Source organism: Bos javanicus, chromosome 9, assembly GCF_032452875.1.
Source record: "Bos javanicus breed banteng chromosome 9, ARS-OSU_banteng_1.0, whole genome shotgun sequence".
Classification (NCBI taxonomy): Eukaryota; Metazoa; Chordata; class Mammalia; order Artiodactyla; family Bovidae; genus Bos; species Bos javanicus.
The window spans coordinates 5,609,024-5,753,202 of NC_083876.1; positions in this window are offsets into that span (position 1 = coordinate 5,609,024).

Consider the following 144,179-nt stretch of genomic DNA (forward strand, 5'->3'; position numbering starts at 1 on the left):
TATTTACACTTGATACTTTATATTTAGTGTTTGGTTGATCTACATAATATATGTAAAACAATCTTCTTGCAACTCAGAAAATCTGTCCACAAAGGTAGTGGAGAAATAACACTTTTATTATGTAATAAGCATTAAACCAGAATGCAATAATCATTACAGACAATCCACTGACAGATATAAAGACAGAAAAGATTCTGATCCTTTAAGTAGCCAATCAGGTAAGACTTTTCTACATATGTTTTCAAAATGACTGACTAGTCTTTAAGTAAAAGAACAGGATAGCATCATTGTTATGAATTGTTTATCTCATCAGAGAGTCATTGGGTAATTCAGTTGACTATCTGTGCTAGTTAAATTGAATTCATCCAGAGAAGAAATTACCTTACATTGCCTTCTTTCTGAAGCTAACATATTTCTTTTTTCAAGTTAGAGCAAGAAGGCCAACAGAATTCTTAGATTCCTTCCTTAGAAACTAGAAGATAGGAGTGTCATCTTCCTTGAGTTTACATTTCAGAAATGGCAACCTAAAATTTGAGAAAGGCATGTGTCAGTTATAAAGCTGCCAAAATACTTCCAGTTTTCAAAAAAAAAAATTATAATTGTTTCTAAAGAAAAAGGGAAAAGAATGATGTCAATATTATTGTTTTCACCAAAAAATTGTTCTTATTTTACGTTTGTCTTTACGATCTCAACACATAATAAATTACACACAAGAATGTAGATATCTTCTTAAGTTAATGAAGCATTAAAAACTTATATTTGAAAATTATTGCAATAAGCTTTTGAAACTTTTACTAAGAATTTTTATAGCCCACAGATTCTTGTTAATGAATACATTTAAGCACAGCTTTAGACCAATAGACCAACTTTAGACCAATAGGACTTCTCTGGTGGCTCAGATGGTAAAGCGTCTGTCTACAATGCAGGAGAAGATTCCCTGGAGAAGGAAATGGCAACCCACTCCAGTACTCTTGCCTAGAAAATCCTATGGACGGAGGAGCCTTGTGCAGGCTACTGCCCATGAGGTCGCAAAGAGTCGGACACAACTGAACGACTTCACTTTCACTTTAGACCAATTATCTTAACTTGGCATCATTTGACATAGTGAAGAACCAAATTTACATGATATTATTGTTATCATTACCACTATTATTATTTTCAGTTGAGAAATTATCATTTAACAAAATTTAAAATATATATCATCAATATATCTATCATAGGTATATATGTATATTCCTTACATGTAATATACTGAAAGTGAAAGTCGCTCAGTAGTGTCCGACTCTTTGCGACCCCATGGACTATATACTGCATGGAATTCTCTAGGCCAGAATACTGCCATGAGTAACCTTTCCATTCTCCAGGGGATCTTCCCAACTCATGGATCAAACCTAGGTCTCCTACATTGCAGGTGGAAAGCCCAAGAATATTGGAGTGGGTAGCCTATCCCTTCTCCAGAGATCTTCCAGACCCAGGAATTGAACAAGGGTCTCGTGCATTGCAGGTGGATTCTTTACCAACTGAACTATGAGGGAAGCATATATAATATATATATCATATAAATTAATATCTTATATATAAAGTATGCATATTAAATTGCATTTTCTTAACAAGATTGATTAACACAAAATAGTAAAAGAAGCATGTGTGAGTGTTTGTATGCGTGCTAGGTCGTGTTTGACTCTTTACAACACCGTAGACTGGAGCCCACCAAGTTCCACCCCCAAATATAGCTCTTTTATATAAGGATTACTTTGAGAAACTGCAGAAAGAGGAGAAGCTCTAAAAACCGACTAAAAGTTATCTTTTATGAGAGAAATCTATATTTTTTAAGGAAATTTATGTTGAAAAGGGGGCACATTCCAGAAAAGAGCTAGATAGATAGATAGATAGATAGATAGATAGATTTTTTTTTTCTTCCTCCTCAGAGATTTATCTGCCTGGAAGGAAAATTTTTGTATACCAAGCTTTTCCTCTTTCTGTGAATTGCCCTTCCATCCCAGCCCAAAACACACACACATACACACACACGCATACATCTTTCTTTGGTCAGTAAGACGAGGCTAGTATTCAAGATAGAGGTTTGGGATATCTCAGATCTCAGAGAGTTCATTCATTTTCTTTGAGTGTCTTCCATGTATACATGAGGAAAAATGTGTAACAAATTTCTATTTGTCTTTCTTTTGTTAATTTGGCTTTTTTAAATAGAGGATGTCAGCCAATAATACAGAAGAGTGTGAAACAGGAGGAAAGGGGACAAGGCACACGTTTTAAAAGAATAACATAACCCAAGCAAATGACAAAAATTGATTAGAAACAAGTAAGTCCAAGATGTTAGACAAGTTGAATTCCACTAAATCTTCCATTTCAGCATTAGTTCAGTTCAGTCAGTGAGTCATGTCCGACTGTTTGAGCCCCCATGAACTGCAGCATGCCAGGCCTGCCTATCCGTCACCAACTCCCATAGTTTAACCAAAATCATGTCCATTGAGTCAGTAATGCCATCCAACCATCTCATCCTCTGTTGTCCCCTTCTGCTCTTGCCTTCAATCTTTCCCAGAATGAGAGTCTTTTCAAATGAGTCAGTTATTCGCATAAGGTGGCCAAAATATTGGTGTTTTAGCTACAGCATCTGTCTTTCCAACAAATATTCAGGACTATACATTGCTTGGATCTCCTTGCAGTCCAAGGGACTCTCAAGAGTTTTCTCCAGCACCACACTTCAAAAGCATTGATTATTTGGCACTCAGCTTTCTTTATAGTCTAACTCTCACATCCATAAGTGACTACTGGAAAAACCATAGCTTTGATTAGAAGGACGTTTGTTGATAATGTCTCTCTTTTTTAATATGCTGTCTAGGTTGACCATAGTTTTTCTTCCAAGGAGTAAGCATCTTTTAATTTCATGGCTGCAGTCACCATCTGCAGTTATTTTGGAGCCCAAGAAAATAAAGTCTGTCACTGTTTCCACTGTTTCCCCATATATTTGCATGAAGTGATGAAACAAGATGCCATGATTTTAGTTTTCTGAATATTGAGTTTTAAGCCAACTTTTTCACTCTTTTCTTTCACTTTCATCAAGAGGCTCTTTAGTTCTTCACTTTCTGCCATAACAGTGGTGTCATCTGAATATCTGAGGTTATTGATACTTCTTCTGGCAATATTGATTCCCACTGGTGCTTCATCCAGCCCAGCATTTCTCATAATGTACTCTGCATATACATTAAATAAGCAGGGTGACAATATACATCCTTGATTGTACTCCTTTCCCTATTTGGAAACAGTCTGTTGTTTCACGTCCATTCCTAACTGTTGGTTCCTGACCTGCATACAGATTTCTCAAGAGGCAGATCAGGTGGTCTAGTATGCCCATCTCTTTTAAAATTTTCCACAGTTTGTAGTGATCCACATAGTCAAAGGCTTTGGAATAGTCAATAAAGCAGAAGTAGATGTTTTTTCTGGAACTCCCTTGCTTTTTTGATAATCCAATGGATGTTGGCAATTTGATCTCTGTTTCCTCTGCCTTTTCTAAATCCATCTTGAACACTTGAAGATTCACGATTCACATACTTTTGAAGCCTGGCTTGGAGAATTTTGAGCATTATTTTACTAGAATATGAGGTGAGTGCAATTGTCCACTAGTTTGAACATTCTTTAGCATTGCCTTTCTTTGGGATTTGAATGAAGACTGACCTTTTCCAGTCCTGGGCCATTGCTGAGTTTTCCAAATTTGCTGGCATTTTGAGTTCAGCACTTTCACAGCATCATCTTTTAGGATTTGAAACAGCTCAACTGGAATTCCATCACGTCTACCAGCCTTGTTCATAGTGATGCATTCTAAGGCCCACTTGACTTCACATTCCAGGATCTCTGGCTCTAGGTAAGTGATCATACCATCATGATTATCTGGGACATGAAGATATTTTTTGTATAGTTCTTCTGTGTATTTTTGCCACCTCTTCTTAATATCTTCTTCTTCTGTTAGTCCCATATATTTCTGTCCTTATTGTATCCATCTTTGCATGAAATGTTCCCTTAGTATCTTTATTTTATTTATTTATTTTTTATATATATATTTTTCTAATTTTATTTTTAAACTTTACATAATTGTATTAGTTTTGCCAAATATCAAAATGAATCCGCCACAGGTATACATGTGTTCCCCATCCTGAACCCTCCTCCCTCCTCCCTCCCCATACCATCCCTCTGGGTCGTGCCAGTGCGCTAGCCCCAAGCATCCAGTATCGTGCATCGAACCTGGACTGGCAACTCGTTTCTTACATGATATTTTACATGTTTCAATGCCATTCTCCCAAATCTTCCCACCCTCTCCCTCTCCCACAGAGTCCATAAGACTGTTCTATACATCAGTGTCTCTTTTGCTTTCTCGTACACCGGGTTATTGTTACCATCTTTCTAAATTCCATATATATGCGTTAGTATACTGTATTTATGTTTTTCCTTCTGGCTTACTTCACTCTGTATAATAGGCTCCAGTTTCATCCACCTCATTAGAACTGATTCAAATGTATTCTTTTTAATGGCTGAGTAATACTCCATTGTGTATATGTACCACTGCTTTCTTATACATTCATTTGCTGATGGGCATCTAGGTTGCTTCCACTTCCTGGCTATTATAAACAGTGCTGCGATGAACATTGGGGTACACGTGTCTCTTTCCCTTCTGGTTTCCTCAGTGTGTATGCCCAGCAGTGGGATTGCTGGATCATAAGGCAGTTCTATCTCCAGTTTTTTAAGGAATCTCCACACTGTTCTCCATAGTGGCTGTACTAGTTTGCATTCCCATCAACAGTGTAAGAGGGTTCCCTTTTCTCCACACCCTCTCCAGCATTTATTATTTGTAGACTTTTGGATCACAACCATTCTGACTGGTGTGAAATGTTACCTCATACTACCCAAAGCAATTTATAGATTCAACGCAATCCCTATCAAGCTACCAACAGTATTCTTCACAGAGCTAGAACAAATAATTTCACAATTTGTATGGAAATACAAAAAACCTTGAATAGCCAAAGTGATCTTGAGAAAGAATGGAACTGGAGGAATCAACCTACCTGACTTCAGGCTCTACTACAAAGCCACAGTTATCAAGACAGTATGGTACTGGCACAAAGACAGAAATATTGATCAATGGAATAAAATAGAAAGCCCAGAGATAAATCCACGCACATATGGACACCTTATCTTTGACAAAGGAGGCAAGAATATACAATGGATTAAAGACAATCTCTTTAACAAGTGGTGCTGGGAAATCTGGTCAACCACTTGTAAAAGAATGAAACTAGAACACTTTCTAACACCATACACAAAAATAAACTCAAAATGGATTAAAGATCTAAACGTAAGACCAGAAACTATAAAACTCCTAGAGGAGAACATAGGCAAAACACTCTCCGACATACATCACAGCAGGATCCTTTTTGACCCACCTCCCAGATTATTGGAAATAAAAGCAGAAATAAACAAATGGACCTAATTAACCTTAAAAGCTTCTGCACATCAAAGGAAACTATTAGCAAGGTGAAAAGACAGCCTTCAGAATGGGAGAAAATAATAGCAAATGAAACAACCGACAAACAACTAATCTCAAAAATATACAAGCAACTCCTACAGCTCAACTCCAGAAAAATAAACGACCCAATCAAAAAATGGGCCAAAGAACTAAATAGACATTTCTCCAAAGAAGACATACAGATGGCTAAAAAACACATGAAAAGATGCTCAACATCACTCATTATCAGAGAAATGCAAATCACAACCACTATGAGGTACCCTTAGTATCTTTAATTTTCTTAAAGAGAGCAAGATATTAAGAAGAGGTGGCAAGAATACACAGAAGAGTTATATAATAAAGATCTTCACAATCTCAGTATATGCTCATCTAAACACAGCAGAAATCTAAGTGACAGACCCACCACTACCATGACAGTTCTGAGACCAAATATCAAAGGCCAAAAAGTGGGCATCAGTCCAGTTCCTGGAAATCCCTACCTCTTCCACAAAATAGCTAGAATAATTCTCACATTCATTGGCCTATGAAATTACTCAGCCCATAAAACCTACCTATGCCACATTTCAAGGCCACACTCATCTACTGAGTTGACCCACAGTCTCTGGAGTGTTTCTATATAAATAATTCTAATTCTTCCTACCATTTTGTGCCTCATTAAATTATTTCTGCACTGAGACACAAAGAACCTGAACTTCATTAAATCCTAAGGCCAAGTGCATGATCTCAGTTGGAAGACGTTGGGATTTGGCTGGGTTCATGTTATAGCCAGGTGAGTTCAAGTCTCCATCTGGGTTTTGTTCAAGTTTGAGTCCTGGCATGTGGGGTAAACATCACACAATCCAAGTCCATGTTTAAACCACTAATTTTGAATAATCTCAAGTTGACTGGTTCCACGAAGACATAAAAGATCTTCTAGAAATAACATTTTAAAAAAAGATGATTTTTCATGATAGGGGATTAGTATGTAAAAGTGAAAACTCAAGAGATACTTGGAGTAACAAGTAAGTATCTCCTTAGAGTACAAAATGAAGCAGGAGAGCTTTGCCAAGAGAACACACTGGTCATAGCAAACATCTTCTTCCAACAACACGAGATGACTCTACACAAGGACATCACCCAATGATCAATAACAAAATCGATTGATTATGTTCTTTGAAGCCAAAGATACAGAAATGCTATAGTCAGCAGAAACAAGACCTGGAGCTGACTAAGGCTCAGATCATGAGATCCTCATCACAAAATTCAGGCTTAAATTTAAGAAAGTAGGGAAAACCACTAGGCCACTCAGGCATGACCTCAATAAAGTCCCTTATGATTATACAGTGGAGATGATGAATAGATTCAAGGCATTAGCTCTGGTAGACAGTGCTGGAAGAACTATGGACAGATGTTTGTAACAGTGTCCAGGAGGTGATGACCAAAATCATTCCAAAGGAAAAGAAATGAGAGAAGGCAAAATGGTTATCTGAGGAGGGTTTACAAATGTCTGAGGAAAGAAGGAAAGCAAAAGGCAAGTGAGAATGGGAAAGATATATCCAACTAAATGTAAAGCTCCAGAGAATAGCCAGGAGAGATTAGAAAGCTTACTTAAGTGAATAATGCAAAGAAATAGAGGAAACAGCAGAATGGGAAAGACTAGAAATCTCTTCAAGAAAATTGGAGATATCAAAGAAACATTTCACATAAGGAAGCACACAATAAAGGACAGAAAGGATAAAGCCTAAATGAAGGAGAGGAGATTAGGGAGAAATGACAAGAATACACAGAATTATACCAAAAAAAAGAAAAAGTCTTAATGAGCTGAATAACCATTATGGTGTGGTCACTTACCTAGAGTCAGACATCCTAGAGTATGAAGTCAAGTGAGCCTTAGGAAGTACTAAATGAACAGAGCTAGTGAAGACGATGGAATTCCAGATGAGCTATTTAACATCCTAAAAGATAATGCTGTTCCAATGCTGGATTCAATATGTCAGCAAATTTGAAATCTTAGCAGTGGCCACAGTACTCGTAAAGGTCAGTTTTCATTCCAATTGCATGCCAAAGAATGTTCAAATTACTGTACAATTGCACTCATTTCACATACTAGTAGTGTTATGATCAAAATCATTCAAGCTAGATTTCAGTAGTACATGAACTGAGACTTCTAGATGTTATAAGCTCAATTTATTTTTATTTTTTAAGACACTTTTAATTAATTTATTTATGTTTTTACTTTACAATATTGTATTGGTTTTGCCATACATCAACATGAATCTGCCACAGGTACACACGTGTTCCCCATCCTGAACCCCCCTCCCTCATCCCTCCCCATACCATTCCTCTGGGTCATCTCAGTGCACCAGCCCCAAGCATTCAGTATCATGCATCAAACCTGGACTGGCAATTCATTTCTTATATGATATTATACATGTTTTAATGTCATTCTCCCAAACCATCCCCCCCCCCCACAGAGTCCAAAAGACTGTTCTATGCATCTGTGTCTCTTTTGCTGTCTCACATATTACTCAGCCATTCAAAAGAATACATTTGAATCAGTTCTAATGAGGTGGATGAAATTGGAGCCTATTATACAGAGTGAAGTAAGCCAGAAAGAAAAACACCAACACAGTATACTAATGCCTATATATGGAATTTAGAAAGATGGTAACAATAACCCTGTATATGAGACAGCAAAAGAGACACAGATGTATAGAACAGTCTTTTGGACTCTGTGGGAGAGGGAGAGGGTGGGATAATTTGGGAGAATGGCATTAAAACATGTATAATATCTTATATGAAAGGAGTCGCCAGTCCAGGTTCGATGCATGATACTGGGTGCTCGGGGCTGGTGAACTGGGATGACCCAGAGGGATGGTATGGGGAAGGAGGAGGGAGGAGGCTTCAGGATGGGGAAACACATGTATACCTGTGGTGGATTCATTTTGATATATGGCAAAACCAATACAATATTGTAAAGTTAAAAAATTAAATTAAATTAAATTAAAAAAAGGATAAAAAAAAGAAATCTAAATTATATCGAGCATCTTTTCTGTTCACAACGCTATGCAATTAGAAATAAAGTATATATATATATAATCTAAAAACCATCAACTGGTGGCAGCTAAATAGTATGTTACTCAACAACCTCTGTACCACTGAAGAAATAGAAAAGCAAATAAAAAAAATTACCTAGTGATAAATGAAAATGAAAGCACAATGATCCAAACTTAAAGGATACAGTAAAAGCAGTTCTAAGAAGGAATGTTATAGCAATACAATCTAACTTCAAAAAACAAGAAAAGTTTCAGTTAATCTAATGTTACACCTAAAACAACTAGAGAAAGAAGAACAAACAAAACCTAAAGTTAGTAGAAGGAAGGAAATAATAAAAATCAGAGCAGAAATAAATGAAATAGAGACAAAGAAAACAATTGCAAAGATCAATGAAGCGAAATGCCATTTTTTTTGTAAAGATAAAGAAAATTGATAAACCATTAGCCAAACTCACTAATAAAATAAAAGGGAGAAGACTCAAATCAATACAATTAGAAATGAAAAAGAAGTTGCAACTGACTCCACAGAAATACCATGGATCATGAGAAACTATTATGAATACCTGCATGCCAATGAAATGGAAAACCTGGAAGATATGGGCAAATTCTTAGAAATGTGCAGTCTCTCTAGACAGGAAGAAATAGAAAATATGAACATACAATTTACAAGCACTTAAACTGAAATTTATTAAAAACCTCCCAAAAAACAAAAGTCCAGGATCTGTTGGCTTCACAGGCAAATTTTATCAAACATTTAGCAAAGAGTTAAAACTTATCCTTCTGAAACTTTTCCAAAAACTTTCAGAGGAAGGAAAGCTTCCAAACTCGTTTTGTGAGGTCACCATCACTTTGATACTAAAATCAGACAAAGATACCACAAAAGAAAATTTAACCCAGCTGACTCATTGGAAAAGACCCTGGGAAAGATTGAAGGCAGAAGGAGAAGAGGGTGACAGAGGATGAGATGGTTAGGTGGCATCACTGATTCAATGGACATGAAACTGGGCAAACTCCAGGAGATAGTGAGGAACAAGGAGGCCTGGCATGTTGCAGTCCATGGGGTTACAGAGTCGGACATGACTTGGCAACTGAACAATAGCAATATCACTGATGAACATAGATGCAAAAATCCTCCACAAAATACTAGCAATCCGTAACCAAACATATATTAGAAAGATCATACACCATGATCAAGTGGGATTCATTCCAGGGATGCAAGCATTTTTTAACATCCATAAATTAATCAGTGTGATACACCACATCAACAAACTGAAGAATAAAAACAACTTTATCATCTTAATGGATGCAATAAAAAGCTTTTGACAAAATTCAGCACCCATTCACCAAAAAAGCTCTCCAGAAAGTGGGCATAGGGAGTGCATAACTCAAAATAATTAAGGCCATATGTGACAAACCTACAGCTAACTTATACTCAATGGTGAAAATAAAAAAATGTTCCTTCTAAGATCAGGAACAAGACAAGGATGTCCACTCACCACTTTTATTCAAAATAGTTTTGGAAGTCCAAGCTACAGTAACCAGAGAAGAAAAAGAAGTAAAGGCAATTCAAATTGGAAAAGAAGAAATTAAATTATCACTATTTGCCTATGACATGATACTATACACTGCTGCTGCTACGGCTGCTAAGTCGCTTCAGTCGTGTCCAACTCTATGTGACCCCATAGACGGCAGCCCACCAGGCTCCCCCATCCCTGGGATTCTCCAGGCAAGAATACTGGAGTGGGTTGCCATTTCCTTCTCCAATGCATGAAGTGAAAAGTCAAAGTGAAGTCACTCAGTCGTGTCCAACTCTTAGCGACCTCATGGACGGCAGCCTACCAGGCTCTTCCATCCATGGGATTTTCCAGGCAAGAGTACTGGAGTGGGGTGCCATTGCCTTCTCCAGATACTATACACAGAAAATGCTAAAGATCCTACCAGAAAACTGATAGAACTCATTAGTGAATTTGGTAAAGTTGCAGGTTACAAAATTAATACACAGAAATTTGTTGCATTTCTATATTCTAACAACAAAAGATCAGAAAGAGAAATTCAAGAAGAATTTTCATTTACCATCACCTACACATAAAAAAGAATAAAATACCTAGGAATAAACCTACCTGAGGAGAAAAAAGACCTGCACTCTGAAAATGATAAGATGCTGATGAAAGAAATCAGATGAAATTGAGCTAAAATGCTGAAGAAGACATTAATAGATGGAAAGGTATACCATGTTCCAGGATTGGAAGAATCAATATTGTCAAATTACTATACTACCCAAGGAAACCTATAAATTTAATGCTATCCCTATCAAATTTTCAATGGCATTTACCCAGAACTAGAACAAAATTCTCAAAATATGTATGGAGACACAAGACTCTGAATAGCTAAAGTCATCTTGAAAAAGAAAAACAGCTGGAGGAATCAGGCTTCTTAACTTCAGACTACATTACAAAGTTACAGTCATCAAAATAGAATGGTATAGGCACAAAAATAGAAATATACATCTCTGACACAAGATATAAAACTGCAAAATAAGCCCATGCACTTATGGTCAATTAACTTATGACAAAGGAGGCAAGACTAAAGATGTTGGAAATATGGTCTCTTCAACAAATGATGCTGGGAAAACTGGAAAGCCACATATAAGGGAAAAAGAAAAAAATTAGATTATAAGTTACCTCCATGCACAAAAATAAGGTTAAAATGGATTGAAGACCTAAATGTGAGACTGAACACTATAAAACTCCTAGAGGAAAATATAGGCAGAACACTCTCTGACATAAATCACAGCAATATTTTTTTATCCATCTCCCAGGATAATGAAAAAAGTAAACATGAAGATCCTAGTTAAACTTAAAATCTTTTCATAGCAAAGGAAACAATAACCAAAATGAAAAGCAGTCCACAGATTGGGGGAAAATATGTGCAAATGACCAATAAGGGATTTGTCTCTAAAATCTACAAATAGCTCATGATATTTAACTGTAACAAAATGAACAGCACACTCAAAAAATGGGCAGAAGACCTGAATAAACATTTCTCCAAAGAGGACATACAGATTCCCAAGAGGCACATGAAAAGATGTTCAACATCTTAGTTGTTAAAGAAATGCATTTCAAAACTACAATGAGAAAACTGTCCACATGAGTCAGAATGGCTTTCCTTAAAAAATCCACAAAGCAGATGACATAGATCTAAATGATACACTTCAAGCTGGTAACAGTGATCACTTCTAGAATGGACTGTGTTTTAATCTTTTACATCAATAACTCATGTATTACTTATGTAATGGTAAAAACACAATAGCAAAAAAACAAGCACTATGGGAATATGGATGGCTGAACAAACATACTTATTCCAAGGGTTAATGAACATCCAGCTAGAAAAAGGGGGACCAGGGAAAAATAAAATTTAAAAAAAAATCCACAAACAGTAAATGATGGAGAGGGGATGAAGAGAAAGGAAGCTTCCTACACTGTTGGTGGGAATGTCTATTTATACAGTGACTGTGGTGAACAATATGGAGATTTCTTATAAAATTAAAAATTGAATTACTATATGACCCTGTAATCAGACTCCTGGGCATATCCAGATAAAAGCATTATCTGAAAGGATACACACACCCCACATTCATGGAAGTACTGTTTACAATAGCCAAGACATGGAAATAATAGAAATGTCAATCAGCAGAGGACTGCATAAAAATATGTAGTACATATATACAATGGGATATTGCTCAGCCATTAAAAAATGAAATAATGCCATTTCAACAACATAAATGGACCTAGAGAGTGTCATACTTTGTTAAGTAAGTCAGATAAGGAGAAACATCATATTACATCCCTTATATGTGGAATAAAAAAAAAAAAGAAAGAAATGATAGAAATGAACTTACAAAACAGAAAGAAATTCTGTTTTGTAAGTAAGTAAGTAAAAAAGAAAGAAACTTACAGACTTAGAAAACAAATTTCTGGTTGACAGGGGAATGGAGGGATAATTAGGGAGTTTGGGAAGGTCTTGTACACATTGTTATATTTAAAATAGATAACCAACAAGGACCTATTGTATAGAACATGGAATTCTATTCAAAATTATGTGCCTGGATGGTACAGGGGGTTGGGGGAGAATGGATACATGTACATGTATGGTGGAGTCCCCTTGCTTTTCACCTGTAACTATGGTAACATTGTTAATGGGCTGTACCTCAATATAAGATTAAAAAAAAAAAGTTTAAAGTTAAAAGAAAAAGAAATACAGATTCAAATACAAAAATAGAAAAATAAAAAAGTAGAGACATCACTTTGCTGACAAAGGTCCACATAGTCAAAGGTATGCTTTTTCCAGTAGACACATATGGATGTGAGAGTTGGGTCATAAAAAAGGCTGGGCACTGAAGAATTGATGCTTTTGAATTGTGATGCTGGAGAAAACTACTGAGAGTTCTTCTGACTGCAAGGAGGTCAAACCAGTCAATCCTAAAGGAAATCAACCCTGAATATTCATTAGAAGGACTGATGCTGAAGCTTAAGCTCCAGTATTTTGGCCACCTGTTGTGATGAGCTGACCCATTGGAAAAGACCTTTTGCTGGGAAAGATTGAAGGCAAGTAAGAAAGGAACAGCAGAGGATGAGATGATTAGATAGTGTCCTGGACTTCAGTGGGCATGAATTTGAGCAAACCTCAGGAGACAGTAAAGGACAGGGAAGCCTGACATTCTGTGGTTCATGGGGTCGCAAAGAGTCAGAAGTGACTGAATGACTGAACAACAACAATGTGAGTTCAAGTCCCAGGAAGAAGGAAAATTATTTTATTTTGCAACAAGGTAATGAATACCACATTCTGACTTAAAATCCATAGCCCACCTCCCACACACAGATTTACTCTGTAACTATTAAAATTGATTTCTTTTGGAATCCCAAGGGAAAAAAGAAAAAAATCTCTTAAAGTTAAGTCCTTCCTAGTGAAACCTACTGTGTGGAGTAATTAGGACTGTGTCCTTTGATTTGGGGGAATTATTATTAGATTATAATAAAATAGATAAGTCTTTCTTAATCTTAACACAAGGTAAAATAAAAAAGACCTGTTCTGAACTTCCCAATATTACTACAATATTAATATTGATTATAAAAGCATATATTTGGGGGTTAAAAAAAAACATGCAAAGTGTGTATAAACTATTTTAAATTGTTTACAAATTAGAAAATTTTCAAAACCCTTACCTTTATCCAGACTTATTTCAGTATAATTCTGAATGGAGACATTCTATTTACGCTTTATACAGATAAGCAAGTCTTCTGTTTTCTCTCTGTATCCCTTCTCTTTTGAAGAATTTATGGGTTTTAGCATTCAACACTCTTTTTTTATTATCTTCAATTAAAGTGATTTCTATTCATGTCAAAAATGAAGGTTAAAGTTTTATGTGACAAAGTCTATCCTTGAATCTTTGTTCTGAATTTGCTTTATTTTATTTATACTATTATCCTGTCATTTGTACTCAGCTGAAAATAGTGACTGAAGCTGAAAATACATGGTTTAAGAATGCATTTTTTATACATTTAAATTTCATGTACATTTAAATTTTTCAGATTTTGAAGATAAGAACTCATAAAAACTCATTGAATGAATTTTAGGAAATGTTTTTGTGTTTTTAAAGAATTCATGGTAAAACATACGCTTATCAAATTTCTTTCCGTGACAACATGATAGGATTTGTGGATAGCAAGAAAGACCAAATATGATTTATTTTGTCTCCAATAAAGCAGTTCCTTCTATTCTAAATGTAGCTTAAAAAGAAAAAAAATAAATAAATAAAAGAAAAGAAAACTAAGAGCACTGAGCCTGTTTTAGATAATATGTTTGAATAGGTATTCTACTGGTCAGGAACTTAAATCCAATGAGTGAAAGTGAAAGTCTCTCAGTCATATCCGACTCTTTGTGACCCCATGTACTATACAGTTCATGTAATTCTACAGGACTACTGGAGTGGGTAGCCTTTACCTTCTCCAGGGGATTTTCCCAACCCAGGGATCAAATTCAGGTCTCCTGCATTGAAGGCAGATTCTTTACCAGCTGAGCCATGAGGGAAGTCAAATGATTAGAAATTTGTTGGATAAGAAAGCTGTGGTACATATACACAATGGAGTATTACTCAGCCATTAAAAAGAATACATTTGAATTAGTTCTAATGAGGTGGATGAAACTGGAGCCTATTATACAGAGTGAAGTAAGCCAGAAGGAAAAACACAAATACAGTATACTAACGCATATATATGGAATTTAGAAAGATGGTAACGATAACCCTGTATACGAGACAGCAAAAGAGACACTGATGTATAGAACAGTCTTATGGACTCTGTGGGAGAGGGAGAGGGTGGGAAGATTTGGGAGAATGGCATTGAAACATGTGAAACGTCATGTATGAAACGAGATTAAAAAAAAAAAAAAAAGAAATTTGTAATTAGTATTGGTTCAGGGGAAGTGTGCCAGTTCTTCTCCGAATCTTTGGCTGATATAATCTAAAAATTTTAACAATAACTTAGAAAGTTGAATTTCAAGGCTAAATGTAACTTAGTTGGCTAAAACTAAATGAGGGCCTTCTCCTAAAGTGTTCATCAGGAAATATGTGTTCCATTCTATCTTATTATTTTATACACTTAGCAGTCTACTTTTCTGTCTCTTCCATTTGAGAGCTCTTTGAAAGTGGGTAATGTCTTACTCATCTGAATGTCTAATAACTTATATGCTTGAACTTAATAATTTTATATTAAATTGATGGAACATGCTGAATTTTCATACAATGTTTACTCAGAGGTGTTTATTAGTGTCAATGGAGGAAGTAATTTAATGAAGATTAAAATTCAGAACACCTATGATCTTTATCAGTTCATTAAATATGAGTTTTTATAGCGACAGAGAATAATAAGTATGCAGATTTGAGTTTTCTGATCTAGAAATCTCTAAAAAATGAGAGTACATTATGCATTTATGTAGTTTATCAGCATTTACTATGCAAGTCTTTATACAAAATGGTAAGAGATAATGTAGAGAAGAGAAGTCATGTGCTCACAGTTTTTTCATTTGTCAAGTAGTCAAGATGTCCTCTATATCACTCATTCCTAAGAAGAGGTCTAAATCAAAGGGCAAGTTGTACAAATATCTCAGGAGAAAGCATTTTATTTTGTTTTCTTTTTCTTTTTTTTTATTTTTAAACTTTACATAATTGTATTAGTTTTGCCAAATATCAAAATGAATCCACCACAGGTATACATGTGTTTCCCCATCCTGAACCCTCCTCCCTCCTCCCTCCCCATACCATCCCTCTGGGTCGTCCCAGTGTACTAGCGCCAAGCATCCAGTATCGTGCATCGAACCTGGACTGGCATCTCGTTTCATACATGATATTTTACATGTTTCAATGCCATTCTCCCAAATCTTCCCACCCTCTCCCTCTCCCACAGAGTCCATAAGACTGTTCTATACATCAGTGTCTCTTTTGCTGTCTCATACACAGGGTTATTGTTACCATCTTTCTAATTTCCATATATATGCGTTAGTATACTGTATTGGTGTTTTTCTTTCTGGTTACTTCACTCTGTACAATAGGCTCCAGTTTCATCCACCTCATTAGAACTGATTCAAATGTATTCTTTTTAATGGCTGAGTAATACTCCATTGTGTATATGTACCACTGCTTTCTTATCCATTCATCTGCTGATGGACATCTAGGTTGCTTCCATGTCCTGTCTATTATAAACAGTGCTGCAATGAACATTGGGGTACACGTGTCTCTTTCCCTTCTGGTTTCCTCAGTGTGTATGCCCAGCAGTGGGATTGCTGGATCATAAGGCAGTTCTATTTCCAGTTTTTTAAGGAATCTCCACACTGTTCTCCATAGTGGCTGTCCTAGTTTGCATTCCCACCAACAGTGTAAGAGGGTTCCCTTTTCTCCACACCCTCTCCAGCATTTATTATTTGTAGACTTTTGGATCGCAGCCATTCTGACTGGTGTGAAATGGTACCTCATAGTGGTTTTGATTTGCATTTCTCTGATAATGAGTGATGTTGAGCATCTTTTCATGTGTTTGTTAGCCATCTGTATGTCTTCTTTGGAGAAATGTCTATTTAGTTCTTTGGCCCATTTTCTGATTGGGTCATTTATTTTTCTGGAGTTGAGCTGTAGGAGTTGTTTGTATATTTTTGAGGTTAGTTGTTTGTCAGTTGCTTCATTTGCTATTATTTTCTCCCATTTTGAAGGCTGTCTTTTCACCTTGCTGATAGTTTCCTTTGATGTGCAGAAACTTTTAAGGTTAATTAGGTCCCATTTGCTTATTTTTGCTTTTATTTCCAATAATCTGGGAGGTGGGTCATAGAGGATACTGCTGTGATGTATGTCAGGGAGTGTTTTGCCTGTGTTCTCCTCTAGGAGTTTTATAGTTTCTGGTCTTACGTTTAGATCTTTAATCCATTTTGAGTTTATTTTTGTGTATGGTGTTAGAAAGTGTTCTAGTTTCATTCTTTTACAAGTGGTTGACCAGATTTCCCAGCACCACTTGTTAAAGAGATTGTCTTTAATCCATTGTATATTCTTGCCTCCATTGTCAAAGATAAGGTGTCCATATGTGCGTGGATTTATCCCTGGGCTTTCTGTTTTGTTCCATTGATCAATATTTCTGTCTTTGTGCCAGTACCATACTGTCTTGATAACTGTGGCTTTGTAGTAGAGCCTGAAGTCAGGTAGGTTGATTCCTCCAGTTCCATTCTTCTTTCTCAAGATCACTTTGGCTATTCGAGGTTTTTTGTATTTCCATACAAATTGTGAAATTATTTGTTCTAGCTCTGTGAAGAATACTGTTGGTAGCTTGATAGGGATTGCATTGAATCTATAAATTGCTTTGGGTAGTATACTCATTTTCACTATATTGATTCTTCCAATCTATGAACATGGTATAGGAGAAAGCATTTTAAAAATAAACAAAATACCAAGGACCTGAGGTGAATGAATGCCTCACACAGTTGAAGACAAGTAAGGAGGCTGACATAGGAACTGTATAGTGACCTCAGGAAAAGTAGGGAGACATTTGATTAGATAAAACAGTATCTTTCTACTCTTTTAGGGTTCTTGGCTAGAAAAGTTGTCCATCTAATATTTCATAATGCAATAAACAAACACTATATTTGAATCTTATGATTTTGTGACTTACAGCTATAAAAATATGTATTTGATCTTTGGTCACTGTTTCTGACACAGAGCTCCTGAAACTTTGTTATTTCATGTATGAGAGATACAAGGCATGGTTTGTTAGAATACTTAGTTTTGTTTTCAGTCCTGAAATAGCTCCAAATCAGGAAGGTGAAATGAATATCTTGTTTTTTTTATTCAAAACAAGACTTTTTCAGCCAGTCCTGAGTTTATGTTACTGAGGTTAGTTTTGGAAAGCCTCTAAATCAGGACTAGTTACCAGGGGAGACAACAATGTGTTTAGAAGGCTACAATTTTCAGCCCCAACTCCTGTCCTTCTAAATGATGGAATCCAAAGAGCCTCTCAGTTAATAAGCTGGTTTTGTGGCACATCCAAGAGAGAGTATGGGTTTGGAAGCCTCAAGTCCTTTCCTAGGTACCTTGCCCAATGTCTCTCTTTCAGGTGGCTGTGCTGAGCTGTATCATTTTATGATCAACAAGTGATCTAGTAAGTGAAATATTTACCTAAGTTCTGTGGGCCTAACAAGTTAATGGAACTCAAGGAGGGGAATGTAAGAATTTCTGATTTATTGCCAGTTGACCACCATAGCCAAGTGATGCTAGTGGTAAAGAATCCACCTGTCAATGCTGGAGATGTAAGAGATGTGAGTTTTATACCTGGGTTAAGAAGGTTCCCTGCAGAATGACACTGCAACCCACTCCAATATTCTTGCCTGGAGATCCCATGGAAAGTGGAGCCTGGCAGACTACAGTCCATAGAGCCACAAAGAGTTGGACATGGCTCAAGTGACTTAGCATGGCCAGAAACACAGGTAACTGGACTCATGATTGGCATCTGAAATTGGAGAAGGGTATTCTTATAGAAATGAGCCCTTATCCTGTGAAGTCTGATGCTAACTCCAGGTAGATATTGTGAAACTGAGTTTTTGTTTTTTCCAAGTATCATATAATGTTATTCATAGATACTAGTGTATAAAACTAGGGCATGAACAAGACTTGATAAAATAAGTAGACTTAATTGCAATAAGAAAGACCAATTTGAATTCTCACCACTTGCTTCACACCCAGAAAGACCACACCAAAGACATTTAAAATATCTCATTAACAGATCAATTTTATGCAAGTAAACCAAGTTTCTTTCAAAACAACTTGTGTACACACTCAGGCTCAAGAATACTAAAATCTAGCACATAAAGCCCATTATTAGAGGTAGAAATACAGGCAATATTCTATTGTAGCAACAATCATCAATTACTGTTAAAATTTTTATTTTCTATAACAGCCAAATGTATAATCAAATATTGCATCAATTCAAATATTACTGAACAAAGTGCATTTCTACAGTACTCAGTGTTACTATTCAGTTTTCTAACTTAAAACAGCCTATGATAGCTAGCAGCAAAGAAGGTCTTTGTCATAGACTGAATCTATTGAGAACTTAAGATATAATTATCTCATGCTGTTAATATACTATCTAAACATTAAATACACCCCTAAAATATTTGGTTATAGACTATGTAGGAAACCCAGTTTGTTGGGGAAATTCCACACATCAAAAATGTTTTGAAATGTAGTGTTCTGAGTGGGATTGAAATATGTGAGATAGAGTAAAGAAAAACATGAGTGCTTTTTATTTACAAGATTATTTCCAGGAAATGTTAATGTAATATTTGTAATTTCTAACAAACTTAAAAGTTCATAGAAACCAATGGAGGAAAATCAAATGCACACAGAAAGATGCAGATGGTTGCTGACAGTCATGTTTGATATCTAATTTTTAAGTATTTCACATTTACCTGCCAAAACTTAAAATATTTAATACTTTTTAATAAAACTTCCATTATTTTATTCAGCATGTTTTATTCTCAAAGATAAAAATTTAATAGGGTTGAGGACTATTGTCAATAGGATTACCAAAAAATCAAATTTATAAAAGAATAATAGCTATAATTCAACAAAAATAGTCAATCTTATTTGAAGAAGAGTACAGCTAAATGAGTTAAGTTTTTAGATATCAAGACAGGTTTTTAAATTACATGAATTAAGACAGTATAGTATTGGCACAAGAGAAAGCAGGGGCAACCCACTCCAGTACTCTTGCCTGGAAAATCTCATGGACGGAGGAGCCTGGTGGGCTGCAGTCCACGGGGTTGAGAAGAGTCGGACACGACTGAGCGACTTCACTTTCACTTTTCACTGTCATACGTTGGAGAAGGAAATGGCAACCCACTCCAGTGTTCTTGCCTGGAGAATCCCAGGGACAGCAGAGCCTGGTGGGCTGCCGTCTGTGGGGTCACACAGAGTCGGACATGACTGAATAAACTTAGCCACACCAGCAGCATTGGCACAAGGAAATATATATCTACATATTTGCTGTTGTTGGTGTTGTTATATATAGAGAGATATTTCTAAACATTTCTAGAAAGGAATTATTTCTATCTAGTGGCATAAATTAATCTATTTGATCAAAGAAGAAATAACAAAAGGATAAAGGGAAGAAAGCAAAAATTTCTAGCAAACATTTGTATGTCTTTCAAATGTACATGCCACTCATCTTAAAAAAATTGGCTTATTAATATAATAATTTGAACTTTTATTGCTACTGCAAATTGAGCACACATACACAAACACTCATTTTAGTTTAAAATAAAGAGACAAATTATCTTTTTCCTGATACTGTGAGAAATATTGTTTAAAATTTCAAATAGTTTTTCTATTATCATTTATTTTTATATGAAATAGATCCATATAAACATAATATTTATAAATTCAAAATGATTATCAACTTATAATGATCTGTTAAATTGCTAAATCACTATTAATTCTTATATTTAGAGAAAAGCATATATATATATATATATATATATATGGAATTTAGAACGATGGTACTAATGACCTATTTGCAGGGCAGCAAAGGAGTTGCAAAAATAAGGACAGACTTTTGGACACAGTAGTGAAAGGAGAGGGTCGAATGATTTGAGAAAGTAACATCTGAACATCAAAGGATGACTTGATGTTTCTTTTACCAATATATATTGATAAAAATATATAAAAATGCCTTTCTTTATGAAAGAAACGTTCTTTATGAAGGAATGTTTTTCAGCCATAAAAAAAGAAAAAAATATTGCCATTAGTGACAATACAGATTAAACTTGAAAGCATTGTACTAAGTGAAGTAAGTTAGAAAAAGGTAAATGCTGTGTGATTTCATTTACATATGAAAACAAAACTGAAAACAGCATCAGGAAACGAGCTCATATATATAAAGAACTGGCTTCCCTTGTGGCTCAGCTGGTAAAGAATCCACCTGCAATATGGGAGACCTGGATTCAATCCCTGGGTTGAGAAGACCTTCTGGAAAAGGGAATGGCTACCTACACCAATATTCTGGCCTGGAGAATTTCATGGACTATATAGTCCATGGGATTGCAAAGAATCAGACAAGATTGAGCAACTTTTACTTCATTCATAAAGAACGGATTAGCGGCATCTGGTCCCATCACTTCATGGGAAATAGATGGGGAAACAGTGGAAACAGTGTCAGACTTTATTTTTCTGGGCTCCAAAATCACTGCAGATGGTGACTGCAGCCATGAAATTAAAAGACGCTTACTCCTTGGAAGGAAAGTTATGACCAACCTAGATAGCATATTCAAAAGCAGAGACATTACTTTGCCAATAAAGTTTCGTCTAGTCAAGTCTATGGTTTTTCCTGTGGTCATGTATGGGTGTGAGAGTTGAACTGTGAAGAAGGCTGAGCACCGAAGAATTGATGCTTTTGAACTGTGGTGTTGGAGAAGACTCTTGAGAGTCCCTTGGACTGCAAGGAGAGCCAACCCGTCCATTCTGAAGGAGATCAGCCCTGGGTGTTCTTTGGAAGGAATGATGCTAAAGCTGAAACTCCAGTACTTTGGCCACCTCATGCGAAGAGTTGACTCATTGGAAAAGACTCTGATGCTGGGAGGGATTGGGGGCAAGAGGAGAAGGGGATGACAGAGGATGAGATGGCTGGATGGCATCACTGACTCGATGGACGTGAGTCTGGGTGAACTCTGGGAGTTGGTGATGGACAGGGAGGCCTGGCGTGCTGCGATTCATGGGGTCACAAAGAGTCGGACAGGACTAATGACTGATCTGATCTGATATGAAGGAGGGAGTGGGAATCGATGGGTAAAATGAGTAAAGAAGTTCAAAAGACACTAGTTTACAGTAATAAACTGGATGATATTGGAATGTGACGTACAGCATGTTCAAATTCATGCTGTTTACCATATAGCCACAACGTTATTTTTATTGTATAATTATTACTTAAAATATTGCTTGTACATAATGTAATTAAGAATTAACTTATTCAGAGTACATCATGTGATATGCCAGGGCAGATAAAGCTGGAATAATGCCAAGCTGGAATCAAGATTGCCAGGAGTTAAATCAACAACCTCAGATATGCAGATTATACCACTCTAAGGACAGAAATCAAAAAGAAACTAAAAAGCCTCTTAATGAGGGTAGAAGAACAGAGTAAAAATACTGGTTTAAAACTCAAACTTCAAAAAACAAAGATCATGGAATCCAGTACATTCAATTAATGTCAACTTGCTGATGCTATTCAGTCGCTCAGTCATGTCTGACTCTTTCAACCCCAAGGACTGCATCCTCTGTCATCCCCTTCACCTCCCCACCTCAATCTTTCTCAGCATCAGCATCTTGTCTAATGAGTCAGCTCTTTGCATCAGGTGGCCAAATTTTTGGAGGATCAGCTTCAGCATCAGTCCTCCAATGAATATTCAGGACTGATCTCCTTTAGAATTGACTGATTTGATATCCCTGCCTTCCACAGGATTCTCAGGAGTCTTCTCCTAACACTACATTTCAAAGCCTTCAATTCTTTAGCACTCAGTCTTCTTTACGGTCCAACTCTCCCATCCATTCATGACTACTGGAAAAAAACATAGCTTTGATGAGAAGGACTTTTGTCTACAAAGTTATGTCTCTGCTTTTAATATGCTGTCTAGCTTTGTTATAGCTTTTATTACAAGGAGCAGCTGTCCCTTAATTAATTGCAGTCACTATCTGCAGTGATTTTGGAGCCCAAGAAAATAAAGTCTCTCACTATTTCCACTGTTTCCTCATCTATTTCCCATGAAGTGATGGGACTGGATGTCGTGATGTTAGTTTTCTGAATGTTGAGTTTTAAGCTAGTTCTTTTGCTCTCCTCTTTCACTTTCATCAAGAGGCTCTTTAGTTCCTCCTCACTTTCTGCCATAAGGGTACAGTCATCTGCATATCTGAGGTTATTGATATTTCTCCCAGTAATCTTGATTCCAGCTTGTGCTTCATTCAGCCTGGGCTTTCATATGATGCACTCTGCATATTACTTAAATAAGCATGGTGGCACTATACAGCTTTGACATACTCCTTTCCCAATTTGGAACCAGTTTTTCAATGTCTAGTTCTAACTGGTGCTTCTTGACCTGCATAGATTTCTCAGGAGGCAGGTAAGGTGCGTGGTATTCCAATCTCTTTGACATTTCTCCAAAGAAGACATACAGATGGCTAACAAATACATGAAAAGATGCTCAACATCATACATTATCAGACAAATGCAAATCAAAACCACAATGAGGTACCATTTCATGCCAGTCAGAATGGCTGCGATCCAAAAGTCTACAAGCAATAAATGCTGGAGAGGGTGTGGAGAAAAGGGAACCTTCTTACACTGTTGGTGGGAATGCAAACTAGTACAGCCACTATGGAGAATAGTGCGAAGATTCCTTAAAAAACTGGAAATAGAACTGCCTTATGATCCAGCAATCCCACTACTGGGCATACACACTGAGGAAACCAGAATTGAAAGAGACACATGTATCCCAATGTTCATTACAGCACTGTTTATAATAGCCAGGACATGGAAGCAACCTAGATGTCCATCAGCAGATGAATGGACAAGAAAGCAGTGGTACATATACACAATGGAGTATTACTCAGCCATTGAAAAGAGTACATTTGAATCACTTCTAATGAGGTTGATGAAACTGGAGCCGATTATACAGAGTGAAGTAAGCCAGAAAGGAAAACACCAATACAGTATACTAACGCATATATATGGAATGTAGAAATATGGTAACAATAACCTTGTATACAAGACAGCAAAAGAGACACAGATGTATAGAACAGTCTTTTGGACTCTGTGGGAGAGGGAGAGGGTGGGATGATTTGGGAGAATGGCATTGAAACATGTATAATATCATATATGAAAAGAATCACCAGTCCAGGTTCGATGCATGATACAGGATGCTCGGGGCTGGTGCACTGTGATGACCCAGAGGGATGGTATGGGGAGGGAGGTGGAAGAGGGGCTCAGGATGGGGAACATGTGTACACCCATGGTGGATTCATGTTGATGTATGGCAAAACCAATACAGTATTGTAAAGTAATTAGCCTCCAATTAAAATAAATAAATTTATATATAAAAAAAGAATTTTCTAGTTCGCTATGGTTGACACAGTCAAAGGCTTTAGTGTGGTCAGTGCCACAGATGTAGATGTTTTTCTGGAATTCTCTAGCTTTTTCTATGATCCAACGGATGTTGGCAATTTGAATTCTGGTTCCTCTGCTTTTCTAATTAGCTTGAATATCTGGACATTCTTCTATCACATACTATTGAAGCTTAACTTGGAGAAATTTGAGCATTACTTTGCTAGCATGTGAAATGAGTGTGATTTTGCAGTATTTTTTTCTGCCTTTCTTTGGGATTGGAATGAAAACTGACCTTTTCCAGTCCTGTGGCCACTGCTGAGTTTTCCACATTTGCTGGCATATTGAGTGCAGCCTTTTCACAGCATCATCTTTTAGGATTTGAATTAGCTCAGGTGGAATTCCCAGGCTTCCACTAGCTTTGTTTGCAGTAGTGCTTCCAAGGCCCACTTGATTTTACACTCCAAGATGCCTGGCTCTAGGTGAGTGATCACATCATTGTGGTTCTCAGGATCATTAAGTTTTTTTTTTTTTTTTTGGTAGTTCTTCTGTGTATTCTTGCCACCTCTTCTTAATATCTTCTGCACCTATTAGGTCCATACAGTTTCTGTCTTTTATTGTGCCCATCTTTGCATGAAATGCTCCCTTGGTATCTCTTATTTTCTTGAAGAGACCTCTAGTCTTTCCCATTCTACTGTTTTCCTCTATTTTTTTGCATTGTTCACTTAGGAAAGCTTTCTTTTTGCTCCTTGCTATTTATTGTACCTCTGCATTCATATGAGTATATCTTTCCATTTCTCCTTTGCCTTTCACTTCTCCTCTTTTCTGAGATATTTGTAGTGCCTCCTCAGACAGTTATTATTATTACTTTTTTGGCATGTCTTTCTCTTCGGGATAGTTTTTATCACACCTCTTGTACAATCTTACAAACATTGTTCTGCAGGCACTCTGTCTATCAGATATAGTCCCTTGAATATATTTGTCATTTCCACTGTATAATTGTAAGGGATTTGATTTAGGCTATACCTGAATGCCCTAGTGGTTTTCCCTACTTTCTTCAAGTTTTATTCCGAATTGGGCAATACGCAGTTCATTATCTTAACCACAGTCAGTTCCTGGTCTTGTTTTGCTGACTGTATAGTGTTTCCCCATCTTTGGCAACAAAGATTTCAATATTGACCTCTGGTGATGTTCATGTGTAGAGTCATCTCTTCTGTTGTTGCAAGAGGTGTTTGCTATGACCAGTGTGTTCTCATGGCAAAATTCTGTAAGCTTTTGTTCTGCTTCATTTTGTACTCCAAGGCCAAGCTTTCCTGTTACCTCAGGTATCTCTTGACTTCCTACATCTTCATTCCAGTCTTCATCTCTGATGGCTCAGACAGTAAAGTACCTACCTGCAATTTGGGAGACTTGGGTTCTGTTCCTGAATCAGGAAAAGTCCCCTGGAGAAGGAGTCAGACACAACTGAGCAACTTCATTTTCCTTTCCTTTCCCCTGTTATGAAAAAGATATCTGTTTTTGGTGTTAGTTCTAGAAGGTCTTGTAAGTCCTCATTGATCCATTCAACTTCAGCTTCTTTGCCTTTAGTTGTTGGATTACTGTAATATTTAATGATTTGCCTTGGAAACATACCAAGGTAATGTCAAATAGATGGGGGGAAAGTGGTAACAGTGACGGATTTTATAGTCTTGGGCTCCAAAATCACTGTGGATGGTGATTGCAGCCATGAAATTAAAAGATGCTTGCTCCTTGGAAGAAAAGCTATGACATACCTAAATAGCATATTAAAAAGCAAATAATCCCTCTGCCTAAAAGAATCCTTATGGTCAAAGCTATCATTTTTCCAGTAGTCATGTACAGATGTGCTATGTTGACCATAAAGAAGGCTGAAAGCCAAATAATCAATGTTCTCAAATTGTGGTTCTGTAGAAAGCTCCTTAGAGTCCCTTGGACAACAAGGATATAAAACCAGTCAATCTTAAAGGAATTCAACCCTGGAAATTCATTGGAAGTACTGATGCTGAAGCTGAAGCTCCAGTATTTTGGCTACTAGATGCAAAGACCTGATTCATTGGGAAAGGCCCTGATGTGAGAAAGATTGTGTTTAGGAGAAGAAGGAGGTGACAGAGGATGAGATGGTTGGATGAACAAAGAAATGGTAATCAAACAGAACCTTACTTGACTGATAACAAGCCTAGATTTCTGCTTTGCCTTCCAGAAAGTTCAGAATTCAGTTTAAAGGTGAAATGTAATAACATATTCAGGCAGATTTGTTGTATATCTAACTGTTCTCTTTGTTCTTTAGATTAGGGTTTCTGTTTTTCTTTTTTTTTTAATTTTCCTATTTTAAAAAAATTTAATATTGAAGGATTCCTCAAATTTAAAATTTATAGAATAAATATCATATTTCAATAACATTGGTAGCTAGTTTTTTTAATTGTTGATTTATTAAATACTAATAAGAAATACCCTTGCCTATTAACCCCATTATCTAGTCTTTGGCTAATACTGTGTATTGTTTAATAAGAAAGCAAAAGAAATATGAAGTTTCTGACTTCCACCTCATTATGTAGAAAGCTATAAGTAAAAGTTATCTATCATTACAAACAAAAAAGAACTTGACTAACTTCAATATCTGCAGCAACATAAAATTGTAGTCACAAAGGGGGCCCTGTAATGACATCCAAATATAAAGAAAAACAATGTTTTTAGTGAGATGAGAGCCAAGATCTTGCACTTGGAAATAAAAAATGAAAGAACATTAGCAATCATTTAGCTAAAATAGTCAACAAACTGGTGAAGTCTGAGAATGTACTGAATGGACAGTGTGAAAGTTGGAGAAGCCTACACCAACTTACAGTCTTTTTTCAGAAATTCTATCAAACATTCACAGGAAGGGTATAAGAAAGCCCTTCAGTTCAGTTGAGTTCAGTCACTCAGTCGTGTCTGACTTTTTCGACCCCATGAATTGCAGCACGCCTATCCATCACCAACTCCCGGAGTTCACTCAGACTCACGTCCATTGAGTCAGTGATGCCATCCAGCCATCTCATCCTCTGTCGTCCCCTTCTCCTCCTGCCCCCAATCCCTCCCAGCATCAGAGTCTTTTCCAATGATTCAGCTCTTCGCATGAGGTGGCCAAAGTCCTGGAGTTTCAGCTTCAGCATCATTCCCCCCTTAGAAGTGTATATTATGGCTCCAAACTCAGTAAAGGAGAGGAACAAAAAGAAGTTAGATAAGACACACTCTAAATTCTTATTTGTAAACTCCACTGTGAAATAAAAGTTTTAATTTTAATCTGGTATAAGACATGCAATAGCACTAATGTTCTTAAACATTGTTGAACATTTGTTACAACAAGTGGAAATAGGGACAAAGGTTGTAAAAAAAACTGTTCTTAGCAGAGGAACAGTATTACGTGTTGAGCCCATAACTGTAACCAATGAGGGGCAGAATAACCCTTCAAGTCCCAGATAAATGGCAAAGGTCTGAGATCGAGCCAGAATGTGCTAAGTACATGCTTGGGGCTAGTGCACTGGGACGACCCAGAGGGATGGTATGGGGAGGGAGGAGGGAGGAGGGTTCAGGATGGGGAACACATGTATACCTGTGGCAGATTCATTTTGATATTTGGCAAAGCTAATACAATTATGTAAAGTTTAAAAATAAAATAAAATTTAAAAAATAAAAATAAAAAAAAAAAAAAATAAAAAAAATAAGTACATGCTAAGTAGCTTCAGTTGTGTCTGACTCTTTGCAACCCCATGGACTGTAGCCCACCAAGCTCCTCTGTCCATGTGATTCTCTAGGCAAGAAGACTGGAGTGGATTGCCATTTCCTTCTCCAGGGGATCTTCCCAACTCCGAGATTGAACCCACATGTCTTACTTCTCCTGCATTGCCAGGTGGGTTCTTCACCACTAGCGCCACCTGATAACTGACTGCATATACTCAGAAGCCTGTCATAACAAGCAACAACAGAATAATGATGAGGGGAGCAATGGATCGGAACAAGATCATACAAAGACTAATTCTGAGGCTTAGGAAAAAGGAAAGTCCTAAAATTCAGAATTCAACAGAAATTGATGCAATAAGCCTCACTCCATTTTAGAAGTAAATTACCTGTACAGAAATTTGAAAACTTTGATGCACTGTGGGTAACCATAGCAACAACAAATCATCGGGTTAGTCCATCTCTTAACCAGATTACCCATAACCTCAAAGACTAAAAGTTTAGCCAAAGGAAAAATAGGCATATTTTCAGACCAAAAAAAAAAAAAAAATCGCAGTTTATCTGAGTCTGTACTGTTCTATACAATATAAACAAGTTTATAAACAAGTAAAAGGTAAAAAAGAATAACACCACAAAATCAGCTTTACAATAAATGTTATAAGGACTTATTTAAGGGAAAAACAAGAATCCAAAACTAGAAATATAAAAATTTAAAAGAAAAAATATAGTTAGTTTAGACACAAACACTGTAAAGATGGTGGATCAGCTATTTATAAAGGTAGTGGGAAAGGCAAAAGACAAAAATGCAAACCTATACACATAACTTGTTGAGGGATTCACACAGATATATATATATATATATATATATATATATATATATATATCATGTCAAAAACATTAAATATAGGGGGGAGTAAAAGTACAAGGTTATTAGCATTTCACTTTAAGAGATCATAAATTCAATAATTTTATACACACATGTGCACTCTTTATAGATAGAGAATGAGTTACATAGGAACTACAAAACAAAAACTGATAATGGATACACTCAAAATAATAATCCAAACATAACACTAAAGGTAGTCACCAAACCACAATGGAAGAAACCAAAGAAGAAAAATAGGGAAAAAATAATAATAATAATTAAAACTAATGAGCAAATTGCCAATAAAAGCAAACCTATCGCTAATTACTTTCAATGTAAAGAAACGGATTGCTCGAATTTAAGCAAACAAACAGGGTGGTGTTGAATAGGTAATGAAAATAAGACCCAAATAAACTGTCTGTAAGAGATTCACAGACTGAAAGTGAGAGGATAGGGAAAGAAAGATTTCTTGCAACTGGAAACGGAAAGCTGGGGTAACAACACTTATACTGACAAAACAGACTTTAAAACAGAGTGTGACAAGGGGCGAAGAACATTACATAATGATAAAAGGATCATCCCAAAAAGAAAATATAGCACTTTTAAATATACATGCACCCAAAATAGCAGCAACTAAATACATAAAGCAAACATTCACGTACATAAAGGGATAAATTGATGGCAACACAATAATAGTAGGGTACTTTAGCAAACCACTGATATCCATGACAGATAATCTAAACCAAAAAGTCAACGAGGATACACTGACCTTAAATGATACATTATATCGGATGGAATTAACAGATATACAGAGAACATGCCATTCAAAACAGCAAAATACACATTTTCAAGTGTAGATGAACTATTCTCCAGTATAGATCACGTGCTAGGACACAAAGCAAAGTTCCTCAGTATATTTAAGATTGAATTCATTTTCAGCATTTAAGAGATAGTTCTTTGAAAGGATAAACATAATCAATAAAACTTGAGCTAAACAGATAAATAAAAGACAGAGGATGTGAGCAAATAGAATCAGAAATGTAAGATTAGTTACAAACTGACACCATGGAAATACAAAAGATCAAAAGAGATTATTATAAAAAATATGTTAATAAAATGGACAACCTAGAAAATTGATAAATTTCTATCTTCCATAACTGTATCAGGAATAAATAGAAACTATGAACAGACCACTTACCAAGAATGAAATTAAACCAAACAAACTTTCAACAAACAAAATTCCTTGATCAGATGGTTTCACAGGCGAATTGCAACAAACATTTAAATAAAAGTTAACAATTCTCCTCTTCAGTTCAGTTAAGTTCAGTTCAGTCACTCAGTCATGTCCGACTCTCTGCGACCCCATGAATTGCAGCATGCCAGGCCTCCTTTGTCCATCACCAACTCCTGGAGTTCACTCAAACTCACATCCATCAAGTCGGTGATGCCATCTAGCCATCTCATCCTCTGTTGTCCCCTTCTACTCCTGCCCTCAATCCCTCCCAGCATCAGAGTCTTTTCCAGTGAGTCAACTCTTCACATGAGGTGGCCAAAGTATTGGAGTTTCAGCTTTAACATCATTCCTTCCAAAGAACACCCAGGACCGGTCTCCGTTAGAATGGACTGGTTGGATCTCCTTGCAATCCAAGGGACTCTCAAGAGCCTTCTCCAACACCACAGTTCAAAAGCATCAATTTTTTGGCACTCAGCTTTCTTCACAGTCCAACTCTCACGTCCATACGTGACTATTGGAAAAACCATAGCCTTGACTAGACAGACCTCCTCAAACTATTCCACAAAAAAAAAAAGGTGGGGGAGTGGGGAGGGAGAAAGAAACACTTTCAAACTCATTCTACAATGTCAGCACCATCTTAATGTTAAAACCAGAAAATTACACCACACAGAAGAAAAACACAGGCCAATATCACTGATGATAATAGATTAAAAAAATCCTCAACAACATATTAGCAAATTAAATTCAATTATTAATAAATGATGATTCATAATAATCAAGTAGAATTTTCCCTAGGAATGCATATATGATTCATGACACATAAATCAATGAGTGATACAACATATTAACAAAATAAAGACTGAAAATGATATAATCTTGTGAATACAGAAAAAGCTTTTCATAAATTCATTATCCATTTATGATTTAAAATAAAAATCTTAAAGTAGAAGTAGAGGCAGCATCAACAATAAATCACATATATGAGAAACCTACAGCCAACATCACACGCAACACTGAAAACCTTGAAGTGCTTCCTCTAATTTCAGATGTAAGACAGGTTTGCCCACTCTTGCTACTTTTATTCAACATGATATTAAAAGATCTAGCCACAGCAGTCAGACAGGAAAATGAAGTAAAATATTTCAAAAAAGTAAAACTGTCACTGTTTGTAGACGACATAATACTATATATAAATACTTTTAAAACAACATCAAAAGTATATCAGAACTAATAAATTAATTCAGTAAAGTTACTGAATAGAAGATCAATGTTCAGAAATCTGTTGCATTTCTATACATTAATAATGAACTATCAGAAGGAGAAATTAACAAAACTTTCTCATTTACAAATGCATCAAAAAGAATAAAATACCTAGGAATAAATCTAACCAAGAACATAAAAAAACCTATATTTTGAAAATTATAAGACAATGATGAAATAAATGGGAAGATGTCACAAAAATGGAAAGATATACTGTGTTCATGGATAAAAAGAATATTGTTAAAATAAGCATGCTATCAAAATAGCAATGGCATTTTTTCAAAAAGCCAATACAAAATTCTAAAATTTGGATGGAACCACAATGACCCTAAACAATCAAAGTCATCTTGAGAAATAAGGATAAAGCTGGAGGAATAATGCTCCCTGATTTCAAACTATGCTACAGTTATAGTAATTCAAATAATTTGTGTCATTGGGACAAAATCAGACACATAGATCAACAGAACAGAATGGAAAGCCCACCCATGTTTACATGGTCAGTTAATCTACAACTCCAAGATGGTGGAGTAGAAGTACGGGTGCTCATCTTCTGCAAGAACACCAAAATCACAACTATCTCCTGAACAAAATTGACAGGAGGATGCTGAGACCGACCTAAAAATGATACTCTGCATCCAATAACAAAGGTGAAGCTGTAACAAGACAATAAAATGTTAGTCACTCAATTGTGTCTGACTCTGCAACCCCATTGACTGTAGATTGCCAGGTTCCTCTATCCAAGGGATTTTCCAGGAAAGAATGCTGGAGTGAGTTGCCATTTCCTTCTCCTGAGGAAATTCCTGACCCAGGTATTGAATCTGGGTCTACTGCATTGGAGGTACTCTTTACCATCTGAGCCACCAAGGCCACAAAAATAAATAGGTAGGATGGAATCACATTTAAAATCAAACCTCATGACCACCAGAGACTCTTAGAGGGCAGAAACAAAATTTTGGGCACAGCAGGAATCAAAGAAAAGAGCAATGACCTCCACAAGAGACTGAGTCAGACCTGCAGATATTTGAGGATCTCCTGAAGAGTAATGCTAAAAATTCTCCAAGCCAGCCTTCAATAGTACACGAACCATGAATTTCTAGATTTTCAAACTGGCTTTAGAAAAGTCAGAGGAACCAGAGGTCAAAGTGCAAACATCTGTTGCATCATCAAAAAAGAAAAACAGAGTTCCAGAAAAGCATCTAATTCTGCTTTATTGACTACATCAAAGCCTTTGACTGCATGGATTACAACAAACTGAGGAAAATTCTTCAAGAGATGAGAATACCAGAACACCTTACCTGTCTCCTGAGAAATCTTTATGCAGTTCAAGAAGCAAGAGTTAGAACTGGGCATTAAAAAATAGACTGGTTCCAACTTGAGAAACCTATATGCAGGTCAGGAAACAACAGTTAGAACTGGACATGGAACAACGGACTGGTTCCAAATAGGAAAAGGAATACGCCCAGGCTGCATATCATCACCCTGCTTATTTAACTTCTTTGCAGAGTACATCATGAGGATCGCTGGTCTGGAAGAAGCACAAGCTGGAATCAAGATTGCTGGGAGAAATATTAATAACCTCAGATATGCAGATGACACCATCCTTATGGCAGAAAGTGAAGAGGAACTAAAAAGGCTCTTGATGAAGGTGAAAGAGGAGAGTGAAAAACTTGGCTCAAAACTCAACATTCAGAAAATGAAGATCATGGCATCTGGTCCCATCACTTCATGGGAAATAGATGGGGAAACAGTGGAAACAGTGTCAGACTTTATTTTGGGGGGCTCCAAAATCACTGTAGATGGTGATAGCAGCCATGACATTAAAAGATGCTTACTCCTTGGAAGGAAAGTTATGACCAACCTAGATAGCATATTCAAAAGCACAGACATTACTTTGCCAACAAAGTTCTGTCTAGTCAAGGCTATGGTTTTTCCAGTGGTCATGTATGGATGTGAGAGTTGGACTGTGAAGAAAGCTGAGCGCTGAAGAATTCATGTTTTTGAACCGTGGTCTTGGAGAAGACTCTTGAGAGTCTCTTGGACTGCAAGGAGATCCAACCCGTCCATTCTAACGGAGATTGGTCTTAGGTGTTCTTTGGAAGGAATGATGCTAAAGCTGAAACTCCAGTATTTTGGGCACCTCATGCGAGGAGTTGACTCATTGGAAAAGACTCTGATGCTGGAAGGGACTGGGGGCAGGAGGAGAAGTGGACGACAGAGGATGACATGGCTGGATGGCACCACTGACTGGATGAACGTGAGTTTGAGTGAACTCCGGGAGTTGGTGATGGACAGGGAGGCCTGGCGTGCTGTAATTCTTGGGGTCGCAGAGAGTCGGACACGACTGACTGACTGAACTGAATTGAACTGAATTTCAATATTAATTCTTTTAATATTATGAACATGGAATAGCTTTCCATTTCATTGGATCATCTACAATTACCTTTATTAATGTTTTATCGCTTTCAGAGTAGTGATCTTTAATCTCCTTGGTTAGGCTTTTGATTCATTTTGATTCAATATGAAATCGGATTATTTTCCTGCTTTTTCTTTTTGGTAGTTCATTTTTAGTATATAGAACAGCAAATATTTCTGTATGTCTTATACAAATTTGCTAAATTCATGTATTCTAAACATTTTTGGTAGAGTTTTTATGAATTTTTATGTATAGTATATGGTTCTGTAAATAGCTACAGTCTTAATTCTTCCATTCCAATTTAGATGATTTTAGTTTCTTTTTCTTGTCTGATTTCTCTCACTAAGACTTGCATACTATGTTAAATAGGGGTGACGTGAATGGGTATCCTTATCTTTGTCCTGACTTTAAAGGAAAAGCTTTCAGATTTTCACCATTGAATATGATATTAGCTGTGGGTTTGTCATTGTTTTTATTATGATGACATCTATTCTTTCTACACCAACTTTGATGATAAAATTTATAAAAAAAATGAATGTTGTATTTTACCAAACCCTTTTCTTGCAATTATTGGGATGATCATATGATTTTTATTTTTCCTGTTGTTAATACAGTATGTCATATTGATAGATTCGTGGATACTGAATCATCCTTGCATCCATAAAATAAATCTCACTTGACAATAGTATAAAATCTTGATTCCTTGTTGAATTTGGCTTGCTAATATTTTGTTGAGAATTTTAAAAATCTGTGTTCCTTAGGGATATTGGTCTGTCATTTTTATTCTGTGTGTTCTTATTTGACTTGGTATCTGGGTAATGTTGGCTTCATAGAATGAATTTGGAAATGTTCTTGCCTCTTAAGCTTTTTTTTTTTTTTTTTTTTTAGGTAGCTGATATGTACAAGTTCTTTATATGGTTGTTTGAATTTCCCTGTAAAGCTATGTGAATTTGGACTTGTGTTAGCTGGGAAATGTGTTTTTTTTTTTTCTTTTTGTTTTAACCTTTGCAATTTCACCACTAGAAATAAGTCTGTTCAGATTATCTGATTCTTCTTGATTAAGTCTTGCCCCAAGTTGTATGTTTCTAGGAATTTCTTTCTTTCTTCTTGGTTGTCCAATTTCTTGGCACACAATAACTGTTCCTAATCTCTCATGATTTTTTTGTACCTCTGTAATATCGATGTAATTTCTTCTCTCTCATTTCTTATTATGTTCCTTTAATTTTTTGTTTAATCTTTTCATAAAACCAATACACTTTATTGATTTTTTGGGGGGTGGGGGTCTCTATTTTCCTTATTTTCATTCTGATCTTTACTTCCTTCCGGTATTTTGGGCTGGGTTTTTTGTTTTCTAATTTTTTTTAGGTGGGAGGCTAGGTAGTTTGAGATTTTTATTATTTTTTGAAGTGTGCCTATAACACTGTTAAGTTCGCTATTAGGACTGCTTTTGGTGTAACCCCTGGAGAAGGGAAAAGCTACCAACTCCAGTATTCTGGCCTGGAGAATTCCATGGACTAAACAGTCTATATGATTATACAGTGGAAATGAGAAATAGATTTAAGGGACTAGATCTGATAGATAGAGTGCCTGATGAACTATGGACTGAGGTTTGTGACATTGTACAGGAGACAGGGATCAAGACCATCCCCATGGAAAAGAAATGCAAAAAAGCAAAATGGCTGTATGGGAAGGCCTTACAAATAGCTGTGCAAAGAAGAGAAGTGAAAAGCAAAGGAGAAAAGGAAAGATATAAGCATCTGAATGCAGAGTTCCAAAGAATAGCAAGAAGAGATAAGAAAGCCTTCCTCAGTGATCAATGCAAAGAAATAGAGAAAAACAACAGAATGGGAAAGACTAGAGATCTCTTCAAGAAAATTAGAGATACCAAGGGAACATTTCATGCAAAGATGGGCTCGATAAAGGACAGAAATGCTATGGACCTAAAAGAAGCAGTAGATATTAAGAAGAGGTGGCAAGAATACACAGAAGAACTGTACAAAAAGATCTTCATGACCCAGATAATCACGGTGGTGTGATCACTCACCTAGAGCCAGACACCCTGGAATATGAAGTTAAGTGGGCCTTAGAAAGCATCACTATGAACAAAGCTAGCGGAGGTGATGGAATTACAGTTGAGCTCTTTCAAATCCTAAAAGATGATGCTGTGAAAGGGCTGCACTGAACATGCCAGCAAATTTGGAAAACTCAGCAGTGGCCACAGGACTGGAAAAGGTCAGATTGCATTCCAATCCCAAAGAAAGGCAATGCCAAAGAATGCTTAAACTACCACACAATTGCACTCATCTCACACACTAGTAAAGTAATGCTCAAAATTCTCCAAGCCAGGTTTCAGCAATACGTGAACCGTTAATTCCTGATGTTCAAGCTGGTTTTAAAGAAGGCAGAGGAACCAGAGACCAAATTGCCAACATCCGCTGCATCATTGAAAAAGCAAGAGCGTTCCAAAAAAATATCTATTTCTGCTTTATTGACTATGCCAAAGCCTTTGACTGTGTGGATCACAATAAACTGTGGAAAATTCTGAAAGAGATGGGAATACCAGACCACCTGACCTGCCTCTCGAGAAATTTGTATGCAGGTCAGGATGCAACAGTTAGAACTGGACATGGAACAACAGACTGGTTCCAAATAGGAAAAGGAGTGGATAAAGGCCGTATATTGTCACCCTGCTTATTTAACTTATATGCAGAGTATATTTTGAGAAATGCTGGGCTTGAAGAAGCACAAGCTGGAATCAACATTGTGGGGGGGAAATATCAATAATCTCAGATATGCAGATGATACCACCCTTATGGCAGAAAGTGAAGAGGAAGTAAAAAACCTCTTGATGAAGGTGAAAGAGGACACTGAAAAGGTTGACTTAAAACTCAACATTCAGAAAACGAAGATCATGGCATCCAGTCCCTTCACTTCATGGGAAATAGATGGGGAAACAGTAGAAACAGTGTCAGACTTTACTTTGGGGGGCTCCAAAATCACTGCAGATGGTGACTACAGCCATGAAATTAAAAGACGCTTACTCCTTAGAAGAAAAGTTATAACCAACCTAGATAGCATATTCAAAAGCAGAGACATTACTTTGCCAACAAAGGTCTGTCTAGTCAAGGCTATGGTTTTTCCAGTGGTCATGTATGGATGTGAGAGTTGGACTTTGAAGAAAGCTGAGCGCCGAAGAATTGATGCTTTTGAACTGTGGTGTTGGAGAAGACTCTTGAGAGTCCTTTGGACTGCAAGAAGATCCAACCAGTCCATTCTGAAAGAGATCAGCCCTGGGATTTCTTTGGAAGGAATGATGCTAAAGCTGAAACTCCAGTACTTTGGCCACCTCATGCGAAGAGTTGACTCACTGGAAAAGACTCTGATGCTGGGAGGGATTGGGGGTAGGCAGAGAAGGGGACGACAGAGGATGAGATGGCTGGATGGCATCACTGACTTGATGGACATGAGTCTGAGTGAACTCCGGGAGTTGGTGATGGACAGGGAGGCCTGGCATGCTGCGATTCATGGGGTCACAAAGAGTCGGACACGACTAAACGACTGAACTGAACTGAACTAATACAGTCTATGGGGTCGCAAAGAGTCAGACACGACTAAGTGACTTTCACTTTCATGCACTTTGGAAAGTTATGTTTTAATCAATTTCATTTGTCTCAATGTATGTTGCAATTTCCTCCTGATTTCTTTTTTGACCTACTGGTTTTTAAGTAACATACCGTTTCCATGTATTTTTTTTTTTTTTATTTTTTTCCCCTACATTTACTGTAGCAGATAAAAGGCAGTGTGTGTTTTACAAAGGAGAAATCAAAGTCAAAGCTATGGTTTTTCCAGTAGTCATGTATGGATGTGAGAGTTGGACTATAAAGAAAGCAGAGTGTAGAAGAATTGATCCTGTTGAACTGTGGTGTTAGAGAGAACTCCTGAGAGTCCCTTGGACAGCAAGGAGATCCAACCAGTCCATCCTAAAGGAAATCGGTCCATGTATTTTTATTTTTCTTATTTGTCTGCCTGTAGTTTATCTCTGATTTCATACCATTCTGATAGCAAATGTGATTGATACAATTTTTATCCTGTTAAATTTGTGGAGACTTGTTTTGTAACTTAGCCTGTTATCTATCCTGGAGAATTTGTCATGTGCAGTTGTAAAGAATGCATATTCTACTGTTTTGGGATGTAATGTTCTCTCTATATTTATAAAGACCATCTTGCTTGAAATGTATCTTTAGTTTAACTTGCCCTTGTTGATTTTATGTCTGTATATTATATTCATTAATGTAAGAGTGATGTTAAAGATCCTTCTTATTATTGTCATATTATCAATTTCTCCTTGTATGTTTGTTAATAGTTACTTTATATATTTGGTGCTCCAATGTTGAATTCATATATATCAATATTTATAATTGTTATATCTTATTTGATTATTTTATCATTATGTAATGTTCTTTATTATTTCATATTATAGTCTTTGTTTTAAACACTTTTTTTGTTGATATAAGTATTGCTCTTCCAGTGTTTTCTTTTTTTCTATTTTTTTGTAATGTTTTTTCCTAACCATACCTTTTCAGTCTCTTGTAAGGTAAACCTCTCATAGACTACATATCCATGAGTTTCTCAGTTTCCTTAATACAGGAGGCCACTTGTGTCTTTTTATTAGGCATTTAGCCTATTTAAATTAAAGGCAGTTATTGATAAATATACTCACATTTATTTGTTTATTGCTTTCTGCTTCCATTTTATTTATTTAGTTAGTTTTTAGTTTGTTTTTTTTTTTTTGTTGTTGTTGCTGCTGTTGTTGTTTTCCTTGTTCTCTTCCCTTTTGCTTTAATGACTTTCCTTAGTGTTATATTTGTATTCCTTTCTTTTTTTGTGAATCTATTAAAGGTTTATGGTTACCAAGATGTTTATATATAAATATGTTAATAATCTCTTAAGTTCAAAAGTGTTCTAACAACCCTGAATTTTTACTACTCCTACATTACTGCTTTTGACATATTTTACATTTGCTTTGTGTATCCTTTATTATTTATTATGGATATAGATGATTTTACTACTTTTACCTTGTAACTTCCATAGTAGCATTATAAGTGTTTCATCTAATATCTTTATATTTTCCTCTACCAATGACACTTTTCCTTTCATAACTTTTATATTTCTAGCTGTGCCTTTTGTTTTCTGCTCAGCACAGCCCATACTGGGTGTCTTAAGTTGCCTCCTATCTCTCTAGGATCAACCAGTAGGTCTGACCCAGGAACTTATATTGCTGGCTGTGCACTGATCTTGGAATCTGACAGTTTGCTTCTTCTAGCCCTCTATTTCTCTTGTGTACAATCCCTACTGACCTTCAGGGCCAGACTTTCTACGGACTCATCTTCCTAGTGCAGGACCATGAGTAGGGGAGCCCGGAATGAGCCTTGGATCTCTTGTTTCTTGGGGATATTCTCTGTGATTCTGATTGTCCTCACATATGGGAGTCACCTACTCAGAGTTATGGGTTTTGACTGTCCTGAATCTCTGCCTCTCCTACACATCTCACTGTGGGTACTTCTTTATATTTTTAGTTGTGGAAAGTTTCTTCTGTTTATTTTTAGGTTTTCTCATTGATGGTTATTCTGTAAATAGTTTTAATTTTTGTGTGCTCATAGAAAACTGTCAGTTCAGAGTCTTCCTACTCTGCCATCCTGGATATTTCTTTTTATAGTGTTTCTCCTTGGTGGCTCATATGGTAAAGAATCTCCCTGCAGTGTGAGAGACCTGGGCTTGATCCCTGGGTTGGGAAGATCCCCTGGAGGAGGGCATAGAAACCCACTCCAGTATTCTTGCCTAGAGAATCCCCATAGACAGAAGACCCTGGTGGACTACAGTCCATGGGGTCACAAAGAGCTGAACATGACTGAGTAACTAAGCACACACTCGACATTGAATAGGAAATGTTCTTTTGCCTTCTTTTCAAATAGTGTGGTTTATTTTTGGCTATTGGCTGGTTCAAACAAAAATTATAAATCTATAAATAAATTTAGATTGAATTTTAATCAGTCTCTTAATGTGTGAATAGTTGTGTGTTTCTTATATGTATATATATGTGTGTGTGTAAATTAATTTAATTGTAAATTAATTTTAAAATAATGTATATATAAAGATTTTAATTTAACTTACAAATAAAATTATTTGCTTTTTATTTAATTTCAATATAACTTATATTATAAAATTAATTGATAAAATATTATTCTTAATTCAGCATCATACACAATCAAAATTATATGAAATATTAATAAATTTGTTTTGATATTAATATAATATTTTATATCAATGCATATACTTTATTTAAAATCCTGTTTTCTTGTGTGTTGTCTTATTTTTAGTTAGTATGCTTCAGTGTTTAGTGACTAAGCTGTGCCCGACTCTTTTGTGACCTCATGGACTGTAGCCCACCAGACTTCCCTATCCATGGGATTTGCCAGGAAAGAATACTGTAGTGGGTTGCCATTTTCTTCTTCAAGGGATTAAAAACTCACCTTATCTAAATAATTGTCTTATGAATAACTTTCTTATGAATAAAACCGTGAACTTTGAAAAATATTTTATTTTATTCATAAAAATATTCATCAATATTTTTACATTTCTTTAACTCTAATAACTTATCATTGAATTTTTAAAACATTTTAAAATGTATAATATGATACCCAACTAATTAACTTATTCCCTTGAGAAAAAGTGTTCATGTTGAGCACTCTGGCTTGTTTTTGATATTAAGGAATATTTTCAAACTTTGATTATTTTGTCTGATATTTGTTTTAAGGATTTTATTTATGTCTGCAGGTTTACTTTATCAAAATAAGCTTTTTTTATTATTATTTCTACTGAAAAACTTTCTTCTTTAGAAAACATTTGAATTAACCTATTTTTTGGAACAATAGAAAAAATAACTTTCTTCTTTAGTTTATTAATGTGTTAAATCATAGGATTTTATTTTCTTATGTTGACACATCTATTAATGCTGATATAAACTTAAACTTCCAATGAAAATATAACATCTTCAGTGAATTTTTCCACACCAATACATTTGCAAACCTAAAATATTATTGCTGAAGGGTATTGTATGGGAATACTATTTTGGGAATTTTATTAGTAATTTTATTTATAATAAGCTAGTTATTATTCTATATTTTTCCATGATAAAAAATTTGGAATAAATATAGATTTTTATTTTTCCTTCTGTGATTTCTTCTAGTGTTTCTCTCTATATGACTATCATTCAGCTTATTTTTAATTAGCTTGATAATTGAACAGAATTTACTCAGCTAATAAAAGCAGATGAGATAGAAAGAGGAACTTTTTAATTTGGCAAGTGGTTTTCTCCCACCCCCAGGAATTAAAAGAAACTTTCTCCACTGTGTTTCAGCTATGTTAAATCATATTATTTACTTTTCTTCCAGTTTTACTGAAGTATAATTGACAAAACTATATATATTTAACTGCGGGGAGCTGCCTGTGAGAACGGGGTCCTTTGTCTGAAAGACACAGCTCTGGGAGCTGCCTCAGTCCTTGAGGGTTTGCTTGCAAACATAGCTCTCTGTCCCTCCACCCCAGATATTAGGCACTTATTTACTGCAGACACCTGGAGTTCTGGACAAACTTCTCACACACAGGGAAATGTTATCTGGTGTAAGAAATAATAACAGGGTGCCATTCCCATGCTCTCAAGATTTCTTGTGACTTTTTGTAAGATGTATAGGTCAACAAAGAAAATGTTAACTGTCTTGTCTTTCTCACGCTCTCCTGTATAAATATAAGATGCTGAATAAAGTCGTGGTCAGACCGCTTCCCTTTGTGCAGACGTGTCTGAACCTCTCGACCCCATCTTTGTTGTAGAATTCCTTTGCTGTAGTTTCTTTCTCAGCCCCACCATGCACGTTCTCGGGACCTGATCGAATTTGCCGGCTGGCACCGGCATTTAACTTGTGCCACTGCATGACTTGATATGCACATACATTGTGACATAACCATCATTACCATGTCAACAAACACATGTGTCACCTCAAGTTATCTTTTGTTTCTTTATTTATTCTTTTTCATTTTTCCTTTCTCTTTCTCTCTCTCTCTTTTTTAAAGAACGCTTAAGGTCTATTCTCTTGCAAATTCAAATATGCATCACAGTGTTGCTATGGTCACATTTTTACATATCTTATCTCCAGAACTTAGTCATCTTTCATAAGTAATCAGTATTCTCCTTAACCAAAATCTTCTCATCTACCCATCCTCAACCCTTGATAAGTGCTATTGTACTGTCTATTTCTTTAAGTTTGACTATTTTAGATTCCATATGTAAGTGAGATCATGCAGCAGTTGTTTGGTAGATCATGCAGCATTTGTTTCATAATCTATTGTCTTTTTCTTATGTATTCTTAATAAATAAGTGTTTCAACTCTGAAAAATACTTATTAAGATTTAAAATTTTTATGAATTTATAGAACTATTAATGTATATATATATAATGTATGTATGTATATAAATTTATATATCTGTCTTTCTCTCTCTGTACATGCACATGTGTATATGTATATATATTTTATATATACTTTGTACCCATCAAAATAAATACATGACTTTCTATAAATAAATATGTGTGTATATGTGCTCAGTCACTCAATCATGTACAACTCTGTGAACCTATGGATTGTAACCCACCAGTCTGCTCTGTCCATGGAATTTTCCAGGCAGGAATACTAGAATGTCATGCCCTCCTCCAGGGGATCTTTCCAATCCAAGGATTGAATCTGGGTCTCCTGTGTCTCCTTCACTGGCAGGTGGATTCCTTACCACTGTACCACCTGGGAAGCCTATAAAGAAGCGTGCATTTATGTTATACTAATACGTGTTGATATAATTAGTCGTATGCATGAATGCATGTACATTACTTAAAAAATATTTTCTCCTATTACAGACAAAAACATTCAATACAGTTTCACTTAGGTATCATATGCTCTTCTAAATTTGAAGTTAATCATTTGGAGCATGACATATGCTATTTGACAAGTATTCATAGATTGAAGAAATTAATATTCTGCATGTGTGTGCTCAGGGAATGTTAGAGGATTTCCCATTTTGGAAAGAACGATCCCAAGTAAGGAGAGAAAAGTATCTATATGGAGTGGAATAAATTGCAGAGAAATAGGGATATACATGTGAGATCAAAATCACTGAGTACTCTATACCAAAATATAAAAATTCAACCCCTATTGCAATTGAAACACAGACAAAAATTGAAGTGGATCATAGACATAAACCTAAAATTGTGTATTGCAGTTTTTAAAGAAAATATAAAAACCTTTGAAATTTTGAGAAAGGCAAAAGTTTTATGGATATAACACCATTGTATTAATCATAAAGAAAGCAAACTTTAAAACTCAATCTTTATATTTGTTTTTCTTCAGGTTGATTATTGTTTTAACTTTCACATTTTACATTAATTTTTTAGTGTTTTATTTGGTAGAGTCAATATTTATGTTTCTTTTAGTAAAAATATCCAATTGCTCTCATAGGACATGGTCCAAAGATATTTTTTTGTCTATTTAATTGCATTGATGTCTCTGTTGACAATTTGGTGAACGCATATGTGTGTGTCTGATTACATATCCACTATTCTGCTCCAACACTACTGTGTCAATACTTCTATCTCAATTATTGTAATTTTATATGTCGAGTACATCATGCAAAATGCTGGGCTGGATGAATCATAAGCTGGAATCAAGACATCAATAACCTCGGATATGCAGATGATATCACTCTAATGGCAGAAAGTGAAGAATAATTAAAGAGCCTCTAGGTGAGGGTAAAAGAGAAGAGTGAAAAAGTTGTCTTAAAACTCAACGAATTCAAAAAATTCAGATCATGACATTCAATCCCATCACTTCATGGCAAATAGATGGGGAAAAAGTGAAACAGTTGTAGATTTTATTTTCTTGGGCTCCAAAATCACTGCAGATGGTGACAACAGTCACTAAATTAAAAGACACTTGCTCCTTGAAAGGAAAGTTACGACAAACCTAGACAGTGTATTAAAAAGCAGACATAATTTTACCAATAAAGGTCTTTACAGTCAAAGCCATGATTTTTCCAGTAGTCTTGTACGGATGTAAGAGTTGGACCATAAAAAGGCTGTGAGCTGAATAATTGATAATTTGGAATTGTGCTGCTGGAGAAGACTCTTGAGAGTCTCTTGGACTGCAAGAAAAACAAATTAGTCAATCCTAAAGGAAATAAACTCTGAATTTTCATTGGAAGAAGTGATACTGAAGTTGAAGATCCAATACTTTGGCCACCTGATGTGAAGAGCCAACATATTGGAAAAGACCCTCATGTTGGGAAAGACTAAAGTCAAAAGGAGAAATGGTGACAAAGGATGAGATAGTTGGATAGCATCATGGACTCAGTGGACATGAATTTGAGCAAATTCTGGGAGATAATGAAAGACAGGGAAATCTGGCATTATGCAGTTTGTTCATGGAATTGCAAAGAGTCAGACATGACATAGCCATTGAACAAAGACAACAAAATAGTAAGTCTTAGAATGTGATAGTATATTCTTTTCTTCAAGTTAATATAGACACATTGCATTTTCATATACATTTTAGGACCAAAGTGTTACTTAATATAAATAGTATTGGGCATTTTGATTGGAATGGCAATAAAAATATTTTAATTTGGAGAGAATTTAAATCTTAAATATATCCTCTTTTTCAATTCACATGTGTGAGGTATCCACTTATTTTGATTCTGTTTATTTTTTCCATGTCCATAACTCTTTCATCTCACGGTTTCTCCTATCAAATCTTTTGCTTCATTCTTTCTATTCTCTCATTCTATTACTTCATAGATTTAATTTACTTCTTTATTTTGGCTTCTTTGCATTTGTCATCTATATTAGTTTCATTCTGATGCTTTTACAAAGCACAGTCATGTGGTTTAAAAAAGGACAAATCATTACCTTAGAGTTCTGTAAGTCAGTAGTCCAAATTTAATCTCTCTTCACATCACTTTTGTTTCTGTTACCTCCTTTGATTCTTAACCTCTGTCCCCATCTTACAAAGGCACTTGTGATTATTTTGAGTCTATCCAGAAAATTCAGGATAATCACCTCATCTCAAGGCCCTCAGTGTCACCATAGCTACATAGTTCTTTTTCCCAACTGAAGTAACAGATTCACAGGTTTTCAGAATCAGGATGTGACTATTTTTAATGAGGCTTTATTATGTCTACAACACCAACTACACTAGCCAGTGTTTTCTGCCTCTAGCAGAAGGTGAGGTTGAAATAATAAAAATGATATATTCAATAAAGGAGTCTTATAAATATCATTAAGAATGTCTGGACTATCTAAAGAAATGAGTCACAATTTGAATTTTTTAATAAAGGAAATGGTTTATTCACATTTGAGTTTTAGAGAAAGCATGTTTTCCAGTGTGGCAAGAGAGCAAGAGATCTGTCTAGAGAAAGATTCAGGTAAAGGAACAGTTAAGAGAATACTGTAGTGATAAAAAACAAGAGACTTTATTTTCTTTTACAACAATCACAGTGCAAATGGAGAAAAGTAGACAGAATAAAGGGAATGAAAGTTCTAGACAAGTCAACTGTCCTGGTTTATTAAATGTTCATTTGAGAAAAACTTTATTCTATTGCTTGAATTTTTCATATTATGAATCAAAGGGGTATCTGTCTATTAAAAGAATCTTACAGTCTTCAATGTGAATAAATTTTGCAGTTACACTCCTCTCTTCTCACTCCTATTCAAAATATCAAAGTCAGCTATACCTAAACCCTGGCATGTACTCTAACTTGACAGATTACTAATAAGTGGGCATGTGGTTCCAGTTACCAAATGAATATGCTCTAAATTAGTTTAGTTTATATATACTTAGAGTCAATGATGATTTCTAGTACAATTTAAAGTTTAATAAGGTAGATCTCATGTAAAGTGTTCTTACTGCAGTAAAGTAAAATATAACTTAGTTTAAAGCTAATTTTCTATGAGTGGCAAACACTAAATAGAAGAATAAACAATGAAATAATGAGATAGTAAGTAGATATTAGAGAAGAAAGGAATTGAATCCTGTTTGTAGTTTCCTTTTTTAGGACAACAGACTTAATTGATTTTTAGTAACCAGACACTTTCAATTTCCTTTGCAGTTACTGGAAAGTTAACCAATAATTTTAGCAATAAGTCCAATTTCAGTTCTCATTTTCTTTGTTTTCTGGTGTTTCTGTTTCTGTGTGGGTTCTTATAGATATTTTATTGTGACTTTAAGAAAACCTGAAAGCTTCATCAGGGGCTAGATATCATGTTAAAATAGAAATACCTACTCTTCTCTATGGGAAAGTGAAAGTGAAAGTGAAAGTCATGTCTGACTCTTTGCAGTCCATGGAATTCTCCAGGCCAGAATAACGGAGTCTGTAGCCTTTCCCTTCTTCAGGGGATCTTCCCTCATTATGGCAGGTAGAACATTATTCATTATTTTCAGAACAGAGATTCATTTAGGGAAGCGATTATTTCTAACACTTTATTGTGTCACAACTCTTAATGGAAGGCCAAAAGTTTTCCTCCCGGTGTCCTTGGGAAAAAAGATCTATTAATTTTTCCTTGATTAACAACAAATCTTCAAGCATCCTAAGCATACACATTAAGATGTAATAAAAAAAAAAAAAAAAAGACATAATAACTCCCTTTTGGCAGCAGCTAAGCTAGAGATTCCAAGGTACTTACCGAAGTCTCAAATTGTTCATCATGTATCCAAACCCACAATAAGGCAAAATGCCACATTTTGCAAATTAGGCCCTTGCATTTTCCCTAAGTAGCTCTTCAGTCCTCATTCAGCTTTACATATTTCTGTCCACTGATCATCATAACCAAAAGAGGAAGTGAGGCATGAGCTGGACAGAAGTTGATAAGAGATAAGAAATGTTGGGCTTCCCTGGTGACTCAGACAGTAAAGACTCCACCTGCAATGTGGGAGACCAGGGTGTAGAGGAAAATAAGTGTACAGGAAAAGGACAGCACTGTTTTCCTATTTGTCAAGTTGTTTTTCACATTCTTTTCATTATAAACTCGTTAGTAAAATATGAAAATGAAAACATTCTTTGCAAGATAATTTCAATGTACAGATAAGCTTCAAATGCCTATATCTACATAAAAGGCTATTTGGTAAAGAATCTGCCTGCCAGTTCAAGAGGCACAGGAAATGTGGGTTTGATCCCTGGATAGGAAGAGCCCCTAGAGGAGGAAATGGCAACTCACTCCAATATTCTTCCCAGAGGTCACAAAGAATCAGACATGACAGCACACACAAACACCCAACAGCCTGATTCTTTTACTTTCACTTAGAACAAATTTGCATTTTTAGCTAAATATTAAGAAAATAGTATCATTGTATAACACTGATGAAAAATCTCAAGTTTGCGGTTTATAATGTCAAAGGGCATAATGTAGTTTAATTTATGGAAATTCTTAGCAAATTGCTAAACTGTTTGTGAGTGCTAATGCCACCCAATTAATAAGTTTGACAAAAGTTAATGATATCAGTAAATAAAATTATTTTGTTTACAAGAAACTTACTGAATAAGGGATGGCAAAAGATATTTACCAGCACTTTTGGCTTCTTTCTGTGACCAGGAGGAAATCTCCATGTTATTATCTGTATAAACTCATTAAATGATAGTTTTCCTTCTCAAAATATCATTATTATAAGATATGTAAACTACATTGGTACTGATTAAACTATGAATTGTTTACCATGTTTGTTGTATATTACTTTACCCAAGGATAATAAATAAAATAATAAACATAAAATCTTCATAAATACTTCATACTCAAGAGATTCCAGTAAATAGTTCTCAACCTATAAATAAACAGGAGAGGTCTACTGAAATCTCAGATTCTCTCTCATTTCTATCTAGAAAATAGGAAAATAACAGGCACACAAAAAGATACTCAAAATCATTAATCATCAGAGAAAGGCAAATTTTAAAAAATTATTTTTATTGATTTTTTAAATTAATTTAAAATGTGTTAGTTTCAGCTGTACAGTAAAGTGAATCAATTTTCTGTATACATATATCCACTCTTCTTAGATTCTTTTTTCCATAACCTATAAGTAACTTCCTTAAGCCCAATCATATTAACTTCTATCATTTACACCTGAATACTCTGGACAATACTAGTTTCTCTTAAGATAACCTAGAATACAGAGATGGAGGCAGGGTATTTTGTCAGTTCAGTTCAGTCCTGTCCAACTCTTTGCGACCCTGTGAACCACAGCATGCCAGGCCTTCCTGTTCATCATCAACATGTGGAACCTACCCAAACTCATGTTCATTAAGTTGGTGATGCCATCCAACCGTCTCATCCTCTGTCATCTCCTTCTACTCCTGCCCTCAATCTTTCCCAGCATCAGAGTCTTTTCAAATGAGTCAGCCCTTCACATCAGGTGGCCAAAGGACTGGAGTTTCAGCTTCAACATCAGTCCTTCCAATGAACAGCCAGGACTGATCTCTTTTACGATGGACTGGTTGGATCTCCTTTCAGTCCAAGGGACTTGCAAGAGTCTTCTCCAACACCACAGTTCAAAAGCATCAATACTTCTGTGCTCAGCTTTCTTTATAGTCCAACTCTCACATCCATACATGACTGCTGGAAAAACCATAGCCTTGACTAGACAGACATTTGTTGGCAAAGGAATGTCTCTGCTTTTTAATATGCTGTCTAGGTTGGTCATGAGAAATGAAAATTAAACTACAATGAGATATCATCTCACATCTCAGAAAGGCTACCACCAAGTAGAACACAAATAACAAATATTGCCATGAATGTGGAGAATGTAAATTGGTGCAACCACTGTAGAAAAAAGTGTGGAGATGTCTCTAAAAACTGAAAATAGAACTACAATATGATCCATCAAATTCACTTCTGGGTATTTATTAAAAAATGAAGCCATTAATTAGGAAAGATAAATGCATTCCAATGTTCATACTGGTATTATTTACAATAGCTAAGATATGCATACGTGCTCAGTTGCTTCAGTCCTATCTGACTCTTTGCACCCCTATGGACTGTAGACCACCAGGCTCCTTTGTCCATGGGATTCTCCAGACAAAAATTCTGGAATGGGTTGTCATGCCCTCCTCCCAGGGATCTTCCCAACCCAGTCATGAGCCCCATGTCTCCTGTGTCTCCTGTATTGCAGGCAACTTCTTTACTGCTGAGCCACCTTGGTAGCTCAGTTAAGATATTAAGCAAAGAAAACTTGGTGTGTATATATATATATATATATACATATATATATACACACACACATATGTATATATATATATATACACATACAGTGGAATGTTAATAATAAAAAAAAAATAAATTTTTCCCATTTGCAACAACATGACTGAACTTGGAGGGTGTTATGCTAAAGTGGAATAAGTCAGAGAAAGACAAATATTGTATGGTATTACTTATATGTGGAATCTAAAGAAAACAAAAAAATTAATAAATATAATAAAAGAGAAACAGACCCACAGATACGTAGAACAAGTTGGTGGTTATCAATGGGGAGAGGGAAAGTATAGGATGTTAGGAGGAACAAACTACTATGGATTAAATAAATAAGCTACAAGAATGTATAAATATAGTACAATGTAAGCATATAGTTCAATACAAGGAATACAACCAATATTTTATATCAGATCAGATCAGTCACTCAGTCGTGTCCGACTCTTCGCGACCCCATGAATCTCAGCACGCCAGGCCTCCCTGTCCATCACCAACTCCCGGAGTTCACTCAGACTCATGTCCATCGAGTCAGTGATGCCATCCAGCCATCTCATCCTGTAGTCCCCTTCTCCTCTTGCCCCCAATTCCTCCCAGCATCAGAGTCTTTTCCAGTGAGTCAACTCTTCGTATGAGGTGGCCAAAGGACTGGAGTTTCAGCTTTAGCATCATTCCTTCCAAAGAAATCCCAGGGCTGATCTCCTTCAGAATGGACTGGTTGGCTCTCCTTGCAGTCCAAGGGACTCTCAAGAGTCTTCTCCAACACCACAGTTCAAAAGCATCAATTCTTCGGCACTCAGCCTTCTTCACAGTCCAACTCTCACATCCATACATGACCACAAGAAAAACCATATCCTTGACTAGACGAACCTTTGTTGGCAAAGTAATGTCTCTGCTTTTGAATATGCTATCTAGGTTGGTCATAACTTTCTTTCCAAGGAGTAAGCGTCTTTTAATTTCATGGCCACAGTCACCATCTGCAGTGATTTTGGAGCCCAGAAAAAAAAAGTCTGACACTGTTTCCACAGTTTCCCCATCTACTTCCCATGAAGTGGTGGGACCAGATGCCATGATCTTCGTTTTCTGAATGTTGAGCTTTAAGCCAACTTTTTCACTCTCTACTTTCACCTTCATCAAGAGGTTTTTTGGTTCCTCTTCACTTTCTGCCATAAGGGTGTTGTCTTCTGCATATCTGAGGTTATTGATATTTCTCCTGGCAATCTTGATTCCAGCTTGTGTTTCTTCCAGTCCAGCATTTCTCATGATGTACTCTGCATATAAGTTAAATAAACAGTGTGACAATATACAGCCTTGACGTACTCCTTTTCCTATTCGGAACCAGTCTGTTGTTCCATGTCCAGTTCTAACTGTTGCATCCTGACCTGCATACAAATTTCTCAAGAGACAGATCAGGTGGTCTGGTATTCCCATCTCTTTCAGAATTTTCCACAGTTTATTGTGATCCACACAGTCAAAGGCTTTGGCATAGTCAATTAAGCAGAAATAGATGTTTTTCTGGAACTCTCTTGCTTTTTCCATGATCCAGCGGATGTTGGCAATTTGATCTCTGGTTCCTCTGCCTTTTCTAAAACCAGCTTGAACATCAGGAATAACCTTTAAAATTTGTTAATCACTGTTTTACACCTGAAACTTAAATGTTATTATATACCACCTATACTGCAACAAAATTAAATAACTACAATTATCTATAATGTAAACTGCGTTTGCATATTGTCATGTGTCATCTAAAAAGTTGATTATAAAGAAAAAATCAGATTATTAATGAATGATATACTTATACTTTACTTTTGGTCTATTGTCAACTTTAGCAAATTATTTAATCTTCCTTGAGAACAATTTGCTCATCTGCATGGTGAGAAGGGTGTATATAGTACATCACCCTTAAGTTACCATGTTTATTGTGCTATTATATTAGATTTGCTTTTGTAAGAGTCTTTACCTGAATTAACTGTAATGCCTACTAAAGAGATTACACAAAAGATTTCACATTATATTAATATCTTAGGTAAAGTGATTCTCATGTATTTCAGAAATTAATTCAATATCTGTCATGATAATAAGAGAAACTTTTATCTTTTATTGGGTATCCACTATCTATCAATAACTGAAGAGATGTACATATAGTATACTATTTAAATCTCAATACATGTAATTGTTTCTTTTTTTTATTCGAAGAAATGAAAACTAAGAATATTTTACTATTTTCCTTGGTACAGTGCCAAGTAGAAATTTGAAATTTTATGTATCCAAATTCTCAACTGCAGTGCTACATTGTTTCCCATTTAAGGGAGACAGATGTTTACAACACAAGAGGTTGATTTATAAAGTTCTTCATGAAGAGGTTTACAGTTTCACGTTTTCTTAAGATTTACCTATAAATAATATAAAATATTATAAGTACTTTTCCTAAATGTTAATTATCAGCAATAAAAATGAATTGTTAACAATTTTTTATGTGAAATCCAAATGGATCCATGAGAATTTTAAAGTTGAGATACCTGATTAAAATGTATTGCTTATTGCTGACTTGTTCTATAGTTCAATCTAGTTAGATTTAATGGGTATAAGAGCTGTTAGTGAAAACAAATAAACAAACAAAAAACATGGATAAAGGATTTCTGAAACACCATTATTAATGCCAAAGGTAAATATAAAATATATTTAATATTGAGATATCAGTTCTTCTAATAGATAATTGTAATGATAGAAAATGAATAAAACAACTATTTTTAAAACTCATTCAATTTGTTATTAGTTTTTAAAGTTGATTAAAAATCTCCTCCTATGAAAAAGGCAAAGCATAATTGTATGTATTAATTACTCTAGTTTGAAATGAATTAACTTATAGTTTTCCTGTAATTACTTAATGATGGATGATAATTTTTATTTTATTTGAAAATTTATTATTCATCAACAAAGACTGAGAAGTATAAAAGTTAATAAAATTTTGGTTAAAATGTTCTCTTATATTATTGACTCCTTAATTGACAAGCATTATAAATTAAAGTAACTGAAGTAAAAAACAAGAACACAGTGACATTTCAAATTGTGTCAATTTACTTGATTGTTGTCAAAAGTTATATTCTATTTTTAAATGAATTAGTCATAAATTACTGGTTAGTATTCTGATTTATTTTCCATAACTTTAAATGTTCCATGAAAACTATAAAACATGATATATCATACTTCAAAAATAATATTGATCATATTTAAAGAGTTTGTATGCTCTAGAGTTATCATTAGAACAAAGTTAATGATATCAGTAAATAAAATCATTTTGTTTACAAGAAACTTATTGAATAAGGGATGGCAAAAGATATTTACCAGCACTTTTGGCTTCCTTCTGTGACCAGGAGGAAATCTCCATGTTATTATCTGTATAAACTCATTAAATGATAGTTTTCCTTCTCAAAATATCATTATTATAAGATATGTAAACTACATTGGTACTGATTAAACTATGCATTGTTTACCATGTTTGTTGTATATTACTACCATGTTGAATATTCTTCACTTAATACTTAGGTCTATGCTTAAGTACTTCTCTTAGGACAACTCTGAAGAAGAGCTGCTTTTTGGTTTCTGTATTTTTTGATCAAACATATACATATTTACGTATACATTTATGTATAACATATATACATATTTACATATACTGCTAAATTGTCTTCAGACATGTCAGTTGTGCACTTTTCACAACTACATGTATTGCTAATCTGTTCTTAGCCTACTTCTCCAATCCTTTTCTCTACCTGATGACACTGGCTTTCTTTCTTTTTCTTTTTTTTTTTTAACTTTTGTTTTAGTACTGAAATATAGCCAATTGATAATGTTGTGACAGTTTCAGAATATATGTATTAATATGCTCCTTACCTTGGACAAGGGGTGTCTCCTCATGGCCGCACCTCCTGATCTGAGACGTGGGGTAGCTCCTCTCATCCTCTTCATTATAGGGGACTGAATGCAAAAATAGGAAGTCAAGAAACACCTGGAGTAACTGGCAAATTTAGCCTTGGAGTACAGAATGAAGCAGGGCAAAGGATAAGACAGTTTTGCCAAGAGAATGCACTGGTCATAACAAACACCCTCTTCCAACAACACAAGAGAAGACTCTACACATGGACATCACCAGATTGTCAACACCGAAATCAAATTGATTATATTCTTTACAGCCAAAGATGAAGAATATCTATACAGTCAGCAAAAACAAGACTGGGAGCTGACTCTAGCTCAGATTATGAATTTCTTACTGCCAAATTCAGACTTAAATTGAAGAAAGAAGGAAAACCACTAGACCATTAAGGTATGACCTAAATCAAATCCCTTATGATTATACAGTGGGAGTGAAAAATAGATTTAGGGACTAGATCTGATAGATAGAGTTCCTGATGAACTATGGATGGAGGTTCATGACATTGTACAGGAGACAGAGATCAAGACCATCCCCATGGAAAAGAAATGCAAAAAAGCAAAATGGCTGTATGCGAAGGCCTTACAAATAGCTGTGCAAAGAAGAGAAGTGAAAAGCAAAGGAGAAAAGGAAAGATATAAGCATCTGAATGCAGAGTTCCAAAGAATAGCACGAAGAGATAAGAAAGCCTTCCTCAGGGGTCAATGCAAAGAAATAGATGAAAACAACAGAATGGGAAAGACTAGAGATCTCTTCAAGAAAATTAGAGATATCAAGGGAACATTTCATGCAAAGATGGGCTCAATAAAGGACAGAAATGGAATGGACCTAACAGAATCAGAAGATATTAAGAAGATGTGGCAAGAAAACACAGAAGAACTATACAAAAAAAGAACTTCACAACCAAGATAATCAAGATGGTGTGATCACTCACCTAGAGCAGACATCTTGGAATGTGAAGTCAAGTGGGCCTTAGAAAGCATCACTACAAACAAAGCTAGTGGAGGTGATGGAATTCCAGTTGAGCTTTTTCAAATCCTGAAAGATGATGGTGTGAAAGTGCTGCACTCAATATGCCAGCAAATTTGGAAAACTCAGAGTGCCAGCAGGACTGGAAAAGGTCAGTTTTCATTCCAATCCCACCGAAAGGCAATGCCAAAGAATGCTTAAACTACCACACAATTGCACTCATCTCACACGCTAGTAAAGTAATGCTCAAAATTCTGCAAGCTAGACTTCAACAATATGTGAACCATGAACTTCCAGATGTTCAAGCTGGTTTTAGAAAAGGTAGAGGAACCAGAGGTCAAATTGCCAACATCTACTGGATCATGGAAAAAGCAAGAGAGTTCCAGAAAAATATATATTTCTGCTTTATTGACTATGCCAAAGCCTTTGACTGTGTGGATCACAATAATCTGAGGAAAATTCTGCGAGAGATGGGAATACCAGACCACCTGACTTGCCTCTTGAGAAACCTATATGCAAGTCAGGAAGCAATAGTTAGAACTGAACATGGAATAACAGACTGGTTCCAAATAGGAAAAGGAGTATGTCAAGGCTGTATATTGTCACCCTGCTTATTTAACTTCTATGCAGAGCACATCATGAGAAACGCTGGGCTGGAAGAAACACAAGCTGGAATTAGGATTGCTGTGAGAAATATCAATAACCTCAGATATGCAGATGACACCACCCTTATGGCAGAAGGTGAAGAGGAACTAAAAAGCCTCTTGATGAAAGTGAAAGAGGAAGTGAAAATTTTGGTTTAAAGCACAGCATTCAGAAAACTAAGATCATGGCATCTGGTCCCATCACTTCATGGGAAATAGATTGTGAAACAGTGGGAACAGAGTCAGACTTTATTTTGGGGGGCTCCAAAATCCCTGCACATGGTGACTGCAGCCGTGAAATTCAAAGATGCTTACTCCTTGGAAGAAAATTTATGACCAACCTAGATAGCATATTCATAAGCAGTGACATTACTTTGCCAACAAAGGTCTGTCTAGTCAAGGCAATGGTTTTTCCAGTGTTCATGTATGGATGTGAGGGTTGGACTGTGAAGAAAGCTGAGCACCGAAGAACTGATGCTTTTGAACTGTGGTGTTGGAGAAGACTCTTGAGAGTCCCTTGGACTGCATGGAGATCCAACCAGTCCATTTTAAAGGAGATAGTCCTGGGTTTCCTTTGGAAGGAATGATGCTAAAGCTGAAACTCCAATACTTTGTCCACTTCTTGTGAAGAGTTGACTCATTTTCAAAGATTCTGATTCTGGGAGGGATTTTGGGCAGGAGGAGAAGGGGACGGCACAGAATGAGATGGCTGGATGGCATCACTGACTCGATGGACATGAGTTTGAGTGAACTCTGGAAGTTGGTGATGGATAGGGAGGCCTTGTGTGCTGCGATTCATGGGGTCTCAAAGAGTCGGACATGACTGAGTGACTGAACTGAACTGAACTTCTCTTTTTTACTTACTTCACCTAGAATGCCAATCTCTAGGCCCATCCATGTTACTCTGAATGGTATTATTTCAATTTTTTTTTTAAGACAGTGATATTCCTTTGTATGTATATACCACATCAATATTATACTGGGACAAAAACAGAAATGTAGATCAATGGAACAGTATAGAAAGCCTAGAAATAAACTCATGCATTCTCTGTCACTTAATCTATGACAAAAGAGACAAGCCTACACATTGTTGGAAAGACAGTCTCTTCAACAAATGGTGATGGGAAAGCTAGACTGCTACATGTTTTAAAAAAAAATGAAATTAGATTACCCTTTAACACCATATATAAAAATAAGCTCAAACATTATTAAAGACATAAATGTAGTACCTGACACTATAATACTCCTAGAGGAAAATATAGGCAGGACCCTCTCCGACATTAATTGCAACAATATCTTTTTCAATTCTGCTCTCAAAATAATGGAAATTTTAAAAAAAATGTGGCCTAGTTAAAGTCAAAAGCTTTTGCACAGCAAACAATAAATAACAACAAAAAGACAACCCACACTGGGAGAAGATATCTGCAGATGATGCGACCGACAAGGAATTAATCTCCAAAATCTATAAATAGCTTGTGGAGCTCAACACTGGATCTAACACTGGCTTCCTTTAGTTCAACCAACAGACTAGGCACCCATCCGTTTCATTTCTAGGCTGTTCACCCATGCCATTCTTGCTACTTAGAGTGCTGGTTCCTCAAACAATCCATCCCTAATCCTGCTTTTAATACAAATGCTACTTTAAACATATATTCCCAGGAAAGCCTCTGATGGTCTTTCAGCTTTGTAGGTTAAGTGATAGTGCTTCTCAACACTTACCATAAATATGTATAACGAAAAAATTTTGATACTATTAAGTGTCTCTGATATTACCAAACATCTTTTCAGCATCTATGTTAATAATTATATAGCATTTTTCTTATATTCATTAATGTAGTTAATTATATAATGTAATTTCATAATGTTTAGTAATTTTTACATTTCTGGAATAAATTCATTATATATTTTATATATAATACACACAATTTATAATTTAATGTGATGTTAAAAATTCTGCTTACTAGTATTTAGTTTTTATTGCATGGATATTTTAAGTTAGATGGTATCTGCTTATCTATCTGGGGCAGTATTTACTATTTTAAAATTTGAATGGCATAATTTCTTCAGAAACTTGGAAATTTTCATTTTATCTTCTCTAGACCTTTTATAAAATATCATGATTTTCTGTCCTTTGAAGACTTCATAAAATTGCCCTAAAATAATCTGAACTTGGGGCATTTAAGTTTCAAATTGTATAATTTTTTTCCTAGGAATTAACCTGAATCATCTATTTTTGCAGATGTTTTGCATGGAGTTCAAATTACATGCCAAATTTAAAGCTCACAAGTGAAATAAATGGTGATGTTTTAAGTCAGTAAAGTTGTGGATGTTGTCATGAAATAGAATGTAATTGATACAGATTATTAGTGTTTACTTCCTAAAAAAAAATAGGAAAAAAGCAATAACACCAGAGAGTAAAACAGAAAGAAATTTATTGCAAAAATTGTGTCTATTATAATTCTCTCAGTTGTAAACTCTCTTAGGAGTAGGCAACATTTAGAGGGTTTTGAACAATTTGACAGTGCAATATTATGTCTATTGAATCTCATTGTAAAAATAGTTTTTGCAATTGTGATATCTCTATTTTTTAATTTTATTTTTATATATCTCTTTGCAGTAAAGTTAAAGTAACAGTTACCCATGACTATATTTTTTTAATGGTATGTGATGAGAGAATAGTGAAATATAAATGCTAAAACGCTGGGCTGGAAGAAGCACAAGCTGGAATCAAAATTGCCAGGAGAAATATCAGTAACCTCAGATATGCAGATGACACCACCCTTATGGCAGAAAGTGAAGAGGAACTAAAAAGCCTCTTGATGAAAGTGAAAGAGGAGAGTGAAAATGTTGGTTTAAAGTGCAACATTCAGAAAACTAAGATCACGGCATCTGGTCCCATCACTTCATGGGAAATAGATGGGGAAACAGTGGAAACAGAGTCAGACTTTATTTTGGGGGGCTCCAAAATCACTGCAGATAGTGACTGAAGTGACTGAAGCCATTAAATTAAAAGACGCTTACTCCCTGAAAGAAAAGTTATGACCAACCTAGATAGCATATTCAAAAGCAGAGACATTACTTTGCCAACAAAGGTCCGTCTAGTCAAGGCAATGGTTTTTCCAGTGTTCATGTATGGATGTGAGGGTTGGACTGTGAAGAAAGCTGAGCGCTGAAGAATTGATGATTTTGATCTGTGGTATTGGAGAAGACTCTTGAGAGTCCCTTGGACTCCAGGGAGATCCAACCAGTCCATTCCAAAGGAGATCGGTCCTAGGTGTTCTTTGGAAGGACTGATGCTAAAGTTGAAACTCCAATACTTTGGCCACCTCATGCGAGGAGTTGACTCATTGGAAAAGAGTCTGATGCTGAGAGGGATTGGGGGGCAAGAGGAGAAGGGGACGACAGAGGATGAGCTGGCTGGATGGCATCAACGACTCGATGGACATGAGTTTGGGTGGACTCTGGGAGTTGGTGATGGACAGGGAGGCTGGCATGCTGCAAAGAGTCAGACACGACTGAGCAACTGAACTGAACTGAACTGAAAAGTTCAAGGTTCACTTTTCTCCACATACTTGACAATACATTAATTATTTTAAAAATAGTCATTTTAACAGGTGTGATGTTGATTGGCTTACCTAGGAAATGAACTGGGTTCATACTGTATTTTCTGAGATTGCATCCAAATACTGCACTTAGAACTCTGGTTAACTATGAGGGCTACTGTATTTCTTCTAAGGGATTCTTGCTTACAGTAGTATTTTTAATGGTCATCTGAATTAAATTCATCCAATCCTGTCCATTGAAGTTCACTGATTCCTAAAATGTTGATGTTTACTCTTGCTATCTGCAGCTTCACCACATCCAGTTTACTGTGATTCTTGAGCCTAATGTTCCTGGCTATGCAGTTTTATTCCTTATAGCATTAGACTTTACTTTCACCACCAGACACATCCACAACTTGGTGTTGCTTCCACTTTGACTCAGCCACTTCTTTCCAGAGCTATTCTGCCACTCGTCCCCAGTAGCATATTGGACACCTACTGACCTGGAGGGCTCATCTTCCAGTGTTAGCCTTAGATAGGAAGATGATGCCACTCTAATGGAAAAAAGCAAAGAGGAACTAAAGAGCATCTTGATGAGGGTGAAATAAGGGAGTGAAAAAGCTGGCTTAAAATTCAGCATTCAAAAAACTAATATCATGGCATCCAGTCCCATCACTCATGTAAATAGACGGGGGAAAAAGTGGAAAAAGTGACAGATTTTATTTTGGGGACTCCAAAATCACTGCAGACAGTAACTACAGCCATGAAATTCTTCTTGGAAGAAAAGTTATGACAGGACATTAAAAGGCAGAGACATCACTTTGCTGACAAAGTGTCAAAGCTATGGTTTTTCTAGTAGTCTTGTATGGATGTGAGAGTTGGGCCCTAAAGAAGGCTGAGAACCAAATAATTAATACTTTCAAATTGTGGTGTTGGAGAAGACTCTTGAGAGTTCATGGACTGAAGGAGATCAAATCAATCCTAAAGTAAATCAGCACTGAATATTTATTGGAAGGACTGATGTTAAAGCTGAAGCTCCAGTACTTTGGCCACCTGAAGCAAACAGCTGAGTCATTGGAAAAGAACCTGATACTGGGGAAAATTGAGGGCAGGAGGAGAAGGAGGAGAAGATGGTGATAGAGGATGAGATGGTTGAATGGCATCATCAACTCAATGGACATGAGTTTGAGTAAACTCTGGAGGATAGTGAAAGATAGGGAAGCCTGGTGTGCTGCAATCAGTCCATGGAGTTACAGAGAGTCAAACATGACTTAGAGATTGAACAGCAGATGTGAGATGGTATCTTATTTTGATTTGGATTTTCATTTCTCTGAGAATTAATGATGCTGAGTATTTTTCCCATGTGCCTGTTGGCTATCTGTATGTCTTCGTTGATAAAAAGGTTAATTCATTTCCTCTGCACATTTTTTTACCCTTTTTTTGACTATTGAGTTATATGAATTCTTTGTATATCTTTTATTTTAATTCCTTATCACATATGCTACTTACAAATATATTCTCCCTTATAGTAGGCTGCTTTTTTGTTTTGTTAATAGTTTTTTCTTTGTTGTGAAGCATTTATTTTGAGGTCATCCCACTTGTTCAATTTTGATTTTGGTTCCCTTGCTTGAAGAGACAGAAAAAATATTGCTAAGAATAAGGTCAGAGTGTACTGCCTATAATTTATTCTAAAATTTTATGGGTTCAGACTTACATTTAAGTCTTTAGTCCATTTAAATTTTTTGTATATCGTATGAGAAAATTGACCATTTTATTTATTTATTTATTTTATGAAGCTGTCCAGTTTCCAAAGCACCATTTATTGAAGAAGCTGTTTTTTCTTCAAGTGTATATTCTTGTCTTCTTTGTCATAGAATCTTTGACTACACAATGTGGGTTAGGGTCTTTTCTATTTATTCTGCTTTATTTAATATGTGCCTGTATTTGTGCCGGTATCATACTGTTTTTGTTGATTATTGTAACTTTGTAGTATAGTTTCCCAGCTTCCTTTTCTTTTCTCAAGACTTTTTTTGTCTATTCAAGATCATTTGTGATTTAATATAAATTTTAGAATTCTTTGTTCTGTGAAAATGTCATTAATATTTTTGATAAGTGCTGATTGAATCTGCAGATTACTCTGAATAGTATGGTCATTTTTAATAATATTAATTCTTCTAATTCATGAGCACAGTATATCTTTCCATTTGCTTGTATCATCTTCAGTTTCTTTTGTCAATGTCTGATACTTTTCAGATTATAGGCCTTTTACTTCTTTAGATTTATTCCTAGATTTTTTTTCTAATTTTTGATGTAATTATAAAAGGGATTGCTTTAATAAATTCTTTCTGATAGTAAATTAATATATAAAAACACAACAGAGGAGAACAAGATGGCAGGGGAGTAGGTGGACATGGAGTATATCTTTCTCAATGGATATATCAAAACACCTTCAGACACGGAAGTGCATGCAGAACACCAACTGAGAGTGGAGTGGAGTACCTGACCAGTAGAAAAGAATATATGCTGCTGCTAAGTCCCTTCAGTCAGGTCCAACTCTGTGCGACCCCAGAGACGACAGCCCAACAGGCTCCCCCGTCCCTGGGATTCTCCAGGCAAGAACACTGGAATGGGTTGCCATTTCCTTCTCCAAGAAAAGAATATATAGAACCATGCAAAACTCAATAGGATGAAGGAAGTAGGGGGAAAAACAGGAGTATTAGTAGGACTGTACCTGCCCTCAGGTGGGGGTGGGGGGGATGGACTGAAGCAGGGGTCTGATCCCCACATCAGGGCAATTGTCTGAGTCATAGGAGAAACATTTAGGGCTTAGAATGAAACAGCAGCTCTGTGACAGCCTAAATGGAATGAGAATCAGACAACCCTTGCCACAGCCATACATACATACCCTGGACAGGAATGCAGGGCCCTGGCAGGCACAGCAGCTGGGAGCTGGAGTTTAGGGATTGTGGAGCAAACCCAGGGCTACGGCTGCTGTTGACTGTGGTGAGATGGACTGAGGGGATGTGAGGGAAGAGATTGTGGTGAAAAATCCCTATAGAGGAAAGCAGGGTAGCCATGGACGCAAGGAGATACTGCTACTTTGCGCATAGAGGGTGGAGCCATCACCATAGCCTCTCTCTCCCCATACACCAGCATCCACACTTGAAACAATAGAGAGGTTGGCCCATCAGATGCCGGATGTGAAGATCTACAGAGTAGGACCCCATCCAGGGGGTCCCTCTATGTGCCTGATGTGCCGAACAACAGAAAAGGACCCCAGGGAAGCGAGCCCTGTAAGTGCCTGAATGGGTGGAGCTATGGAGAAATATTGGCCAAAAAGGCCTTCTGATTACCAGCTACAAGAGGCTCAAAAAAGACTCTGATAGGACGGTAACTAATGTGGTAGAGGCAGTCTGTGTCCCTGCACACTTGGCGCCGCCAGGGTCCCCACAATCAAAGCAGCTATGCCACCTTCACATTCGGCTCTCCCTGGGGCAGAGCTGCCACAAGCAAAAACGTTTTGCACATACATGCTCAGGGTTGCCTCAGTTGTGTTCACCTCTTGTGACCCTACTGTAGGCAGTGGCCTGCCAGGCTTCTCTGTCCGGGGATTTCTCCAGGCAAGAATACTGGAGCATATTGGTTGCCATGTCCTTCTAGAGAACTATATTTCCTGCTACCCTAGCCGCCAACTCCCCTGAGTACTTGGTGCTTTCAGATCCCCTGCAACCCAAGCAGCTGCATCACCTCCACTCCTGGCCCTCACAGGGGCAACCCCAAGTCCTCCAGGGCAGCCTCAGGAGCGAACCTCAGTGAACAGTGTACATGCAAAAGTGGAAATAAAACCATGATTGAAACCCAAGGGCAGTGTGGCTAAGAAAGAAGACCAAAAAGCTTCCCACAGCTGTACAAACTGCACATTAAGTCTACATGATAAACTAGACAGACTCTTTGTCTATGGAATATATAAAAGCACACTGAGAGCTCCCACAAAAAAAAAAAAAAAAAACTAGTTCTGATAGCTGTGGACATTGGAGGTAAGAACACACAGGAGTAGGACCAGATTAGAATTTGAGCTTCACCCATGGAAGGTCCAGAGATCAGCACAGTGTTGGAGGGCATCCTAGGGAGGTGAGGTAGACTCTGACTCCCAGAGAGGGAAAAGACTCTGACAGCGGTGACTCAAGAAAACAGTTATTAGTTTTATGTTTTGACTTGTTCTATAGGTTCTTTTCACTTTCATGCATTGGAGAAGGTAATGGCAACCCACTCCAGTGTTCTTGCCTGGAGAACCCCAGGGACAGGGGAGCTTGGTGGGCTGCCCTCTGTGAGGTCGTCAAACACGACTGAAGTGACTTAGCAGCAGCATAGGTTCTTTTGGATTTTTGTTTGTTTGTTTTCTGTCCTTTTATCCCCCCTCTGTTGTTGTTGTCAATTTTATTTGCACTGCTGCTGCTGCTGCTGCTAAGTGGCTTCAGTCATGTGACCCCATAGACAGCAGTCCACCAGGCTCCTCTTTCCCTGGGATTCTCCAGCCAAGAATACTGGAGTGGGTTGCCATTTCCTTCTCCTTTATTGGCACTATGATATCTCATTAAGCATTTGAGCTTTTTTATTTTCCCCTGAGTCACATTTTTTATTGTTGTTATAAACGTCTGCCTCTACCTTAGGCTTTTGTAGTTTGGTGGAGTTTTCTTTCTTTTTAATTTTGTTTTCACCTTTTAAAAAAACATTTTAATTTTTAACTCTTTAAACCTACTATTAGTTTTTCAACATATATTCCTTTGTTTTGTTTTGTTTTTTTCCTACTGCCCTTTTCCCATTGCAGTTAATCTTTAATGTATGTAACTCTTTGTTTACCTCTATTTAACTTTGCATATCTATTCTTTCTTTCTGTCCTTTCTTGCCTTTCCTTTCAAAATATTTGGTAGTTTTATTTTCATTGCTTTATTCCCCAATCGGCACCTTGCTTTAGTTTTGTTTTCCAGGTTGTGCATTAATTAGTCTTGTTCTTAACTGGTAATTATAATTTTTAGTTTCCTTTGTTCACTGGGTCAATCTATTATATCTTAATTTTTTGGACTGTTTTGACTTTGCTCATGAATGTACCTGTATATGTGTTTATTTAGCCATGCTTTTTATTGTTGTTATAAGCCTCTGCCTCTAAGTTGAGCTTCTGCAATTCAATGGAGTATTCAATTTTTTTTTCTTTTCCTTTTTTTATAATTGAATTTTTTGAAACCCATTGTATTTTTTCTGTATTTATTTCTTTGTTTGCTTTTCCTACTGTTCTTTTCCTCTTTCAGTTAACCTTTAATGTATATACATGTTCTACATCTACCTCTATTTAACTTTGCATATGTATTCTTTCTTCCTTTACTTTCTTTCCTTTTCTTGCAACATGTTTGTTAGTATTGTTTTCATTGCTTTATTCCACACTTGGCACCTTGCTTTACTTTTGTTTTCCAGTCTAGGTACTGTGTTTGGTTTTTTATTTAATTGCTGTTCTTGAAATAGACTTTATCACTATGATCTTCCCTCTTTGAATTGTTTTTGCTGAATCCCATAGAATTTGAATCATTGTGTTTCCATTTTAATTTGTCTCCAGCTATTTTGTGAATTCCCCTTTGATTTCTTCAGTGATCCATTGGTAATTTTGTGGCATATTGTGTAACCCTCACATATTTTTTTTTTTCTTTTTTTTCCTTGTAGTTGATTTGTAGTCTCATGGCATTATGGTTGGGAAAACAACAACAACAACAACAACATTTGATAATGTTAGGTAGGTAGAATAGGGAAAAGGAGTCCAAAATGGTGGTGGCTTAAAGACAAGGAAGGTCCGAGGACCAGAGTGAAGACTTCAGGCAGAACAAATAGCACTCCTGGCTAAGCCCAATTTACATAGGGCAGGCCCAGGTGGAGGAAAAAACATATAAAAGGAGGAGCCAAAGCGCTTTCTCTCGGACTCTCTCTCCTGCGTGTGTGTGCTCTTTTCTTTCTCTCTCTCTCTCTCTCATCCTCTCTCTCTCCTGCTATCTTCTAGATAAAATGGAGCTGTAACATTGATTTGCCTAAGAGCTGTAGCAGGGTTTGTCCAAGACCCGAGAGCTGTGATGCGCAGAGGGATTTAATGTCCGTCGCTTTAAATCTTTGTTGTAATGAGACAAAGAACCAAGGAACATACACTAGTGTGACATCTATGGTGCCATGACTCAGATATAACCTGGCTGAAACAACCTCTTCATGGAAGAGGCCAAGCACAACAGGAGCTCAACTCAGCAAAGCTCTCGTGCTAAAAGTGGAAGGCGAAGAAACCCAGCACAGGGGAAGGCCCATCGTGATGGAAACCAGGACAGCGAAAAACAAACTCAGCAGAAAGCTCACATGGCCCAGTCTCAGATTCCAGAAGACCTCCGGTTAAGGTAAGAGTTCCTCGCTCCTATGGCTGGAGGGACCTTTACAATCTCTCGTTTCCTGTTTCCTTGAACCTCCCGCGAACAGGCAGGCGGCAGGGGCACAATTGAGGGACTCTGGAGAGGCTGCTCCTCAGTATGTCCCAAAGGCGTTATCCACTGAGCCCCAGTAGCTGTTACACAAGCCAGTGGGGGTTCTTCTGTCCTTTTTCTTCTCTGTGCCAAGGATCAGACCGATGAAACACTGAGCACCGGTCAGATATTTAGCAAACTTTCCAGTGGGCTATGAAGGGGTTTCTTTGGCATGTTTTTCCCACTGCTTTTTCCTCCTGTCCTTCAGCTCTCTCCCAGGACTCAAGCCGGGCCAAAACTAATGAAACTCAGGCTCTGATGCAAAAATTCATTGAGAGACAAAGCGATAAGAGGTAGATTTGTTAGGATCCAGAGAGAAGCCACCCTTCAGGGTGTGAACCATTGCCGAGGGCAAGGGCTGTGGCCATGGTATTAGGCCTGGCTAGGTTTTGTGAGGGGATGGAATTCATATGCTAGTGAGTGAGAGGATCATCCCAGCCATTGTGAAACCACCCACTCCTCCTTCTTTTGACCTTGTGCCTTGGAGCTGTCTTGCCACCTCTGGGTGTGTCTGTTGGCTTATAGATTGGAGATTAAGGTTTACTTGAATTTGACTTGTCATCTTGGACCCAATTGATTTTAATTGGTTTACATTATACCCTTGTGCTATGTCATTCTTTCAAAGGTTGTGCTCTGCCCCCTTCCCTCCTGTTTCATGCTCTTTTCCTGAGCCCCATCCAGACCCACAAGGTTGCCTCTACAATCTTCTGGAGAGACAACCAGAAAATAGCTGGCCTTGGGAGGGAAATACTCTATAATATCCAACCCCTAATCCTACCCAATACTGGTCACACTGGAGATCTTGGGGACGCCCAAACTCCAGTCCGGGGGTCCCAGGAGGTCATCATGCCTTGACCTGCCTAGAGATTGGTCTTCAAAAGGTTGTCATGCCTCAACCTGTTTGGGGATCCTCTAGTCCCAGGGGTCCCAGGAGGTCGTCACGCCTCGACCTGCCCAGGGACCCAATCCTCGGGAGGCCGTCATCCCTCGACCTGCCCGGGGATTCGATCTCTAGGAGGCTGTCACGCCTCAGTCTGCCTGGGGATCTGCACCCTGACCCAGGGACACCTGGCTCTCAGGTTGCAACAGTACTAGGTAGGATGAACTTACATCATATCTATTCCCGTCCACGGTGGGCAAAACAAACCTCTTAATTCTACCCAGCACTGGTAACACTGGAGATCTTAGGGACGCCCAAACTCCAGTCCGGGGGGTCCCAGGAGGTCATCACGCCTTGACCTGCCTAGGGATCGGTCTTCAAATGGTTGTCACGCCTCAACCTGTTTGGGGATCCTTTAGTCCCAGGGGTCCCAGGAGGTTGTCATGCCTTGACCTGCCCGGGGATTCGGTCTCTAGGAGGCTGTCACGCCTCAGCCTGCCTGGGGATCTGCACCCTGACCCGGGGACACCTGGCTCTCAGATTGTAATAGTTCTGGGTAGGATAAGCTTCAGAAAGACTCACCCCTAAGGAAGTCCACCCATGGAAACATAAAGAAGCCTATTACTTGTGGGACTATGCCCAGTCTCAGCAATAACTCAGGAGCCCAATGAGAACCCCTTTACCTTTCTGGAGAGGCTAAAAAAGGCACTCCAAAAGTTTACCAACGTGGACTTAGACTCTTATGAGGGACGGGTAATTTTAAAGGACAAATTCCTGTCCCAATGTGCATCAGATATCAGAATTAAGTTACAGCCACTACAACAGCAGGACCCTGCTGCCTCTTTAGATAAGATGGTCCAGACAGCCACCAATACCTTTTATAACAGAGAACAGGAGACGGAGGCCAAGATCCAGGAGAAGGAGAGAAAGAAAGAGACAAGGCATGCCCAGATGCTGGCTGCCCTCCAGAGAAGCCCTATGGCAAACCCCAAGTCCTTGAGGGACAAGGCACGAGACAGATGCCTGATCTGTAGACAGGCGGGGCATTGGGCCAAAGAGTGTCCAAACCATGACAAGTCTCCTAGAATGGCTTGCCGCAAATGCCATCAACTGGGACACTGGGCAGCACTCTGCCCTAGGGACCCAAAAGCCTCAAGGTCAAGTTCCAAGCCTACCCTCACGATGGTTCAAGAGGACTGAAGCGGCCTGCTCCAGCCAGCCCGCCTGTCACAGATAACCATCACGGGGCTGGAGCCAAGGGTGCAACTGGATGTGGCAGGTAGGCCTGAGAATTTCTTGGTTGACACAGGGGCTACCTACTCAGTCTTGATCTCCTACTCCAGAGCCTTCTCTTTCCAAACATGTACTATTTTGGGTGCTACAGGAAAAGCAACTACTAAAAGATTCACCCAAGCACTTCTTTGTTGCTGGGATGGACAAATATTTTCCCACCGGTTTCTGGTGGTCCCTGAGTGTCCTACCCCCTTATTGGGAAAAGATATACTCACTAAACTGGGGACCACCCTTGTGATGGTAAGTTTTTCAGCCCCTAGAGCTCTACAGCTCCTGGTTACTACTGAAGAACCCATTACACCTTCAATAGAGAGGGACCAAAAACTATGGGAAGACAAAATTAACCCCCAGGTGTGGGACCAGGCGATTCCTGGACGAGCCCACCAAGCTGAACCGGTCATCATTGTCCTCCGAGATCCCACTCGGTTTCTTAACCGGAAACAATATCCTCTCAAAAGAGAGGCTCAGGAGGGACTACAGCCTTTAATAAATAAATTCCTTGCTTGTGGGCTATTGGTCCCCACCAGTTCGGCATGTAACACCCCAATCCTCTCAGTAAAGAAAAAAGACAGAACCTAGTGACTGGTTCAAGATCTCCGGATCATAAATGAAGCTGTAGTCCCCCTCCATCCCACAGTACCCAATCCCTATGTAATCTTGGGAGACATCCCACCCAGTGCCAAGTGGTTTACAGTCTTGGATCTCAAAGATGCGTTTTTTTGCATACCACTGGCTAAAGAATCCCAGTACCTTTTTGCCTTTGAGTGGGAGGCCCCAGGAGAAAAACACCAACAAACGACTTGGACAGTATTACCTCAGGGGTTCAGAGATAGCCCCCACCTGTTTGAACAGGCCCTTAGCCGGGATCTCCTATATCTGGACCTGGGACCTAATGGGAAAATATTACAATACATAGATGACCTACTAATCTGCTCTCCAGATGAGAAAAGTGCCCAACAACATGCAATTCAGGTTCTAAACTTCTTGGCAGAAAGGGGATATAAAGTCTCCCATGCTAAGGCACAGATGGTCAAGGCAAAGGTCACTTACCTGGGAGTTCAGATTACACATGGGTCCAGGAGGCTGTCCTCTGATCGGGTACAAGGAATCCTCCAGTTGCCCTCTCCCACGACTCGAAAACAATTGCGAACTTTCCTGGGGCTAACTGGTTATTGTAGAATCTGGATACCCAACTATGGTCTAATTGCCCAGCCCTTATACGAAAGCTTAAAGGGACGAGATGATTCAATCCCACTGATGTGGGGAACTCCTCAAAAGAAGGCAGAGGCTACACTAAAACAGGCCTTAACTCAGGCACCTGCCTTGAGGTTGCCAGACCCAGAAAAAGCATTCCAACTTTATGTCCATGAAAGAGAGGGAATAGCCTTGGGAGTGTTAACTCAAAGATTGGGATCTGAGCCCCAGCCTGTAGCTTACTTATCCAAGAGGCTCCATCCAACTTCCCGAGGTTGGCCCCCCTGCCTTCGAAATCTTGCAGCTATTGCAATCATGATAGAAGATGCTTTAAAACTCTCCTTTGGGGGCAAACTAACTATTTTTACCAGCCACCAAGTAAAACAACTCCTAAATGGGAGAGGCCATTTATGGATGTCTGATCAAAGAATCCTCAGATATCAAGTAATGCTGATGGAAAATCCAGGCCTCACTATATCCCCTTGTGAGGTTCTTAACCCAGCCACCCTCCTACCTACCTCCGAGGGCTCTCTCCCATTTCACTCTTGTCTAGAAACCTTGGACCACTGGACAAAACCCGGAGAGGGATTGTCATAATCCTCTGACCAATCCTGAGGAAATCTGGTACACTGATGGAAGCAGCTTTGTCTTGGATGGAAAAAGAAGAGCTGGGTATGCTGTAGTCTCCAATTTTGAGACCATAGAGGCTAAGCCTCTGCCACCAGGTACTTCAGCCCAATTAGCTGAGCTCATAGCCCTGACTCAAGTTTTAGAGCTGGGAAAAGGAAAAAGAATAGCCATTTACGCTGACTCCAAGTATGCCTTTCCGGTGCTACATGCACATGTGGCTGTTCGGAAAGAAAGGGGCCACTTGATCACCCGAGGGTCTCCAATCAAATATGGTGATCAGATTCTTCAACTCTTGGAGGTGGTCCATTTGCCTACTGAAGTTTCAGTCTCCCACTGTAAAGGACACCAAAAAAGGAAGTAGCACGAAGGAACCAAGCAGCTGATCAGGCAGCTAGGAGAGCAGCATTACAGAACCATGACCTAATAGGGATTGCCACCTTAGTTCCACAGACTAATTTGCCAGAAACTCCTTCATACACTGAAGGTGAGACTCTTCAAGCTAAGAGCGAGGGCTTTCAAGAAGATCATATGGGGTGGTTCCAAAAGGAGAGACTCTTTTTTCTGCCTGGAAACTTCCAATGGAAGTTGGTTAACTCCTTACATGCCACTACTCATTTAGGAGAAAAGGCCCTCCAAATATTACTAGAAAGGTCCTTCAGAGGAACAGGCCTACAAATAACTATAAGACAGGTGGTCTCCTCTTGTCCCATTTGCCAATTAAACAACCCTCAAGGAGCTCGAAGACCCCAGCTGGCCCAGCCCGTCCAACAACGTGGGGCCTACCCAGGAGAGGACTGGCAGATGGACTTCACCCAGATGCCAGTTTCTCAAGGATATAAATACCTATTAGTCATGATAGATTCATTCACAGGATGGATTGAAGGCTTTCCCACCCGGACTGAGAAGGCTGAGGAGATGGTAAAAAAAAAAAAAAAACTGCTCCATGAAATCATTCCAAGATTTGGTCTGCCAAGGTCATTACAAAGTGACAATGGGACATCATTTACTTCTAAGGTCACCCAAGGAGTCTCGAAAGCATTGGGCATTACTTATTATCTCCATTGTGCCTGGAGGCCTCAATCTTCAGGAAAAGTAGAAAGAGCCAACCAATTCTTAAAATCAGCGATAAAAAAGATAACCCAGGAGACCTCCCTGAGATGCAAGGAGGTTTTACCAATAGCTTTCCTCCGCACCTGCATTGCCCCTAAGGAACAGATTGGTCTTAGTCCTTAAGAGATACTATATGGGAGACCTTTTGTTTATGTCAATGACTTCTTCCTAGATCCAGAGGTTCAGACCCTCCAGTCTTATACCATAGCCATTGGGCAATTCCAACAGGATATATGCTTGTGGGGTATGAACCAGGACCCAAAAGATTCTAAAGAGTCACCACTATATGCTCCAGGAACTCAAGTCCTAATTAAAGTCTGGAAATATGGGTCCCCAAAGGCTCAACTCCAGCCCACATGGAAGGGCCCCTACCCTGTAATACTTTCTACCCCCACAGCAGTCAAGGTACCAGGACATGACTCCTGGTTTCACTACTCAGGAGTCAAGCCATGGAAGAAAACAGAAGAGGACACTCAATACATCTGTGAGCCCCTGGGAGATCTCAGATACCTATTCAGAACTACCAATGAGTGCCATTCTAATGAACACCCCCAAAATCTGCTTTCTGGGGATAAAATTTCTCAGGATAACTCTAAGGAGCCAACACAGCTTGACAGAGACTGTACTCCAAAACAGACAGGAGATAGATCTTCTGATCCCTGAACAAGGAGGGGCTTGAGCTATCCTGGCGATGTGAATTTAAAATTGACCAATATCCCTACTAGTCCTTGTTATGCTATATTGATGATGCCTATGATTATTCCATGTACTGTCAATTGTCTAACCTGTTTTGTCTCTGCCCAGGTCAACCAGCTACAACATGCAGTGCCAGTTCAACAAAGATATAAAACTACAGCTGACCACGGAAAATATCACACACCCTTGGAAACCGCTGTAAGGACTCTGAGGATTGAGACTAGCAAGAGGGGGAGGCCCAATACCCCTTGCCACCCCAGTTCAGCAGGAAGTAGCCAGAAAGACCTCGACGCCCCTATTCCTAAAGAATTGGGCCTCCCATCTCTTGAGGGGGGAATGTTAGGTAGGCAGAATAGGGAAAAGGAGTCCAAAATGGTGGTGGCTAAAAGACAAGTAAGGTCCGAGGACCAGAGTGAAGACTTCAGGCAGAACAAACACAACAAACAGCACTCCTGGCTAAGCCCAATTTACATAGGGCAGGCCCAGGTGGAGGAAAAAATATATAAAAGGAGGAGCCAAAGCGCTTTCTTTCGGACTCTCTCTCCCGCGTGCGTGTGCTCTTTTCTTTCTCTCTCTCTCTCTCTCTCTCTCTCTCACCCTCTCCCTCTCTCCTGCTATCTTCTAAATAAAATGGAGCTGTAACACTGATTTGCCTAAGAGCTGTAGTACGGTTTGTCCAAGACCCGAGAGCTGTGACACGCTGAGGGCTTTAATGTCCGTTGCTCCAAATCTTTGCTGTGACGAGACAAAGAACCGAGGAACATACACTAGTGTGACAGTATGATTTCAATCATCCTAAATTTTGAAGACTTCAATTTTATCCTAGTATATGATATATACTGGAGACAGTTTCAGGTGCACTTGTAAAGAATGGTATTCTGGCCCTTTCAGATAGAATGCTGTCTATATACTTTTTAAGTCTGTCTCATCTAATGTGTTGTTTAAGGCTTGTGTTCCTTACTAATTTTATGTCTGAATTATCTGTCTATGGGATGCAAGCTGGGTGTTAAAATCTCCTATGGTTATTGCATTATTGTCAACGTCTTCCTATATGTTTGTTTGCATTTACTTTATGCCTTCACATGCCGTTCCCTGGATTTGAGTGCTGATAGTTTATCAGACCAAGTACACATTTCAGGAATTCAGGACAAAAGGTATAGCTTTAGGCTAATGTAGTAAGATGTTTATTGATGTTTTTTGATGTCTCAGACTCCTACACTGACTACCTAGCAATTTATACCTCACCTTAATTACTTATTGAGGATTTAAATAATTTACCACTTTTATCTTTCATATAGGCCTTATATGTGATTGATCTACCCTGTTCACTATGTGTTTGCCTTTACCACTGGGATCTTTACTGTTGCAATTTTTATACTTCTAGTTATGTTCTTTTCTTTTCTGCTTAAAGAAGTCCTTTCAACATTTCTTGTATAATCAGTTTAGCAGTGCTGAGTTTTCATAGCTCTTGTCTGCTTGTAAAACTTTTTATACCTCTTTCATATCTGAATGACAGATTTTTCAGGTAGAGTGTTCTTGATCGTAGAGTTTTTTCTTTGCATCACTTGAAATATATTATGCCTCTTCTTTCTGGCCTGCACAGTTTCTGCTTAAAGGTCAGCCTACAGGCTTATGGGAGTTACCTTATGTAGAACTAGTTGCTTTTATCTACTGCTTTTCAGATTTTCTCATAATCTTTAGCTTGCATCATTTAATTACAGTGTACCTTGTTGTGGACCTCTTTGAGTCCATTTTAACTGTGACTCTCTGTTTCATTTAACTGGAAGTCTGTTCACTCTACCAAGTTAGGAAAGTTTTCAACTATTAGTTCCTTAAGTAAATTCTCTGCCCCTTTCTCTCTCTCTTCTCCTCCTAAGATCCCTGTAATATGAATGTTAATATGTGTGTGATATTGTCCCATAAGTCTCTTAAACTATTCCATTCTTTATTTTCTTTTCTTTTTTAAGCTTGGGAGATTTTCACTGCTCTGTCTGTTACTTTTCTAATTTGTCCCTGTATATATCAGCTAATGTATTTTTCATTCCATCCTCTGTATTTTTTAAAAAATTCAGTTATTGTGTTCTTCATCTCAATTTGTTTATGTTTATGTTTTCTTTCTAACTCTTTGTTAAACTTCTCATTGTTTTCATTAATTCTTCTCTTGTGTTTATTGGCCTCCTTATGATCATTATCTTGAGGCCTTTATCAGATAGATTTCTTATTTCCACTTGTTTATTATTTTTCAGAAGTTGGTATAAGTCCTCCTCCTCCCTCACCCCCCATTCCTTTGAAACTCATTCCACTGTCTCCTCATTTTGCTGAACTGTCTGTGTTTACTGCATATATTAGGCAAATCAGTTTTTCTTTTTTCTTTTTTAATTAGTGAAGTATCTTTATATAAGAAGTATTCAGTGAGGCCTAGCAACATACTGCCCTCTGGCTACAGAGTTTTGTGCTTTAAGTGTCCCTCAAGGTTTTCTGCATGTGGAGAGGCTGACTACTATGCATGTGGTGATAGGTGAGGATAGCCCACAGTTTGGTTGTCTCCAGGCCATGAGCCATGCTTTAGTCTTTTCTTGCTGGTGGATGGGTCCATGTCTTGGCATAGATGCTATGTGACATGGAACTTAGGTGGTGCTAGTGGTAAAGAATCTGTTTGCCAATGCAGAAGACATATCGGTTTGATCCCTGGGTTGAGAAGATACCCTGGAGAAGGGAATGGCAATCCATTTCAGTATTCTTGCTTAGAAAATCCCATGGACAGAAAAGCCTGGTGGGCAGCAATCCATGGAGTTGCAAAGAGTCAGATACGACTGAAGCGAATTAGCACAATGGGTGGCAGAGCTGGGTCCTCATACTGTTTACTGCATGGACTGGAGGGAATTGGGGCTGATGCCTGACTGCTGGTGGATGGATAAACCCAATTGCACTCAATTCACATGCCAGCAAGTTCATGCTTGAAATCCTTCAAGCTAAGCTTCAAAAATACATGAACGAAGAACTTTCAGATGTTCAAGCTGGATTTAGAAAAGGCAGAGGAACCAGAGATCAAATTGTCAACATCTGTTGGATCATAGAAAAAGCAAGAGCATTCCAGAAAAACATCTACTTCTGCTTCATTGGCTATGTTAAAGCCTTTGACTATGTGAAACAAAACAAACTGGAAAGTTATTAAAGAGATGGGAATACCAGACCACCTTACCTGCCTCCTGAGAAACCTGTATGAAGGTCAAGAAGCAACAGTTAGTACCAGACATGGAACAATGTACTAGTTCCAAATTGGGCAGTGAGTACATCAAGGCTGTATATTGTCACCCTGCTTAATATATAATAATGCTTAGTATATAATAATTATATATATATATATATATATATATATATATATATATATAATATATAACATAATGCAGAGTACATCATGTGAAACAAAATACCAGGCTGAATGAAGCACAAGATGGAATTAAGATTCCCAGGAGAAATATCAATAACCTCAGGTATGCAGATGATACTACCCTTAAGAGGAACTAAAAAGCTTCCTGATAAAGAAGTGAAAAATCTGGCTTAAGTCTCAACATTCAAAAACCAAAGACCATGGCATCTGGCCCCATCACTTCAAGGCAAATAATTGGGGAAACAATGGAAACAGTGATGAACTCTATTTTCCTGGGCTCCAAAATCACTGCAGATGGTGACTTCAGCCATGAAATTAAAGACGTTTGCTACTTGGAAGAAAAGCTATCACAAACCTAGACAGTAAATTAAAAATCAGAGACATTACTTTGCCAACAAAGGTCTGTGTAGTCAATGCTATGATTTTTCCAGTAGGCATGCAAGGATGTGAGATTTGGACCATAAAGAAGGCTGAGCACTGAAGAATTGATGTTTTAGAACTGCAGTTTTGGAGAAGATTTGATTGTCCCTTGGACTGCAAGATCAAACCACCCAATCCTAAAGGAAACCAACCCTGGATACTACCCTGAATATCCATTGGAAGGATTGATGCTCAAGCTGAAGTTCCAGTACTTTGGCCACCTGATACGAAGAGCTGACTCACTGGAAAAGAGTCAGTGGTATTGGGAAAGAAAGAAGGAAGGAGGAGAAGAGGATGATAGTAAATGAGATGGTTGGACGGCATCACTGACTCGGTGGACATGAGTTTGAACAAACTCAGGGCGATTGTAAAGGACAGGGAAACGTCAGTCCATGGGGTTCCAAAGAGCTGGATAAGACTGAGTGACTGAGCAACAACAATATGCTAAAGGGAAGTCTTCAAAATATCACTTTTCTCTCTATTGTCCTCCCTAAGATGGCTGGCTGACAAACTCTTTAAAATGGCTACTTCCCATGAGTACATCTCCAGGGAAATGAATTGCTTCTTGCCTCGCTGAGAGTCTTACCAAATCACATATGTGTTTACCCACGCTCCTTTCAAGCTATTCATTCTCCACTGGGACTCAGAGATTGGGAGATTTTTTGCACTTTATGAGCAAAGTCTCTGTTTCCTATTGCCATCTGGTTCTTTCATATACAAACCTCACTGGCCTTTAATGCTAAAAGTTAGGGGGGCTTGTATTCTTGGTGCAGGACCTCCAGCCTGGGGATCCTAATGGGAAGCTCTGACTTCACGCTTACATTTATGATCATCTGTCCAGGAAGGTCGTTGATTATACTTCATCTCTGCCCCTCCTACCCACCTCAATGTGGCTATTTCCATATATCCTTAGTCAAGGAAAATCTTTTCTGCTAGATTTTAGGTTGTTTTTATAGGTGAAAGTGAAGTCTCTCAGTCGTGTCTGACTCTTTGCGACCACATGGATTGTAGCCTGCCAGGCTGCTTCATCCATTGGATTTTCCAGGCAAGAATACTGGAGTGGGTTGCTATTTCCTTCCCCAGTTTTTATAGGTAGCATCTTTATTAATCAGTATAATTTTGGTGTGCCTGTGGAGGAGGTAAGCTAAGATTCTTCTTCCTCTGCCATCTTGGCCACATTTCTAGAGGAGATATATAAAATTAAAATCTTTAATGCTTTTTATATTTTTCCAAGTGTACATGTCAGAGACTTTAACATTTGGGTATTTTCCATAGCTATCTCATACTGACAAATAAAAATTTTCAACTAGAGTATCTATCATAATAAGAGATTATTATAAAAAAGAATGTATTGATTTGCTTTTCCAATATTTTGCATATTAAACAATTCTTTGGAAAAATTTTTCACTAGCATTTCTGACTAACAAAAATCAGAGTCACTCAATTCAATTTCCAGATAAGGAAATACTTTATAGAGTCTATATAAAGAAAACTCAAAGTCTAGAAGCACTTGGTTATCCTCCTGTTTTTTATGATTAAAAAAAAAAATCCCTTTTGTTTTTCTTCTCAGGTTAGTCTTCTTTCAATGATGTTCAAATTATGCTATTTATCTAATTTTGGCTTAAGTCAATATGAATGAATATGTAATTGCACTATTATTTAGAAAGGAACCTATATCTTCCATTTTGTGCTTTGTTTTGTTGCAATTTAGACAAAATAAAGGGCTTCTCCTAGTGGCTCAGACAGTAGAGAATCTGCTTGGAATGTGGGAGACCCGGGTTCACTGCCTGGGTTGGGAAGATCCCCTGGAAAAGGAAAGAGTTACCCATTTTCAGTATTCTTGTCTGGAAAATTCCAGAGACAGAGGAGCCTGGAGGGCTACAGTCTATTGGGTCACATAGAGTAAGACATGACTGAGCAACTAACACTGTCACTTTCACTTCATGGCAGGCCAAAAAATCCAAAAACTCATAAGAAGATGGAAGTATAACAAAAAACTACTCCCCCCCCCCATTTCCTTACATAGACATTTCCTACTGATCTTAATTGTGACATAAAAAAGAAAAGTTATCTGTGATGAGAGAAAGTTTTTGATTTGATAACCTAAATGGTTTGAAATGAAGTAAGAATGTATCTTGTCACGGCAAAGCTTGTAGTTGATTGCAAATGCTTTTTGGAATACATGTTCCAATAGACCCCCTACTACTACCAGCATGGGAGATAGCTATAAGAGTAAGGAGGAGAAAATTATCTTAATTCTCCATAACCCACTGGCATAGAAAAATCCAATTAAAAGCCATTAATTCAGTCTATAAAGAAAAATGCAAGCCACGTGTTAACTATGTTGGCCAAAGGAGGAAACAGAGACAGCCATCACCTTTCTCTTTAATCCTCAGCTTTTTCCAAGACAATAAATGGCCATTGTCCTGAGAACATCCTTCAGGAACAATGTGGGCAGTAACAGATGTTATATTTAGGATTCCTTTTAAATGGTTTGATGAACACTTGATTTCTTATACAGTCACTTGTTTACAATAATAAAAATCAAAGTAGAATGTTCAGATTCAGTGGGTTATAAAAGAGACACAATAACCTCTCAACAAGTTGCATTAGAGAATTATAAAATCTCAAAAAAAGCATCTTCCTCTTGGGTAAAGATTTGCTTTTTAAAATTTGGTAATAAGACAGATATTTCATTTTTTAGGAGATACAGATACTGGTGTTTTTCTTCATCCTCTTCTTCTTCTTTTTATGGATTTAAAACAATCTAACACAGTAATTATGTTGTATCAATACATTCCTTGTGAAACATTTTTACATATATTAAAGTTTGTTTTCTTATATGGAATTCTTAATATTTAATTTGGCTTTCCAGAAGGGAGAGGAATTTTTAACATTTATTATAAAACTTTGATTGAGTAAAATTGTGTGACAATTATTACATTCAGTCCTAATAGTGTTATTTTATTTGAAGCAAATTTAATAGGAAGGTCCATCATGTTCTTGTACAGCATTGAGCAGCAAATTGGAACAATTTTAGAGAAACTTGATTAGCAGAAACTTTGCAAGTATTACACTATCCATTTGTTGAACAATAAATCATATCATATTGCATTAGGACTTACCTGAAAACTGCCATTAGCAATACAATTGTTAACTTTATGCTGATGAGAAGAGAAAATATTACTAAACATATAGCTTGAACTCAATATTCTTGAAGCAAATACAGCTCAACCCCAATTCCTAGAGTGTTTACCTGATTGATGAGACCTATTTTTGCCCAAGTTTGTTTCACTGTAAGCCAAAGTTTAGTTTCTTTTGAATCACTGCTTTATATCACTGATGGGCATAAAGTAAGATCAGATATTTTGTATTTATATTATCAATGATAAATTCACCTTTGTTGCAAGCTGGTTTTTTATCATAGAACTTGAATACTGGAAATGAACCTTTCTTTCTTCATATCCAGGTGCCTTAAGAAATGTCCTCTTGTGTTCAGTTCTCGATGTTGTCTATGGATTACATCAGATAACTATGGGAGATATAGTGTTTCATGGGTAATTTAGTATAAATAAAATTGAACAGAATAAATAAATGAACCAAGTTAGAAAGGTAAAACACAATTCTTTGTGAATTCTCAGCTACCTTCAGAACCAGGGATAATGATCTCACACTGAGAATGCAGCCAGCTTCATTGAGTGCTGTTGAGCACTCAATGAAGTGGGGTGGGAGGGGTGGGTGAGCAGGGGTATTAGAAAAGGGTTAGGTTAAAATGCCACCAAACTTTCCCACAATGTTTATGCTGTCTTTTTCTTTGAACAGATTTTGCTTTCTTTCTGCAAAGTTTGGCCTCTTTTCAGATTTGGGGCAAAGCTGGATTTGACAGTGTCTGTCTGTATTTCCTGGAGAGGGCAATGGCAGCCTACTCCAGCGTTCTTGCCTGGAGAATCCCAGGGACGGAAGAGCCTGGTGGGCTGCCGTCTTTGGGGTCGCACAGAGTCGGACACAACTGAAGCGACTTAGCAGCAGCAGCAGCTTGTGTTTCTATGTTTCTGTGGAGGCATGAGCATTTGGAGCTACTTACTTCACCTTTTTGCTGATATTCAGTTCAGTTCAGTTCAGTTCAGTTCAGTCACTCAGTCATGTCCGACTCTATGACACCCCATGAATCGCAGCATGCCAGGCTGATATTACTTTCTCTCTTTCAAATAATTTTATTTACATTTTATATTGGTGTGTGCTTGTGAATTTTTGCGGCCCCATTTTTATTTTTATAAGTTTATTTATTTATCTTTAAAACTTGATTAAAATTACTTACCAGTATAACTTCCAACATTTTTTTTTTTTTTGATATATATCATTACACCTTACAAAGCTAGGGTACAGAAATTCTACTTTGGAAGTTAATTAAAAAAAAAATTGAATCATTTTGTTCAAGTAAATAAGTACCATAAAATATGATCCTTTCATTTTTTGATTCTCAAAATCTGCCATTATGTAAAGATTCTCAGATATTTAAAATATTTCAAGTGGTTCAAACTGGAAAGAAATATTTTGACAACAAACTGATATGATGTCAGATCATACTTATAACTCTATCTTATTTATTTAAATGTCTTCAAAACACTCTAGAGTATACATAAAAGTTATAATAGCATTATTGTAAGCCACTTTATGGAAGATAAGAAGCATAAAAAACTCAGATTATAAGCTTGCAAAGACAAATTCTAGGAAAATTCTAGAAGGAAAATTCTAACTCTGGAATATTATGTAGAGTGTCACATTGAGTGCTATAATCATACAGGCAGCAACTGATAACATGTAAAACTTATTATAATAAAAAAAAATAGAGAGAAGATGGCAGAGTAGTAAGTGAATGAGGAATGCATCACTCTCTGCAGATACATCAGGATTACACTTTCAGACACAGAAGTGCATGTGGAACAGCAGCTGAGAGGAGACAGGAGTACCTGACCAGTGGAAAAGTATATATCAGTTCAATTCAGTTGCTCAGTCGTGTCCCCATGAATTGCAGCATGCCAGGCCTCCCTGTCCATCACCAACTCCCAGAGTTCACTCAGACTCACGTCCATCGAGTCAGTGATGCCATCCAGCTATCTCATCCTCTGTCGTCCCCTTCTCCTCTTGCCCCCAATCCCTCTCACTATCAGAGTCTTTTCCAATGAGTCAACTCTTTGCATGAGGTGGCCAAAGGACTGGAGTTTCAGCTTTAGCATCATTCCTTCCAAAGAAATCCCAGGGCTGATCTCCTTCAGAATGGACTGGTTGGATCTCCTTGCAGTTCAAGGGACTCTCAAGAGTCCTCTCCAGCACCACAGTTCAAAAGCATCAATTCTTTGGCACTCAGCCTTCTTCACAGTCCAACTCTCACATCCATACATGACCACTGGAAAAGCCATAGCCTTGACTAGAAGGACCTTCGTTGGCAAAGTAATGTCTCTGCTTCTTAATAGGCTATCTACGTTGGTCATAATTTTCCTTCCAAGGAGTAACCCTCTTTTAATTTTATGGCTGCAATCACCATCTGCAGTGATTTTGGAGCCCAAAATAATAAAGTCTGACATTGTTTCCACTGTTTCCCCATCTATTTCCCATGAAGTGATGGGACCGGATGCCATGATCTTCGTTTTCTGAATGTTGAACTTTAAGCCAACATTTTCACTCTCCACTTTCACTTTCATCAAGAGGCTTTTTAGTTCCTCTTCACTTTCTGCCATAAGGGTGGTGTCATCTGCATATCTGAGGTTATTGATATTTCTCCCAGCAAGCTTGATTCCAGGTTGTGCTTCTTCCGGCCCAGCGTCTCATGATTGCCTCTGCATATAAGTTAAATAAGCAGGGTGACAATATACAGTCTTGACGGACTCCTTTTCCTATTTGGAACCAGTCTGTTGTTCCATGTCCAGTTCTAACTGTTGCTTCCTGACCTGCATATAGGTTTCTCAAGAGGCAGGTCAGTGATCTGGTATTCCCATTTCTTTCAGAATTTTCCACAGTTTATTGTGATCCATACAGTCAAAGGCTTTGGCATAGTCAATAAAGCAGAAATAGATGTTTTTCTGGAACTCTCTTGCTGTTTCCATGATCCAGCGGATATTGGCAATTTGATATCTTGTTCCTCTGCCTTTTTTAAAACCAGCTTGAACATCAGGAAGTTCACAGTTCACATATTGCTGAAGCACGGCTTGGAGAATTTTGAGCATTACTTTAGAACCACACAAAACTCAATAAGAGGAAGGAACTGGGGGGTTGAAACAGGAGTTTTAGTAGGAATGGACCTGTCCTCAGTGGGTTGGAGAACTGAAGCAGGGGTCTGATCCCCACATTGGGGCAATTGTCTGAGTCAGAGGAGAAATATTAAAGGCTGAGATTGAAACAGCTGATATGTGGCAGCTTAAATGGAATGAGAATCAGACAGTCCTTGCTTCAGCCATACATACCCTGGAAAGGGATGCACGCCCCCTGGAAGGCCTGGCAGCTGGGAGCTGGAGTTTAGGGATTGTGGAGCAATCTCAGGGCAAGGGCTGCTGTGGACTGCAGAGAGACGGATCCAGGGGATGTGAGGGAGGAGATCATGGTGTTAAATGCCTGAGGAGGAAAGCCAAGGCAGCCATGGAAGCAAGGAGATACTGCTGAGTCATGCATAGTGGGTGGAGGCATCACCATAGCCTCTTTCTCCCCACACGCCAGCATCTGCAGCTGAACAATAGAGAGGCTGGCCCATCAAATGACTGATGCACTGAGCTACAGAATAGGACCTCACACGGGGTGCTCCTCTATGTGCATGACACGCCAAACAACAGAGAAAGACCCCAGGCAAGGGAGCCCTCTAAGTGCCTGAATGAGCTGAGCTATGGAGGAAGACTGGTCAAAGAGGCTTTCTGATCACCAGCTACAAGAGGCTCAGAAAAAGACTGATAGGGCCATAACTCTTGTGGCAGAGGCAGTCCATGTCCCTGCACACTTGGTGCCTCCAGGGTCTCCACCAGCCAAAGAGCTATGCCACATTCATATTCAGCTTTCACTGGGGCAGAGCTGCCACAGGCAAAAAAAAGTCTTGCATCTATGCACGCAGTGTCACTTTGATCGTGTCTAAATCTTTGCAACCCTGTAGACTGTGGCCTGCCAGGCTTCTCTGTCAGGGGGTTTCTCCAGGCAAGACTGGAGTGTATTGGCCAATACTGGTTGTCATATCCTTCTAGAGCACTATATTTCCTGCTACCCTAGCCATCAACTCCCCTGAGTACATGGTGATGTCTGGTCCCCTGAGACTCAAGTAGCTGCACCACCTTCACTCCTGGCCCTCACAGGGGCAAGCCCAAACCTTCCAGGGCAGCCTCAGGAGCGAACCCCTGTGGACAACCCACATGCAAAGGTGGAAATAAAACCACGATTGAAACCCAGGGGCAGTGTGGCTAAGGAAGAAGACCAAAAAGCTTCCCACAGCTGTACAAACTGCACATTAAATCTACATGATAAACTAGACAGACTCTTTGTCTTTGGAATATATAAAAGGACAGTGAGAGCTCCCACAAAAGAAAACACTAGCTCTGATAGCTGTGGACCTGGGAGGCAAGAACACATGGGTGTAGGACCAGATTATAATCTGAGCTGCTCCCATGGAAGGGCCAGAGACCAGCGCAATGTTGGAGAACATCCTGGGGAAATGAGGTGGACTGTGATTCCCAGCGAAGGAAAGGACGCTGACAGCAGTGAATCAAGAAAAAAGTTATTATCTTTATGTTTTGACTTGTTCTGTAGATTCTGTTGGTTTTTTTTTTTTTTCTTTGTGTTTGTCCTCTTTTTTTCCCCTTTGTTATAGTTGTCAATTTTACTGGCATTATGAAATCTAATTAAACTTTTGAGTTTTTTTTTTTTTCTTTCCTGAGTCACATTTTTTTATTGTTGTTATTAACCTCTGCCTCTACATTGGGCTTTTGCAGTTCTGTGTCCTTTTTATTTTCTTCTTCTTCTTCTCTTTTTTTAATTTCAATTTTTAAAATCCATTATTGTTTTTTGACATTTATTCCTTTGTGTCTTTTCCTAACTGTTCTCTTCCCATTGCATTTAATCTTTAATATATATGAATCTTTGTCTATATCTAGATTTACATATCAATTCTTTCTTTTCCTCTCAACATATATGGTAATTTCATTTTCATTGCTTTATTCCCCAATTGGCACCTTGTTTATTTTTGTTTTCTAGTTTGTGCCTTAGTTAGTTTTGTTCTTAGCTGATAATTATAATTTTTGGTTCCCTTTGTTCACTGGGTCAATTTTACTTTATTTTTTTTTGGACTTTTTTGATTTTGCTTATGAGTGTATATGTATATTTATATATTCCATCATACTTTTTATTGTTGTTATAAACCTCTGCCCCTAAGTTGGGTTTTTCAGTTCTGGAGTTTTATTTTTCTTTCTTTTCTCTTTTCTATAATTTTAATTTTTTAATCTATTATATTTTTTCTATATTTATTTCTTTGTTTTCTTTGCCTACTGTTCTTTCCCCTTTGTGGTTAATCTTTAATGTATATAAATCTTATTCATCCACCTCTATTTAACTTTGTGTGTCTATTCCTGCTTCCTTTACTTTCTTTCCTTTCATCTCAACATATTTGTTAGTTTTGTTTTCATTCCTTTATTCCCTACTTGGCACCTTGCTTTAGTTTTGTTTTCCAAGTTGTGCTTTGGTTAATTTTGTTCTTAACTGGTAAATATGTTTTTTTATTTCCTTTGTTTCCGGTGTCAATCTATTGTACTTTATTTTTGTTAGACTGTTTTGACTTTGCTTATAGGTGTGTATATATATGTGTGTGTGTGTGTGTATTCCATTATTTTAATTATTATTTTCCTGATTTTTTAACTGCCATTTGTCTAGGGTTCCTCTTTATTTTTTCATTTTGGGGTATCTCTTTTATTCTCACTTAGTGCCATAACAAACCAATTGTGGAATCTTTATTCCTGACAGAAGGCCAAGCCCTGAAGCTTTGGAGTGGGAACACTGATTCCAAGACACTAGACAACAGAAGAAATATCCCTATTTTAATAAACAAACAGTAAGATATCACACAAAGGAAACCTCTCGAATACAAGACCCAGCAGCACTCAAACACCAGTAGAACCCTGTTTAAGATGCCTCATATAAACAACAAACAAAACAAATATACAAGCCCAATATCAGTAGACAGGATTATCATCTCACTCAGCCATGCCCATCATAAGAAAAGCAAACAAACAAACAATTAAAAAAAAAACACAAATTTCACCCTATAGGAAGCTTATACAAACAACTGGACTAACCTTAGGAGGGAAGAAAGCAAAAGGAAGAAAAAATTCATACTTGAACCCTGGAAAAGGAGACCTCAAACACAATAAGGTAAAAAAGAAAAGAAAAGAAAAGATATCAAAATACTATACAAATTATAACAAACAAACAAAACACTAGAAGCACAAAAATGCAAATAAATTAAGAGGAAACAGGTAAACTACCTGAAAAAGAATTCAGAATAATGATAGTAAGGATAATCAAAAACCTTGGAAACATAATGGAGAAAATTGAAGAATCAATTAAAATGACCTACAAAATTTAAAGAATACACATACAAAGACAAACACAATTACTGACATAAAAAATACTCTAGAAAGAATCAATAGCAGACTAGCTGAAGCAGACAAATGAATCAGTGAGCTGGAAGATAAAATGGTGGAAATAACTTCAGAAGGCCAGAATAAAATAAAAAGAATGAAAAGAAATGAGGATAGTCTCAGAGACCTCTGAGACAATATCAAATGCACCAACATATGAATTATAGAGTTCCCAGAAGAAGAAGAGAGAGGAAAACAAATGAAAAGAAAAAAAAAAAAACAGTATGAGAAAATTTTGGAAGATATTTTAGTTGAAAATTTCCCCAACATGGAATAGGAAATTGTCAGTCAAGTCCAAGAGACACAAAGAGTCCCCTACAGGATAAACCATGGAGAAACATGCCAAGACACATACTAATTAAACTAACAAAGACAAAATACAAATAAAGAATATTAAAAGCAGCTAGGAAAAAATAACAAGTAACATACAAGGAAACCCCATATAATTAACAGCTAATCTTTCAGCAGAAACTCTGCAGGCTGGAAGGGAATGGCAGGATATTTAAAGTACTGAAAGGGAAAAATCTACAACCAAGATTACTATACCTGGCAAGGATCTCCTTCAAAATTGATGAAGAAATAAAAAGCTTTTAAGACAGCAAAAGTTAGGAGAATTCAGTACCACCAAACCAGCCTTACAACAAATGTTAAAGGGACTTATCTAGTCAAGAAATACAAAAGAAGAAAGAGAGGAAAAAAGATCTACAAAATTAACCCCAAACAGTTAAGAAAATGGTAATAGGAACATATGTATCAATGATTACTTTGAATGTAAGTAATGTAAATGGATTAAATGCTCCAACCAAAAGACAGAGACTGACTAAATGGATACAATAGCATGACCCATAAATAAGCTGTCTATAAGAAGCACACTTAAGACCTAAAGACACATATAGACTGAAAGTGAGAGGATGGAAAAAATATATTCCATGCAAATGTGAAAGAAGGCTGTAGTACCAATCCTCATATCACCCAAAACAGACCTTAAAATAAAGAGGATTACGGGAGATAAGGAAGGACACTAAATAATGATCAAAGAATCAATTCAAGAGGAAGATATAACAATCTCAAATATCTATGCACACAACATAGGAGCACCTCAATACATAAGACAAACACTAATAGGCATAAAAGGAGAAATTGACAGAAGCACAATAATAGTAGGAGACTTTAACACCCCACTCACACCAGTGGACAGATCATCAAAACATAAAATTATAAGGAAACACAAGTCTTAAATCATACATTAGGTAAGATGGATCTCATTGATATCTTCAGGATATTCCATCCAAAGGCAGAAGAATACATCTTCTTCTCAAGTGCACATGGAACATTCTCCAGGAGAGACCACATCTCAGGTCACAAATCAAACCTCAGTAAATTTAACAAAACTGAAATTCTATCAAGCATTTTCTCCAACCACAATGCTATGAAACTAACCTCAAAATGGATTAAAGACCTAAATATAAGACCAGAAACTATAAAGCCCTTAGAGGAAAACATAGGCAGAACACTCGATGACATAAATCAAAGCAAGATTCTCTATGACCCACCTCCTAGGGTAACAGAAATAAAAACAAAAGTAAACAAATGGGACCTGATTAAACTTAAAGGCATTTATACAGCAAAGGAAACCATAAGCAAAGTGAAAATACCACCCTCAAAATAGGAAAAAAACAATAGCAAATGAAACAACTGACAAAGAATTAATTTCAAAATATACAAGCAGCTCATACAACTCAATACCAGAAAAACAAACAACCTGAACAAAAAGTGGGGAAAATACCTAAACAGACATTTCTCCAAACAAGACATACAGATGGCTACCAAACAGATGAAAAGATCCACAACATCATTCATTATTAGAGAAATGCAAATCAAAACTACAATGAGATATCACCTCACACCGACCAGAATAGCCATCATTAAAAAGTCTATAAACAGTAAGTCCTGGGGAGGATATGGAGAAAAGGGCAAATGTTCTTGCAATGTTGGTAGGTATGTAAATTAATACAGCCACTATGGAATATGGTGTAAAATATATACCATCTTCCTTAAAAAAATAGGAAGAAAACCACCATATGACCCAGTAATCCCACTCCTAGGGATATACCCTGAGGGAACCAAAATTGAAAAGACACATGTACCCCATTGTTCATTGCAGCACTATCCACAATACCTAGAACACGGAAGTAATCTAGATGTCCATTGACAGATGAATGGATAAAGAAGTTGTGATGTATACACATAATGGAATATTACTCAACCATAAAAAAGAACACATTTGAGTCCATTCTAATGTGGTGGATGAACCTAGTACCTATTATACAGAGTGAAGTCAGAAAGAGAAAAATAAATATTATATTCTAATGCATACATAAGACATCTAGAAAAATGGTACTAAAGAATTTATTTACAGGGCAACAATGGAGAAAAAAACATAGAGAACAGACCTATGGACTTGGGGAGATGGAAAGAGAGGGTGAGATGCATGGAAAGATCAACATGGGAACTTACATTATCATGTGTAAAATAGATAGCCAAACGGGAATTTGCTAAATGGCTCAGGAAACTCAAACAAGGGCTCTGTATCAACCTAGAGGAGTGGGATGGGGAGATGGGAGGGAGGTTCCAAAGGCAGGGTATATGTATGTGTATTACATACACCTATGGCTGATTGGTGTTGAGGTTTGACTGAAAACAACAAAATTCTGTAAAGCAATCATCCTTCAGTAAAAAATAAAAAAAGAAAAAAAAAGAAAAACAGTATAAAGGATTTTGCATCCAGTTAATGTTTGAACTGTGGTGTTGGAGAAGACTCTTGAGAGTCCCTTGGACTGCAAGGAGATCCAACAAGTCCATTCTAAAGGAGATCAGTTCTGGGTGTTCTTTTGAAGGACTGATGCTAAAGCTGAAACTCCAGTACTTTGGCCACCTCATGAGAAGAGTTGACTCATTGGAAAAGACTCGGATGCTGGGAGGGATTGGGGTAAGGAGGAGAAGGGGATGACACAGGATGAGATGGCTGGATGGCATCACCGACTTGATGGACATGAGTTTGGATGAACTCCGGGAGTTGGTGATGGACAGGGAAGCATGGCAGGCTGTGAGTCATGGGGTCGCAAAGAGTCTGACAGGACTGAGCGACTGAACTGAACTGAATGCTTACATGACAATCTAAAGCATCTCTTACGTATATTTTAAGATCAATTAATTAATCTAAATTTTATTATACAGAATTTAAAGTTTATAACATATACAATTATAAATTTCTCAAACTTTGCTAAAATGGAAAAATTCAAAGAAATTACTAACCTTTATTTAGGATTCTTTAGGTCATCTTTAGTGCATCATTGGTAATGCTATTAATTGTCAGTGGTTGACTTCTTAGTTTCTCCATGGTGCCTTTTGTTTACAGAAGAAAATCATTAATTTTGTGATGGTTTTAAAAATAATATTTTAAAATTTAGTTCATTAAAGTTACAAATCCCAAAGCATAGTTCTTTCTTAAGATTTTCTTTTTAGTTTATATATCTAGGTTTCCATATAAAAATATAAAGCACGTTTAATAACACCTTAAGTGGGTTTCTTATAACTTATTTTCCTTAAACTTGGATTTAGACTTTAAAGTATTTGACTTTCTTCTTAAGAACTAGGATTTTTCTCTAAGAAATAAAATCTTTAAAAATAATAAAAAAATTATAAATGCAATAAATTTAACACAAATCAAATGAATATGATGACTCTTAAGATCTTCTCTATAGTCCAATAATGTTTATGAACATATTCATGAAACAACTTAAAATTTTAAATCAATTACTCAATAATTTATTTTAAATTGCATCACAAGGTAATTTATTACTCTTTAATATGGAAACTTTAAAAAATTTAATGTAAATTAAATGTACAAAAGTTATATTTCTTCTCAGAATATTAAACTATGGTTTTCATTAATATTAATATCCATGTAACTAATTCAGAAACTTCTTAGCTTCAAAAATAAGTACACCGCATGGAAACAATTATCTCCTAATCTCCTGAGTGTATTAACTTATCTGCTCTGTATGCTATGATAAGAGATACAGAGATATAGAAATCTATGATTATATCTAGGATAATATTGTTTAGGGTCTTAACTCTCAGATACCATTTTTAGAATACTATGTCAAAGACTATCAGACATGAAGATAGAATTAGTATTTTTATTCTATGAAGCCATGTTTTCTTAATAAAGAATCTACTTTTGTTCTTTGGTTTTGCAATTTTTTTCTTTTTTTACTTTTTGAAAGTGCTTAATTTTTTTCACATTTTTAAATGATACATTCAAGCTATTCCACTCAATCCTTTGTACATTTATATATATTTTACAAACTTTTCAACTCAAACCTCCTAGCCATTTTCTTAATACCTAGTGGCACTGCAACATTTTGCTCATGACAACTGATTAGATTCTAGAAATTGAATGATTGCTTGAATTTAGTCTGTGGTTACAGCTTCACAAATTAGTGACATCCATGGTTAATATAATTATGCTATAGAAAGTCTTATGATCCTATAATACTAGTCTGGATGCTTGATTCAAATCCAGTGTTAAGTTCAATCATTCTAAATAAAATTCTGTATTTGAAATGTTTTAAATATTTGATAAACAACAGTCTTTCTTGAATTTACTTTTTTTCCTCTCATACATTTGTTTTCTACTTTTTCTTGAATGATGATTCCATAATATTTGTTTAAATTAAAAATAAAAAAACTATTACTGTGATAGAGATATAAAATTAATATATATTACAGTTTTATTTAACTTACTATTAATAATGTCATAACTAGTTCAGTGGAGAATGAGCAAAGTTCCTGACTTACAATAGCTTAACTTTAGTTGATTTTGTTTGTTTGTTTTTTACTTTACAATGGTACTAAAGTGATATGCATTCAGTACAAACTGTACGTCAAATTGTGAATTTTCTTTTCTCCAAGTAGTGATATGCAGTATGGTACTCTCTAGTATTGCGAGGTGGAGGCAGCAAACTTTAACCTCCCTTCAGCCACATGATCACCAGTGCAAACAATCATGCACTTATAATCATTCTATACTCATAAAATCATTTTTTTCATTTTTTACAGTAATCAATAAATTACATGAGATATTAAAAAGTTTACTGTGAAATAAGATTTGTGTTGAATTATTTTAGGCTAATGTAATTGGCTTAATGTAATTAGCCTAAAATAATTGAACACAAAGGCTACTTCAAGCCTATGTAAGTATTCTGAGCATGTTTAAGTTAGAGCTATGATGTTCAGTAGGTTTGGTGTATGAAATACACCATTTTTTATTTTATATTTTTGAAATACATTGTAGTTTTTAGCTTATGGCTGGTTTATTGTGACTTAATTCCATCATAAATTAAGTAATCTTTGTGCACGAATGAGACACTTACAGCTCAGGAATATTAAAATAAATTTGAAAGTGGACACAAAAGTGACGTTTTCACAATGGGAAAGATTGTTCTTCTACCGACAAGGAATCATTTATGTGTCTACAATACAATCATTATTTTGTAATTTTCTAAACTATCTACAATTTACAGAATTGTGAAATAGTTTGTATGTAATGAAAGGCTATGATCAGATAACCAACAATGTTGTTCTAAATAATATCTTCCATTGGCAACTTCTAGGAATGTACTTTTTCTCCTACATTGATTTTTATTCAAAATATTTCTGCAAATTTAGTATAACTATATTGCATTCTGAGGAAGACAATGTGGATGATACAAAGCAAATTGTATTGTAATAACTGCATTTTCTTATATCACCTTAGTTAAATGCATCAAGGAATTAAAATTTATTATTCTAGGAAACTATACTAAACATGAACTTTTAGGTTGAAATTCTCATTTAAATAATTGTAGATTCATATGAAGTAATAAAATATAATACCAGAGATCACATACATAATTTAATAAGTTATTTAAATAAGTTATTTCCAATGGTAATATTTTACAAAATGATAGTACAATATCAAAAGCAGGATATTGCTATTGACACAGTCTATTTATATAACATTTGAAATTTCTTGATATCATCTATTTAATTAAGTACATATCTAACTGAACTATCACATTGCAGGGCAAGTGTCTTAAAATTATGACCCTTAGTGCAGAAAATATGAAAGAAATGATTGCTAGATATACTACATGAAAAAAGTTTATATCATTTAATTTATTGTTTTGCAAGTCAGATATATTTTGTTTATAAAGGAAACAGTTAAAAAATCTTTCAAGCCTAAAATAGTTTAATACTATGTCTACATAATTAATCTATTTATCTGTCTATTCACTTAGACAGTGATAAGTGACAAGTTTCAAGTGATAAGATGAGGTTTTTTTTTCTCATTTAACAAATAGCATTACTTTTTTTTTTTTTAATATTATGTGTTTGTAATTCTTGTTGTATTATTGTCAGTGGAAAAATAAATACTGGACAGACTCTCTTTGTTTGGAAACAGGATTGATCATTTTCAAAACAAGTTTTTTGGCATAGTTAGAAAAATCAATTTATAACAACTTATATGTAGAAATACTCTAAATCAGCCATTATAAGATAACTTTTTTAATTGACAATAATTTCTTTATTTTTAATTCTAAATTAATTGAGACAATCTTTCAAAAATCAAAATTTTGTAATGATTATTAGACTAAATTCATGATTTTAATTATTTTGCTTTGAATCAGGTGAAGGCATACCCTAGCTAGTTATTGAAAATGTATTATTAGTATTTTATTTCTTCTTATTCCAAGCTTTTTTGATTATCAAATATTTTAAACAAATAGATTTGGTATTTCCAAATAACTCGAAAATCACCCTCTTTCATACACTGCATAATCATTATTCCCCTGTGTAGTTAGAAATAGTAGACGAAATAAAGATGTCACACTCAAATAAAACCCGTTAAAGTCTTTTGGAATGCATAAAAATTTACCTTTGCCCTATATTTCATGATAATATAACTGATTATTAATTAATAATTATAACAAATAATATTTTATGTCATAGAAAATTATATACAAATAAAATAAGATTAAAATTAAATTTTTATGGACATAACAATTATCATGACCTCCTATGTCCAGTGATCTCTTAGTCAAAAATTGTTCATTCATTCAAAAATAATCTCAAAAAATAGTATCAGCAATATATTTTTTCAAGAAATATAGGCATTATCATAACTGAAAAGTTAATATTTCGTTTATATTTGAGATCATTCATATTTTCATATTGATCAGGAAAAAATCATATCTTGATGAAATAAAGAATCTGAGGAGTTTGAATGTTTTGCTTCATGTCTTGCTCATCACTGAGTATGAAAGAGGTTGAACTGTCTGACTAAACATCTATGGGGTGCCTGTGTCAGAGTCTGCTCTCATTTTCATGATGAATCAACATGTATAGCATTATATGGAAAGAACCACAGACACTGAGAGCAAAACTGCTCTTGTTCAGTGACCTGTGAATGTAATATTCTTTGAGAAATTGGTTGCAAAATAATAACAAGAAGTAGACTTGAAAATTATTCTAGAATCAAAGCTGTATTCTAGTCTATCTACTTTCAGTTCAGTTCAGTCTCTCAGTCATGTCCGACTCTTTGCAACCCCATGAATCACAGCAGGCCAGGCCTCCCTGTCCATCACCAACTCCTGGAGTTCACTCAGACTTATGTCCATCGAGTCAGTGATGCCATCCAGCCATCTCATCCTCTGTCGTCCCCTTCTCCTCCTGCCCCCAATCCCTCCCAGCATCAGAGTCTTTTCCAATGAGTCAACTCTTCGCATGAGGTGGCCAAAGTACCGGAGTTTCAGCTTTAGCATCATTCCTTCCAAAGAAATCCCAGGGCTGATCTCTTCAGAATGGACTGGTTGGATCTCCTTGCAGTCCAAGGACTCTCAAGAGTCTTCTCCAACACCACAGTTCAAAGGCATCAATTCTTCAGCACTCATCTTTCTTCACAGTCCAACTCTCACATCCATACATGACCACTGGAAAAACCATAGCCTTGGCTAGACGGACCTTTGTTGGCAACGTAATGTCTCTCTTTTTCAATATGCTGTCTAGGTTGGCCATAACTTTCCTTCCAAGGAGTAAGCGTCTTTTAATTTTGTTGCTGCAGTCACCATCTGCAGTGATTTTGGAGCCCCCAAAAATAAAGTCTGACACTGTTTCCACTGTTTGCCCATCTATTTCACATGAAGTGATGGGACCGGATGCCATGATCTTCTTTTTCTGAATGTTGAGTTTTAAGCCAACTTTTTCACTCTGCACTTTCACCTTCATCAAGAGGCTTTTTAGTTCCTCTTCACTTATGACATAAGGGTGGTGTCATCTGCATATCTGAGGTTATTGATATTTCTCCCGGCAATCTTGATTCCAGCTTGTGCTTCTTCCAGTCCAGCATTTCTCATGATGTACTCTGCATAGAAGTTAAATAAGCAGGGTGACAATATACAACCTTGACGGACTCCTTTTCCTATTTGGAACCAGTCTGTTGTTCCATGTCCAGTTCTAACTGTTGCTTCCTGACCTGCATACAGATTTCTCAAGGGGCAGGTCAGGTGTTCTGGTATTCCCATCTCTTTCAGAATTTTCCACAGTTTATTGTGATTCACACAGTCAAAGGCTTTGGCATAGTCAATAAAGCAGAAATAGATGTTTTTCTGGAACTCTCTTGCTTTTTCCATGATCCAGCAGATGTTGGAAATTTGGTCTCTGGTTCTTCTGCCTTTTCTAAAACCAGCTTGAATATCAGGAAGTTCACTGTTCACATATTGCTGAAGCCTGGCTTGGAGAATTTTGAGCATTACTTTACTAGCGTGTGAGATGAGTGCAATTGTGCGATATTTTGAGCTTTCTTTGGCATTGCCTCTCTTTGGGATTGAAATGAAAACTGACGTTTTCCAGTCCTGTGGTCACTGCTGAGTTTTCCAAATTTGCTGGCATATTGAGTGCAGCACTTTCACAGCATCATCTTTCAGGATTTGAAATAGCTCAACTGGAATTCCATTACCTCCACTAGCTTTGTTCGTAGTGATGGTTTCTAAGGCCCATTTGACTTCACATTCCAGGATATCTGGCTCTAGTTGAGTGATCACACCATCGTGATTATCTGGGTCATGAAGATCTTTTTTGTACAGTTCTTCTGTTTATTCTTGCCATCTCTTCTTAATATTTTCTGCTTCTGTTAGGTCCATACCTTTTCTGTCCTTTATCGAGACCATCTTTGCATGAAATGTTCCCTTGGTATCTACTAGAAGGATTTAAGGGATAAAAAGCACTTTCTTTTAAAAGCAATAAGGGAATTTTAATTGGAGTAAGTGTATGAATAATACATCAAATATATTCTATCATTTTTATTATACAGAAACTGCTGAGGTCTTAGAGATGATGACTGTTAATTAAGTTTATTAAGTCAAAGCCTTAACAAATAAAGAAAATGTTAGGATGAATTAAAAATAATATGAAATGAGCTTTTTTATCAGTAAAAGGAGATTTTTGTAGTAAAATGTCTATAAGTAACTGGTACTTAGTTGTTCAGCAGGTACAGTATACATAGATCATTGGATTAAAAAATAATTCTATACTTAATTTAATGAGGTGTTCAGAAGTTACAAGTAGTTACTTTCAGTCTCATTATTCTTCATACAGTTTAGCACCGTCGTACCTTTTAGGATGTTTCTGTCATTGAAAATGACAAATATGTTAAAAATAAAACTACACATGATGACATGGTTTAGAAAATTATGGATGTATTTCAGATAGGTTCCATATTTTTCTGTATTTATTTTTTAATAATTCAACAAAGTCCAGTTTAATAACATCTCAATTGCTATGCTTTTGCTTTTTTATACTGCTTAGGGGGTTCTCACAGCAAGAATACTGGAGTAATTTTCCATTTCCTCCTTCATTATGATCCATCTGTTTTGGGTGGCCCTGCAGAGCATGTCTCATAGCTTCATTTAGTTATGCAAGCCCCTTCACCAAGACAAGGCTGCAATCCATGAAGGGGGGTTGGACCATAAGGAGGACTGAGTGATGAAAATGCTTACAAATTGTGCTGGAGAAGACTTTTAAGAGTATCTTGGATGGAAAGGAGTTCAAATCAGTCAATTCTAAACTGAATCATCCCTGAATATACATTGAAAGAAAGGATTCTGAAGTTGAAACTCCAATATTTTGGCCACCTGATGTTAAAAGCAGACTCATTGGAAAAGACCCTGATACTGAGAAAGATTGAAGGCAAAAGGAGAAGGGAGTGGTAGAAAATAGGATGGTTAGATAGCATCACCAACTCAATGGACATAAATTTGAGCAAACTCAGGGAGATAGTGGGGGACAGAGGAGTCTGGTCCGCTGCAGTCCATGTGGTTGCAAAATGTCATACACTGCTTAGAGACTGAACAAGTGCTATGTATATTTTATCTCATGCTAACTTTTGATTTTGAATTGTTTTGTTACAAAGCTTTAATTTTTGTACTCACTACAAAATATTGGTAAATCCAAATGAGATAAAATAAATACTGTAGTTTTACATCACTAATAACAGAAATGCACCTCAAAACTATGATGAGGTATCACCTCACACTAGTCAGAATGGCCGTCATTAAAATGTCGGCAAATAACAAATTCTAGAGAAGGTGTGGCGAATAGGCAACCCTCCTATACTGTTGACGAGAATGAGAATTGGTATAATCACTATGGGAGACATTATGAAGTTTCCTCAAAAATCTAAAAATAGTGTTGTTCTATGATACAGCAATTTCACTCCTGGCCATATACCTGGACAACACTATAATTCAAAAACATGCATGCACTCCAATGTTCATAGCAGTACTATTCAGAAGAACAAAGACATGGAAATAAGCTAAATGTTCATTGATGAATGATTGGGTAAATAAATTGTGGTACATATATATAATGGAATACTATTCAGCCATAAAAAGAACAAAGGAATGCTATTTGTAGCAACATGAATTCAACTAAAGATTATCATACCTCATGAAGCAAATCAGAAAGACAAATACCATATAATATCATTTTTATGTGGAATCTAAAATATGGCACGAATGAATCTAACTACAAAATAGTAATAGGCTCAGGGACACAGAGAACAGATTTACGGTTGCCAAGAGGGATGGGGGAAGGAGCCAGAGGGATGGACTGAGAGTTTTGGTTTTGTAGATGCAAAGTATTACATTTATAATAGATAACAGAAGTTCTTACTATGTAGCAAAGTGAACTAAATCTAATCTCCTTGGATACACCATAATGGAAAAGAATATAAAACAGAATGTATGTATTTGTATAACTGAGTCACTTAGCTGTACAGTAGAAATTAGTTCAACATTGTAAATAAACTATTCTTCAATTTGAAAAATAAAAAAATAAATAATTATGAGAATATACTAAAATGTGCTTGTTGCTTATACATAAAAATAATATACAATTTGGTAAGAAAAGCAAAAATATATCTAAATATAAATAACAAACAGATAATTTCAGTGAAAATATAAGCAACAAATGAACACTTTAAAGAATCTGATATCTATAGTAATCAAGAAAGCAAATTAAAATGAAATGTATTTCTTACTTTTCAAATTTGGGGAAAAATTGCATGTTATTGATTTTTAGAGGTGATCACTATGTATACAGAAGTCAAAATCTGAAGCACAACTGAAATTTGTAGTTAAATGATTATAATGTATTATAAAATTATAAATAAATCAAAGTTAAATAATTTAAATAATTGCAACATCCACCATAACAGTTAATATTTCAGTATATAGTATTCATACTTTAATTTTGTATTTGCATTCATTTCTAAACATACATATGTTTATATAAACATGTAAATGTATACATTTATAAAAATGCTTCATAAACCATTACGTTTTATAAAATTATTTAAGGCCTTGTTTTCATTCTGTGACAGATGATACACAGTGCAATTTTGGGGGTCATACAGAAATATGTTCTTATCTTGGCTTTTTCCTTTACCAATAAGTAATACGGAATAATGTATCTGTGAAAAGGGAGCAATAGAATTTTCTCATACTGATGTGAGAATTTAAAGAGAAAATTCATAAAAGTACTTCACACATACTCCTTTCTTCTTCAAGAAATTAAAACATCCTCAATTATTTAACTATAATTATTTTATCAAATTAATTCTAATTTGAGATCAGCTGTTTCATTTACTAGAAATGTATTTCTAAAAAACTTGGGGACTTTTTAATGCATGATATGGAAAAAGTTAATAGCATAGCAATGATCTCTTTTTTTGAGATCTAGTAGAAAACTCCCAGAGTATTCTTTTAACCTAATGTTATTAGTGTTATTCAGAGTAGATTAACCTTTTTTTTTCCCTCCCATTTTGGCTATTGTTAATTATATATAGTTTATTCTCTTGAGTTTATTTATGTTTCATAGAAAAAATTCCATTTCAATTTTTTTTCAAAATTTATTATAGACATATTCATATCCTTTCCTCATAAATTTAATGTTTCCTTATGTAAAACAATAATTTATTAGTCATGGTATTTTCTGTGTGTATCATAACAGGATACTAAAGGAGTGTGACTCCAATTTTTTATATGTGACTGCATACAACTTTTAAGCCTCATTGCTTTCTCTACACTTTCCTTACCCAAATTTCAGCTGATGATTAAAAAGGCCTGTAATTCTCCCTTTTGTGGTCTCCAGGAGATACAAACCATGCAAGGCCTTCCTTTTCTTAGAAACCCTAATTCCAGTCCCACTACACAATCTCCATAACAACCTTGAAGCTGTAGTCATTTATGGCTGTTTCTCAGAATATTTTCAGGTCAGCCTGGAGGATATTACCTGATCTCCCAGGAAATGTCATTACGTAAGTAAGAAACCTTTTCATAGTCTTGGTGTACCTGTATGTGTGTGTGTGTGTGTGTGTGTGTGTGTGTGTGAGAGAGAGAGAGAGAGAGAGAAAGAGAACCAGTCTTAACATCCAAATTGAATATAAGTTGGATTTGGAGTCCATCTTCTTTCTTCTGAATAGCTAAAATAAATGCAAATGCAATGGTATTCTTAAGAGTAACCTCTTAATGTCTCATAAATAGGTTAGAAAATAAAAAATAAATTTACAGAAACCTCCCCCAAGATAAATGATAGGTAATTTATTTTTTTGTGTATCTATAGTACATATGTGAACAATTTTTATTCCACAGAATATCCAGAAAAAAATAGTGTGGTTTCCTAAACTGTATAGAGTGAACTTAATTTGCCAAATTAAGAAAAAAATACTATTTTTTTCTGGATATTCTGTGGAATAAAAAGTGTTCACATATGTACTATTGATACACAAAAAAAATAAATTACCTATCATTTATTCTTGTTCTCATTCTAGTTATATATATATATATATATATATATATATATATATATATATATATAATGACAGGCTGTGAATATGCATAATTTCACTGATTTTATTTTTCTAAACTCAAAATGTATTCACTTTCCCATTTAACCAGATTCCATTCCTCTAGATCTTCATTTCTAATCAGCCTTAAGGCAAAGGAATGTAATATAGACAAAAACAAACCAAACATAGACTAACTAAAATGGAACTAGATGTGAAATGTAGATCTCTCCATAATAGGACTGTGTATATAAAATAAACAATATTTTATATTATTGTTATATTTCTGATATCCTCATATACAACTACATTTTCAAGTCTTTTTTTTTTTTTTTTTCTTTTGGACTGCCTGTTTATTTCAAGTTTAAGATTCTTTTTTATACTTTTACAAAAACATTAGGCCAGAGGTTTGACATTTCAGTTCCCCCTCTCCCAGACTTATTATCTCCATAAATCATTGTTGCTCTTCAGAGTTCCTGCTTCAGTGATTCTCTAGGAATCAGCCTTATCATCTATTATCTACCTCCTCTAACATGTCCTATAGTTAACTTGTGATTGCATAGTAACTTATGCTACATTCCTCAGTTTACTACTTATCTTCCTAAATCCTGTTTGCCCCTAACATCCTGAGCTCACTATTTCTTTTTTTTTTTTTTTTAAATCTTCCAATTTTATTTTATTTTTAAACTTTACATAATTGTATTAGTTTTGCCTCATATCAAAATGAATCCGCCACAGGTATACATCAAGTCTTTTTTTTTTTTTCCTTGCCTTGAAGTGGTCATCAGTAAGTTTCCCACAAACTTTACTTGGGACACGTGATTCTCTTCTGTGTTCCTTGTGTGGGGCTCAGTTGCTCAGTGGTATCCCACTCTTTGTGACCCATTGGACTGTAGTCCACCAGACTCCTCTGTCCATGGGATTTCTCAAGCAAGAATACTGGAGTGGGTTGCCATTTTCTACTCTTGACTCTCTTTTGGTGTATATATATATATATATATATACACACATACACAGACAATATCTTATTTGTTCAACATGGATTTTTCGGTCCTGGTGTTAGTCAGGAAATTAGGCATGAGCAATAAGGAGTGGCCAAACTGAAAAAGATTCAAGTTGATCTCTAAACCCCATCCAAGACACACAGCAGTGTAGCCCAGGACAGATCACAGATATGCTACAAATCACCACAGGAACTTTTCCAACTCTGGTGCATGTGCCCTAGGTACACAGTGAATACAAACTAACCACAGGAGCTTCTCCAACTAAGGCGCATGTGCCCCTGATGCACAGCTGTGTCCTCTGCTGTGTCCTCTAGTGACAACAGACAGTCAGGAACTTACTCAGTTCAGTTCAGTTGCTCAGTCGTGTCTGACTCTTTGCAACCCATGAATTGCAGCACGCCAGGCCTCCCTGTCCATCACCAACTCCCAGAATTCATGCAGACTCATGTCCACTGAGTCAGTGATGCCATCCAGCCATCTCATCCTCTGTCGTCCCCTTGTCCTCCTGCCCCCAATCCCTCCCAACATCAGAGTCTTTTCCAATGAGTCAACTCTTCACATGAGGTGGCCAAAGTTCTGGAGTTTCAGCTTTAGCATCATTCCTTCTAAAGAACACCCAGGATTGATCTCCTTCAGAATGGACTGGTTGGATCTCCTCGCAGTCCAAGGGACTCTCAAGAGTCTTCTCCAACACCACAGTTCAAAAGCATCAATTCTTCTGCACTCATCTTTCTTCACAGTCCAACTCTCACATCCATACATGACCACTGGAAAAACCATAGCCTTGACTAGACGGACCTTTGTTGTCAAGAGCTTATTAAGGGTTAATAAATATTCTATACATGTATATATCTGATTATAACAGACTGAATTGTGGGAAAGACATGCACAATAGAGCCTGTTGTTGTGTAACTTGCAACTGTCAGTCAAAACTGTCAGCCCATGCCCGCCTAAATGTATATGTAAAATCCCTTTCTTGAAAAGTATAATATCTCTTCTTTCTGGTGCCAGTGCCCCTCTTGGCTTGGCCCACCTTTCCCTTGAAGTATTCTTTCTGTTCTTTCCTTAAACTTGTTTTTGCCACATGTAAGATCTCACATTCTTCCTTGTGTCCTTACCAAGAACCAAGGCCCACAAAAGAAGGTCCTCATCTACCCTCCCCAAATCCAATAACACTGGGAGTAAGGAGCCTATACTGACCAGGGGAGCCTGAGCAGAGGGTCCATTAGGTCACAAAGAGTTGGACATAACTGAGCACTACACATACTCACCATGGCACTCCCCTTATCCCAGTTTGCAATTAGAGAAAGTTGGTCTGAGGGATGCCTTTGGAACAAACACAAAAACATTCTGTATTCACAAGGGCCCAAAGGAATAATTATTGTGAGTTTAGGAGCCCCTGACACTAGCTCCAGGATCAGAATCAAAGCCTTCTTCATATCTCACACTATACCACAGGGAAAAGGCATTTACTGTATTTGCTACTCACTTCAGCCCTTCCTTCCAAAAGATCTGTCCTTGTACACAAGTAAATCTTATATATTTTGGACCTTCTTTTTCATGTGACCATGATGACCCATCACCTGTACTTTTTCCATCTCATATAAGTGCCAGACCTGGAGACATAAAAAGAATGCTCATATGAGTTACCCAGGTCTACCATATGGAAATCACTAACTAATGAAGAAATATACACAGATGAATATAGAATCAAACATTGAAAGAGGGAAAAAAATAGATATTTGAAACTCTGCATTTGATGCTGGGAAAGATTGAGGGCAGGAGGAGAAGGGGACAACAGAGGATGAGATAGTTGGATGACATCACTGACACAATAGACATGGGTTTGGGTGGACTCCAGGAGTTGGTGATGGACAGAGAGGCCTGGTGTGCTGCAGTTCATGGGATCGCAAAGAGTCGGACACGACTGAGCAACTGAACCAAACTGAACTGAATTCAACCATTCTCAATCCTGTCTACCACTAGATAATATATAAAAGAGAAATGTTGTAAAATTGCTTCAGCTTGTGATTAAATATTTTCTCAATAAAATCAGTATCTCAAATGTGTTTTTTAAAAATGTCAAAGACTTTCATATATAGCTGAAATAAAAATTTAAACATAAATCAGTTCAGTTCATTTCACTCAGTCATTTCTGACTCTTTGTGACGCCATGAACTGCAGCACGCCAGGCCTCCGTCTCCATCACCAACTGCTGCAGTCTACCCAAACCCATAAATAAATATGAATATATTTATATAGTATAAAATAAATGTAAATATATATATATATATATATATATATATATATATATATATCTCAATCTGATTTCAGCATTGACTATCTGGTAATGTCCATGTGTAGAGTTTTCTCTTGTGTTGTTGGAAGAGAGTGTTTGCTATGACCAGTGCGTTTTCTTGGGAAAACTCTGTTAGCCTTTGCCCTGCTTCATTCCGTACTCAAAGGCCAAATTTGCCTGTTACTCCAGGTATAGAAAAAGGAGTACATCAAGACTGTATGTTGTCACCCTGCTTATTTAACTTATTTAACTTATCATGAGAAATGCTGGGCTGGAAGAAGCACAAGCTGGAATCAAGATTTCCAGGAGAAATATCAATAACCTCAGATATGCAGATGACACCACCCTTATGGCAGAAAGTGAAGAGGAACTAAAAAGCCTCTTGATGAATGTGAAAGAGGAGAGTGAAAAAGTTGGCTTAAAGCACAACATCAGAAAACTAAGATCATGGCATCTGGTCCCATCACTTCATGGGAAATAGATGGGGAAACAGTGGAAACAGTGTCAGACTTTAATTTTTTGGGCTCCAGAATCACTGCAGATGGTGATTGCAGCCATGAAATTAAAAGACACTTACTCCTTGGAAGGAAAATTATGACCAACCTAGATAGCATATTGAAAAGCAGAGATATTACTTTGCCAACAAAGGTCCATCTAGTCAAGGCTATGGTTTTTCCAGTGGTCATGTATGTATGTGAGAGTTGGACTGTGAAGAAAACTGAGCATCCAAGAATTGATGCTTTTGAACTGTGGTGTTGGAAAAGACTCTTGAGAGTCCCTTGGACTGCAAGGAAATCCAACCAGTCCATCCTAAGGGAGATCAGTCCTGGGTGTTCATTGGAAGGACTGACAAAGCTGAAACTCCAATACTTTGGCCACCTCATGCGGAGAGTTGACTTATTGGAAAAGACCTTGATGCTGGGATGGATTGGGAGCAGGAGGAGAAGGGGACGACAGAGGATGAGATGGCTGGATGGCATCACTGACTCGATGGACATGAGTCTGAGTGAACTCCGGGAGTTGGTGGTGGACAGGGAGGCCTGGAATGCGATTCATGGGGTTGCAAAGAGTCAGACACGACTGAGCAACTGAACTGAACTGAACTGATAGATGCTGAAATTCACAATACTGTAAATCTAAACCCAAAACATTAAAATGATTAAACACCATTATCAAGTAGGGTTTATCCTGGAAATTCAATGGTGGTTCAACGTAACTAAGTTAATCAATGCCATAATATTAGTAGAAGAGAAAAAAAAAAAAAAAGCATCTCAGTTAAGGCCAAAGACGTATGTAATAGGTGCAAACACTTTTTTATGATAATGCTACTCATGAAACTAGAAAAATAATGAAAATTCATGGACATAATAAATAGCATTTAGAAAATTTCACAGCTAACAGCATACTCAAGAGGAAACTAAATTTTTTTTACTAAAGAAAGGAATAAGATAAATGTGTCCACTTTTAGCACTACTATTCAACATTGTACCAGAAGTTCCAGCCAGACTTATTAGAGAAGAATAAGAAATAAAAGAAATAAAAGATATATAAATTTTAAATGGAGAAGTAAAAGTATCTCTATTTATAAATGCCAATACTATTTACAGATTTTCACAAATAATAGTCAAGAAAGTGTCTAGAACTAATAAATAAGTTCAATAGAGTTGTATCTCTAATATAATAAATCTGCTTCTAGATGATGGACCAATTCTTGTGGGAAATGTTTTATACTGAGTCCTTCACTTTGATCTTTGTAGAATAGTAAGAGGTAGAATGGTCATTAACAATTGTAGGATCAGTTTTGGTGAAAGGAAGCCCATGTATCCAAGTTCATAGATAAATTTCATCTTTCTTGAGATCTTTGAGCAATTTGGGGGTAACTAGGTAAAGGGTCTGACAGACATCATCATAGCAATTTTCTTGTCCATCTGATTATTGAAAATCTCTTCTGCTACTTGGGTGAGCATTCTCATAATTTTACACGTATCCTATTAATAATCTTTCCATCTGTTCCTTCCAAGTGCTTCATTACAAAGTCAAGACACTAGCAACTACTTTTGAATAAATCTTTGTAACTATGTCTCTTCTTGGGCAAATTTGACAGACAGTTTCACTGCTAAAATATCTGCTTATTAGAGTATCTCATTTCCTCACTGTTCTTTAGGATCATAATGCTGTGGACATGAGGTTTCTGCAGTCAGTTTCTACAGTTTCTGCTAAAATATCTGCTTATTAGAGTATCTCATTTCCTCACTGTTCTTTAGGATCATAATGCTGTGGACATGAGGTTTCTGTAGTCATATTCTACAAATATTGGAAAGAAAAAATTATAAATCAAGCCACATTTTTCTTCTTGCCTTGTTGATTCTCCATAGGAAGGAGTGTGAATGTGTCTGTGTGTGTGTGTGTGTAGGCATGCATGGTCAGGCACACGTGTGCCTACAAAACAAAATAATGGATTTTTTTTCTATCAGGTTTTAAACTTAGAGTTTGATAAGATATATTAGCTACATTTTCAAAACACAAAAAAATAAAGCCCACAACTCAAAAATATGTGGCACACAAATAGATACAAATTCCCTTTCCAGAAGATTATGAGGAAATGTAACATCTGGCTGAAGTTGGACATATACACTTTACTCCCTTCATTTATCTCATTAAAAAAAAAATAAAGTAATTGCTTCCTTCATAATTCTGTATTGGTCAGAATAAAACCTGCAGAATTAAAGAAGTCTTATTTAGTAGTAGTTATAATTTTGCTTCACATTTTAAGAGTAGATTGTGTAATGTAAAATTATATTAAAAATAATATTGAAAGCATGGCTGTATACATGTTATCAAGTCCAAATTTGCACTGCTTGCAGCACAACAGGCCAATAAACTGATAAATGTGTCATTGGGGCAAGGAATAGTAACTTTATTCAGAAAGCCAACAGATCCAGAAGATGGCGAACTAGTGTCCCAAAGAACCATCTTACTCAAATTAGAATCCAGCTTTCTTCTACACTAAAAGGCGAGGGAGAGTGGATGGTTGTTGCAAATTTCTTGGTGCAGGAATATCTTGCTCTTGCAGCTGTCCATGTAGGTCTAGTCACAGTATTCTTATGAGCCTCCAACAAAACAAACTGTTATTTTCTGCTCTATAACTTTTTATCTCTGTATAAATTGAAACCTTTACACTTATAAAGTTCAGAGTCCTTAGAAGAGGTTATTGTGCATATTTCAGGCTATGCTGCTGCTGCTGCTGCTAAGTCGCTTCAGTCGTGTCCAACTCTGTGTGACCCCATAGACGGCAGCCCACCAGGCTCCCCTGTCCCTCGGATTCTCAAGGCAAGAATGCTGGAGTGGATTGCCTTTCCTTCTCCAATGCATGAAAGTGAAAAGTGAAAGTGAAGTTGCTCAGTCGTGTCCGACTCTTCATGACGCCATGGACTGTAGCACACCAGGCTTCTCCATCCATGGTATTTTCCAGGCAAGAGTACTGGAGTGGGGTGCCATTGCCTTCTCCAATTTGAGGCTATAGGTAACATTTATTTTACAAAGGCTCAGAGTCATCATGGCTAAGCACAGGGAACAGAGCAAAAGGGTTGGAGCTAAAGAAACAGATGGAACATAGAGTCAGGTTTGCTCTTCTCTATTGCATACAGATTCTATTTCATGAGCAAAATAATTCATTCTTGTATTTTAACAATAACAACAACAACAAAAAACTTTTCTGAAATTTGGTGAAGAAGTGGAAAAAGGGGGATGTTTCAAAGTTTGAATTAATTTGGCTCTGATTTTAATATTCTACAATATTGTTAAAGTTTAAATACTCTTTGCCTTCTATAACATGGTTTTGTGAAAACATCCTTGATTCATTGTATGACCATGACTATGAGTCAAACTAAATACACCTGTCCTGATTTACAACACACCTAGTCCTCAGATAAGAAGTGAACTGCATAGATTTTATTTTTCTGGATTTAGTATAACTATCATTAATGGAATATGATTAGAATAAGCAGTCTTTTCAAATATATACAAAAATAATGCTAGTGATTTTTCATTGGGGATACAAAATCTACTTCATTTTGTTATTTCCTGAGAAAATAAAGATGATTTCTATTGAAAATACTGAGAGCTCTGCAGTCAGGATGCCTATGCTAGTCATCTTGAATATTGCACTTAAAAGTAGTTTCATTTCATCTGAAAAATAAAGAAAACATTATAGATACTACAAAAGTTTGTTTTGATTATTAAATGATTTTACATATATATATTAATAAATTAAAATTGCCTGATACATATTAACACTCACTAAATGTTAGGTAATGTTATTATGAGAACTTTTGTCAGATTAAACATAGTTGCATGCATAAATATAAAAATATAAGTCCTAGTAAAGTGTCAAAATTAATGTACTAGGTAGGCCACTTTTGGTCTTCTATAATGTGAGTCAAAATAAATTGCATTGGATTTAAACTAAGGTCAAAAGGAAATATCCCCATTTTTTACAGCTGCATTTATATGCAAAATCTGGTCTGTTAGTGATTTTTGTGTGGAAGATCAAAACAAGTATAATTTAAACTCAATGAATGACACTTTATTAAATCACAAAATGTGCCTTTAAATAGCAAAATGGTTTTAATACATTTCAATTAGCTATCTGGCAAGTCAACAGATGTACATGACCAGGCTTGCATAATTTATCTACTAACAATAGTGTTGGTCCTTTCTAAGAGCTTGTAACATTGCCTGCAATAACAATCTTAATACATCATTGATTTCTGGCTTCACAATTTGCAATAGAGTTTTTAAAGCAGTACCACTTTGAAAATGCCAATAAAATATACATTTTATTTAATTCAGATGCACAGTATGATACACATAATTTCTCAAAACTGATGCAAGGATCTGTCAGAAGATATGTCACAGCTAAGAGTTTACACGTGTATCCTTATCAAAGTCAAAATGTCCCAATTAATATTATCTTTTCTTAAGGATCGTGAAGACAAAAGTTCTTTTTCTCAAGGAAATGTTTTTATTAATGAGACTGTGTAGCATATTGGTTAAGGGTCATACATAACCTGGAGGCAGATTACCCACAATTAATTTCACCTTCTAGCACTTCCTAGCTGTGTGACTTTGTATAACTTACTTAACCTCATCAAGACTCTACTTCCTGTGTTATGTTGTTGTTGTTCAGTTACTCAGTCATGTCTGACTCTTTGTGACTCCATGGACTGCGGCACAGCAAGCTTCCCTGCTGAAAGATTGTTGCTGAATCACAAAAGACACTGGGATTATTGGCCTCTGGAAGAGAGGAATTCAATCCTGGGCTGGTGACAAGGCTTGATCACTCAGTTTTTGTTTAATAAAGTTTTATTAAAGTATAAAAGAGATAGGGAAAGCTTCTGACATAGGCATCAGAAGGGGGCAGAAAGAGTGTTCCCCTGCTAGCCTTTAGCAGTATGTTATATACCTATCAGCACACTGTTAATTAGAGAAAGGAGAAGTATTAGAACTCAGAGTGGCAACAGGCCCCTCACCCACAACATGCATTTTGAGATAACATTTTCACCAGGTGAGTCATACAGGGCCATAAAAGGTTCATTGACATGAATCTCGAAGAAAGGTGGGTTTCCAAGTAAATATATAGTTTCATTAACATAGATTAGGAGAACAATGTATGAGTAAAACATACAGGTTTGTTAAGCCATTATCAGTTCTAAGTCTTAAGTGGAGGTGACTTGAAGAAAGACATTCTCTGTCGTCCCCTTCTCTTCTTTCCCTCAATCATTCCAAGCACCAGGTTCTTTTCCAGTGAGTGGACTCTTCACATCAGGTGGTCAAAGTATCAGGGCTTCAGCTTCAGCATCAGTCTTTCAGCAGGTGTTATGTTAGGAAAACAAAAATAGCTTCTTCATTGGATTGTTGGGAAAGGAGGAAAAAATGTACAGGCATATGTGTGTTAGTTCTTCAGTTTTGGCCTTGGAGTACAGAATGAAACAGGGCAAAGGCTAATAGAGTTCTGTCAAGAGAATGCACTGGTCATAGCAAACACCCTCTTCCAACAACAGAAGAGAAGACTCTAGACATGGACATCACCTGATGGTCAACACCGAAATCAGATTGATTATATTCTTTGCAGCCAAAGATGGAAAAGCTCATACAGTCATCAAAAACAAGACCAGGAGCTGACTGTGGCTCGGTCATGAAATTCTTATTGCCAAATTCAGAGTTAAATTGAAGAAATTAGGGAAAACCACTAGACCATTCAGGTAGGACCTAAATCAAATCCCTTAAGATTATACAGTGGAAGTGAGAAATAGATTTAAGGGACTAAATCTGATAGACAGACTGCCTGATGAACTATGGATGGAGTTTCATGACATTGTACAAGAGACAGGAATCAAGACCATCCCCAAGAAAAAGAAATGCAAAAAAGTAAAATGGCTGTTTGAGGAGGCCTTACAAATAGCTGTGAAAAGAAGGGAAGTGCAAAGGAGAAAAGGAAAGATAAACCCATTTGAATGCAGAGTTCCAAAGAATAGCAAGGACAGATAAGAAAGCTTTCCTCAGTGATCAATGCAAAGAAATAGAGGAAAACAATAGAATGGGAAAGACTAGAATTCTCTTCAAGGAAATTAGAGATATCAAGTGAAATTTCATGCAAAGATGGGCTCAATAAAGGACAGAAATAGAATGGACCTAACAGAAGCAGAAGATATTAAAAAGAGGTGGCAAGAATACACAGAAGAACTATACAAAAAAGATCTTCACAACCCAGATAATCATGAAGGTGTGATCACTCACCTAGAGCCAGACATCCTGGAATGTGATGTCAGAGAGCCTTGGGAAGCATCATATGAACAGAGCTAGTGGAGGTGATAAAATTCCAGTTGAGCTATTTCAAATCCTAGAAGGCAATGCTGTGAAAGTGCTGCACTCGATATGCCAGCAAATTTGGAAAACTCAGCAGTGGCCATACGACATGAAAAGGTCATTTTTCATTCCAACCCCGAAGAAAGGCAATGCCAAGGAATGCCCAAACTACCACACAAGTGGACTCATCTCACATGCTAGTAAAGTAGTGCTTAAAATTCTCCAATCCAAGCTTAAGCAATACATGAACCATGAACTTCCAGATGTTCAAGCTAGTTTTAGAAAAGGCAGAAGAACCAGAGATCAAATTGCAACATCTGCTGGATCATCAAGAAAGCAAGAGAGTTCCAGAAAAGCATCTATTTCTGCTTTATTGACTATGCCAAAGCCTTTGACTATGTGGATCACAGTAAACTGTGGAAAATTCTGAAAGAGGTGGGCATACCAGACCACTTGACCTGCTTCTTGAAAAATCTATATGCAGGTCAGGAAGCAACAGTTAGAACTGGACATGGAACAACAGACTGTTTGCAAATAGGAAAAGGAGTACGTCAAGGCTGTATATTGTCACCCTGCTTATTTAACTTATATGCAGAGTACGTCATAAGAAACACTGGGCTGGAAGAAGCCCAAGCTGGAATCAAGATTTCTGGGAGAAATATCAATAACCTCAGATATGCAGATGACACCACCCTTATGGCAGAAAGTGAAAAAGAACTAAAGAACCTCTTGATAAAAGTGAAAGAGGAGAGTGAAAAAGTTGGCTTAAAGCTCAACATTCAGAAAACCAAGATCATGGCATCTGGTCCCATCACTTCATGGGAAATAGATGGGGAAACAGTGGAAACAGTGGCTTACTTTATTTTTCTGGGCTCCCAAAATCACTGCAGATGGTGACTGCAGCCATGAAATTAAAAGACGCTTACTCCTTGGAAGGAAAGTTATGACCAACCTAGATAGCATATTAAAAGGCAAATACATTACATTGCCAACAAAGGTCCGTCTAGTCAAGGCTATGGTTTTTCCAGTGGTCATGTGTGGGTGTGAGAGTTGGACTATAAAGAAAGCTGAGCACCTAAGAATTGATGCTTTTGAACTGTGGTGTTAGAGAAGACTCTTGAGAGTCCCTTGGACTGCAGGGAGATCCAACCAGTCCATTCTAGAAGAGATCAGCCCTGGGTTTCTTTGGAAGCAAAGATGCTGAAGCTGAAACTCTAGTACTTTGGCCATCTCATGCAAAGAGTTGACTCATTGGAAAAGACTCTGATGCTGGGAGGGATTGGGGGCAGGAGGAGAAGGGGACGACAGAGGATGAGATGGCTAGATGGCATCACCGACTCAATGGACATGAGTTTGTGCGAACTCCAGGAGTTGATGATGGACAGGGAGGCCTGGCGTGTTGCGATTCATGGGGTCACAAAGAGTCGGACATAACTGAGCGACTGAACTGAGCCGATCTTGTTAGGAAGTGTTCTAATCTCATCCTTTTATATGTATGTTTCTTAAAGAGATTATCTTTCCCCAGTGTATATTCTTGCCTCCTTTGTCAAAAATAAGGTGCCCAGAGGGTTTGTGGGTTTATCTCTGGGCTTATATCCTATTTCATTGGTCTATATTTCTGTTCAGTACCATCTTTTAAAGAGAGTGTCTTTTCTACATTTTGTAGTCTTGCCTCCTTTGTCACAGATTAATTGACCATAGATGCATGGGTTTATTTCAGGGTTTTCTGTTCTGATTCATGGATCTATATTTCTATTTTTGTGCCAGTACCATAGTATTTTTATAATTGTAGCTTTGTAGTATTGTCTGAAGTCAGGGAGACTGATTCATCCTGCTCTGTTTTTCCTTCTCAAGATTTCTTTTGTTATTTGGGGTCTTTTTTTTCTCCACACAAAGTTTGAGATACTTTGATCATGTTTTATGAAAAATGCCATTGGTATTTTTATAGGGATTATGTTGAATCTATAGATTGCCTTCAGTGGTATAGTCATTTTAACTATTGATTCTTCTAATCTATGAACATGGTATATATTTCACTCTGTGTTTTCTTCATTTTTTTTTTTTTTTAATCAGCATCTTATAGTTTTCAGAGTACAGGTCTTATGTAGCCTTAGGTAGTTTTATTCCTAGGTATTTTATTCTTTTGATGTGATGATAAATGGAATTATGTCTTGAATTTATCTTTATGATCTCTCATTGTTAGTATGTAGAAGTGCAACATATTTCTGTGTGTTAATTTCATAACCTGCAATTTTACCAAATTAATTGATGAGTTCTAGTAGGTCTGTGGTAGCATCTTCAGGGTCTTCTATGCATAGAATCATGTCATCAGTAAACAGTGACAGTTTAAATTCTTCTTTTCCAATTTTGGTTCCCTTTACTTCTTTTTCTTCTATGATTGCTGTAGCTAAGATATTCAAATCTATGTTGAATAAAAGTGGTGAGGGTGAACATCCTTGTCTTGCTCCTAATCTTAGTGGAAATGTTTTCAGTTTTTAATAACTGAATATGATGTTAGCTGTAGGCTTGTCATATGTGGACTTTATTATATTGAGGTATGTTCCCTCTATGTCCATGTTCTGGAGAGCATTTATCATACTGGGTGCTGAATTTTGTCAAAACTTTTTCTGCACCTACTGAGATAATCATATCTGTTTGTTTGTTTGTTTGTTTTTCCTTCAGTTTGTTGATGTGGCATATCACATTGATTAATTTGTGGATATTTAAAATTCTTGCATCCCTGGGATGAGGCATACTTGGTATGCTGTATGATCTTTTTAATGTATTGTTGAGTTTAGACTGGTAGTATTTTGTTGATGATGTTTGCACATATATTCATTAGTGATACTGATTTATAATTTTCTTTTATGTGGTGTCTTCATCTGGTTTTGGTATCAGAGTGATAGTGGCCTCATAAAATTAGTTTGCAAGTTTTCTTTCCTCGTAATTTTTTTCTAATAGTTTCTAAAGTGTAAGTGTTACCTTTTCTCAAATCAACTGTGAAGTCGTCAGGTCCGGGGCTCTTGTTTGTTGGGTGTTTGTTAATCCCAGTTTTAGTTTCAGTGCTTGTGATTGGTCCATTCATATTTTCTATTTCTTCCTTTTCAGTATCGGAGGACTGTTCATTTCTAATAATTTGTCCACTTTTTCCAGGTTGTCCACTTTATTGGCATACAGTTGCACAGAGTAGTCTATTATGATTCTTTATATTTCTATGGAGTCAACTATAACTTATTCTTTCTCATTTCTAATTTTAATTATTTGAGTCCTTTCCCTTTTGTTTTCTTGATGAGTCTGACTAAAGGTTCATCAATTTTGTTTATCGTTTCAAGCATAAGCTTTCAGTTTCATTATCTTTGCAACTGTTTTCCTTGCCTCTATATCTTTTGTTTCTGTTCTGATCTTTATGATTTCATTCCTTCCATTGACTTTAGGTTTTGTTTGTTTTTCTTTCTCTATTTTTTTAGGTATAATGTTAGGTTGTATATTTGAGATTTTTCTTTGTTTTTGAGGTAAGATTGTATTGTTATAAACCTTCCTATTAGAAATGCCTTTGTGGCACATCATAAAATGGCAGAGAAATAGGATGGGGAGACCACATTTCCCCCACAAATACATCAAAAGATCATCTGTATATGGAGCAATTCCCACAGAACAACTTCTGAATGCTGGCAGAGTACCCCAGATGCCCAAAAAGGGAAAGCAAAATCCTTGGAGTGCTACTGTAATATGTCAGGACTGAAACCCAGAGGCTCTCAATTCTAGGAGTTTGGGCCATTAGAGAACTCCTGACCTCAGGGAATATTAGAAGAAGCCCACTCAAAAGCCTTCATACATACACTGAGGCCAAACTCCACCAAAGAGCCAGCAAGCTACAGTGCAATATACCCCACACCAATTTGCCACCAAGAGAGGAATGCAGCCCTGCACATTAACTGACAGGGTGCCCAATACATACCATAGCCATAGACATGCCAACCTCACTACTAGACACTGTACTACCCTCCAGAAAGATGAGATACAACTCCATATACTAGAACACAGGGACAAATTCTCCAACCAGGAAACATTTACAAGTGGTCCAATTCCACCCACAGGGAGCAAACCACAAATAAGAGGAACTATGACCCTTCAGCCTGAAGAAAAGAGACCCCAGAGAAAACTAAATAAAATGAAAAGGCAGAGAAATATTCAGCAAGTGAAATTACATTATAAAAACCCACTAAGCCAAAGAAAAGAAGAAAAGATGGGAAGTTTACTTTAAAAAGAATTAAAAATAATAATAGTAAAAATGATGCAAGTACTTTAAAACATCATAGAGACACAGACATATAACCTGGAGATGAAGAAAGAGAAGATGCAGAAATATTTAACAAGGGCCTACAAGAAATAAAGAATAGTCAATCAGCAATGAGCAACACTGAAGAAGCTGAATTTGCACAGTTCTAGGAAGACCTACAAGACCTTCTAGAACTAACACCCAAAAAAGATGTCCTTTTCATTATAGGGGACTGGAATGCAAAAATAAGAAGTCAAGAAATACCTGGAGTAACAGGTAAATTTGGCCTTCGTGTACAGAATGAAGCAGGGTAAAGCTAGTAGAGTTTTGCTAAGAGAACACACTGGTCATAGCAAACACCCTCTTCCAACAACACAAGAGAAGACTCTACACATGAACATCACCAGATGGTCAATACCGAAATCAGATTGATTAGATTCTTTGCAGCCAAAGATGGAGAAGATTTATACAGTCAGTAAAAACAAGACTGAGAGTTGACTGTGGCTCAGATCATGAACTCCTTATGCCACATTCATACTTAAAATGAAGAAAGTAGGGGAAATCGCCAAACAATTCAGGTATGACCTACATCAAATACCTTACAACTATACAGTGAAAGTGACAAATAGATTCAAGGAATTAGATCTGATAGTCAGAGTGCCTGAAAAACTATGGACAGAGGTTCCTGAGATGGTACAGGAGGCAGGGATCAAGACTATCTCCAAGAAAAAGCAATGAAAAAAGGCAAGGTGGTTGTCTGAGGGGGCCATACAAATCACTGTGAAAAGAAGGAGAAAAGGCAAAGGTAAAGGAGAAAATGAAAGATATACCCATTTGAATGCAGAGTTTCAAAGAATAGAAAGGAGAGATAAGAAAGCCTTCCTCAGTGATTAATGCAAAGAAACAGAGGAAAGCAATAGAATGAGAAAGACTAGAGATCTCTTCAAGAAAATTAGAGATACAGGAGAACACGTCATGCAAAGATGGGCTCAATAAAGGACAGAAATGGTATGGACCTAACAGAAGCAGAAGATAATAAGAAGAGGTGGCAAGAATACACAAAAGAACTATACTAAAAAGATCTTCACAACCAGATGATCATAACAGTATGATCATTCACCTAGAGCCAGACATCCTGGAATGCCAAGTCAAGTGGGCCATAGGAAGCATCACTATAATCAAAGCTAGTGAAGGTGATGGAATTCCAGTTGAGATAATTCAAATCCTAAAAGATAATCCTGTGAAAGTGCTGTACTCAATATGCCAACAAATTTGGAAAACTCAGCAGTGGCCACAGGACTGTAATATTCAATTTTCATTACAATCCCAAAGAAAGGTAATGCCAAAGAATGTTCAAACTACCACACAATTGCACTCATCTCACACACTAGGAGAGTAATGCTCAAAATTCTCCAAGCCAGGCTTCAACAGTATATGAACCATGAACTTCGAGATGTTCAAGATGGATTTAGAAAAAGCAGAGGAACCAGAAATCAAATTGCCAACATCCTTTGAATCATTGAAAAAGCAAGAGAGTTCCAGAAAATATCTACTTCTGCTGTATTAATTATGCCAAAAACTTTGACTGTGTGGATCACAACAAACAGTGGAAAATTCTGAAAGAGATGGGAGTATCAGGCCACCTGACCTGCATCTTAAGAAATCTGTATCCAGGTCAGGAAGCAAGAATTAGAACTGGAACAACAGACTGGTTCCAAAATGGGAAAGAAGTACATCAAGTCTGTATATAGTCATCTTGCTTATTTAATTTATATTTAGAGTACATTATGAAAAATGCTGGGCTGGATGAAGCACAAGCTGGAATCAAGACTGCTGGAAATTGAGTGACTGAGACTGTCTTTGGTCCCAGGGTTAAATATTCTCCTTCAGGGACTACAAATCCGGTGGCACTCTTCACCATTCATTGACTGTAAGCTATAATACTTATCAATAATTACATTAAATGTGAATGGGTTAAATATTCCAACCAAAAGACTAATCTTGCTTAATGGATAGAAAAAAAGACCTCAAAATATGCTGTTTAGAAGAGTCCCTCCTCCAACTAGGAACACATACAGACTGAAAGTGAAGGGCTGGAAAATATATACCATGCCAATGGAGACCAAAAGAATGTGGGAGTAGCAAGCGTATTAAATAAAATAGATGTTAAAATAAAGACCATTATAAGAGACAAAAAAGGTCACTGCATAATGATCAAGGGATCAATTTATGAAGAAGATACAACAACTTTTAACATATATGAATCCAAATCAGGAGCACCCCAATATATAAGGCAAATGCTACAACAATTAAATGGAAATTCAACAATAACACAAAAATAGTAGGGGGACCTTAATACCGCACCCACACTAATGAACAGTTCATGTAGACAGAAAATTAATCAGGAAATATAAGCTTTAAATGTTACATTAGAACAGCTGGGCTTTAGTTGTTACCTACAAGTAGGGCATTTCACCCCAAAACAATGGATTCCACCATTTCCTTAAGTGCTCATGGAACATTCTACAGGATAGATCATATCTTGGGTCACAAATGAAGCCATGGTAAATTTTTTTTTTTTAATGAAATAATTTCAAACAATAGTTCTGGTAACAATCCTGTAAGATTAGGTATCAATTATAGGAAAACATTTAAAAACATGAACACATGGAGGCTAAACAACAGAGTTCTGAATAACAAAAGATTACTGAAAAAAATTTAAAAAACAAACTAAAGTATCCATGAAACACATGACTGTGAAAATATAACAATCCAATTATTCAGTAAAAGCAGTGCTGGGGGAATTTCTTAGTAATACAAGCCTACCTCAAGAAACAAGTGAAAGTGAGTAAAGTCACTCAGTCGTGTCCAACTCTTTGCAACCCTGTGTACTGTAGCCCACCATGCTCCTCTGTCCTTGGGATTTTCTAGGCAAGAGTACTGGAGTGGGTTGACATTTCCTTCTCCAGAGGATCTTCCCATCCCAGGGATCAAACCCAGGTCTCCTGCATTGTAAGCAAGCTGCTTTACTGTCTGAGCCACCAGGGAAGTCCTAGAAACAAGAGAAACATCAAATGAACAGCCTAACCTTATGCATAAATCTACTATAAAAACAAGAACAACCCACCCCCCACCCCCCGCCCAAGTTAGTAGCAGGAAAGAAATCATAAAGTTCAGAGCAGAAATAAGCATGAGAAATGAAGGAGACTATAGCAAAGATCAATAAAACGAACAGCTGGTTCTTTGAGAAGATAAACAAAATAGACAAACTGTTAGCCACACTCTTCAAAGAAAGAGAGATGCCTCAAATCAATAAAATTAAAAGTGAAAAAGGAGAAGTCACAACAAGCAACACAGAAATACAAAAGATCCTAAGAGACTAGTATGAACCGCTATATGCCATTAAAATTGACAATTTGGAAGAAATGTACAAAGTCTTAGAAAAGTTACTACTTTCCAAAACTGAGGCAGAAAGAAATAGAAAACATGAGCAGACCAATCACAAGCATAGAAAATGTAACTGTAATGCAAAGCCTTCCAAGAAACAAAAGCCCAGGTCCAGATGGATTCACAGGTGGATTCTACCAAAAATTTAGGAAAGAGTTAACATGTATCCTGCTCATACTCTTCCAGAAAATCACAGAGGAAGGAAAACTCACATTCATTCCATGAGGCCATCATCACCCTGATGCCAAAACCAAGAACACATGCCACACAAAAAAGAAAGAAAGAAAGAAAGAAACTTACAAGCCAATAGCACTAATGAACATAGATGCAAAATTCCTGAGCAAAATTCTAGCAAACAGAATCCAACAGCATGTTAAAAAGATTATATATCATGGCTAAGTGGACTTTATTCCAGTGATGCAACAATTCTTAAATATACACAACTTATCAGTGTGATATACCATATTAACAAATTGAAAGATAAAAATCATCTGAATATTTCAACAGATTCAGAGAAAGCTCTGAAAAAAATCAACACCCACTTATGATAAAATCTCTCTGGAAATAGGAACAGAAGGAACATACCTCACCATCATTAAAAAAAAAAAAAAAAAAAACATGTATAACACACCCTCAGCAAATGTTATCCTCAAGAGGCAAAAATTGAAACCATTTTTAAGAGAAGTGTGCCCACTCTCACCACTTCTATTCAATATAGTTTTGGAAGTCCTAACCACAGCAATCAGAGAAGAAAAAGAAATAAGAGGAATCCAAAGCAGAAAATAAGAGGAAAACTGTCACTGCTTGCAGATTACATGATTCTCTACATAGAAAACCCTAAAGATGTCATTAGAAAATTACTAGAGCTAATAGTAAATTTGTAGGATATAAAGTTAATATACAGAAACCCTTTATATTACTATATACTAACAATGAAAAAGCAAAATGAGAAATTTAGGAAACAATCACATTCATTACTGCAACAAAAGGAATAAAATACTTAGGGAGAAATTTACCTAAAATTTTAAAATTTACCTTCTAAAAGCAAAAATAAATGGGACCTAATTAAACTTAAATACTTTTGCATAATGAGGAAAAATATATGCAAGATGAAAAGACAACCCTCAGAATTATAGAAAAAAACAGCAAGTGAAACAACTGACAAAAAAATTAATTCTCCAAAGTATACAAGTAACTCTTGCAACTCAATACCAGAAAAACAAACAACCCAATCAAAAAGTGGGAAAAAGACCTAAACAGACATTTATGCAAAGAAGATATACAGATGGCTAACAAACACATGAAAAGATACTAGACATTGCTCATTATTAGAGAAAAGTAAATCACAACCACAATGAGGTATCATCTCACAACTATCCTAATGGCCATCATCAAAACGTCTACAAACAATGAATGCTGAAGAGGGTGTGGATAAAAGGGAACCATCTTATACTATTAGTGGAAATGCAAACCAATAAAACCACTATGGAAAACAGTATGAATTTTCCTTAAAAAACAACAATAAAAGCACCATATGACTCAGAAATCCCACTCCTGGGCATATACCTTGAGGAAACCAGAAATGAAAAAAACACAGGTACACCAATGTTCATTGCAAGGCTATTTACAACAGCTAGGACATGTAAGCAATCTTGATGTCCATTGGTAGATGAATGGATAAGGAAGTTGTGGTATACATATACAATGGAGTATTACTCAGCTATAAAAATGGATGCATTTTATTCAGTTCTAATGAGGTGAAAGAACCTATTGTAAGGAGTGAAGTAAGTCAGAAAGAGAAAGACAAATACCATATATTTAAACATATAAATGACATCTAGAAAGATGGTACAGATGATCCTGCCTGCAGGGCAGTAAGGGAGACACAGAAGTAAAGAACAAACTTTTGGACTCAGTGGTAGGACAGGATGGGATTATTTGAAAGAATAGCTTTGAAATGTATACATTACCATATGTAAAATAGATAACCAGTGCAAATTTGATGTATGACACAAGGCACCCAAAGCCAGTGCTCTGTGATAATCTAGAGGGATACAGTGGGGAGGGAGGTTAGATAGGATGGAGTGTTCAGGATGGAGGACACACGTGTATACCTATGGCCAATTCATACTGACATGTGGCAAAAACCATCACAATATTGTGAAGTAATTATCCTTCAATATAGTTTTTCCCGTGGTCATTTATGGATGTGAGAGTTGGACTGTGATGAAAGTGAAAGTGGAGAGTGAAAAAGTTGGCTTAAAGCTCAACATTCAGAAAACGAAGATCATGGCATCTGGTCCCATCACTTCATGGGAAATAGATGGGGAAACAGTGGAAACAATGTCAGACTTTATTTTTCTGGGCTCCAAAATCACTGCAGATGGTGACTGCAGCCATGAAATTAAAAGACGCTTACTCCTTGGAAGGAAAGTTATGACCAACCTAGATAGCATATTCAAAAGCATTGCCAACAAAGATCCGTCTAGTCAAAGCTATGGTTTTTCCTGTGGTCATGTATGGATGTGAGGGATGGACTGTGAAGAAGGCTGAGCGCCGAAGAATTGATGCTTTTGAACTGTGGTGTTGGAGAAGACTCTTGAGAGTCCTTTGGACTGCAAGGAGATCCAACCCGTCCATTCTGAAGGAGATCAGCCCTGGGATTTCTTTGGAGGGAATGATGCTAAAGCTGAAACTCCAGTACTTTAGCTGCCTCATGAGAAGAGTTGACTCATTGGAAACGTCTCTGATGCTGGGAGGGATTGGGGACAGGAGGAGAAGGGGACGACAGAGGATGAGATGGCTGGATGGCATCACTGACTCGATGGACGTGAGTCTGAGTGAACTCCGGGAGTTGGTGATGGACAGGGAGACCTGGCGTGCTGCGATTCATGGGGTCGCGAAGAGTCGGACACGACTGAGCGACTGATCTGATCTGAAAATAAATAAATTTGAAAAGAAGAACTCCTTTTCCTGCATCCCATAGATTTTGGATTGTTGTGCTTTCATTTTCATTTACCTCTAAGTGTTATTATTATTATTTTTTCTTTGATTTCTTTAGTGATCCATTGGTTGTTTCATAGCATATTGTTTAGCTGCCATATGTTCATGTTTTCTATAGCTTTTTTTTTCTCTTTCTTTTTCTTATATTTCATTTCAAATCTAATGGCATTATGATCAGAAAAGATGCTTGATATAATTTTAATTTTCTTAAATTTACCAAGACTTGTCTTGTGCCCAGCATGTGGTCAATCCTGGATAATGTTCTCTATGCACATTAGAAAAATCTATAGGCTTCTGTTTTGGGATGGAATGCTCTATAAATATTAATTAAATCCAACTGGTCTAAAGTGTCATTTAAAGCCTCTGTTTTCTTACTAATATTATTTCTGGATGATCTGTCCATTGATGAAACATAAAGAAGCCTACTATTTTAGTGTTACATCAATTTCTGCCTTTCATATTGAGGTGTTCCTATTTTGGGTGCATATATATTTTTAATTGCTATATCTTCTTCTTGGATTGAACCCTTGATCATTAGGTAGTATAACTGCACCCCTCCTACTGTCTCACTGTGACTTCTTTTTCATCTTTGGGCATGGGGTACCTTTTCTGGTGTGTTCTAGCATCCTTCTGCTGATGTTTGTTCAATAGCTAGTTGTCATTTCAGTTCTTCTGCAGAAAAGATGAGTGCACATCCTTCTACTCCAACATCTTGAGCCAATCTACATCACTAGCTTTAATTTGAATTCTTTTTCACCTTTATATAATAATCAGGTAGAAAGTTTTACTATAATCAGGACATGCTTAGAAAAAGGGAAATATAAGTTAAGATGTGTTTCATGGGAAGAAGTAAAAACCTTGAAAAACTTAGAAAAGCTAGTAAAGGATATTTTTAAGATGACTGGACTTGGGTATAATCATTGTAAATCATGGATGTAGTATCACAATTAAAAAAAAAAACAAACAAAAACTAATGAAGACCTGAGCTTGTTTTTAAGAATATACTATAAAAGAAGCTATGCATGACACTCCACTTCCCTGGCAATTCTACTGTGTGGAGAGAATGAAGCAGAATTGCTAAAGGGCTTCATCTGGATAAATGGATTGATGCTACGGGCTGGCATAGGGCTTGTGACAGATTCAGACATTCCTACATGCCTGTTTTGAAACACAGAAGTGCCAAGACCAAGACAATAAGTGATCCTGAACGGGCCTGGGCTTGTCTAGAATGTCCAGGTGACTGAATTGAACCATACTACCTTCAGCAGATTCTACATTATCTTAAATGATCCCACACAACTGATATATTGACACATGATTGCAAGTTGGAATAGATAAGAAATGTGGGCGTTCACAGTGGAAATTGAGGAAACCCCGAAGACATCAAGTGGACCAGATGATGTCCTAAATAGTAATTTCCTGATTATGGAAATCCAGAAGCTACTCTAATTACATTTTTACTTAAAATAGTGATATTCAGGGCCTCCTTCAGGTTTCTGAATTTTTTAGTGACATTTTAATATATCATTATTATTATTACTTTGTTATCTGCAACTTGTTTCTATTATTTGCTAATGGAAAAATGACACTACTTAAAAATTGATCCTGAAAGGCAGTCAGCACAAAATAGAAAGATGTAAAATGCTTGGAATTGATGATTATATTAAGGTGTTATAAAAGACTGTGAAATACTCACTCAGAGTTTGGAGAAGTATATGGTTTTCAGAGAGGAAAAAACAAAACAAGAAAAAGCTGAGTAACATTCTCTGATTATCAGAGGCCTCAAACTAAACTCTGGAGTCTCTATGTCTGCTACATTGTGCCAAATAATACAGTAATTGATGATTAAACCTTCAATTCAGTTCAGTCGCTCAGTTGTGTCAAGCAAATGCAATTTTGAGTTACATCTGTCCTAAGAAATACTCTTTTGAACTCCTCAAATATCCCTTTTCCCATGTTACAAAGAGTAAATTGGTAGTGAAATGCCATAATTTTAAAAACAATAGAACCATTCTTTGCTGTTTTTTTTTTTTTTTTTTCTTCTCAAGTTGAGAATGTGGAAGAAAAGATTTGATTTTATAAAGAGTCTCTGATGTTAGTGGAAATGGAAAGAGTCTGAGACACCAGACTTCACATATGCATTTCTCTAATCCATGCAAATGTGACCACGGTTAACAGATCAGGAAGTGGAGTTAGCTGCCAATAAGAACTCAGCAAGTTGCATACATGCTGTGAACTTTGGACAGGATTAATTAATTATGGAGCCCCTCAGAAAGAAATCAACAGGCAACCTGTTCACAAATCTATCAGAAAATGTTTATGCACTGTGAAAAGTATGAGTTATTCATCTCTTTGGAAAAGAAATCTAATTTAACTACCAGCATAGATAGTTGTAGCATCTCTCCCAGGTCTGTATCACAGACACAGAGCCCCTTGAATGAAAACTGTACACTTGAAGGATGGGCTGTTATAAAACTACATATAGTTATTGTTGAAATCTTTATATAGTCATTTCCAAAACAGTCAGTGATCAGTATCTGAGATAATTGTAAACTAGGTAAAGCAGAAATTCCCAAATATTCAGCAGTAATTTCAGGGACCATAAAATCACCTTGGCCAAATGTTTCTGGAATGTACTCAAGAATGTCATGTTATAAATAAATGTATAACCAATTTTTGTGCCATGTTAGTAAAACTAGTGAAACTCTAAACATAACCAGTGCTTTCTATTTTGAGAATTGTGGGGAATTACAAGTATTTCTTTCTTAAATATCTGGTAGAATTTGCCACCAAAATCATCAGAGGATGGAGTTTCCTTCTTTGGAAAGTTTTCAATACAAGTTAAATTACTTTATTAGACTATTTGTATTATATATTTCAAGTTATTTTGGTAGGTTTCCCTTTCAGAAATAGATCAATTTCACCTAAATTTTCAAATGTATTTGTAGAAAGCATTTCATAGTTGTCACTTATTCTTTATGTCTCTGGGCTCTGTATAATTATTTTTCTTTAAATATCTGTGGAGTCTGTATAGTAGTCTGTCTTCATTCCAGCTGTCTTCACACTCATTTTTTTTATTTCTACTTTGTTACTTCATATAGTTTTATCAATTATTTCTGACTTTAAAGAGAAAGCATTCAGTCTGTTTGGAATCACAGAGTCAGAAAGGACAGAACACATATGCAATCAAGCCACAAAATATTAGTGTAGGTTTTATACAGATGCTCTTTATCATTTTAAGAAAATGTCCTCTTATTCCTTTTGTGTTGAATGTTTTTATTCCAAATGAGTGCTTCATTTTTCCCAAATGTTTTTCATGTGTTTATTGAGATGATAATGTGTTTTTTTGTTGTTGTTGTTCTTTGTCTGGTATATTATGTTAATTGATATTCAAATGTTTACTCAATCTTTCATTTCTGAGATAAATCCCACTGGCTAAAATTTTGGAAAAGAGTGGAAATGTGTAATAGTTACTCTTTAAGTGTTTGGTAAGAATATCTAGTAAGACATCTGTGTCTGGGTTTTTGCCTTTTTGTGAGATTTTAAATCATACTCCACTTCTCTTGCTTTTTCACACATCTCTTGCACTTTCTCAAATATCATTGGATTAATCTTTTATTTAATAATATTGTTAGGGGAAGCACACTGAATGAAACCACCCACTCTGGCCAGACACTATAATAACCATTTGCATAAGTTGTTTTATGACAGGAGGTCCTGGTAAGGAACAAGGAACTAACAAGCCACTACCAACCAGAAGAATTTGAGAAAGGTCAAAAGGAGACACCACATGCCTGACCACCTCCCAGAATCCTTCTCTCTCACATCTATCTTGGCTGAACAAGGGGTACACCACTAGGAAGGACTCTGAGTCAGAATGATTGGCTAAAGACAACCTGGAAACTAATTCCATCACCATAAAACCTGAGATTGCAAGCCATCTGGCAGAGCTGTTCTCCTGGGTTCCCTTAACCTACTGCTCTCCACCCAGGCAAGCTTTCCCAATAAGATCTCTTGCTTTGTCAGTTCCTGTGTCTCCTTGGACAATTCATTTTCGAGTGTTCGACAAGAGCTCAGGCCCTGGAAGGGGTCCCATTTCCTGCAACAATATCTTGAGCATAAAACCACTTCTCAAGATTTTGGGAAAACCATAGGAGGTTTGAATAATCACCTCCCTTATTTAAATCCATTTATACCAATATCCTCTGGATGTTTTTTGTAAAGGTTTTTGTTTTAGTTGGCAGCTATTTCACTCTTAAAGATGAAGTTCATGATTGTGTTTTTAATGTTTGGTTTACTTTTCCTTCAAGCAAGACATCATAATCTATAAATAGAAGTACCTCAGAACTGTCTATTAAGTAACTTTTGATTTTAGAATATTATTCAGTTCAGTTCAGTCGCTCAGTCGTGTCCAACTCTTTGCGACCCCATGAATCGCAGCACGCCAGGCCTCCCTGTTCATCACCAACTCCTGGAGTTCACTCAGACTCATGTCCATCGAATTAGTGATGCCATCCAGCCATCTCATCCTCTGTCGTCCCCTTCTCCTCCTGCCCCCAATCCCTCCCTGCATCAGAGAATATTATTATAATTACATAAAAATAATACAGAGTTCTTATATAAACCATTATTACCATCTTAGTATATTATGTTTGTCCCACTTAATAAATCAATATAGACACATTATATTTAGTTGAAGCATATATCTTATCTAGATTTCCTTAATTTTAAAATAATGTTTTTCTGCCTCAGGATTCAATCTTGGATATTACATTACACTTATTTTTCATGTCTTCTTGTGTTCTTCCTTGCTGTAGCAGTTTCTTAGGCATTTCTTATCTCTTTTTTTTTAAATATAAATTTATTTATTTTAACTGGAGGCTAATTACTTTACAATATTGTATTGGTTTTGCCATACATCAACACGAATCCGCCACAGGTATACACGTGTTCCCCATCCCGAACCCCCCTCTCTCCTCCCTCCCCATACCATCCCTCTGGAATCGCCAGTCCAAGTTCAATGCATGATACTTGTTGCTTGGGGCTGGTGCATTTCTTATTTCTTAATCCATGAGAGATTTGAATAGTTCTAGTCAAGCAATTTGTAAAATATCTCTCACTTAGGATTTTGCTGATTTTTGTTCTCAGGACTAGGTTGGGATTATAAGTTTTGGGGAGGAAGACCCCAGAGGTAGAGTCTTTCTTGTTGCTTCCAGGGTACATGCTATCATCACGACTTTGACCCTTGTTGATCATGATTATCACCTGTTTGATACAGTAATTTTCAGGCTTCTCTCCTGTAAAGTTATTGCTTTAATCTCTTTACACACTTTTAGAAGGAATTCACAGTGTATAGTGGCCCTGAGGTGGTGGGGAATTGTGTCCTACCACTTTGAGGGCACATTATCTACATAAATCATTTGGAATTTTTCTGTATGCAAGACTTGTCTATTTATATCATTGGTTTATTTATTCAATAATTCTGTTATATAATTATAGAAACAATCATATTTATTTTGTATTTCTATTTGCTTTTCAAATTTTGCCAGCTTCAGCCATCAGGAGTTTTGCTTGACTTTTTGTCCCTTTGACATATCCCTATCTTTCTGGCTTTTTGTTTAACTTTGATAATTAAAAAAAATTTTTTTTGATGTTACAAAAATAATCCAGGTTCATCGTGTATCTGTGTTGCCACAGTCTAAAATTCATCTATTTCTCCAAGGACTTCTGAATCATTTTATTTAAGAACAACATTAGAAGGTATGATCTGAGGGGCAGGTATTTCTGTATGCTGAAGTGTAGTTGCTTCTAGGCCATCTTTGCTTACAGAGGGAAAATTGTGTGTGTGTGTGTGTGTCTGTGTGTGTCTGCGTGTATGAGTGTGTGTGTTTGTGTGTGCCTGTGTGTTTGTATGTACCAACCTATATAGGTACACATAGCTATGAATATTTCTGTGTATAAACATCTCTAGATTGCCAGAATTTTTGCAGTTCAGTTCAGATCAGTCACTCAGTCATGTCCAACTCTTTGCGACCCCATGGAATGCAGCACACCAGGCTTCCCTGTCCATCACCTTTGCAGAGCATACAGAAAGTCAGGACCATTGTGTCGGTGATGCCATCCAACAATCTCACCTTCTGTCAGCCTCTTCTCCTCCCACCCTCAGTCTTTCCCAGAATCAGGGAATTTTCCGATGAGTCAGTTCTTTGCATCTGGTGGCAAAATAATTGGAATTTCAAGTTCAGCTTCAGTCCTTCCAATGAATATCCAGGACTGAACTCCTTTAGGATGGACCAGTTTGATCATCTTGCAATCCAAGGTACTTGCAAGAGTCTTATTCAACATCACAGTTAAAAAGCATTGATATTTCGGCACTCAGCTTACTTTATACTCCAGCTCTCACATCCATATACGACTACTGGAAAAACCATAGCTTTGACTAGATCTACCTGTGTTGGCAAAGTTATGTCTCTGCTTTTTAATATGCTCTCTAGATTGGTCATAGCTTTTCTTCCAGGGAGCAAGCGTCTTTTGATTTCATGACTGCAGTCACCATCTGCAGTGATTTCGGAGCCCCCCAAAATAAAGTGGGCCACATTTTCCCAACTATTTGCCACAAAGTGATGAAATAGATGCCATTATCCTGGTTATCTGAGTGTTGAGTTTTAAGCCAACGCTTTCACTCTTCTCTTTTACCTTCATCAAGAATCTCTGTAGTTTTTCATCACGTTCTGCCATAAGGATGGTGTCATCTGCGTATCTAATGTTATTGATATTTCTCCTGGCAATCCTGATACCAGCTTGTGCTTCCTCCAGCCCAGTGTTTCTCATAATGTCATGATGTACTCTGCTGCTACTGTATAAGTTAAATAAGCAGGGTGACAATATTCAGCCTTGACATACTCCTTTTCCTATTTGAAACCAGTCTCTTTTTCCATGTCCAGTTCTAGCTGTTGCTTCTTGACCTGCATAGGGATTTCTCAGGAGACAGGTCAGGTGGTCTGGTATTCCCAACTTTTTCAAACTTTTCCACAGTTCGTTGTGATCCACACAGTCAAAGGCTTTAGTGCAGTCAATAAAGCAAAAGTAGATGATTCTCTGAAACTTTCTTGAGTTTTTGATAATTCAGCAGATGTTGGCAATTTGATCTCTGGTTTCTCTGTCATTTCTCAATCCAGATTTAACATCTGGAAGTTCATGGTTCACATACTGTTGAAGCCTAACTTGGATAATTTTGAGCATTACTTTGCTAGCATGTGAGATGAGTGCAATTGTGTGGTAGTTTGAGCATTCTTTGGCATTGCTTTTCTTTGGGATTGGAATGAAAACTGACCTTTTCCAGTCCTGTGGCCACTGCTGAGTTTTCCAAATTTGCTGGCATATTGAGTGCATCACATTCACAGCATAATCTGTTAAGATTTGAAAGACCTCAACTGGAATTCCATCACCTCCACCAGCTTTGTTCATAGAGATGCTTCCTAAGGCCCACTTGACTTCATATCCCAGGAAATTTGGCCTTGGGGAGGAGAATGAAGCAGGGCAAAGGCTAATAGCATTTAGCCAAGAGAATGCACTGGTCATAGCAAACACCCTCTTCCAACAACACAAAAAAAACTCTACACATGGACATCTCCAGATGGTCAATACCGAAATCATACTGATTATATTCTTTACAGCCAAAGATGGAGAAGCTCTATACAGTGAGCAAAAATAAGACTGGGAGCTGACTGGGGCTCAGATCCTGAACTCTTTACTTCCACATTTAGACTTAAATTGAAGAAAGTAGGGAAAACCACTAGACCATTCAGGTAGGACCTAAATCAAATCCCTTATGATTATACAGTGGAAGTGTAAAATAGATTTAAGGGACTAGATCTGATAGACAGAGTGCATGATGAACTATGGATGGAGGTTCCTGACATTTTACAGGAGACAGGAATCAAGACTATCCCCAAGAAAAAGAAATGCAAAAAGCATAATGGCTGTCTGAGGAGGCCTTGCAAATAGCTATGAGAAGAAGAGAAGTGAAAAACAAAGGAGAAAAGAAAAGATATACCCATTTGAATGCAGGGTTAAAAGAATAGCAAGGACAGATAAGAAAGTCTTCCTCAGAGATCAGGGCAAAGAAATACAGGAAAATACTAATGCATATATATGGAATTTAGAAAGATGGTAACAATAACCCTGTGTATGAGACAGCAAAAGAGACACTGATGTATAGATCAGTCTTATGGACTCTGTGGGAGAGGGAGAGGGTGGGGAGATTTGGAAGAATGGCATTGAAACATGTATAATATCATGTATGAAACGAGTCTCCAGTCCAGGTTCGATGCATGATACTGGATGCTTGGGGCTGGTGCACTGGGACGACCCAGAGGGAGGGTATGGGGAGGGAGGAGGGAGGAGGGTTCAGGATGGGGAACACAGGTATACCTGTGGCGGATTCATTTCGATATTTGGCAAAACTAATACAATATTGTAAAGTTTAAAAATAAAATTAAATTAAAAAAATAATAGAATGGGAAAGAATAGAGATCTCTTCACGAAAATTAGAGAAACCAAGGGAATATTTCATGCAAAGATGGGCTCAATAAAGGACATAAATGGTAGGGGCCAAACAGAAGCAGAATATATTAAAAAGAGATAGCAAGAATACACAGAATGACTTTACCAAAAAAATATTCATGTCCGAGATAATTACAATGGTGTGATCCCTCACCTAGAGCCAGACATCCTGGAATATGAAGTCAAGTGGGCCTTAGGAAGCATCACTATAAACAAAGCTGGTGAAGGTGATGGAATTCCAGTTGAGCTATTTCAAATCCTAAAAGATGATGCTGTGAAAGTGCAACACTCAATATGCCAACAAATTTGGAAAACTCAGCAGTGGCCACAGGACTGGAAAAGTTCAGTTTTCACTCCAATCCCAAAGAAAGGCAATGCCAGACAAAGCTCAAACTACCACACAATTGCACTCATCTCACACGCTAGTAAAGTAATGCTCAAAATTCTTTAAGCCAGGCTTCAACAGTAGTTGAAATGTGAACTTCCAGATGTTCAAGCTGGTTTTAGAAAACGCAGAGGAACCAGAGATCAAATTTCAAACATCTGCTGCATCATTGAAAAAACAAAAGAGTTCCAGAAAAACATCTATTTCAGCTTTATTGACTATGCCAAAGCCTTTGTGTGGATCACAATAAAGTGTGAAAAATTCTGAAAGAGATTGGAATACCAGGCTACCCGATCTGCCTCTTGAGAAATCTGTATGTAGGTCAGGAAACAACAGATCGAACTGAACATGGAACAACAGACTGGTTCAAATAAGGAAAAATAGTACGTAAGCTGTATATTGTCACCCTGCTTATTTAACTTATATGCAGAGTACATCATGAGAAAAACTGGGCTGGATGGAGCACAAACTGGAAATTGCCGGGAGGAATATCAATAACCTCAGATATGCAGATGACACCACCCTTATGGCAGAAAGTGAAGAAGAACTAAAGAGTCTCTTGACCAAAGTGAAAGAGGAGAGTGAAAAAGTTGGCTTAAAGCTCAACATTCAGAAAACAAAGATCATGGCATTTGTTCCCATCAGTTCATGGGAAATAGATGGGGAAACAGTAGAAACATTGACATAATTTATTTTGGGAGGCTCCAAAATCCCTGCAGATGGTAACTTTAGCCATGAAGTTAAAAGATGCTTGCTCCTTGGAAGAAAAGTTGTGACCAACTTAGACAGCATATTAAAAAAGCATAGACATTACTTTGCCAACAAAGTTCTGTCTAGTCTAGGCTATGGTTTTTCCAGTAGTCATGTATGGATGGGAGAGTTGGACTATGAAGAAAGCTGAGTGCCAAAGAATTGATGCTTTTGAACTGTTGTTTTGGAGAAGACTCTTGAGAGTTGTTTGGACATCAAGGAATTCCAGCCAGTCCATCCTAAAGGAAATCAGTCCTGAATATTAATTGAAATGACTGATGCTGAAGCTGAAACTCCAGTACTTTGGCCACCAGATGCGAAGAGCTGACTCATTTGAATAGACCCTGATGCTGGGAAAAATTGAAGGAAGGAGGGAAAGGGGACAACAGAAGATGAGATGGTTGGATAGCATCACTGAATCAATGGGCATGAGTTTGAGTAAACTCCATGAGTTGGTGATGGACAGGGAGGCCTGGCGTGCTGCAGTCCATGGGGTCACAAAGAGTTGGACATGACTGAGTGACTGAACTGAACTGATCCAGAACATAAATGGATATAGTTAGGGTGGAACTGATGAATCATGTTTAATTTCTTTGATTATTATGTGCATCATGTGAGCATGGGCAAAAGGTTTTGAAATTAATATATGAGAAGCAGAGTAAGAACTGAAATACTAGTATCTTCCAAATTTTTATTGAGTAGAAGACCATATCAATGCTGAAGAAGAAACATTATCAAGTTTAATTTATTTCAATATTATTAATACATTCTTCCACAGTAGTATGTGCCAAAAAGAGAACTAGAACTCAAAAGTCAGCTGGAGTCTCCTCTATCCTTCATATTAAGTCACCTTGAGTAGTGTCACTACTTGTCCTTGAGAGGACCAATCTCAGTCTTGCCTGTCATCAGCTTTAAATTGGCTACAGCTGCCCTGAGTTCATTCCCTATGCTACATGTGTGCAATATTGTTCTTCTTTTTATTTGTCTCTAAATTTCTCATCTCTTAATTTCTTAAATATGACTGAACATACTGTGAGATTACGTGGAAAGCAAGTGTATTGCAGCATTGAAAGTAATTTTTACGCATAAGCCAGCATCTTTACACTTAAACTGATGCTTTATGATTATTCTGAATAATCAAATTCACTCACAAAATGTGCCCCCTGATACATTTAAGTGCAGGTCCAAAATTCTAATCTTTTTTGCTTGTTCAGTTCAGTCGCTCAGTCATGTCCGACTCTTTGCCACCCCATGAATCGCAGCACGCCAGGCCTCCCTGTCCAACATCAACTCCCGGAGTTCACCCAGATTCACGTCCATCGAGTCAGTGTTGCCATCCAACCATCTCATCCTCTGTCATCCCCTTCTCCTCCTGCCCCCAATCCCTCCCAGCATCAGAGTCTTTTCCAATGAGTCAACTCTTCACATGAGGTGGCCAAAGTACTGGAGTTTCAGCTTTAGCATCATTCCCTCCAAAGAAATCCCAGGGCTGATCTCCTTCAGAATGGACTGTTTGGATCTCCTTGTTGCAAAATATAATTCCAAGTGTCTGAAACAGACTTCATCTATCCTTATTGAGCTTTGAATCTACCTTGGGCTGTTTGGAACCATTTTCATCTCTTCAGAAGTAATATCTTCTTATGACACTTCTAAATGCTTTTTCATCTGCTTCCAAAGGTGACAAATGATTGCAATGATAACATAAATTTTTAAATGCCTTCTTGTTTTCATTATGTTGGATCAATGATAATTGAAATATTGGAAAGATAAAAGCTCTACAGGACTTTTTGTTTTCTGTGGGGTAAAATGAAGAGAATGCCTGGAGTTACTTTTGGAGAATTTAGAGTTACTTTTCAGGAACAGATTGAGATAAAGAAGGACATTTAAGCTTCCTTTAAAAAGAAAGAGTGAGGCAGCAAATGTTGATAGAAGTTGCAAGAAAATAAAATATTGTTGAAGAGTTTTGGGGAAATTTACTCATTTTAAGCCATCTTTCTCTAGAAATAGAGACTGTGTCAGTCTGACAGTTACTTGGTAATATGCTGGAAACAGATAGGAAAACTTAAGGATAAAGAGCCCAGACTCAGAACCCAGACTATTCAATATGAATACTCATTCCAACATTTAGTGACTGTTATCTTTGATAGATTACTTTGTTACTTCCTACTTCAGTTTCCTGGTCTATAAAAATGAGATTATAATAGTATCTACCTCATAGGTATTATTTTGAACAAATAATTTGCAAATATATGTACAACACTTGATAGAACTGGTGTGTAAAAACACTCAAAAAGTGTTAGTGATGAAGCTGTTATGTGACACAAATCAAGATTTTATTTTAGGTTATTCATGGAGTCAGATGCTTGTACATAGCATCAGTTTTCTTTTGGTAAATGTTCTGAGTTATTTATCACTGGCCACTTATATTAGTTCCTCTTGATCTTTTTTGAAATAAAAATACTCTAATATAGTTTAAATATCTTATTCTCAGTAAAAGAAACAATATAGAAAGCCAATGATTTTTAATCATAGACAAAGTAGTCAATGACATGACTAAGAAAGGTATATAATACTTCTTTTTGTTTTTGAAGATATTTTTTATTTAAATTTATTTATTTTAATTGGAGGCTAATTACTTTGCAATATTGTATTGGTTTTGCCATACATCAACATGAATTTCAATGCAGTCATTATGGGCTGAATTAATAGGTGTTTTCCAGGATTATATAATGTTTGCTAGAAGGTTTGTCAATTTCATGTTCTTTTTCTGCAATGCAATACAGTATAATTTTTTTAAGTGACTGAAAATTAAACTTTATTTATACTGAGTATGACCCAAGAGATTTGATGATCCTAAAGGAAATCAGTCCTGAATATTCATTGGAAGGACTGATGTTGAAGCTGAAACTCCAATATTTTGGCCACCTGATATGAAGAGCTGACTCATTGGAAAAGACCCTGATGGTGGGAAAGATTGAGGGCAGGAGGAGAAGAGGACAACAGAGGATGAGATGGTTGGATGGTATCACCAACTCGCTGGACACGGGTTTGGGTGGGCTCTGGGTGTTGGTGATGGGCAGGGAGGCCTGGCGTGCTGTGGTTTATGGGGTCACAAAGAGTCGGACACGACTGAGCGACTGAACTGAACTGAATTAAAAATTTACGTAGGTTTGCTTTTATCAAAAAGATACCTTCAAAGGGAAATTAATAAATATGTAAACATCTATGTCCACTGAATAATAAAGTTTAAAATGTCTAGTTATCACTAATAAATTAAAAGTCATACAGATGCTTCCATGCATTGATAGCTTTAAAAAATATATTCAGTTTTGTGCCTCATAAAGTACCATATTTTTCCAAGATAAAATGCCTCACAAGTACAAAATATTTCACCATTTAAGACAAAATGATTACTTTTAAATTATCCTGATGGCTCTCCTAAAATTTCTCACATCATTGAAATTCATTTTCTTGAAATATATTTTACATAAAAGTTTATTATATCAGGTTACTAATAGCAATATACCTACCACATTGATGTTTTTCCCCTTTAAACTGGATATGAAGCTTCTACAAACAAATAAATCAGAGAATGTGTCTCAGTGTAATACATGTACTTTCATTTTAAAGCCACATCACCCATCCATGCATCAGTCACTCCATCCATTTGAAGTAGATAAAATTCTAAAAATGGCTATAAGAAAAATAGGTTTTATTCAGAAGCAATACTATTCATTGTTACATTCAGTATAAGAGTTTTGACAGTGTAGTCATTTTCCCTTGATTTAATGAAAAATTTATATAAAGTGCTTATAAATTGCATGTTGCTATATTGTGATGCTTTTTTCTTCCCAAAGTTCATATGTTGAATTCTTAATAATTAATGTTATGGTATTAGAAGATGAGGCTTATAGGTGGTGCTTAGGTGATGAGGGTGGAGCCCTCAGGAATGGAATTTGTGTCCTTATAAAAGAGACCCCATGGATATTCCTCACTTTCTCCACCAAGTGAGGACACAGCAAGAAAGCACAGACTGGAAGAGGACTCTTCATGGAAAATGATTACGTAGGTGCCTTGATCTTGGAATGTTCAGTTTCTGGAAGTGTGGGGAAAACTGTCTGTTGTGTATAAGCTACATAGTCTGTTTTATAGTATCATAGCACCCTGAATGGACTAAGAAATATGTTTATGTGATATATTTTTATGGAGACTATTTCTTGGGTGGATATAAACCATGAGGAAAAAGAGATTTGGGATAATTAATTTATACATTATCCTTTCATTAAAATATTGATTTTATAGCTCAATTAAATAATTATAATTTATACTATATTATTATCAGTGAAATAAAGCTTAGCTTAAGCACCTGAAAAATTAAAAAAACAGATTCTTATGACATTTTAATGAGATGTAAGAGGAAAACATAAGCATGTTGTTTTGCAGTAGATATCCATGTACTTACATTTTTTAAACAATTAATAAAACAATTTATATTTTGGGGGGAAAGTAAATTGCACTCAGTGTTTAGGAGGTAAGAAGGCTGTCTTTGATGGGTAAATATATACACCTGCCACAAGCTGCATTCAAACTTATTTCTGAGTAAAATAGAAAGTTATTCTTTCTTGAAGATGACTCTAGAATTTTCAGTGTCTTGATTCAGAGTGCCACAAAAAGTAGATGAATCCTTTCAACTATGCTTGTCTAAAATGAATTTTTTTTTTTTTTAGTTAAAGAAAGTTAATTTTTTAAAACTCTTTTTTTTTTTTTCTTCTGTACTGGGGTATAGCTGATTAACAATGTTGTGTTAATGTCAGGTGGATAGCAAAGGGACTCAGACATGCATATACATGTATTGATTCTCTCCAATCCCCTTTCGATCCAGGCTGCCACATAACATTGAGCAGAGTTTCTTGTGTGATACATTAGGTCCTTTCTATTTATCAATTTTATATATAGGTGTGTGCACATGTCCATCTCAAAATCCCTAAATATCTGGTAGAAAAATATTAGAGTGTCTTTCTCCTCAAGGATTAATGTAAAACAGAGATTTGTTGAGAGTATAGTTCTTGATATGTTATCTATTTCAACTTTGTCAAAATCCAATAATCCAAACAGAATAGCTTTCTCAGAAAGATCATTACCCAAAGGTGGGGGGAAGTGGATATCTCATTTAGGCAAAGATATCTGACTATATTTAAAGAATTATTTAAGAAAGGAATAACTTTTAGAAATATTGAATCATTTTATAAGAACTGGGGACATTTAAGCTACTAAAATCTACTTTTGTTTATATGTATATTTGTCTTTGTATATATGACTGAAAATGAGAACCAAAAATAATATTTTCTTTGTAAATGAAGGGTTTTTTTTTTCCATTTCTATTTTTCATTCCATCTTCTATTAAGGGATCTTTGAATAATCATATACCATTCTTCTTCTTTTACAAAGAAGCCATAAACTTCAAATAATAAAATATTATTTGTAGAAGAATCTGCATAAAACCTTTAATCATTTTATGTATAACATTTAAGTAAATTAAAATTACTGCTGTGAGACATGTGCATATATTTGTGTGTTTATACACACACACACATTCTGGCACTATGAGAAGATATTTTTTTTTTAATGAAACTTATTGTGGGCCTTGTTGTCTGTTAAAATGTTAAGAATATTTCAGTAAATGACATACACTTACATCTTTGAATTTTTGTAGTAAATGCAATTAGGGTGTTTGTTGTAAGAAAAAATTTCTACAAGCAGTCCTAGCTCAGTTCTGATCTATCTTTTTAGCTTTGTATTCTAGAGAATAATGAAGCTGAAATATTCAGACAGTCACAGATAAACTAGGGACTAATTGAGAGGTAAAGTTATTTATTTTCCTTTGAGGCAAGAAGAAAATGGAATATTAAATGCTGTTATAAACTTGAATTGGGAAAATCATGCCTTTCTATGAATTATGGATATTGACAATTTAGGAAACAAAATTGAGAATTGTATTCTTAAGAGTAACAGAGATTTCCTGCATGGAAAACTCTCAGAATGGGAATGTGTGCATGTGTGTGTGTGTATGTGTGTGTGTGTGTGTGTGTGTGTGTGGTACTCAGTCATGTCCAACTCTTTGCTACCCCATGTGCTGTAACCTACCAGGCTCTTCTGTCCATGGAATTTTCCAAGCAAAATTACTGAAGTGATTTCCCACTCCAGGGGATTTTGCTGACCCAGGGATTGAACCCAACTCTTTTGGGTCTCCTGAATTGGCAGGCAGATTTTTTACCACCTTTCCATCTGGGAAGTCCTCAGAGTGGGAGACCTAATTATATTTACCTGTAAGCTCCTAAACCTAAATATTCATAATAAATGTCATATTAAGAAAAAGTTTTTCAATTTAACAATTAAAAAATTGCTGCACAAAATTATTAGTAACAACCTTTGTCCTATAGAGAATTGCAGAGGCTAATCTCAACATTGAGGCTTCCCTCATAGCTCTGTTGGTAAAGAATCGGTTTGCAATGCAGGAGACCCCAGGTTGACTCCTGGGTCAGGAAGATCTGCTGGAGGAACGGATAGGCTACTCACTCCAGTATTCTTGGACTTCTCTTGTGGCTTAGCTGGTAAAGAATCCACCTGTAATGCGGAAGACCTGGGTTTGATTTCTGAGTTGGGAAGATCCCTTGGAGAAGGAAAAGGCTACCTACTCCAGTATTCTGGCCTGGAGAGCACCATGGATTGTATAGTCCATGGGGTTGCAAAGAGCCATGCACAACTGAGCGATTTTTACTTCACTTCAATCTCAATAACCCTTGGACCTAGGGATACAAAAGTACCAAGAAAAAGAAGGAATTAGAACCTCAAAAAATTAATTGTGTGCATATAGCTAAGATAAGTCTTTATCCAAGCTAATATTTAGAAAAGTAAAACTGTTACCAAAACAGAATGGCTTGTAAAAGAGGAGTTTAGTGGCAGAGAGATTATTGCTATTATGGTAACACACACACACATTAAAGCAAACAAACAAAAAAACACCAACAGCAATTACTATGAACATGAATGAGGAAGTAGCTTTCCTTAAATGAATTTATAGTTTAGTGGAAAAACATTTAAATTTTAATTGTGGTTTAGTTAATTTGTGTAAAATACCAGTAGCGTGCAAACAATAAAAAGGCAGTGAATTTGGAATTAGAAAGGCATTGGTTGGTTTTCCCTGCAGCCTTTACTCTGTTACTGAAATTCCACTCTGTAGCTTATTGGTTGTATGCACAGTGCCAAATTGCTTTGAGCTTTGAACTCAATTTTATCAGTGATTGCATTAGTTTCCTGTGGCTGTGTAACAAATTACCACAAATTTGTGAGGTTAAACAACAGAAATTTATCCTCTCAGAATTCTGGAGACTAAAAATCCTAAACCAAGATGTGGCAGGGCACTGATCTCCTTGAAGGCTCTAGGGGAGAATTCTTCTCTGCTCCTTCCACCTGACAGTGGCTCCAGGCATTCTTTGGCTTATGACTTCAAAAATCCAATCTCTGCCTGCATCTACACAAGACATTTTCCTCTTCCTTTTCCTCTGTGTCTTTTCCTCTTCTGTCATTTATGAGGGTGTATTATAGAATTTAATGCAAAGACTAATAAGACTTACTAGAATTAATACCAAAAAATTGTCTTTTTCATCATAGAGGACAGGAATGCAAAAGTAGAAAGAGATACCTGGAGTAATAGTCAAGTTTGGCCTTCATATATAAAATGAAACAGGGCAAAAACTAAGAAAGTCTTACCAAGGGAATGCCCTGGTCATAACAAACACCCACTTTCAACAACACAAGAGATGACTCTACACGTGGACATCACCAGATGGTCAATACCAATATTAGATGGATTATATCCTTTGCAGCCAAAGATGGAGAAACTCAATACAATCAGCAAAAACAAGACTGGGAGCTGACTATGGCTCAGATCATGAACTCTTTATTGAAAAATGCAGACTTAAGTTGAAGAAAATAGGAAAAATGATTAGGCCATTCAGGTATGACCTAAATCAAACCCCTTATGATTATACAGTGAAAGTGACAAATAGATTCAAGAGATTAGATCTGATAGAGAGTGACTGCAGACCTATGGACAGAGGTTTGTAACATTTTCAGGAGTCAGGGATCAAAACCATCCCCAAGAAAAAGAAATGCAAGCAGGAAAAATGGTTGTCTGAGAAGGCCTTACAAATAGCTGAGAAAAGAGAAGTGAAAGACAAAGAAGAAAGGGATAGATACCCAACTAAATGCAGAGTTCTAAACAATATCAAGGAGAGATAAGAAAGCATTCTTAAGTGAACAATGTAAGGAAATACAGGAAAACAATATTAGAGATACTAAGGGAACATTTCATGCAACAATGGGCACAAGTAAGGACAGAAAGGACCTAACAGAAGCAAACAATATTAAGAGATGGCAAGAATACACAGGAACTGTACAAAAATGGTCTTAATGACCCAGATAACCATCACCATAACTCACCTAAAGCCAGATATCCTGGAGTCAAGTGGGCCTTAGGAAACATTTCTATGAACAAAGCTAGTGGAGGTGATTGAATTCCAGCTGAGTTATTTTAAACCTTAAAGATGATGCTGTTAAAGTGCTGCACTCAATATGCCAGAAAATTTGGAAAACTCAGTGGTCACTGGACAGGAAAAGGTCAGATATAATTCCAATCCAAAGAAGGGCAATGCCAAAGAATGTTCAAACTACTGCACAGTATCCTCATTTCTCATACTAGCAAGGTAATGCTCAAAATTTGTCAAGCTAGGCTTCAACAGTTTTTGAACTGAGAACTCCCAGGTTTACAAGCTGGATTTAGAAATGGCAGAGGAACCAGAGATCAAATTTTAAACATACCTTGTATTATAGAAAAAATAAGGGAATTCTAGAAAAACATCTATTTCTTCTTCAATGACTGTACTAAAGCCTTTGACTGTGTGGATCACAATAAACTGTGAAAAACTCTTGAAGAGCTGGGAAAACCGGACCACCTTATGTGCCTCTTGAGAAACATGTGTGCAGGTCAAGAAGCAACAGTCATAACTGGACATGTAGCAACAGGTACAAAATTGGGAAAGGAGTATATTATCACTATACTTATTTAACTTGTATGCAGAGTACACCATGCAAAATTCTGTGCTGTATTAAGCAGAAATTGGAATCAAGATTGCTGGGAGAAATATTGCTAGCCTCAGACATGCAAGTGAAACCACCCTTATGGTAGAAAGTAAAGAGGAACTGAAGAGCCTCTTGATGAATGTTAAAGAGGAGAGTGAGGATGCTGGCTTAAAACTCAACATTCAAAAAACTAAGATCTTGGTATTGGCTCCTATCATTTCATGGCAAATAGATGGGGAAAAAATGAAAACAGTGACAGACTTTATTTTCTTAGGCTCCAAAATCACTTTGGATGTTGACTGCAGCCATGAGATTAAAACACACTTGCTCTTTGAATGAAAAGCTGTGCCAAACCTAGACAGTGTTTTCAAAAGTCGAGATATCATTAGAGCTATGGTTTTTCCAGGAGTCATGTGCAGATGTGACAGTTTGACTATAAAGAAGATTGGGTTCCAAAGAATTGATGCTTTTGAACTATGGTGCTGGAGAAGACTCGAGAGTCTCTTGGACAACAAGGAGATCAAACCAGTCAATCCTAAAATAAATCAGTCTTGAATATTCATTGGAAGGACTGATGCTGAAGCTGAAACTCCAATACTTTGGCCACCTGAATCAAAGAAATGACTCAATGGCAAAGACCGTGATACTGGGAAAGATTAAAGGCAGGAGGAAGATGGGACGACAGAGGATGAAATGGTTGGATGGCATCACCGATCCAACTGACATGAATTTGAGTAAGCTCTGGGAGTTAGTGATGGACAGGAAAGCCTGGTGTGCTACAGTCCATGAGGTTGCAAAAAGCTGGACACGAGTGACTGAACTGTACTCTGCATATAAGTTAAATAATAGGGTGGCAACTGCCTTGAGGTACTCCTTTCCCAATTTTGAACCAGTCCATTGTCCCATGTCTGGTTCTAACTATTGTGATCTACACAATGAAAGGCTTTGGCATGATCAAAAAAATCAGAAACAGATGTCTTTCTGGAACTTTCTTGCTTTTGTGATGATCCAGCAGATGTTGACATTTAGATGTCTGGTTACCTTGCCTTTTCTAAAGCCAGACTGAAAATCTGGAAGCTCTCAGTTCAGGTACTGTTGAGCTCTAGCTTAAATTTTGAGGATTACTTTACTAGCATGTGAGATGAGTGCAATTGTGCAGTAGTTTGAACATTTTGGGGGATTGTCGTTCTTTGGGATTGGAATGAAAACTGACCTTTTTAGTTCTGTGGCCACTGCTGAGTTTTCCAAATTAGCTGGCATATTGAGTGCAGCACTTTAATAGCAACATCTTTCAGGATTTGAAATAGCTCAGCTGCAATTCTATCACCTCCATTAACTTTGTTCCTAGTGATGCTTCCTAAGGTCCACTAGGCTTCGCACTCCAGAATGGGTGGCTCTAGGTGTCTGATCTTACCATCATGGTTATCTGAGTCATTTAATTTAAATTTAAAGCATTCTATGTTAAATAAAATTTTTACATGTCATTCTTCATTCAACACTAATGACATTTCAAATGTTAAACTGCTACAGGTGGCCACTGGCTACCATATTGGTCAGTTTGAAACATTTCCATCACCACAGTTTGAGTTCTGTGTACTAGGAGACTATATTATTTGATGAAAAATCTTTGTTTTATTTCCTCTATATCAACAATTGTTACATGATTAAAATGGGAAATGTTTAAATTTAGACTATGTTGATGCTTATTTTAATACATCTCACCCACTGGTTAATTTAGTTCTTTGAATGCATTGACCAAGAAACATGAATGTTGCTCATTTCCCCTCACTCACTCATGTTGAGTCACATAAATACTGCTCAGTTCACTAAATTGTCGTTAGTTGTTCTCATTTTGTTAAGAAGATTTTTGTGCAAGGAAAACTGTGTGTATGTGTTTTAGAACAAAGTTGTAGTTCTCAAGATGTACGATGTAGTTTCAAACCCTAATTATTTTTCCCAGATCTGTGTACTTAGGAAAATTATTTAAATACTCAAATCCTGTTTTCCCCAAGGGTAAAAATAAGTATAATGTCTACCTCAAAGCGTTATAATAAATAAAAGATCTGATGGTGGCTATAAAGTGCTTGGTACAGCAGATAGGACATAGAAAGTATGAAATAAATAGTAATTTTAAAAAAATCAACAATTATAATAATAATGCAGCTATGTAAGTGTTTTATAGATTGTTATTACAAGTATGTTGGAAAATACCATAACTCTATTAAATTTTAAGAGAAAAGAGATACTACAAATAAACTAACCAGAGTTTGTAATGACTTTTGTCATTAGCAGTAATACAAATATTTAAGTTTTAGAGGCATTAGCTGAGTATAGATATAATTAATAAAACATTGATTTTTAAAGTTCTTGTTATGATACCTTTTAAAGCTATATATTTTGTATGTCAAATTTTATTAGAATATTTTCTCTATTTTTAAAATTTTAACGCCAGATTTACAATCAATAAACATTTCAGCATAATTTTTTTCATCATGTCAGCAATATAAAAAAGTTGTATTTCACTATATTGATTCTTTTTGCTTGGGGCTAGTGCACTGGGACAACCCAGAGAGATGGTATAGGGAGGGAGGAGGGAAGAGGGTTCAGGATGGGGAACACATGTATACCTGTGGCAGATTCAATTTGATATTTGGCAAAACTAATACAATTATGTAAAGTTTAAAAATAAAATAAAATAAAAAGTTGTAGCTAACAAATAAAAGCACAGTTAAAAAATAGATGTAAAAAAATAGTACTAAATTACTGGTGTAAGATTCCAATAATAAAAGAATTTTTCTGAATTAAGTGCCATACATGTGCCCTCCAGTTTCCTAAGTAAATAAACATCTTACTGAAAGTTGGTCTTGCCTCACTTGCAATTAGTAGAAATCTAAGTAAAGTTCAGGAGCTATCTTTGCTTTGAAAATGTTTGCTATGTAAGTCTTTATCTGACTAATGAATTTGTGTGTGTGTTTCTGTGTGTGTGTGTTACTTGTTTGTTTTTAATATTGCTGGAAATATATGTGCTATTCATAGATTGATCAGTTTTAGGGGAAGGTGATATCCCATTTTGGGGTTATCTATTTTAAATGATGAGTTTTGGATAAAAATATTAAAGTTAGGATGGAAATAGGAAAGCTGATGGATATTCTTCCACATGATGTCAATAAAATGGATAGATATGCTTCTTTCCAATTCTTAGCCATATAATTATATTTTCATCACCACCAATTTCCCATTTATCCCAAAAGTCCACCATCTTCTTAAATGTTTAAGTACTTATGGTTTTATAGAATGCAGTCATCTCTTATGTCCATAGGGGATGAGATCCAGGACCATTCCCCCTGCCCCCAGCATTATGAAAACAAAATCTGTGGATCTAAAGTGCATTTAAACACCATACAAAATGGTGTTTACAGTGGACCTTCCTTATCTGGTGTTCCACATCTGAGGACTCAATCAACCTCTGTCATTCATAGTGATTCCAATATATTAATAGAATCTTCTATAGTATAAAAAAGATGCTTGTTTCATATTTGGATCTCGGCATTCAATAGTATTGTATCAAGTTTTATGTCTTATTAATAGTTACATTTTTTGCTTTGTTTTTATTTATTTTTTTGTGTGTGTAACTTTATTTTTATTTTTTTTTAATTTTATTTTATTTTTAAACTTTACATAATTGTATTAGTTTTGCCAAATATCAAAATGAATCCGCCACAGGTATACATGTGTTCCCCATCCCAAACCCTCCTCCCTCCTCCCTCCCCATACCATCCCTCTGGGTCGTCCCAGTGCACTAGCCCCAAGCATCGAGTATCGTGCATCGAACCTGGACTGGCAACTCATTTCTTACATGATATTTTACATGTTTCAATGTCATTCTCCCAAATCTTCCCACCCTCTCCCTCTCCCACAGAGTCCATAAGACTGTTCTATACATCAGTGTCTCTTTTGCTGTCTCGTACACCGGGTTATTGTTACCATCTTTCTAAATTCCATATATATGCGTTAGTATACTGTATTTATGTTTTTCCTTCTGGCTTACTTCGCTCTGTATAATAGGCTCCAGTTTCATCCACCTCATTAGAACTGATTCAAATGTATTCTTTTTAATGGCTGAGTAATACTCCATTGTGTATATGTACCACTGCTTTCTTATCCATTCATCTGCTGATGGACATCTAGGTTGCTTCCATGTCCTGGCTATTATAAACAGTGCTGCGATGAACATTGGGGTACACGTGTCTCTTTTCCTTCTGGTTTCCTCAGTGTGAATGCCCAGCAGTGGGGTTGCTGGATCATAAGGCAGTTCTATTTCCAGTTTTTTAAGGAATCTCCACACTGTTCTCCATAGTGGCTGTACTAGTTTGCATTCCCACCAACAGTGTAAGAGGGTTACCTTTTCTCTACACCCTCTCCAGCATTTATTATTTGTAGACTTTTGGATCGCAGCCATTCTGACTGGTGTGAAATGGTACCTCATAGTGGTTTTGATTTGCATTTCTCTGATAATGAGTGATGTTGAGCATCTTTTCATGTGTTTGTTAGTCATCTGTATGTCTTCTTTGGAGAAATGTCTATTTAGTTCTTTGGCCCATTTTTTTGATTGGGTCGTTTATTTTTCTGGAGTTGAGCTGTAGGAGTTGCTTGTATATTTTTGAGATTAGTTGTTTGTCAGTTGCTTCATTTGCTATTATTTTCTCCCATTCTGAAGGCTGTCTTTTCACCTTGCTAATAGTTTCCTTTGATGTGCAGAAGCTTTTAAGGTTAATTAGGTTAAGGTTAATTAAGGTTAATTAGGTCCCATTTGTTTATTTTTGATTTTAACAAGTGGTGCTGGGAAATCTGGTCAACCACTTGTAAAAGAATGAAACTAGACCACTTTCTAACACCATACACAAAAATAAACTCAAAATGGATTAAAGATCTAAACGTAAGACCAGAAACTATAAAACTCCTAGAGGAGAACATAGGCAAAACACTCTCTGACATACATCACAGCAGGATCCTCTATGACCCACCTCCCAGAATATTGGAAATAAAATCAAAAATAAACAAGTGGGACCTAATTAACCTTAAAAGCTTTTGCTTTTTTTTTAAATTAGAGTATAATTGCTTTACAATATTGTGTTGTTTTCCACCACACATCAACATGAACCAGCCATAGCTACACATATCCTATCCCTCTTGAACACCCCTCCTCTTCACTCTCATCCAACCCCTCTAGATTGTCACAGAGCACTGGCTACAGATCCCCTTCCTCATACAGCAAATTCCCACTGGCTATCTATTTTAAATGATATGTTTTGGATAAAAATAATACAGTTAGGAGAGGAATGGGAAAACTTTTGCATTAGAATAGACTACTTTATGTATCCAGTTTTCAGCAGCTTACACCAATAAAAGTTATTATTTGTTTCATGCTACATAGTCATTTCAGTGTAGTGGGGTCTACTTCATGAAATCATGTAGAACCAGACAATATTGTTTACCAAGTAGACTGAATTATTGAGGTAAAAGATATTTATCTAACACACATTTCTATGCTCAAAGCATACCCTGTATCTGTCACATGGTAGACATTCAATGATTATTTGCTGGAAGGATAGATGAGATATTTGTTTAAAGTTGAATATGGTAATAGAAACAGTTAAAAATGTAAAAAATCTTATGAGAATGGGAAAGATCAAGGAGGGCTGAATATTTTGCTAATAGATAAAAGCAGAAAAAAGGTAAGATTTAAACATTTACATGTAAAAACAAATCCTTGACAGATTATCAATATTTAAAATCATAAAGGAGATGTTAAATAAATAATATGATTCTTAAAGTAATGAAAATATATGATTATTTTATATCAAATATAAGTAATGACACATACATAGATTGCACCTCAAACAAAAATAAAATATAAAGATATTCAGAATGCATGAAATGTGATGTGTAGAGAAAAATTTAATAACTTTAACTCTAGTATAATAAGGATTTTTAAAATCTAAAATGCATATAGAAAATTATTACAGTAGAATAATGACTGCTATAAAAGTATCCATTTAAGAAATACCTATGTGCCTACCATGTGCTTAGCAATGATTACTTCCTCTTATGACACTATCTAAAGGATCTTGATAAAAGAATGAACCATATGACAAAAATAAATGCACTTTAAAAACAAAATACAGATATAGTTCTCAATGCATGCATGTTTATAATCAAATTTTAATAAATAACAAACCTTAATCTGTTGAAGTAATCCTTAATGAGAAAATAAAAAATGATTTAATCAGCATTTCCTTTAGATTATAAATTGTTTGAAATATAACTTTGTTTGTAGCCTTAGAAGGTTAAAAAAAAATAGCTGTTATTGCTAGAAAAGGTTATAATCCAATGGGAAATATATCAAGAAAAAAATTGAAATATCCAAAAACTCAGATCAAGAATGTACTTAGTTTCTCAGGAGAAATTATGTGGTAATCAGACATGACTTAGCCACTGAATAACAAAATACCTTTAAGAATTTTATATAAAGTTAGCATATCCAGGGACTTCCCTAGCAATCCAGTGGTTCAAATTTCATTTACCATGCAGTTGTTGTTTTTCAGTCACTAAGTCATGTTTGACTCTTTGTGACCCCATGGATTGCAGCACACCAAGCTTCCCTGTCCTTCACTGTCTCCTGAAGCTTGTTCAAATTTATGGCCATTGATTTGGTGATGCTATCTAGCCATCTCATCCTATGCCACCCCTTCTCCTTTTCCTTTCAGTTCTTCCCAGTATCAGGGTCTTTTCCAATAAGCTGGTTCTTCACATCAGGTGGCCAAAATATTGGAGCTTCAGCTTCAGCATCAGTCCTTCCAATGAATATTCATCCAATGCAAGTGGTGCTATTTTGACTCCTGATAGGACAACTTAGATTCCACATGTCTCAAGGCCATAAAAACAAAACATAGGCAACAGAAACAATATTATAACAAATTCAATAAAGACTTTAAAGGTGGTCCA